General features: G+C 42.6%; 6 protein-coding genes across 6 annotated transcripts in view; 4 read left to right on the top strand and 2 right to left on the bottom strand.

Annotated features, from left to right (window-relative positions):
- Positions 1 to 18,473: 18,473 nt before the first annotated feature.
- On the top strand, positions 18,474 to 38,214 carry esr2a (estrogen receptor 2a). The gene is made up of 9 exons (XM_061090976.1): positions 18,474 to 18,699; positions 25,872 to 26,683; positions 27,714 to 27,880; positions 28,713 to 28,829; positions 30,018 to 30,332; positions 31,108 to 31,246; positions 33,446 to 33,579; positions 34,660 to 34,843; positions 35,888 to 38,214. Exons 2-9 carry the CDS (start codon positions 26,277 to 26,279, stop codon positions 36,123 to 36,125), a joined length of 1,701 nt encoding a protein of 566 aa, XP_060946959.1. The 5' UTR covers positions 18,474 to 18,699; positions 25,872 to 26,276; the 3' UTR covers positions 36,126 to 38,214.
- An 813-nt stretch (positions 38,215 to 39,027) lies between these two features.
- On the bottom strand, positions 39,028 to 109,020 carry LOC133024829 (nesprin-1). Its single transcript, XM_061091993.1, is given in 102 exon segments — positions 39,028 to 39,235; positions 39,362 to 39,377; positions 39,564 to 39,792; positions 40,772 to 40,900; positions 42,020 to 42,196; positions 42,287 to 42,489; positions 42,590 to 42,716; positions 42,819 to 42,955; positions 44,508 to 44,805; positions 45,489 to 45,680; positions 46,000 to 46,137; positions 46,716 to 46,898; positions 47,380 to 47,530; positions 48,433 to 48,623; positions 48,974 to 49,136; positions 52,687 to 52,853; positions 55,234 to 55,392; positions 57,947 to 58,102; positions 58,925 to 59,047; positions 59,667 to 59,864; positions 60,277 to 60,505; positions 61,467 to 61,561; positions 61,943 to 62,090; positions 62,225 to 62,379; positions 62,488 to 62,601; positions 62,707 to 62,889; positions 63,705 to 63,888; positions 64,062 to 64,195; positions 64,367 to 64,540; positions 64,834 to 64,989; positions 65,067 to 65,222; positions 65,389 to 65,562; positions 66,149 to 66,295; positions 67,298 to 67,480; positions 67,595 to 67,727; positions 68,573 to 68,751; positions 70,399 to 70,551; positions 70,685 to 70,855; positions 71,136 to 71,321; positions 72,206 to 72,406; positions 72,527 to 72,682; positions 72,963 to 73,049; positions 73,213 to 73,348; positions 73,440 to 73,540; positions 73,695 to 74,081; positions 74,812 to 74,913; positions 74,957 to 74,986; positions 75,511 to 75,600; positions 75,738 to 75,920; positions 76,108 to 76,230; positions 76,433 to 76,618; positions 76,922 to 77,059; positions 77,152 to 77,334; positions 77,424 to 77,555; positions 77,645 to 77,788; positions 78,880 to 79,030; positions 79,121 to 79,377; positions 79,482 to 79,682; positions 79,816 to 79,960; positions 80,046 to 80,380; positions 80,477 to 82,505; positions 82,618 to 82,859; positions 82,929 to 83,084; positions 83,948 to 84,109; positions 87,639 to 87,809; positions 89,335 to 89,464; positions 89,734 to 89,858; positions 89,976 to 90,311; positions 90,447 to 90,593; positions 91,153 to 91,426; positions 92,232 to 92,339; positions 92,842 to 93,047; positions 93,415 to 93,618; positions 93,809 to 93,910; positions 93,998 to 94,165; positions 94,515 to 94,673; positions 94,762 to 94,912; positions 95,005 to 95,136; positions 95,673 to 95,799; positions 95,917 to 96,205; positions 96,731 to 97,505; positions 98,353 to 98,519; positions 98,634 to 98,768; positions 98,980 to 99,114; positions 99,427 to 99,585; positions 100,517 to 100,669; positions 100,776 to 100,969; positions 101,503 to 101,599; positions 101,848 to 102,016; positions 102,130 to 102,242; positions 102,380 to 102,544; positions 102,806 to 102,943; positions 103,026 to 103,139; positions 103,314 to 103,403; positions 103,838 to 103,938; positions 104,127 to 104,326; positions 104,410 to 104,606; positions 105,152 to 105,244; positions 105,325 to 105,402; positions 105,521 to 105,616; positions 107,122 to 107,183; positions 108,951 to 109,020. Coding segments are annotated over 102 exon segments (18,786 nt in total).
- Positions 109,021 to 110,377: 1,357 nt separating this feature from the next.
- On the top strand, positions 110,378 to 111,949 carry atp5mj (ATP synthase membrane subunit j). The gene is made up of 4 exons (XM_061091568.1): positions 110,378 to 110,468; positions 111,217 to 111,340; positions 111,668 to 111,688; positions 111,840 to 111,949. Exons 2-4 carry the CDS (start codon positions 111,217 to 111,219, stop codon positions 111,851 to 111,853), a joined length of 159 nt encoding a protein of 52 aa, XP_060947551.1. The 5' UTR covers positions 110,378 to 110,468; the 3' UTR covers positions 111,854 to 111,949.
- A 2,094-nt stretch (positions 111,950 to 114,043) lies between these two features.
- Positions 114,044 to 127,557, top strand: gareml (GRB2 associated, regulator of MAPK1-like). The gene is made up of 7 exons (XM_061091567.1): positions 114,044 to 114,155; positions 117,279 to 117,419; positions 121,344 to 121,474; positions 121,586 to 121,751; positions 122,840 to 123,690; positions 125,671 to 125,840; positions 126,957 to 127,557. The coding sequence occupies exons 1-7, from the start codon at positions 114,044 to 114,046 to the stop codon at positions 127,555 to 127,557; spliced, it is 2,172 nt and encodes a 723-aa protein (XP_060947550.1).
- Positions 127,558 to 131,130: 3,573 nt separating this feature from the next.
- fhit (fragile histidine triad diadenosine triphosphatase) lies at positions 131,131 to 132,010 on the bottom strand. Its single transcript, XM_061091750.1, has one exon. The coding sequence runs from the start codon at positions 131,974 to 131,976 to the stop codon at positions 131,518 to 131,520; it is 459 nt and encodes a 152-aa protein (XP_060947733.1). The 5' UTR covers positions 131,977 to 132,010; the 3' UTR covers positions 131,131 to 131,517.
- Positions 132,011 to 133,527: 1,517 nt separating this feature from the next.
- The window catches only part of hadhb (hydroxyacyl-CoA dehydrogenase trifunctional multienzyme complex subunit beta), a 6,638-nt gene continuing 1,710 nt past the window's right edge, over positions 133,528 to 138,455 (top strand). Inside the window, exons 1-10 of the mRNA XM_061091106.1 lie at positions 133,528 to 133,604; positions 135,079 to 135,151; positions 135,367 to 135,408; positions 135,596 to 135,692; positions 135,802 to 135,846; positions 136,104 to 136,203; positions 136,396 to 136,483; positions 136,621 to 136,808; positions 136,917 to 137,097; positions 137,627 to 137,748. Of these exons, the coding sequence (XP_060947089.1) occupies positions 135,085 to 135,151; positions 135,367 to 135,408; positions 135,596 to 135,692; positions 135,802 to 135,846; positions 136,104 to 136,203; positions 136,396 to 136,483; positions 136,621 to 136,808; positions 136,917 to 137,097; positions 137,627 to 137,748 (930 nt within the window). The 5' untranslated portion in view covers positions 133,528 to 133,604; positions 135,079 to 135,084. The remainder of the gene's footprint in view (positions 133,605 to 135,078; positions 135,152 to 135,366; positions 135,409 to 135,595; positions 135,693 to 135,801; positions 135,847 to 136,103; positions 136,204 to 136,395; positions 136,484 to 136,620; positions 136,809 to 136,916; positions 137,098 to 137,626; positions 137,749 to 138,455) is intronic.

The following is a 138,455-nucleotide window of genomic DNA, read 5'->3' as shown; positions in this document are numbered from 1 at the left end:
GTTGCCTTGAGTCATGTGAAGTGAAGGCGAGCCATGTGTTTGAGAAACGAGCGATGATCAAACAAACTGGAACTCTCTCATCCAACATCCACAGCCGTGATAGAAGCTGTGAAAATAGATGTTTTACTTTGGAATGTTTCATCACATCTGTCGAGTTTACTGATGAGAAGATTTGCCCTGAATTATGAGCATGTGAGCAGATAAACTGCAGCATGTGGGTGTGGTGCCTTGCCCAAGGGCATTCTATTTGTCCAGACAAATGCACCATGGTAACGTGTAATTCTTTTATAGGGCTTAAAGTAACTATTATTTCCATTATCAATCCTTGTCAGTGAAGTCACCCACAAATTGTTAAAGGAATCGTTTAGTTTATTTTCTGTACTCTACTATATTTGAAATGAACTCTCTAACTCGATGTATTCTCGAGTTAAAATAAATGTTGGATGAATGAATGTTAAAACTTGCCACTGTCATAAATTTATGTACTTTGAGAGCTGAATATTGAAAATATATTCAGTTCACTGTCATATACGACACATATAATCATCTATATTTGAATGTTTTTTCTTTAAAATGTACTAAAGTGGTTGATTAGCAAAAATAGAGTAATTCAATTTTTCTCCTGACTTGCACAACCACAAAAATTATATAATGTTTGAAAGCTCAGGGTCTCTTAATTCTGTCTTCATGAAGAATTTTACGATCCCTATTTGACATTCCTATTATCTTCAAAGCAACATTTCTAAAATAACCATATGATATGAAAGATTATTGATGATTTTACATGACGTGAAATTGGTTTAAATATATGTGACACAATGTTTTAGAACCCTGCCTGTGCTGGATCAACGAGGACCACTCTGACAGATCAGGCAGAAGTGATACGATCCAGCTTTCTTGGATTATGTTTCCTCTGAGACGTTGTAATTTGGGAAACCACCAAGATGTAATTTTGACTTTGTTTCGAGATTATTTTTTTACAGTGTACTGTGATTAATTGTCTGATATTGGCCAATTATTCAGCTCCATGTGATTTTAATCTAGCGTTTTGGAAATAAACCAGATGTCAGAGGATAGAAGACAAACTTTGATCTGATTAAATACAAAATGAATCAACCGAAAATAAGTAAATCGATTGAATTATCGATTCGGATCAATCAAAGACAATTTTGGAAAGCGAGCCTGACTCTAAAGAGCGGCTTCCAGCTTGGTGATGGATCGGTGTTTAAACGTCTCTCCTTACCGTGTTGATGGAGACGAGGTGAAAGGGAAACTCTCCAGAAGAGAGAAAAATCAATAAATCAGAAACCCACTCGATCCTTTAATCAATTCCCTCAACTTGACACTTGACGGGCGCGACCTTAGGACGGCCGATCAGAGGTCAACTCCATCTGTCCTCCATCAATTCACTCGCAACCACCCAATAAAAGGCTAATTTAAAGTTATGGACCCGAGTCCCATTTAAAGATAATTGATTGGATTCTTCTTTCAATTATCTCCATTTCTTCATTAAGACCTTGAGGGATCTTGTGCATCATTGACGATAATTGATAGATTGGGTTTTTGAGGGTAACCGAGACATCGTTCCATCGAACATCTGTGAGTCCCAATCAGATTAGAGAGGAATACTCCGAGGCTCGGGGAACACGGACCCTCCGCCTGGAGGTCGCGTGGGGTCACGCTGGGATCCGGCAGTTGGCGTGGAGAAATAAGGGCACAGCTGGGAACAGCAAGTGGATGGATTCGTGCCGCTTGGCAAGGTGCCCGATGTGACAGCTGATTTAATAAGGAAGGTCTTTTATCCTTCATCCTACATGTCGCTGCTGCAGGCTTTCTAACAGAAGGGGGAGTGGGGGGGGGGATCACTGGCTGTCAGGAAAGCTGGTTGTGCCGATTCCACATTTGAAATTCCCAAAAGCTTTAACGCGAAATATATAAGGGTAAAAACCAACCGAATCAATAAGGGGAAAGTTAAGAACACAAAGCTAGAATGTAATCTTAATCAATCCACACCAGATTACACTCAATGATGCCATCAATTCCAAATGTGCCTGATTTTATATATTTTTCAATCAAGATGAATAATTCTGTGAGTTTAATAAAAATGCTGAACAATGCTCTGTTGTGTAACTGGTTCTTTTCTCACCCATCCCTCAAAGTTTAATGGAAATGGGACAAGCAGATTTTCCCTGTAACATAATAATATTCCCTGGATTATTGGTGAAACCTAAAATAAGAAACCACTCTATTTCGCAATGATAAAGAAAATCTGGATCCAAGACTTTGTTTTCGTTCGGCCCCAAAATGTAAAGAGTTCAATCTCGACTTATGTCCTTCGAAATCAGCTCAGTATTTTATAACATAACATTGGGACAATAAAACTTCCCCAAAATGTAAAATATCTCATTGATGGATTTTAAAGGAGGATCAAAGTGTTTTTCCCATCCTTCACCTTTTACCTGATTTCAGTCTCACTCACTTCCTCATTATAAACCACAACCTGCGTCCTGAACACGTTAATGAAGAGATGAGACTAAATGTCCTTACTCAGGAGGATTTATCTCATCTTTCTATTATCATGAGGACAACACACACACGCATGCAAACATCCTCTAGAGTCAAGTGAATTATCCACTCACCCACTTTCTCTCTCTCTCCCCCCCCCCCGTCTGTCTGACTGAGTTCCCGTTCCCATCTACCCAGAGAGCCGCAGCCACTGGAGAGGCAGCGGGAAGACAAACACACTTTGTTATTGACGACATTAAAGGGAGGCAGCCTTGTCACTGTGTGTGTGTGTGAGTGTGTGTGTCCCTGTGTGTGTGTGTGTGTTACCTTGTTTGATAGGGAAATTGGATCTAGACTTGAGAGGGGAGTGTAATGCGGTTAAAGGCATCATGAAAAGCCAGCTGTAACAGGATTTCATCCTCTGTGGAGCAGCGACTGACTGCTGCCGTGAGGCCAGTCATTAGGGAAAGTCCATGTGTGTGTTGGTGTGTGTTAGTGTGTGTGTCTTTGTGTGTCTGTGTGCCTATATGCTGATACTGTCAATAGGTTGATGCCTATTCTCAGGAGTCTGAAGTGAAGCTGTTTCATTGTGCTTGTATCTGCAGAGAGTCAGAAATGTCACGACGTCCATGATTCAGTGATTCAACTGATGGATTTGGTTGATATGACGGATAAGTGGAAAATCATATTAAATAATAAGGGGGATTGAAGAATGAATAGATGGATTCAGGGCTTCAATCAATGATTATGCTCATAGTTGGATAATGTGCTGATTATTTTGCAGAATTATCAAATAAAATGTTAGATAACCGTGAATAATTATGTAACGTAATTCTTTTTGACATTTATTGACATCGCCCAAGTTGTAAGTAACTTTTGAAAAGCTGCAACCATCAAATATTTAAAATAAAACGGATGACTAATAGCCGAGCTTCCTGCTGGAGGAAACGGTTGATAGAAGATATCCCGTGATTGATTCTTGCTTATCGTTTGTTATTATTGATCGATGGACACAATACATGAGATACATATTGTCAATATTAATATTTAATAGTTAAAAGTGATATGTTATGAAGGGGAAACCAACATATTGTTTGGTCGATAGATTTCAGTACTTTATCGAAGGTTGTTCGCCAATAAAATACCACTTTTACCACATGTTAAATTCACGTACCCACAGTTTGAAACCCTACACTTGATGCTACTGTTTATGGATAATTGATAATTAATTATTTCTGTAATTTTTCACGCAAAAATGGCAAAAGATTTATTGTGGCTAGTTTTAAATCTGTGGATTTAAATCTATTCTCTTATAGAAATTACTTTAAACTGATTATCTTTAGAATTTATAATATTGTTTTGATAAATTAATTAATTTAAAGTATTTGGAGAAAGTTGTTGGTCTTCTGTATAATTTTCTGACATTTCAGACAAAGTGAAGATCTCTTATTTCTCTCTGCAGATTAATCGATGAACCTAATCATCAGTTGCTGCTCGAGATATGAAATGGAAATGTTGCTTCAGTAGATGTATGATGATAATAAGATGGATAAACACTCTTTGCTTGTTTTGAATAATAAAACCTCCTCGTCTTCACCACATTAATCCGTCTTTCCACCATCTTTTGTTTTGAATCCCCAACCCGCCACTGAAACCTGTTTTCGCTCCACTGAGGCCTGCAGGAGCTTTCATGTGCCAAGGTGAACGCACATACGTGTGTTTTTCGCTGGAGAACAATCTGAACGGCTCCTTGCCAAGGTCAGCGCCTTCCCTCGTGCTCTGCCTGGAATGAGGAGAGGCCTTCGCTCGCGTTGCCTTCAGCCGACTCCAGAGAGTCGCGCTCATTGTGTGGCAGCCGGGGGGGGGAACAAAGACATTTCCACTGGAGGAACTTTTGGGTTCCTGTCGATAAGGAGGGCAGCGTCGTGAGCCCGGCCCGTGTTTATGTGCTTGTGTACAGTCGGGGGATGGGGGGGGGGGGGGGGTCGACGCTGCGGCAGAGGCCTCCGCTTTCCAGACAACAAGTGCAGGCTGTATAAATAGTCACCCTTGGGCCGGCATCAAAGAGAGGGAGAACATTCCAGCTGATGGTCGAGATTCCCGGTCGTGTTTATTGGGGTTTAGAGGTTTAGAGCTTTCAAACAAAACCTGAGATCAAACCCGAACTTTCAAACCATTAGATAACGGCTGTTATTCACAAATGTCGCCGATCGAGTACAACGACTTTAGGAATAAGCATCAAACTGGACTAAAGTAGAGATTATAGTCGTTTATATCCATTCATAATTTTTTTAGCGGGTTTTATTTATGTACTTTTCATAGACTGTAAATAAAGATGGACGACATGTCGGTGAAGCCAAAGCCCCCTGGTGGCTGGCTGCAGTATAACGCCCACCTCCTTCAGGCTAGTCAATGGAACATAGACTAAAAAGTCAAAATTCGCATTGAAATTATTATTTATTTTTTATCTCAAAGATGGTTTCTGGTATCTAAGGTATAGTTCTGATCACTTAAGTTTAAATTAGTTATCTGATGCTGTAAAATGGGGTGAGGCGTCTTGATTGACAGCTCGGACTGACGCACGATTTGTGATTCGATGGTTATTCACTGATCGCTGAATTCTTCCAGTGTTTCCCCATCAGAAGTCATGGATCCACTGACTCATTCAACTGATGCAAGAGGAGAAAGTTGTGCAAATAAACATACTCATCTGTACCAAAGGGGTGAAATATCGGTTTAATACTTCGGTCATGTGGAGTTTGTTGCTCCAGAGGAAAGTTCCAGTTCCCTTGTTACAAAGTCTGATTTTGGTTTAGTTTCATATCGTATAGAAGAAGAGTTATAAACCCTCCTCCTGCTTTCCTGTGGTCTCTGGGTTCGTGAGGACGTCGGCTCTCGACCCTCGTTCTGCTGAGACCCCCCCCCCCCCCTCTGGTATCTCAGCCCTGTGACTCCATTCACACACTGTCTGCTGCCTTTCCTGCCCACTTATCAGCCACTAATTGCCAATAATGTGGAGGAGACAACGCTGCATCTGAACCGTTCATTCACTTATCCTGGTGTTGAGCCGCCGGCTTTCATGTCGTGCATTCCCACGGTTTTCGCTGCGGGACTTTCCAAACTCTGCACACGGTTCAGGACAGGGGACGGTTTGCATCAGCTTCAGGAGCAAAGGGCTGCTGGTGCATTTTCAAAATGTCCACAGGAGGAACTGGGTATTGCATTAGAGTCGATTTGGAACTTTCCTGGACGATTCAGACTTTGTGTTGCCTCTGTGATCACATATTTGTGCACGTCGGTGTTTGTAACGTCTCATAAATCACATCTAGGAGTTGGTCACGTTGCTCACGTTTAAGTAACCGCATGAATTGATCAGCTGAAATCAAATCCATGACCTTTAGTCAAAATATATTTGACTTCGCCTCATGGGGACCAGAGCCCGGTGCTAATGAGGCAAAACCCCGGTGAAGGTTAAAAGTACGATGTGGCTTGTGGGTGGGTTGAGGATAAGGTTATGGTTTTGTTTTGGCTCTACAAAATGAATGGAAATCAATGCTAAATCCTAATAATACTGTATATATATATTTAAAAAATTATTAAAATGAGAATGTGATGATCAGAATAGTTTTTCCACCAGATCCAGCAAATAATGAATCCTGATCCTGCTCCAGCATCATCATCCAGATTCAAACCAAACCTCCACGGCCAATTCTCACTTCCACCTGGACTGAGAAGTGAGTGAAAAGTGTCTTTTTATCTTGTCTCTGGGTCCACGTCCCGCGGCTGAGACGCCGGGGTGTGAAGGGACAGGCCTTCAGTGACACCGAACCCACATCTGACACCTGATAAGGAGCCGGAGCGCGGCATGGACACCAGCAGGCGTGGAGCCAAAGATACTCGGTGGCGGCACATTCACGATGAGGCCTGAGAGTGCTGAGAGGTGAGACACACGTGTGGACAGGGGACGGGCGGATGTCCCCACATTAGGGCCTGTCGGAGGTTTCCTTTGTGTGGGAAGACGTTTAAATTCACTGTATTCTAGTGTTCAAATCAACATTTGACTTGTTTCCAATCAATATTGTAATTTAAAGGGTCAGTTTTCATCTTTGTTTTCGATAGATCCCAAAGGAAATATGAGAGAGTTCACATGTAAACATGGATACGAGTGAGATCTTTGTCTCGGCTTCCCTCCAGTAAATCCAGTGCTGATGGTTTTACAGCTTTACCAGTGCTCCTTCCTTCAGTGGCTGTTTTGACCCGTGCTTATTGATTTTTTTCCTCCACAGAGGCAGTCGATGCCGAGATGAACCACCGCTGCAGCAGAGAGGGTCAGTAAGTTTACAGCCGAAGGAGGGAGGGAAGGATTTCTACCTCACACACATGCACACAGACGTGAGCACAGAGAGGAGAGAAGAGCCAGTGTGTCATCGAGAGAAGGTTTATTTTTAAACCTGGGAGAACATTTTACAAATAGGATAATATCTGTGCTTTGCAGGGTTTCAGAATATAAAGTAATGTGGCTGGATTCACATCCTTATTCAGTTTGGTTTGTAATTTGTCTTTTGCAGGTGGTTAAAGATTCCCACCACAATGGATTAGTTCCTGGTATTTAAAGGAAAATAACCATAGAAACCAGACAGAAGAGAAAAATTAATCTTTAACAGAGCCTGTGGCATTTCTCTTTAGTTTTAAGTCTTGTACACATGTAAAGCTGCAGTCATTAGCACTGTGGCCTCACAGCATAGAGGTTCCCGGTTCGATTCCTGGTTCAGCCGGGGTCTTCCTGTGTGGAGTTTACATGTTCTCCCCGTGTTTGGATTTATTCCGGCCTTCTCCCACATTCCAGAGAATTCTTAATAGGAAACCATACGTGTTAATGGTTGTTTGTCCCTGTGTCTTGGTCCAGTGGTTCTCTGCTCATCACTCATTGGCTCCAGCTCTGCACCCCCGAGCCTCCACTGTATTTACATTTACTGATTTGATTTTGTAATTATGTATGTTTACTCACTAACATGTCCAGAGTGTTGTGTGTGTGTGTGTGGTATAATATTACATTCATAGTACATGTACTTTGCACTGTGCTAGTATTTGTTGTGGCTACACATGCTTATACTGACCTCTAGTGTTTCACTGTGGCTCTTGCAGCTCTCCTCCACGCTGGGTTTCCATTAAAAGAGACTTTCTTTGTTTTTGACAGAAACTTCAGTGGCTGAAAACATGAAATTGAGAGAAAGTGTTTATCTGACCTGCTTTGTGCCTGATAATCATGTAGTTGTATTTATTACACATTAAACTGATTTAAAGAAGTTAATATAGACTTTATTTCAACCTGCGACAGCATCAAAATTATTTTAAGACTCTTAGGAATCACTTTTATTAATCTCTTGTATTATACAACATGCTGCACTTTCATGATCTAGTATTACTGTGAGTTTTTTGCGTAATATGTCAAGTCATGTCTTTCAATTTGTTGTGAAGGTTCTGAAAACCAATTCCACCAACTCTGCTCATGAGGCTCTTATAGTGAACTTAATTATAATGTTGATAGAAATAACATTGTAAAGCAGTTTGTGTACATTGAAAGGAACTATATCCATCCAAATTATTATTATAGTTAACTTGGATTAATATAGTAATCAAGGCCAATTTACAGAATAACAAACACAAAATAGTAATAAAATTCAGACATTTTTACCTGTAACAGATCATTTATACAATAATCATCATCCAGATATCATCAATTTCTATAAATACATTTATAATTATACAAACTAAAAATAGAAAAAAGTCATTAGTGTGTTTGTGTGTGTTTGTGTGCGTGAGACTACAGGGGAGCTTAATCATTACCCGTGTCCCCATGCGAACACACAGCAAACTGCCTAATTAATGGAGCGTCCAACATTCCTGGCTTTTATACTGGAACACAAAAGAAGCCTCTTAGTGTCTCGGCCATAAATCAGCTGCTGCAGTCAGTCAGTGACACACAAACACACACACACACACAGACACACAATGTGACAGGGATATTTCTGCAGCCATGGAGGCGTCTCAGGGCATCAACACATTTCTCACCTCCTCAGTCAACTGCTTTTCAGGAATTAGCTCTAACCATGAAATCGGGCGTGAAGGGAGGTTAACAGTTAACCAGCAGCGACGTTAGTGAGTGAGATATTTAGTTTAAAGGATGAGAAGAGCTTTGGGTCGAGGGAATCAGACAAATTCAAGACTTTACTTTCATCAGAAGTCCACTTGGAGTCACGGCTCACATCACAACTGTCCATAAAACAAGTGATTGGATTCATTGATTCATTGGTTCATCAGAAACTGTTATTATTTCAAGAAAAATGACCAAATATTTTCCAGTTCCATCCTCTCACACAGTTTTTGTCAAGTCACATTAATTTTTCCCGTCTGATGATGTGGTTCATTAAAAAATACACAAAACCTGCATTCAAATATTTAGAGCAAATACCCGACAATACAGGATCACTTAATTAAACACAAAGTGATTAATGTGGATTCTGTGTATAAACAGGATCTTTGGGGCAAAGCAGCAGCAGATGTGAGTGAGGAGCCTCCAGTGTGTGTGTGTGTGTGTGTGTGTGTGTGTGTGTGTGTGTGTGTGTGTGTGTGTGTGTGGAGGGGGGGGTCTGGTGACGGAGAGCTGTTGTCTCCATCAGCTTCATTAGTTAATTATATTGTCAGGGATCCCATTAGTGTTTTTACACTTCACTGAACTCCTCCCTTTGTGTCACCATCGTGTGTGTGTCTGTTTGTGTGTGTCTGTTTGTGTGAAACCTTCTGTCACATATTCAAGCAGCTCTTCTTACAGTTTTTTTTTTTTTTACTTTCTTATTTCAAGTTCTATATGTTTTGCTGTTTGTGTTTTCCAACTTAAAGTTATTTACAATGATGGCAATTGTTGCGCTGTTTGATATAAAGGTATCAGAAAGGGTTTTACTTGAGTATTTAAGAGAATATAGTTATTGCAAAAACTAAACATTAATATTTTAAACTGAAATGAGAAACTTTTGGGGGATGGAACTGAAACCTGAAGTTTATATTCAAACGTTTCACCTGAATGTTGAAACTGGAGGAATCGTCTCATTGCAAAATAAATTGACTTGAGAATTAATCTGTCAAGAAGTTGTTGTAGCAGCAGAAGTTTACGTTGACATTTCAGTGTTAAAAAAATAAAATGTTGTGTAAAGCGAAGTGTGATTCAAACCATCACATTAAAATGACTTGGTTTTATCAGTTTATTGTGACATTTTCTTCTTTATTGACATTGAGTTTTAGAAAAAAGATAAAAAACTTGAGCTTCAACAACCCTGAAATATAATTTATCAGCGATTAAAACTTATTTTAATGCTTTGACATTTTTCCTCATCTATTTACTGTAAGTGAGGAGAACGACCACTAGGCTGCGCTGTCGTCCCACAGTCAAACATTTCAATTCCAGGGTGAATAAATCCTCCTGCTTTTAGTTTGTTTGAGACATTCAACACATATTTAAAGGAAGTGAAACAAACACAAGCTCAAAACATTAATAAAAACAGAAGATGCATTTTTTTTCATGATAAGACAATAAATATTCTTTATTTGTCCCATCGGGGAAATTCCAGTGTCCTGTAGCTCGCACACAAAGTAATTATTTTTTAAAAACACGGTTAAGAATCTCAGATCGGGGTCATGTTTGATTTAATAAATAAATAGATCAATAAAAATGTCTGTGTTTTGAATTTGTTCCATTGAGTTTTGTAAACACCAAGGAACTTAATGGACTTTAAGTCAAGGGAATAATTTGACTTTAAAAATGCATACTACCATGTTCTTTACAATTATAAAAAAAAATTGTGGTAGTTTTATAGCTTTTTATTGAATAGTGACAGTGGAGTGCAGAGTATATAATATAACATAATAACAATAATATATAATACAATATAAACAGTCGATCCAGAGTCAAACCAGGAACTCTTCACGCTGTGAATGTGGCAGATCGTCAAATATCCTTTTCCTAATTTAAGATTTCATAAGTTCTCCAACTTAACTATTACATTGAAGAAAACTAAATTTTTAAACCAACAAGTTATATCAACACAATTCATAACTTTAATTTGTTAAACCTGATAATCCTTGTGTAACCCTTTGCTATATATTCCTTAATATGTTTTCTTTCTTTCGGTGTAAAACAACAAACAACGTTATAAGTCAGGTTAATGATATCCTTCATTTCAGTGTCTGTCCTTAAACTTGTGACCCGTCTCATCTTGTTCTGTTTATAAATGAATCTGCAGAAACAAACCCAAAGTGACTCATCGTGAGTCTCTCACTCGGTGTCTTCCAGGATCGAGTGACGTACAGAGTGAAACTCAACTGAGTCCATTAAATGGCTTTTAATGAAATCACGTTGTTCTGTGCGTCTCCAGGTCGACCTCCGTATCAGGAAAACAAAAAAAACCGGTTCAGTCGAATCTAATTTGAGCCGAACTGAATTTTTCTATTTAAAAAATGAAATTTAATGAAATTCTTATCGAGGTTCTTTCATTGGAGCTGGATTGAATAAACTGGACACATGTGTCTTTGCTGGGTCAAGAGACGAGGGTTGTTCTCCTCTGTTTGGCTTCATCTGGAACATGCACCAATCCCCCCCCCCCCCCCCCCCCCCCAATAAAATGAAAATAAAACCTGAATAATCTTTAAAAACAGTTTTTATTGCTTGTTGAATTTAAGGACACTGAGCTCTCTAAAACTAAATCAAATTTATCAGATTGTTACGGCATACCTGCAGCAAAATGTCCATGGTACTGACACACAAACACACACACACACACACACACACACACACACACACACACACACAAACACACACACACACACACACACACACACACACTCTGAAGCCTCCCTCATCGCCTCCTTCCTCATCTTCTTCATCTCTTATATCTCTTTGTGGTTTTCCCCTGTTCACACCAGCTGCTTGATGCTGCAGCCACAGGAAAGTTCCTGCTGATAATCATCTTCACTGAACAGCAGCAAATAAAACTGTTTGTCTCCTGTAGACTGTCCAGTGTCCTCTCAAGACGTTAACCTGCACATTTCTATTATTATAAGAATTCCACTCTGTAGTCCTGGAAACCAGATTCCACCTGTGGGGAAGCCAACGTGGAGAAAAACACAAAATCACTCTCAATGCTTCTTCCTTCTCTTTAGACTGTCTGTGTCAAATTGAGACTTAAATATGTCATTAGAATAAAAACATAAAATTATCAGTTATGATCAAAATCATTTTCCTGTCACTTTTATTTCACCAGTCTTTTGTTATTTTCTTTTAACCGTGTAAAGCATTTCCCTTAAAGCTGTTTGCTTACATTTGATTCCACCTGGGAAAGTGCTCTACCTTCCACAATGTGCTCGCTCTTTTATTTCTTTACACTTGATTAGATGCTCTGCACATCTTTCTCTCACCAACTCTGCCTCTTTACCTTTGCTGATTTATGTGAAAATGTCTTTATTCTGTTAAAAACCCAAATGTGGGCACTAGGCCACCGCCAATAAAAGAACAAAAAGCTAAATGTCGGATAGAATTCTGAGAAAGTTCTGAGAAGTGATTTTAAATGTTATTTAAATGATCCTCAGACGTGTCAGTCTTAAATAAAAAGCCAGATAACCACAGTCTTTAAGCAGGAGAGATGAACAGAGAGTCGGAGGATGAAGGAACAAACTAATCAGCTCTGCAGGGAATCCAAACTCAAAGTAGGTAAATTAAGACTTTCTAACAGGACACGATGCTCACCTGGTTGAAAGGCCGCCCCCTTTGCTGCATGTCTCCCCCCCCCGCTCTCCATCTTTGACCTATAAAGGTGTGACTCTTGTTTTTTCGGCCAAATATTTTAATAACTTTGTCTCTAAAATGTGTTTTTTCAGGACTTTTTCACCCCAAAAAACACAAATTTGATCCCAAAAGCCACTGGAGCAGATGGAACAGATTTGATTCCACACGTCATCTAAAACCCTGAACCGTTGAGAAACTGTTGTCGGGCCTCGTGTCTCAGCCCGGCTTTATTTCAGCCGCAGCCAATGGATCGTGCCCACACTGGCCTCAGGCCGACCTCATGTGCCCGGCTGCCACAATAAGAGACGGCAACTTCCCACTCTCACTTCTACAAAGCTGCCGGAGGTCAGTGTGAACCTCTGACCTTCACAGGACTCTGCCAGCCTGGAGGTCAAGTAGTTTTGATTCCCTGTTTTGATGCCAACAGTTTGGAGATTTGCTCACGAGGGTTTTCATATATATATGTTATATTTGTTTGCATCCTGTGAGTCCCCAGAGGTTCATGTTGCTCAGTGTGGGGTTTGAACTTCTGCTCATGTGAAGCTTCGCAGCAGATCCATCCTTCCTGATCCGATTCCTGTTCTGCAGCGTCGGTGTCGTACACAGATTAGAAAGTAAGATCTTCTCTCTTCAGCCACACAGCAGCAGTGAAGCGGAGGGCAGCTCTCGGGGGTAATGAGCTTTGAAGGGGACATGACCTCCTGTTCCTCTTACTGATGGAACCCATCCGAGGGCACGGAGGACTTCTCCTTTCTCCGTGCCAGCTGTTTCCGCAATAATACACTGTCTCGAGAATATTCACACAAAGGAATGTTTGTCCATCACCGTCCATCATGCAAGTGCCCATGTCAGCAGTAAACATTGTTTTCATAATATGATAATTCAACCTTTTTTCTAATAATGTTAGAGTGAGTTACAAAGTGATTCACTGAAAGGAAAAATACACAAAAAGGACAGATGATCAGTTCATAAATCAGAGGAGAATAAAACGAAATCACTCCTTTTTAGATAAAACAACAAAATAAATGTTGAATAAAAATATTTAAATACACTCAGTATCTAATAATGTTGAATAAAAATATTTAAATACACTCAGGATATAATAATAATACATAAACGGCAATTAAAATTAAAAAAGGAAAGATGATCAGTTCATAAAACAGTAGAATATAATGAAATCACTCCTTTTTCAATAAAACAACAAAATGAACGTTTAATAAAAAGATTTAAATACACTATTGATATTAATAGTTGAAATGTTCCACATCTTGGCAAACTCGCATATCCTGCGTCTACAAAACGCAATACCCACATGAACAGTAGGGGCAGTGTAGGGGCAAATACTCACCATTATCATGATGTTATAGATTTAAACTATCACCTGTTTATTTTAAATTTATAGAATAAATAAATCAAGACGATTATTTAAGACATATTTGGACACCGAAGCTTTTATTGACAGGACAGAATCTAAGCACGAGAGCAATGAAGGTCTGTTCTTCACTGTCTGAGCCCTGTGGTGCGCCCTCTAGTGGAGTGTGCAGTACATGCGTAGCAGCAAGTACCTGAACGATTACACTCACGACACTTCTTGATGATGATTTCTCGATTTTATGTCTTTCAACGTTCTGCCACTTTTATCACCATTGTGTTGTGTGTAGTTCATTTCAGTTGTGCTATTGACAAAAGCTATTATTTGACCATGAAAGCTTGAGGAATCCTTTAGGCCTTCATACACAGATGTGAATGGATCCAGGTTACGGAGAACCCCCACCCAAAAAACCCAACTAGCACCAATGCTCATTCCCTTGACCCTCTATGAGTCGTCCTGTGTGTCTCTCCATGTTCATTCAGACCCTAGCGGCCGTTCCCAGTGTTTGAAATGATTCACGTGGCTCATCCGTCTTCCCCTGATTCCTCCTGATTCCACTAAATCTCCAGTGAAAAGCTAGAATGGCATTTTGATTTACCCCGTTTAACGACTCTGAGCTCCTCCTCCTCCTCCTCCTCTTCCTCTGCTCCTGAGGCTGAAGATTTATAATTCCTCTGGCCACTAGAAAGTGTTTGTCCCTTGAACGTACATGTATATCATTTGGTGCAGTGAGTGATGCTCTTGTTTTTCTTGGGAGGTCGTTCTCTCCATTTCTCTCCCTCAGGGACTGATGGTCGGCAATGAGAGAATTTATTCCTTCTCAGCATTTAGCCAGAAAAATAGGACTTTGATTGTGAATGTGTGTGTGTGTGTGTGTGTGTATGTGTGTGTACTAACTCATGAAAGGATTTTCACCAAATTTGAAGAAGTGAACATTACACCGGAGTGTATCTCCTGATGATTGACGTTTGAAGCTGATTGGTCAAAGGTCAAGATCAACAAAGGGGCTGCCCGAAAAAGAGGTTTTATGAGATATCTCTGCAATTACAAGAGCGAGAGAGAAACAATATAAAGTTTACGTTGGTCAGAAAACTTTCTGCACCCGTCAGCTGTAGTCTGATGATGAATCAGCCTCTTCTGCTCGTTCTTCACAGTTTCAGTCTGACTAGTACGATACTATTTGCATCGTATATGACTAGAGACACGACCCAAAGCTTTTATACATCAAAAAAATAATTTTGCATAGTGTAGAAATGCTTTAAATATAACAACCAATAACAGGAAAACCATCCAGAGCTTATTTAGATCAGTCACTCATAAAGTGTCAGAGGATGTCACACTTTGTTCATATAGGGACAATACAAATAATGATAATTGATAATTGATATCACCCCTCTGTAATATCCATCCACTTCCTCATACTAATGGGAAACCAAGCAGGAAGAGAAAGGTTTGTGCTTGAGGTTCTAATTGTGCAGATAGACGAGTGAATACACCTCGGGTGCAAAAGCACAAAGAAAACATAATGTCTCCCGACGGGTAGATGGTGAAATGAGGGTAATGTTCATTAGTTATGTTCCATCACGACAACTGAAGGTTAAAAGCTCAATTTGAAGGGCAAATTGCTCCTTCAGCTTCAGGGAGAAGCCGCAGTCGGGCACAATTTGCACCTGGAGGCCGGCGGTGCACTTACCTGCAGTCGGTCCGGATGTAAAGACTGTGGTCCATTACCTGGAAACCTCAAATGAGCTTCTTGGGCACAGATCCACTGCAGAGCCACCGAATGTAATCACGGAAATTGGATTTTGAGAGGTGAGAAATGAGCGCATGGTAATTCTGAATGATTATCCCGGCAGGTGAGAGAAAGGGCCACGGCCGGGAAAAGCTTTTTCTTTTCTTTTTAACCTCCTCCTCTTATGTTAAGAAAATTGCAAGGCTGAGTTTAGAGGAGAGTCTGGACAAAGGCTGGAAGTGACTGCCGGGAGAAACTAAATGTTGAATTAGTGCAGAAAGCATAATTTTGTCTTTAGTGTTAATGCAACTGATTTGTAGACGAGAGGAACCGGTTTTACTTGTGATCCGGAAACTCACAGGTAAATAAATGGTTCAGGTCCAATTAGCAGAGCAGCTCGTCGGTAAACTGATGGCGTTGGGTGTGAAGGGACATTCGGCGCCATGGAAGTTTGTCAGAGTCGTTTTCTCAGTTTTCTACTCGGAGAATAAAATGAGCAGTAGATGCAGGACGTTGTCAGAAAACATAAACAGAGAAAAACTTTTATACAAACATGAACAATGACATAAATACACAAGTTCCATGATGAAGAACCAGAGTTCAGTTGGAACGTAGCCACCAGTGGATCCCCGACTCTGCAGCAGTAGCAACTGAATCCTCTGCCTCTGCATCATTACACCAGAAACAACAGAGTGTGTGTGGTGGTGTTTGTTTTTCTCTGCAGCTCTTTGCAGCCTCCTCCCAATTTCCTCTGTGGAGTCTTTGCTAATGAGCTCAGGGGTCAGACGTCCGCTGAGCGACTGTCATTACACAGAGCGGCGGCCCAGGCCTGTGACGCCAAACCATAACACACACACACACACACACCCACAAACACACACACACAAACACACATTAACAAAAGTAAGCGGTGCACAGAGGGCAACGTAAACAAATACTCCTCAATCCAACTGTTAATTCTTTTACACATTCTTTTTCAGGCCAACTATAAAGTATCAATGATCAGTTTAATCACTTAATTTGTGATTAAATATCCAGAATCAAAGTTAAATGACATTTCTCTGCAAGCTTTAACCTCCATGGACCAGAATGCATTGCAGCAGGAAGACGAGCTGAATCCTTTTTTAGTTGAACTAAGAAATAGACACTTGGATTTTACCACCTGCAAGAAATTCAGTGTCCAGAAAGTGAATACGAGTAAATAATCGTAATTATATTTGTCTGAATTCATGCTATGTTTATATATTATTTATTTATTTATATTTATAGGCTCCGGACTCTGTTCTTTAAACTTGTCTTATAGTCAAAGTGTTGATGAGGAGCCTCCACAATGTGCACTCAGTGAAAATCACCCAACATGAAGTCCAGTGTAATTACATCAAATAATAAAATGGACTAAAATATCATCTTTTGTAACGTTTATAGGAATAAATTACTTTTATCCAGAATTACTTTGCCAGTCTGACTTTCTTTCAGAGCAAAATGAACTGATTCTTCTGAGAAGTGATTTGTGCTGAAGTGTGATAAGACAGGAAGGTGTGGTTTGTTCCCTCAGCACATTCAAGCTCATGTAGGCAGACTAAACCGGAAACTAGTAATTCCTTCATAATAAAAGCACAGAATTTTCCAAACTTGTTGAATAAATTTGTTTTTTTCTGCTTAAAACTTCCTTCTGAGTCCTAAATAAACAAAAAAATGATTGCACATATCATGTCTATAAATAACAGGTGCACAGGATCCAAGGGTCTTGCAACATTTTCCATTTTGCCGAGCGGATGAAAAAAGTTGCTGATTAATTTTCTGTTGATCAAACAATGGACTGGTTCTTTCTGCTCTGTTAAACTTTGTCTCAAACAGTCTTTAGTTGACTTTAAAGGCTAAATTTGTTGAAAGCATCGTATTTCAGACGCTTGTGGACATTTGTGTTGTGTCTATTTCCTAGTTGCAACGAATATTCCTATCCAGGGAAAACGTTGGAGGTTTGATCTTTGAGAAAAACTGATCGTTTCCTCATCAGATGCACAAACTGGGGCTGAAGTGCAAATAACAGTTATTTTTATTATCAAGTAATCAGATGATTATAACCTTAGTCATATGTTTTCTTTGACCAGCCGACAGTCCAGGGGCAAAGATACCGTGGGTCAAAGTTCACCAAAGTTGTGAAAGTTGACCTCGGATACATTTGTGTTACTGGGCCTCAATCCAAAAAGTTCACTTTACCATTTATCACAAATAAAGGATCCAGTTTTCATGTTTGATTAAGAAGCTGTTTTTCAAAGTTTTGCTTGAATTATACAAAAAATAATACAAAGAAATCTCGAATCCCATAAAATCTTTGTCTCTCATTCCCCTTTGTGATTTCATTCCTCAATCAATAATGATCCAAAATCAAACAGTTCAACGAAATGATGACCTGCTTCTTGGCAAATTAAAAACTGTATTTGTTTTTGCTGATTTCCTAGTTTTGATGACCATGTGATATTTCAGTTTTTCTTTTTTAATAAATTTGCAAAAATTTCTACATTTCAGTTTTTTTCTGTCAAGGTGGGGTGCTGAGTGTACATTGATGAGAAATAAAATGAACTTTTTTGATTTTAGCAAATGTCTGCAATGAAACAGAGTGAAAAATTTAAAGGGGTCTGAATACTTTCCGTACCCACTGTATGTGTATAAATGCCAGTGGCATGGCCACCCTGTACCTTGCACATGTTTAAATTAAAAACATGAATATATGAACCCGTGTAATATTTGAATAGCTTAGTATTGAATGCACAATATCAGGGTAGTTATGTTTATACATGGCACTAGGCCCAGTTTAATATAAAACAGAATCTTATACAAAATATAAAGTAGGGGGTCCCTGATCCATCTCTCCACCTGTTTGGGGGTCCTTGGCCTGAAAAACGTTGAAGACCCCTGTCCTCTTTGATGATGTGGAGGCTTCTAGGAGTGAATGAAGGGCTGGGAATGCTTTTACTCTGAAGGGTCCCCTGCAGCTCACTGTTGGGACTTGACTTCCTGTCCCTGGACGCAGCAGCAGCAGCTTTTCTCCTCTGATCATCTCCAGCTTCGTCTTTTCTTCACCAGTCACTGAGGAGCTGAAGAGACTGGAGCTCGATCAGCGGCTCCTCTCACACCTCCGACCCGGAACCAGCGCATGACAGCCCGGCTGGACTTCACTCCGTCACCCGCCCCCCCCCCCCCCACCACCCACCCACTGCGGTGCAACTTTTCTCTGCAAACTTGCTTCTTCTGGTAAGAAAACGTGTTTACTTCATGTTTACTAATGCAACACTTGTTTGTTTGTGCCAAAGCAGACACACACTTACACGCACACGCACAGACACACACACACACACACACACATGCAGGCTCAGAGCAACAAGTGGAAAAGGCCTGAAGAGCCAGGGGCTTAAACCTGTATCTCATGCATATGAATACAGGAGGAAATTCAATGTCCTTTTATCTCTCCTGGATTTAATGCATCCTTTTAACAGATTAAAAAAAAAATATTTAAAACATCTAGAGAAAAGGCTCCTGGGGGAATAGAACTGAAAAGTGTTGGTAGATAATTGAATTTTCAAATAACGGCAGGAAGAGAAAACTGAGTAGATATATACTTCAAATAGTTGTATTGTCCATATCTCCATATACTTCTTTACAGTGACAGTTTTGTAGAAGTTCTGGTGGCTTTTTATTGTTCTTATGCTCTTGTGTTGGACTGTTTTGTGTTGATTATATTTATCTATCTATCTATCTATCTGTCTGTCTGTCTGTCTGTCTGTCTGTCTGTCTGTCTGTCTGTCTGTCTGTCTGTCTGTCTGTCTGTCTGTCTGTCTGTCTATTCTTTCTATCTATCTATCTATCTATCTATCTATCTATCTATCTATCTATCTATCTATCTATCTGTCTATCTGTCTATCTGTCTGTCTGTCTGTCTGTCTGTCTGTCTGTCTGTCTGTCTGTCTGTCTGTCTATTCTTTCTATCTATCTATCTATCTATCTATCTATCTATCTATCTATCTATCTATCTATCTATCTATCTATCTATCTATCTATCTATCTATCTATCTATCTTTCAAGTGTCTATTCCTTCTATTCATCCATCTCTCCATCTATCTATCTACAGTATCTCTCTATCTCTCTATCTCTTTATCTAAACACTCTTTCATTCCTCTGTGACTGAATCTGGAGGATGGTTTACATGTACCTGAATTAACTCATATCTGCCCTTCTATTTAATCAATATATTTGATGTGGCAGCCTTTATATCCCCATCATATCTAAGTAATCCAGATTTTTTCCCCCTTTATTTCCTAAATCATTTGCACAGTTGATTAACACAACGGCCTCTTGTCTTTATTCTAACGCCGGGTCTTTGAGAATGAGGCGTTCTGAAGTCAACAGGTCTAATGTGACCATTAGTCCTCTTCAGAAAGCACTTATCTCTGTGTAAACACCCGGCTGCTATCAGCCAGCTGCTGGGACACGGACCAGCTCCTCTTCTTCTTTCCCCTCGGCTGAACCGGGCACATCCCATCCCACCGCGGCCGTCTCCCTGTGCACACACTGATCCGCTTGTTTGCACAGTCATCGATTCAAACAACTCTACAGCTGAGGCGCTTTATTTTGTAACGTTCAAGATGATGATGATGATGACCTCATTCGAAATAAAGAAGTGGCTTCTCTTAAGTCACCTGATCAGATTTTGAGTCCAGGAGGTTTTTGGTGAATGGAAACACATCCAGCACCAAGCTCTCGAATCCTCCAGTCGTCTGTTTAATGCTGTGCAGAGCTGCAGGGTTTTCACCTGATGACATCGCTCTAATGTCTCCTTGTCTTGTTGCTTCTCTGCCGTGAAAAGCTTCTGGAGTTTAAAAGTGGTCGATCGATGCGGGTTGTTATTTAGAGAGTCAGCGGCTGATGATTTAAAGATGATAACAGGTTGTTTTGCGTCTCTAAATGCAGAATTTTATGACTAATACAATGATACACAAGTGTTTTGGTCACTTGGACACAGGAAACTGGTTTTTATCTGAAGTAGATCTGCAGAAAAACTGGAACGTCTACAGACATCGTTTGCAGACATTATACATGAGAAGGATTTTCACAGTATTCAAAACTAGCTGCGGTTGTGTCTTGTTCTATTTTAGAGTCTGACTGGTTCACAGACATCTTTGTGTTTGGGTTTGTTCATCTTCTAACATTATTCTATAGAAAACACAAAGCAGGAAATTTGTGTATATATGTTAATTATCTATTTTTTGGGGGTTCTATGTGTTTGATTGAATGAGTTTTCTTTTTATTTACAGCTATGTATTATTAAGTTTATAAACGTCAAGCATCAACTACATTTATTTAGTCATAACAGTTTGATAACATCTTGGGAATAATTGCCAATCCCTAAAAAATACATATTTTACTTCCTAATATCAGTTTTAGTATCCGCCCCAAAACTCCATATCTGTTGAGCTCTGATGATTTGTCATTTTTTCTATTTATCGCTCGCTGAAAGTTCTCTGACTCAGTTTGAATATGAAGCTGTGAAAGTTTCCTGGATCAGTGGAGTCCAGCTGAGAGACTCGTGTTTGGGAGCCGCGCTGGATCCAGAAAGTGAAAAGAGTTATGATCCCATCTGACAGGTTCACTTCAGGCTTTATGTTTCCCTGAGGAGGACGAGCTGCTTCCAGGTCCCAACAGTTCCTTCTGCTTTCAGGTCCAATAGCAACTCTCTTCGGCTATATATTTAATTTAGATCATTTAAGTTGACTTCATGGTCGTCTTGGATAAATAACGTTGAATCTGAACAGTTAAGTTCTCTCGGTTTAATGCGTTTTCTTGGCTGTTTAAACGACTTTCTAACGTGAATCTAAAGCAGAACATCTCCCTGTGTCAAATTGTGTTTGTTTTTCGCGCAGCGGGACAAACAATTCAATGAGATTTCCCCCCCACACACACATTCTTTGGCACCGAGCAGCGCCGACATCACCGCTCTCACTCCCCTCCCTGGATTTGGAAGCGTGCATCTTCTTTCTGCCGAGCGGCTTCACATCCGTTTCCGTCTGGTTTCGGGGAGGCAGTCGGAGTCGTAGGATTGGAAAACAACGTGGCCTTGAGCTTTTGTGTAAAAGAAATGCACTTCTGGCTAATGGCCGGAGAACAGTCACTTTAGATTTTGCTTTATTTAGCTTTGTTTATCATTTGGTGGAGGATTTAATGGAAAGAGGGTTTGTAAGTGTTATCCACGTGGATGTTTTGCAAACTTGAGTTTAATGCACTGTGGCTGGTTATAGCTCAAACTAATCTATCCACTTTTTAAAATCTTTTCTATTAATTAAAGAATCACAGAGGAGGTCTCATCTGCATGTGTTGGTTTGTTTGTTTGTAAACATAATTACCCTGAAAGCTTTAACACTAAACTCGGTGGGAGGATGCAACATGAAGAAGAAAGAGCCAATTAGACCCGGGGAATAAAGGAGCAAATCCAGGATGATTCAGCCTCTGTGCATCACCACAATGGATTTTAAAGCAAATCAATCAACATGTGATTGAAGTGTTGACTTTCAGCTTAAATTCAAGATGTTTCACAAAAATATGACATCAACCGTTTTGGAATTACAGCCGTTTTTTTTGATATGACTGCTTTTAAAATGGGGTCACTGTCTTAGTACTTGACTGCTTAAAGCCTCTATAACTGCGACGCTGCGGATTCCATTCAAACCCCAAAGCTCCCAGTGTGATGGATGATCTGCTCCACAGTGTAACTCTTAACCCACTTGTGCTCGGAGCAGAGTTACGTAACACATGAAGTCAGAGATGTGCTTTTTAAAAAACACAAAAACAACACAACTCTTCCTCTGCATTTTTTCATCGTTGCTGATTGAACTCCGGCCTCGGCTCCCGACGGAAACGTGTCGTGGACGTCGGCGCGTTTGGGATCAAAGTTCGACGTCGTTGACTTTAGATTCATGGGCTTGATGAACTTTCCCCCCCCCCCCCAGGAGAATAACGGTGGAACTTTGTGTGAAATCTCTGCAAAGCAGCGATGGAACCGGACGAGTAACATCTCCCACCTGCTGCAGCGGCCTTGAACCGAGCCTTGCACTTGTAAAACTGCATTTCCACAAAAGGGGAAGAACTCGGCTTCAGGATGAGCGGAGTTGCAGGGTAGGGTGGGTGGGGTGGTGGGGGGGGGGATCTTGGAGGTTTTCTCCCACGGCTCACTGCCAGCTGCCGGACAGTGTGGCAGTGAGGAGGTTTGACGTTCGAGGTTAAAAGCTTCAAAAGACACGAAAAAGAATCCTCTTCCCTCATCTGCCTTTCTACCCCCGAATGGTAATTAACGAATAAAAACTTCTCTCCGACACTTTTTTCAATTCTTCTTAAAGTGACTCAGCTGTGGTCGGAGTCGGTTTATTGGCTGCGGACGCGAGGTCACTGGAAACCTGAAGCTGAAGAAGAAGACAACATCCTGACGTTAATTAGATTTGGTTTTGCGTGTTGTTGGACGGACGTACACACACGTTGGTGCAGAACTTTTTGGTTTCACTGAATCGTTCCCTCGTGATTTAAAACCCAAACAGATGAGCTGGCAACCGGTGCAATTAAACTTCAGACGGAGAAGGAGCCTCTTTGATTTCCTGGCATTTCATCAGTCTCCATGCCAGATAAGAATTAATAAAGCGAACAGATAAAAACTCCCACTGTCTGTTATCAACCCCCCCCAAAAAAAAATGGATCGTTTGTCATCGAGAAGCTCGAGCGTTCAGAAGCTGCAGCTCTAGCAGAACGTTTAGAGTGTAAGAGGAGGTCAAGGTTCCTGAAGCATCTTCGTTAATACAGTTCCGATCTGTAGCTCGGGTACAGAAGCTTGTGTTCTTATACCAACTCTTTACGTTGATCCAGAAACAGGTTTATTTTCTTTTTCACTTTGGTTGACATGGCGAGAAGCGGGCAGAGCTTTTCTCTTTTCTGAACGACATTATATTTCATCTTAAGTTCCTGCAACTGAGCTTTTATGTCCTTTACTGCCAAAGACTAACAAATACTTTATCTTCTCTTAAATATTTGTCTTCCCGCTTCAGCTCTTCTTTAACATTTTGTACGTTTTTTTGCCCCTGATGTCCCACAACAGCTCGATGCATATCAGGGTTTTTAAAACCATGTTTCTTTCTCCACGTGCTTCATGTGAATTAAAGTAAAACCAGACTCTAACTAAGACAGTAACTAGGGTAAAAAGGACATATATGATGCTTCTCTATCCTCTGATGTGTTCTACAGGTTTTGAGCAGAATATGTCCTTAAAGAAGAATAAACAAACCGTATAATAACAAGTATATAACAACTATAACTCTTCAGTTAGAAGATGAGGAATCTTGTCTCTTAAGTTTTCCACCGACCCACAGTCGGCCCTCAGCTCTTCAGAGGAGTGAAGCTCGTGTCCTGGATTCCTCTCTCGTCTCTTTATTCAGGCTGCAGATGGAAAAAGTAGCACAGCAACGTGACGTTTTCCAGTTTTCACATTCATATTTCACTTTTCATATAATCGCCGTAAAGCTTCCCGCGGTGTTTTCACAGCTGGAAGTGTGATTTTATTTCTTCTTTCCAGCCGCGTTTTCATTTGAAACCATAAAAAAAGGAAATTGACTCTAGCACTTCGCGGTCTTCAACATAAATAACAGTGAGCGGCTGTATCGTTTAATTACTGCCTTTTTTTCTACAGAGTTAATATTACGCTTGAGGCTTAAACCTGCGGCGACTCAAAGCCAAACCGAAGCTTCCCTCACTCATTTGGCAGCGTTGACGAATCCTGTGAATCAGAACCAACCCTCAGGCGTCCGAGCCGTCATGTCCCGACTGTGACCGAAGACAGACGCCCGCCACCAAGGAATCATTAACTCTGCTGCATCAGAAAACTACCACTGATGTGTGCTGAGGCTTCACGGGCCTCCCCCCCCCCCCCCCCCCCTCTGTGTTTATTGAGCCTCCAGCTGTCTCTGTGTAAAGTACAGTGTAAATCTTTGTTTCCTCCCGTGTCAGTTTTCAGACTCGCAGCCCGGCCTCGTAAAGAAGGGGAATTCTTCCCGATCCATCTGGACGACTGTGTTTTCATTTCTCAGCCGCTGCAGCTCTCGCGGCCTCGGACCTGGATGTCCCGACTGTCACCAGCACATTTTGACTTAATGTCATAATAATGAGAGTTGCATGAAAGATGAGGAACACATCCCTCTGCTAAGGCCCAAAACAACCAGCCTGCACCACACGCATGGAGATCAGCTTCCGAGATACGCCTGATTTTTTTGCTATGATTTGTTTCTGGAAAAAACATATTTTTTAAAACATTCGGCAAAACCTAATTAAGGAAATGGAGCGACGCCGGCGAGCTAGTTCCGGCAGGCAACTCGAGCGTGACATACATCCCGTGACATACATCATGTGACATACTTCACTTGCCACAACCAGCCAAAGCACTCATCCACCTCACTAGGCGGTCTATTTAAGCAGAGGAAAATCCCATCCCTCTCTCTGATTCCTAACTGCTACGTTACAGTATTAGCTCATCACTCCCATCATTCCTGTGTAATCATATGGGGAGTGATTAAGTTGGAGCCTGGACGCCAAACACAAACCTGTTCTCCTGTGAACAATAAATAATTATCTTAATAAATAGGATTCAAAATTCACGATTTTTGTTGTCAAATGAACAGAGATAACATGAAGTAGTCACTGTCAATGAAATGCTTGGGTCACACACTCTCTTTAAGCAATGCTCAGTAATTTCAACCCAAAAAATAAAAATAAAAATAGAAATAGTATAAAATAGAATAAAAAAGAATAAAATAGAATAACAATGAAATAGAATATCAAAAATTTAAATATCTTTACAGATAAATGTTCAATTTGTTCGAACGCGAGTTGTCTGACTGAAATTCCCTTTATTGACGCAAGAACTCAATAAAAGTACAGAAATAATGGGAATATCAAATTAAAATCACCAAAAACAAAAGCAGGGTTTATTTGGATGTTTATGGTGACCTTTCTATCTAAAACAATACAAAATAAACTGGATCAAATCTGGTTATTAGAATACGATCGCAGCTAATTTTGACTTTTGTCTCACTTGTTAAACTCGACATTCATTTACCATTTATTCAAAAAAGGTAATCTCCTAAATTTTGGCTAAATGTCTTGAGAATTGTTTGAAATGTCAACTGAGATTTGTCATAGGAATATTTTCAACTTTTTCCAGAGGCTCTGACTCCAGTGAAAGGAACTTGTGTTGCTTTGTTGTGTTGTTTTCCAAAGTTGAAAGTGTAGGTCACATGAGGACAAAAATCTGAAATGTCACATTAGAAAGAGAACAAACTTTGTTTCGAGTAATTTATCATATTCATCTTAAATTTGTGTTTTCCCTGTTTGTCTTCCAGACTCAAAGTACTGCCACATCTTTGACTGAGTCCCTGAGCTGACACGTGTGAGACTGAACGAGCGCTGAACATCTTCTCTCTCTCTCTCTCTCTCCTGGATTGTTTCACGAGCTCGACTCCAACCTCAGAGTCGGGATCAGCGTTGTGTTGCTGACTCACAACAACACTCTGGCCCTCGCCTGGTTCCAGACATGAATCTGAGGATTTGTTCTGTGAGCTCATGAGAAACGTTAAACGCCAGCGGCCCGTGTTCGTTCATCTGCCGGAGTCGGTTGTTATTTCTGCTCCTGCTAATTTCAAAGTTCTCTCACCATGACGTCACCACAGTGAAGGACAGAAGAGACACAATGACTGTGACCTTGTGATGGAGTGAATGTGCTGATCCTCAGACTGTGTGTAGTCGTGATGGCCGCCGCCTGTGCAGAGAGGGACCAGCCGCTGCTGCAGCTCCAGGAAGTCGACTCCAGCCGCGTGAGGAGCTGCGTCCTGTCTCCGCTCCTCGGCTCGCCCCCCCCCGGTCTGTCCCTGGACGCCAGCCAGCCCATCTGCATCCCGTCGCCGTACGCCGAGCTGGGCCACGACTTCGCCAGCATCCCCTTCTACAGCCCGACCATCTTCAGCTACGCCGCTCCCGGCATCTCCGAGTGTCCCTCCGTCCACCCGTCCCTCAGCCCGTCTCTGTTCTGGCCCGGCCACGGCCACATGGGGCCGCCCATGCCCGTGCACCGCTCCCAGGGTCGAGCCCAGCACGCCCAGCCCATCCAGAGTCCGTGGGCGGAGCTGACGCCGCGGGACAGCGTCCTGACAAACAGGTGACACACACTGGGACGAGCTGTTTTAACACAAACACTGTGATTCTCTGTTTTAACACAAACACTGACTCCTCCGTGGGACGAGTTCACTGCAGGAAGTGAGAGAAACAACACATTAAACATCATCATGGAACTGACAGTTGGCTGCAACTAAGGATTCATTTAGTTTTAAAAAAATTCATGTGTGAAAGCCTTTATATTTGATATTTAATATCATATTATTGAATTTACTAGTGGCAGAAACTTGGACTATGGGCAGAAAAGGTCTCTGGTTCGTCTCTGCTTCGACTCCACGGATAAACAACAAAAAGACGAACCTGGATTGATCTGTCCAAAAATCCAAGAGGATTCTCCCTATACCCTGTCTAGTGCCCCTGAGCAAGGCACCTTACTCCCCCAACATCTGCTCCCCGGGCGCCGTACATGGCTGCTCACTGCTCTGTGTGTCCTGCACCAGATGGGTTAAAAGCAGAGGTTACATTTCCCTCCTTGCATGTCTGTGCATGTGTTTGGGACAAATAAATGTATCTAAATCTTAATATAAACCAGTTAAAAGCAGCAAATTATCAGATTGGAAAAGTAGGAAAATGGAAAACTTTGCACCTTTTGAACTTTTTACTCATTAATCGATTATTTATCTCAAACTTATTCCATCTTAGTCACTGTTCAAATACAGTTTTGAAGTCAGATTTCTATACTATAGCCGATATCACTCAGAAGAAGAATAGTCGTCATGAAAGATTTAAATTTTAACTCAAAACTTCACAAGAGATACAAGGAAATTGTGGTTAATTTAATAATTTGTATTCATCTTTTCTCCTTCATTCTCATTGTTAACCCGTCTCGTACTTTATTAATCTGCTTCCTGCACCTTTGTGGCAGATTGATGATGATGATGATGATGATGATGATGATGATGATGATGATGATGATGATGATGATGATGATGATGATGATGATGATGATGATGATGATGATGATGATGATGATGATGATGATGATGATGATGCTGAGTCTCTGTGTCTGTTAGTAAGAGCGTGAGGAGGCGGTCCCAGGAGAGCGAGGACGGCGTGGTGTCGGCGGGCGGGAAGTCGGACCTCCACTACTGCGCCGTGTGCCACGACTACGCCTCGGGCTACCACTACGGAGTGTGGTCGTGTGAGGGCTGCAAGGCCTTCTTCAAGAGGAGCATCCAAGGTCAGACCCCAAGAACACAGTGTACCTGTTTGTCTGTTTGTTTGTTTGAAGGGATTCAATTATTGAATTGAGCGTCGTTCAATTTTAAAAACATTCATTTACCTCCAGATTATTTTAACGACTTTGAGAATCCATGACCTTTCCTCTAGTGTCACCGTGAGGTGAACGCTTGTTGTTCAGTGGATTTCCAGGAGTGTTGCACGACACTAACCTTGTGTTAAAGGACACATGTGATGCTTCTCTGTCCTCTGATGTGGTGTACAGGGTTTTTTGTGTAGTTAAAATAACACAGAGTAAAAGCAGCTCCCCTCACCCACAGGAAACGCTGAAGCATTTTTAAGTAGTAACACAAATTAGCGCCATGAACCTGAATATGAGCAGAATATTTTTGTTGTTTCCTGTTTGTCACCGGTGCCCTTGACTGGGCTTAATGTCTGTGGCTCTTTAGAGATTCAGCTTTTCTCTTAGTTTCAGAGATGTGATTTATCAGGGATTTGCATCTGGTGCAAATATTGAGTTGAACTCATGAGTCAGATTAGATTTCGTGGTCAAAGGTCACTTTAAGCATAACCCTCACACATCTTTTTGGACGAACTTCAATCACTAACATGCTAATGAGGACATTTTATATCCAGAAGGTCAAAGTTCAACCTATAAAAAAAAGCTTTTATCCTACGATGACTTTTATTACCTGTATTTGTATTATTATAAGTACATTTCACATTATTTGTTATAAAGCACTTTGTTACTTTACAAATAAAGTGTTTAATGATTCTCGCTCTTCTCCTTGTTGTCTTCATCTCTTCTCTCTTCTTCTTCTTCGTCGTCTCAGGACACAACGACTACATCTGCCCGGCGACCAATCAGTGCACGATCGACAAGAACCGGCGTAAGAGCTGTCAGGCCTGTCGCCTCCGGAAGTGCTACGAGGTCGGGATGACCAAGTGTGGTCGGTGTCTCTTTTTATCCTCTTTTCTTTCATTTGCATGCAAATTTGCTCCAAAAAGGGATTAAGATAAATAGTTGTGGGTCAGTTGCGTAGTTGAATAACTGCGTCTTTCTGTTTGATAACTGTTGTTTGTTCAGTTTCATGTGGTTCCAGCTTTTCTCCTCTTTTTATATCCAACCGCAAAACACAATCTCTCCGAGCGGTGACTCCCTCCCTCGTAAACTCAGGACTTGAGCTTTTTAACGTGGGAACCGCGAGATGCCTCCCGAAGCCTGAGTGATGATCCCGTCGGGTTCATTTATTTGAAACATGATAATGGACTAAAAGTATTTGATCTCCGTGTGTTTTCCGTGTTCGGGGCCTCAGACGACAGCCTAACGTGTCCCCACGGAGTTTTAAACAGTAGAAGCATCAGAGTAAAAAGCGTTTAATAATAATAATAATAATAATAATAATACATTTTATTTCACAGCGCCTTTCATGTCACTCAAGGATGCTTTACATTTTAAAACAGGAGCAAACAAGTAACAAAACAATTAAAAGTGCAAGTAAAAACAGCATGGCAACTACAGTGAGAATGCAATCCTGAAAAGGTGGGTTTTGAGAGAGGATTTGAACTGAGGGAAGGAGTCAATGTTTCGGATGTCAGGTGGGAGTGAGTTCCAGAGTTTGGGAGCAGAGCGGCTGAAAGCTCTGCTCCCCATGGTGGTAAGCCGGGCAGAGGGGACAGTTAGATGGATGGAAGAGCAGGATCTGAGGGAGCGGGTGGAGGTGGCAGTGTCAAGGAGGTCAGACAGGAAGGGAGGGGCAAGGTTGAGGATGGCTTTAAAGGTATGAAGAAGAATTTTAAAGTTGATACGGAAGTGAATTGGAAGCCAGTGGAGTTGCTGTAGGATGGGGGTGATGTGGTGGAACGAGGGGGTGGGGGAGATGATATACGGGCAGCTGAGTTCTGGACCAGTTGGAGTTTATGGAGGGATTTCTGGGGGAGACCAAAGAGGAGAGAATTACAATAGTCGATACGGGAGGTCACAAGGCTATGTACAAGAATCGAGGTGGTATGGGGGGTGAGGGAGGGACGGAGGCGATTTGTGTTACTGAGATGGAAGTAGGCGGTGCGGGTGGTGATGTTGATATGAGATTTGAAGGAGAGTTTATTCAAGAGTTGTGATGATGTCTTTGTCTCAGGGATGCGAAAGGACCACGGCAGCTACAGGAACCCCAAGACGAGGCGGATGACCCGTCTGTCGTCGCAGGGCAAAGCCAGCGGCCCCAAGGCTGTGACCGGGCCGGTGGCGGCGGCGGCGCTGATGAACGAGCTGCAGCCGCAGGCGCTGACCCCGGAGCAGCTGATCGAGCGGATAATGGAGGCGGAGCCGCCGGACATCTACCTCATGGGGGACACGAGCGGGCCGCTGACCGAGGCCAACGTCATGATGTCGCTCACCAACCTGGCCGACAAGGAGCTGGTGCACATGATCACCTGGGCCAAGAAGATTCCAGGTATTAGTCGGGGTCTTCGGGCATGAAATAGAATTATGCTTCATTTTTAATTTTGTTCCCGTCTGAATCTTCACCAGAGAAACTGCTACTTGACGAGTCTGTGGAGACAAATAACCACGAGCTGATGATTCTTCTTGTCTTTTATGGAACACTTTAATGATGCTTAGACTTTTAAATGTTCCTCTGAGCAGCAGATTTAACGGCTTGATCCTGACCAGACGCAGTAATTGTCTCGGCTTTGTTTTCATACGCGAGCGTCTCTCAGGAGCCGAGTTGAAGCAGGAGCTGGAGGATGAGCCGTGACATAACTGTGATGAGTGTGAGCCTCAGTTTGTTAGATTCACCGACTGATTCCGGCTGCAAAGAACAGAGGTTTGGACAAATGACCGACTGTGACTTTGGACCCTCTAAAGTCACATGGTTGTGGTTCGTTATATAGTAAAGTAGGAATCTCATATTCTCACTGTCAGGAAACAGGAAACCGCGGAATAGAAACTGAACTCTGAGGGAAATACTGAAGTTGTAGCTGCTCTATTCATGTCTGCTGTTCCCCTCCTCCTCCTCCTCCTCCTCCTCCTCCTCCTCCTCCTCCTCCTCCTCCTCCTCCTCCTCCTCCTCCTCCTCCTCCTCCTCCTCCTCCTCCTCCGCATCCTGACCTCCTGCTGCCGTCTAATCAGAGTCTGGAGGAAACTCGTGAATCACGTTACTGTGAAATGAAGGATTCCTGCTCCCGTCATGAGTTTCTCTAACCGATGTGGTGTCCTCCCTCGCTCAGGGTTCGTGGAGCTGGGCCTGTTGGACCAGGTGCACCTGCTGGAGTGCTGCTGGCTGGAGGTGCTGATGATGGGACTGATGTGGAGGTCGGTGGACCATCCAGGGAAACTCATCTTCTCCCCGGACCTCAGCCTGAGCAGGTATCATCTCACACCTCACTCCTCCACATCATCAGAAAGATCAGACTTTATAATTAGATTTTCTTGGGTTACGTTTTTAAAGGTAGCAAGGTAGCATTTGTAGATTATGTAGTTGATGCACAAATGCAAAAAGTGACGTGGGCTTCATAATGCAAAACGCTAAGTTTGTGTTCAAGTTTGCTTTCTGATGTCCTGAAAATTTAATTTGTCCAAATCTGCTAAAATAAAAAGCGCCCGTCCCCCACGATCATCATTAATCGTTAAAGGGACTCTTACCTTTGTTGCATTTGAGAATTACAGCACATTCAAATCATCCCGCCTTCCTCCAATGCCCCACCCCCCCGTTCCCATCCGCGGTGTTTTATTTAAGAAACTTATTTACACAAGCAGACTTACAACCATCCCGGTGTTTTTATTTTTTTGAAGAAACTTTATTTACAAGCAGACTTACAACCTACTGCCTCCGCGCACGCACGTGAGTTTTTGTTTACCAAAGCAATGGATTCGGATTCAGCCTTGCATGTCCATGCAGCAAACAGACAGGTCTGTCGGCCAATAAGGTCCTTCGGTCCGAAGAATTTTATTGGTTGAAGTTTTCACTAAATATTATGAGAGTGAAATAATTGTTTGTTTTTACTCCTGGTGGGTCTGTCTTGCATTTTAGAGTGTCATTACCTTATTAATACCAATTTAACCTTATCCAAAAAAAGTGTAAAAATGCAACAAAGGTGAGAGTCCCTTTAAGTGTTGCAGCCTCAGTCGACAGGAAGAGATCCAGATTGATTTAAAACCACTGGGGTTGAACTGAAAGTGAAGAAGAACAGCTGCAGTGAAAATAAACCACTTCAAACATGAAGGAGGAAGTTTGGTCTCGACTGTGACGACTCACCTCGCTGGTTTCATCTGAAACCAGGAAAACAAGACGAGATCCTCTCACATCTTTTCTTTTCCTGTCTAATTACTTTTCTTTTTTCGGCTCACAAGCGGTGAAACTTTATTTGTACTTTTGCCAGGTTTTACTTTTGTTATTTAAAATACAAAATTCAGTTTGACTGTTGAAATACTGTTGAGTCTGATTCCAGCCAGTCCTCTCATACACTCTGGTCTGAGTAATAAAACCAGAGGAACATTTTTTCCCAACCTCATTGTTGCCAATTCTCTCTTTTGTTGTGAGTTTCACACTCATAAACCAAACAGACACACAAAAAAAGATCTTGATGTTTCAATAAAAATGTTAAATTACAATTTTAACAATATTCAACCTATTTAATGTAAATCTCTGTAATCTTAAATCAATTGTGACACATATTTCTTCAGATATGAGCTTTTTCAAAAGCTGAAACAAGTTCTGAGTTCTCTCTCTCTCTCTCTCTCTCTCTCTCTCTCTCTCTCTCTCTCTCTCTCTCTCTCTCTGTCTCTCTCTCTCTCTCTCCCCTTCTCTCAGCATGTTTGCAAAGTGCAAAACAACATTGACTTTGTGGTTCTCTCTTATCATCGCAACACATCTCTTAAACAATCCTGTGCACGCTGCAGTGCACACTATAAAGTTTCTGCCGTGTTCAAAGCAGCAGTAAAAGCTTCACATTGATACTTTAATTACTTGTAGTTTACTGGTGGAACATTGAGTTTGATTTTCTCTAAAAGTAGTTTGAAGATAAATGGTTTGTTGAAGGAAATCTTTTTAATCTATTTTGAAAAATACAGACTTGAATAATAAAGTGTTGCCAAAAGTTCTTATTCTACATCTGCCTCCTGTCTGAGGCATGAAACTACTGTTTGTTAATTTAATTTTGAACAATGCATCATAGTTTATAAACTCATGTTTTAAATTAAAGTTTTTTGCAGAGTTTCTAATGTCTCCATGTGTTTTCCAAAGTTATTCTCTCCTTGACTACTTCACCTTTTCTTCAGGTTTTGGGATGCGGATCCGATTCTGGGACTCGTACTTAACACAGCTCTTAAATTTAATTTGTTATGAATTTAATCAGAATGAAGTCAGTAACCTTTCTACTAATGTGAAACAAGTGCTTCATTTCCGTCTTTTGGATCCATGCAGCATTGTGTATTTTTTTTTCATCTTACAAACTTTGACCGGTGAGCCGAGGTGAGAATCTGCAAGTTGATGAGTAACCGTTGGTGTGTGTGTGTGTTTGTGTGTGTGTGTGTGTGTCTCCTTGTGTGTCTCTCCTTCTATGGCAGAGATGAGGGGAGCTGTGTCCAGGGCTTCTCTGAGATCTTTGACATGCTGATCGCTGCCACGTCCAGAGTGAGAGAGCTCAAGCTGCAGCGGGAGGAGTACGTCTGCCTCAAGGCCATGATCCTCCTCAACTCCAGTGAGTGAGCGTGGACACACTGTCTCTGCTGCGGGTCAGCCTGTGTTCTCTCCCTGTGTGTGTGTGTCTGTGTGTGTGTGTTGAATGTGTCATCCGTGTCTCAGCATGTAATCCTATTAATGTGAATCAGTACCAGTGAAACCCTCCTAATGGGAACACGGTGTAGTTGGGAGTCTCTGCCCTCATTGGCTGAGCTGATGCGGTTCCAGTAACCGCTCAGAGTTTCTCTCTTGAACATTTACACCAGAGAATCACTGAGGTTTTTGTTTTTAATTGGTCATGTTTTTTGCAGCAGAGCCTCCATCACAGCTTGTGTCTGTTGGAACATTAATGGATCAGCAGGAGGAAAAAGAGGAGGAAAAAGAGGAGGAAAAAGCTCTTTATTAGATATATTTGTACTTACTATGAATGAAAGCTTTAACTAAAAATATTCAGATGTGGAAAATAGATGCTAAATCTCCTGACCTTGTTTTGTCTCCTCTTGACTGATTATTTGTGTCTATACACAAGCTTAAGATGAAATATTATACATTTGGTTCCTTGTGAACTTAGCTTATCCAAAATGTTTCCAATAAAGTTCAAACCCAGAGAAATCCGCAATTTGGGTTTGGTCACTTTTTAAATTTAAATTGTTCGTGCCTGAGTCGTGTTGAGTGGATTTCAACCGGTGAAGGTGGTGAAGACTCCAACTCCCATGATCCCATCAAACTAGGTCTTTAGTCATTCTCTTAATTGAGAGACCCCTGGTGGCCGATGTTGCATATTGTGCTTGTACATTTAAGACTTTTTAAAACCACTTTTTAAGTTGGTTCCCGGTTCGAATCCCAGCGTGGTAGAGGATTATCTGTTTTTAAGTTCTCTCCGTGTCTGCGTTGCTCTTCCATCGTAAAGCAAGGCATCAATAACCTCCTAAAAATGTATTTGTATACGAAGTAAGGCGTTTAAAATCATAAAGTGAGTCAGATATGATAAATATTAAAGCAGTACAAAGGAAAGCTGGAGTGTAGTTTATCGTTGGTTGTTTACATTGTTGTGTAGATGATCCACACCCCAGTGAGTTGTCTGTCCCTGTGTCTCCAGACATGTGCCTCAGCTCGTCCGAGGGCAGCGAGGAGCTGCAGAGTCGCTCCAAGCTGCTTCTCCTTCTGGACGCCGTCACGGACGCTCTGGTGTGGGCCATCGCTAAAACCGGCCTGACCTTCCGGCAGCAGTACACGCGGCTCGCTCACCTGCTCATGCTGCTCTCACACATCCGCCATGTCAGGTAAGAGTAGGGTTGCAAAGGGGCGGAAAGTTTCCGGTAAATTTCCGGAAACTTTCCGGAAACTTTCCATGGGAAGTTTAGCTCGGGAATTTTGGGAATTTTGAAAAAAAAAAAATACGCAAATTAAACGCTGAGCAATAAAAAGCATCATTCAAAACTCTATTTTAAGGATGTATGGAATGCAGCACACACTGCAGGTTGCGTTTCAACCCTCCACTGTGCATTCTTCCATCACATGCACAGATAATTCCCAGCATCCTTCACTCTACAGCAGGGCTATTGAGGCCTGCTGTAAAGTGCAGGACTAGTCAGGTAAGTTTCAATGATATTACTGGGAAAATATATTAGCATGCTGATTGAGGATTGTTCATCTGTTCATCTAGCCTATTTCCATTGATTTATCCATCAATTGTAAAATATGTTTAAAGACGATTCCAATTGTTTGGCTAACTATTTATATCTCTGGCATTGCATTAGCGCTTTTTTACAAACTTTTTTCTTATCTTATTCTACAGAACAATGCCAAGTGCTCTATCTCATGTGTGGAGACATTTCACCCCATCCAATGTAGAAGGAAAGGCTGTGTACATTTGCAAATACTGTGCAAAGACCTATGTTAAGAATGACACAACGATGCAGAAGCATAAAGTCAAGTGCCCAAAGTTTCCTCAGGGCTCAAATCAGCCTATGACAAAACAAAATGTTTATATTTATGTCTGTATATGACAAGGTAAATACAGTTAGTATAAATTACCAACAACATTTCCAGTTTATTCCCGTTAATTCCCGTTAATTCCCGTATATTCCCGTATATTCCCGTTTATTCCCCTTAATTCCCGTATATTCCCGTTAATTCCCGTTAATTCCCAAGGAAAGTTTCCAACTTTGAATATTCCCGGAATTTTGCAACCCTAGGTTAGAGTCAAACCAATAGAAAAATTCATTAATTAATTAAGCGTTTGTTGATTTTTATTGATCCAAATTCTTCTTCTGCTCACAACATCACGACTGAAGCTTCATCTTCTCTCTTCCTCTCCTCTGCAGTAACAAGGGCATGGACCACCTCCACTGCATGAAGATGAAGAACATGGTGCCTTTGTACGACTTGTTGCTGGAGATGCTGGACGCCCACATCATGCACAGCTCCCGCCTGCCGCGCCAGGCCCCCCCCCAGCCGGAGTGCAAGGAGCAGGGGGAGGTTCCCGCTCGACCCCCCTCTGGGAACAGCTCCTCCACCACCTGGACTCCCGGCCCCCCTGGAGACGGAGGTGAAGCCCAGTAGACAAATGGAGGAACTTGCACAGGAGGAAGTTTCACTGCTTTGCACAGATGAATCCACAGGACTGATGTGGAGTCTCGTGAGCTTCTCTAATCCTTCGTTTCAGCTTTAGAAGAAAGAAACCAAACTCGTCGCACAGGGAAAAACCAGAGTGGAAAGAGGAGAAGAACAAACTTTACAGATAATGATCAGCTTCTTGTGCAAAGGGACAGGACGTCGGTGTCATTTGCTGAATTCATCACGAGGAGACGGCTGTAGCAGATGCTCAGATGTTATTACCAGAGACACCACAGCTCCAGCCACACGATAACATCAGGTATGAGCAGGAAGTAAAGGCCTTTGTAACACTTTGGTTATTACATTATATTTTTCAGACAATAACAGAGATCCCTTAACTCAAGGTTACAGATGTTGTGCCAGTTGAAGGTTGATGTGTACCTCTGCAGAGAAATCTCCATCGTGAGCACATGTGCATTGTTTGTGTCGTTTCTGCAGTTGCACCTCCAGAACACTAGTTGGCGATGAAGTTTCTATGCCACTTGTGTTGAGTTTCTAGATGTGAGAAGCTGATGCTAATAAGTGGACCACTCCTGCGTTGTGTAGTTGCGTTACATGGAAGATCAAGTCGAGCTACAGCGTCACTTTACCTTTCGGTGTTGAGTCTATGCAGAAGTATAAACTGACCTTAAAGCTGAACTCTAAATCTGTTTATTGACAGATCTTCATAAACAAGATCTAACGAGCCATAGTTTGATTTGATTCTTATTGTTACAGTTCACGTCAGAAACCCTCTCGTCTGTTGGTTTGTTGTAGGTCAACAGAGGAAGATCAAATGTTATCGAATATACGCGGAGAACTTCTTAGAGATTTTCTGTTCGGTAACAGGTACAATTTGGAGCAAGGACGCAATATTTGTACCGAACCACTTGATGTGTTAACGTGCCTTTTTGTGGTTGTGGCCAATGAGGAGGGTCACGTCACTAATTACAAACAATAACACAAACTAAATGATTCATACGATACTAAGCCAGAGTTGTGGTTTGGATCCAATTCAAAGTCTCAGCGTCAAAGTGTCAAAATTACGTCCACTAAAGTGTTTTTCTTTTTAACCACTGAAAGGCTCAGATGTTTTTTTGTGTTTGGCAACATTATTACTTTTTTGTTAAATAAATAAACCGCCGCTGTATCGCTTTGCTCACCACCACATAACCACCGTTGCTCTTAACTCAACTTTGCACTGCACATACACGTCGAGACGGACTTGAAGCTAAAGAAAAGATTATTTTTGTATCTTTGTCGCGATGCAGCTTCGACAATCACAACCGACGTCAGATTAAAGCTCGTTCAGCAGATTTTAAACGTCTGCACCACTTCAGCTGCTCTGTCTGCTTCTCCTCTGATTTAACATCACCACTGTGAACATGTTCTTACAGTAGAGCCTGACTGATATGGAGCTTTTGGACTATAAAGACAAAAAAGAAATGCCATTAATTGCTTAATTCATTATCAAACCCTCATGAAATGCAATTGAGGCTTGATATTTTACAGTTTAACCACAAACGTCATAATAAATAATAGGTGAAAATAAAAAAAAACATCCGAATATATAGAAAGTGAATTGTAAAATGGAATTTTATTTTGTGAAATAATAGACAATACATCTGTGAAAAGCTCTTAGAGGCATTTCTATTTTTTTAATTGGCCAATTTTATCCGTCAGGCTCCTACTTCGTGTTCTTCATAATCCAAACAGAATCTCATACCTGCTTCATTTCTAATGAAAACTTTTAATAATGAATATGTTAACAAAGTAATTGTAATTGAAAGGACTAGTTTTTTTTCTCATGTCAATTATCAAATATCTTCATATGTTAACTTACAAATCATCACTAATGGAATAATGTCAGTGTTTTGAGTTGCTGTCAGTTTTAATACATTTATTTTTGTTGTACGTTTTTTTTAAATGTTTATTCATAAAACTCATCCTGGTTTACACCACGAAAATAAAGCAAAAAATATTGTACAGATGTGACTGTGGCACATTGAGTTGTGGTTTATAAATGCCATTAAAAAAAATGAAGTCCTCACTTTTATCATGTTTTCTTTCACTTTGTCATTATTAATAATTGGAGCTTCAATTATTAATCCATCTGCAGATTTAAAAATGGGAACAACTTGTTTTTGGTCGTACATTTGCAGTAAAATCTATATTTTGGGGAAGACTTGAAAAATGAAAGTGAAATCATTTTTAAAGGCCTTATCAAAATGTTTTATATCAGGACAAAAACAGCTTTGATGAATAGAGATTTACAAACTGTTTATTACCAGAGACTCAGGAGCATAAATCCACCTTTTGATGTTATAAATATGAGTTATATTATTACATTATGTACATACACATCGTCCTGCTCAATCTGCAGTGGCTTGGAAATGTCTGCTCACAATCTACAACACAAATAGCATCTAAAAATATATATATGTATAAAACTGCTGTAATTTAATAATCAAACTCATCCAGAAACTTTAAATTCTTAAAAAATACATTATTTGTTTTGAGACAAAATGAAATGTCGACAGTTGATATATAATAAGGAACATTTCAGAGTAAGATAGCCTTGATATATGAATATAAACTTCTTACTTATATGTACGTTTTTAGAGTAATTCGGGGGGGCTGATCGCTTTCAAGATCTTTGCATCTTGAACTTAAAATATAATCTTTGTCCCCATCGGGTTTTTAATGGGTTTTGTTCCTGAAATAAATAAAACAAACTAAGTTCAATTATTTAAAAAAAAAAACCTTAAAATAGAATTTGGGGGGTAATAGGTTTGACTTTATATTAATTTCGACACTTTGGTCACGTGGTTCAGTGTCTCTGTCGTTTCCCTCCAGTCACACTCCGGTATCAGGTGGGGGGGGGCCCGTTGGTGTAGTGCAGCATGGGGTAGAAGGAGCGGGCGAAGTTGTTGGTGACGCTGCAGCTGGAGTCGCCCTCGGTGAGCGGGATCAGGCAGGGCAGCAGCAGGAGCAGCAGCAGGAGCACGTGGAGCGGGAAGGCGGCGCGGAGCACCCGGTAGAAGAAGGAGGAGCCAGGAGGAGACGCCGACTCCCTCCTCTGTCTGAAGGACACAGGAAACAGGGATTCATTAGTGTTTAACAGAGCTGTGTGACGTGTTAACAAAGACTGAACAGTCACTCCATTCTGAAAGGGCCTTGAACAGACAGGTGACGTCTCACACCTCTGAGGGGAGGAGCCTTTCTTCGAATGGTCCGCCTCCTCTGCTGAGACGCTTTGGCCTTGAATGTCCGAAGCAGATTCACTGTTCTGGATTAGAAACAAGAAACAAATGTCACATAAAATGAAAGATGAAGCAAAAACACCAGATGAACTCACAGGGGGCGATTCTCTGCTGGGGGGAAACTGAAGGGTGCATTTCAAACTTTAAGGGGGAGGGGCCTGAGTATCCTGGACTTTTACCAGTCGCTGCTGTAAGACGCTCAGATCCTGGTCCACGTCCCTGAGGAGCAGCTTCAGCTTGCTGCCCGTGACGTGCAGCTTCTCCTGGGCCTCGTCGCTCTCCACGCCGCCGGCCTCGGGCTGCAGCTGAGACCACAGAGTCTGGAGAGAGGCCTGCTGGCTCCTCCGGTCCTGCAGCTCCTCCTGCAGATCCTGCACCACACACAACACGGAATGTTAGAGCACTTCACACCTAACGGGGCGGAAACTTTCCATGGGAAGTTTAGCTCGGGAATTTTGAAAAAAATTAAAATACCCAAATTAAACGCTGAGCAATGAAAACATCTTTCAAAACTCTATTTTAAAGATGTATGGAACGTTGAGTTTCAACCCTCCACTCTTCAACAGGGCTATTGAGGCCTGCTGCAGTGTGCAGGACTAGTCAGGTAAGTTTCCATGATATTACTGGAGAAAATATATTAGCATGCTGATTGAGGATTGTTCATCTGTTCATCTAGCCTATTTCCATTCATTTATCCATCAATTGTAAAATATGTTTACAGACGATTCCAATTGTTTGGCTAACTATTTATATCTCTGGCATTGCATTAGTGTTTTTTTACAAACTTTTTCTCATCTTATTCTACAGAACAATGCCACGTGCACTATCTCATGTGTGGAGACATTTCACCCCATCCAATGTAGAAGGAAAGGCTGTGTACATTTGCAAATACTGTGCAAAGACCTATGTTAAGAATGACACAACGATGCAGAAGCATATAGTCAAGTGCCCAAAGTTTCCTCAGGGCTCAAATCAGCCTATGACACAACAAAATGTTTATATTTATGTCTGTATATGACAAGGTAAATACATTTAGTATAAATTACCCACAACATTTCCAGTTTATTCCTGTTAATTCCCGTTTATTCCCGTTAATTCCCGTTAATTCCCATGGAAAGTTTCCAACTTTGAATATTCCCGGAATTTTAGATAGATAGATAGATAGATAGAGTACTTTATTCATCCCCGAAGGGAAATTAAGTTGTCATAGCAGCCGGTATATTTGAATACAATAAAATACAATACAATACAATAAAATAAAAAATATTGAGGTAGAAAGAATAAAAAACAGAACAACCCTATTCACACCTAATGGATTATTAGGAGTCAGTAAGAGAAGCGTCCTCTCACCGTGAGCGTGCAGCGGTGTTGTCTCAGCGCCCGGACGGATGTCTCCGGGTCGCTGATGTCCACCGTGTAGCGTCTGCTCTCAGCGTGGGCCAGCCACAGCAACATGGAGTGGAGGGTTTCATGGAACTCCTGCACGGAGAAAGGTTAAAGGTGATTTAGTAAAGTGGAGAGTTTAGCTGTAAATCTAATAAGCACCATGACCAAATCAAAGAAAATTACAATAAATAATATATATCATGATATAACGTTGGAATCCTCCTACTGCAGCTAATTAATAGATTATTTATGTGCTTTACTTTTGATGGATTAGAACTTTATGAGGCTAAATGAATAACACGTGTGTAATAAATACTATTTTACATCTTAAGTATGTATTATAAGTTATTTCCCACAGCAGCTCTGTTTAAAATATTGAGAACTCTGCTCTCTTTAATGCTTCCAGGTTAAAGGTTAAAGGTCAGTTAGTAAAGTGGAGAGTTTAGCGGTAAATCTAATAAGCACCATGACCAAATCAAAGAAAATTACAATACATAATATGTACAGGGTTCATACATATTTTGACCAATGGATTTCCATGACTTTTCCATGACTTTTCAATAACTTTAAACCAAATTTCCATGACCGAACATTTTGTGAAATCTCGGTGTATACGCGAAAAAGTGACAAAATGTAGTATTCAAACTAAAAATGAGAATTCCAAGGCATACAGTAAACCTTAAATGACACAAACCCAAGTATGCCTGCTTATATTTTGAGCGTATTTCTTTAAAAGCATGTGAATTATTTAAAACATTTAAAGCGTAAATGAACGACATGAAAATACGAATATAACAAATTTCCATGAGTTTTCCAAAACTTTTGGGAGATTTTTTTTTTTCCCATGACTTTTCCAGGCCTGGGAAAACACATTTTTAAATTCCATGACTTTTCCAGGTTTTCCATGACCGTAGGAACCCTGTATATATCATGATATAACGTTGAATTACTCATACTGCAGCTATGAAATAAATAACAGGAGCATTGACTAAGGAGTTTTTGTCTTTTACTTTTGATGGATTAGAATGAGTTTTATGAGGCTAAATGAATAACACGTGGATATAAACACTATTTATACATAATAAGTATATTTAATAAGTCGTTTCAAACAGCAGCTCTGTTTAAAATATTGAGAACTCTGCTCTCTTTAAGTAAAAAGTAACTCATTCCCATGTTAAAGCAGCACAGGACTGGCTGTGTGTTTCCTCTGACCTGGCAGCGCATCAGAGTCTCCTTCAGTCCGCTGTCCCACTGCTGCAGAGCCGTGCTCACTCGGCTCCAGTCTCTGTTCATCTCCACCAGCCTCGGCTGAAGCTCTGGAGCTTCGTGAGCTCGCAGGTTCACAGAGAGCATGATGGACTTGTAGTGAGCGAACATCCGCTGCATCTCCTGCAAGAGAAAATACACAAAACATGTAAAAAAAAAACAGACTGAGGGTCACTCGTTAGAATCGTTTGTGTTTGGTGGAGAGAAGATCACCTTCAGTTCTCTGGCGCTGGTTTCCATGTCGGTGATGCTCGCCGCCGACTTGGAGAGCTGCAGGCGGTCCAGCTCGGGGATGGTGTTGTCTAACCAGGAAGTGAGGTCGTCGAGGTCAGACGTGAGATGTTGAGGCTCCTGAGGGCCGGCCTGCAGATCGCCCCTGGACCGAGCCTGGAGCAGCTCCCAGCGCTCGATCACACCTGAAACCACTGAGCCGTTACAACAGAATCTGTCTTCAAGTGCCTTTCTGCAACAGGACCATTTCTTGTGTCGTGGTTTAAAACATCGACCTCCTCTCACCTGACTGTTTGTCGGAGGCGGTCAGTCCCGTCAGGCCGAGCTCCTCCGGCTGCTCCTCGTCCTCCAGGAGCAGCGAGACCCTCTTGATGTCCTCGATGCTGCCGCTGCACTGAGACATGAGGCCGAGCTGCAGACACCAGACAAACTCTGTGAGCACAGCGAACCGACCGAGACGGGATCACTTTCACCTTCTCACAGTTAGTTGAACCATCTTTTTAAATAAACTTACAAAGCCACGCTTTACAGGCGTGCTGGTGAGGGGGGTTGCAGCCTCCGTGTCCGAGTGCAGCAGGAGAGTCTGTGTTTCTGTGTCTGCTCGTGTTCCCCAGACTGGAGACTGGTGTACGACCATAGACCTGCTGGGAACTGAGACACGAACAAACAGAGTGAATATCATTCTACAGCGTCCTCTGCTTCATGTTAATCCGTCCGGTAGTTTGTGTGTAATCCTGCAAATAACAGACAAACGCAGATGAAAACATAACCGAAGGTCACAAATGGGGTTGCAAAGGGGCGGAAAGTTTCCGGTAAATTTCCAGAAACTTTCCGGAAACTTTCCATGGGAAGTTTAGCTCGGGAATTTTATTCTACAGAACAATGCCACATGCACTCTCTCATGTGTAAAGGCATTTCACCCCATCCAATGTAGAAGGAAAGGCTGTGTACATTTGCAAATACTGTGCAAAGACCTATGTTAAGAATGACACAACGATGCAGAAGCATATAGTCAAGTGCCCAAAGTTTCCTCAGGGCTCAAATCAGCCTATAACAAAACAAAATGTTTATATTTATGTCTGTATATGACAAGGTAAATACAGTTAGTATAAATTACCCACAACATTTCCAGTTTATTCCTGTTAATTCCCGTATATTCCCGTTTATTCCTGTTAATTCACGTTAATTCACGTTAATTCCCATGGAAAGTTTCCAACTTTGAATATTTCCGGAATTTTGCAACCCTAGTCACAAATACAGTAGGTTTAAACCAGTTTCTACGAGATGATAAGATTAACTAATGACTCGTTCGACGCCGATGTTCAATCTTGCATGTGCAAGATGATGCATGATTTACTGCTGGAGAAACTGCAGATGATTATCAGGTTTTGAAGGTTGACTGAGATTCATACAAAAACCCTGAGCATCAATCAGCCGCCCTCAGGATATTGCAGAGCTTATCTGGTTATCTGTGTGGTGGTGTTAACTCAACGCTGCCTTTCACATGAAACCACCACCGAGATCCTGGCAGAGCATGAAACCAGTGTTTAAACCAGGAAAGCAGCTTTTGTTAAGTGAAGCGAATCAGGTAAATAGTTCGATGGTTCTTAAATTAACGGAGGAGCAGGGAGTGAAAAAAACATGTAGATGAAAGAGAGGAAGTTGGAGGAGGACGAAAGTTCATGAAGAACGACAGAGAAGAACAGATGTGACAGGAAGACATTTGCAGGTGTTAACCACAGGAGCAGAAACATGCAAATTACATCTGTATGTGTGGAAACATTGAAGGTGGATTCAAAGGTCACGGTCGCAAAATACAGTTTCCAAGAAAAACCTGATGAATGCTTCAACTTCTCTGTCCAGTTAGTTTAATGTTTTATCATCGGACAATTTGAATATGCAGGGAAAGGAAATATTTTGGAGGGGAAACATAAGCAAAGAAGAGTTTCTCTGCAGGAATTGAATTTCACCTTGAAGAGCTCTGAGTGGATTCATCATGCAGAGAGTGAGGGGGATTTATTTGATGTGTTTTCGTGCCGACTCAGGGAGGAAGTCAGTCGAGCGTCCGGGGTTTGAACATCCTCCCTCTGGCTCTCAGTGGACTCCCCCCCCCCCCTCTGGCTCTCAGTGGACTCTTGTTTTATGTCTAAATCTCAAATCCCTGTGTTTGCTCTCAGAAAACTAAATAACCATCTACACGTACCTGACAGAGCGCTGAAGTAAACTCCCTCCTCCTCGTGTTCCTCCTCTTCATCCTCCTCCTCGTCATCCTCATGGGACGACGACCCCCCCACGTCCCCGGTGTGGTCCCACTCCAGAGGGAGGGAGTCCACGCTCACCGGCGTCTCGCGCCCCGAACGCTCCAGCCCGGAGGCCAGGAGGTGGGTGGGCGTGGCCGGGAGGCTCCCGAGGCCGCGTCCGAGCCACGGCCGACCAATCAGCTCCAAGCTGGACTCCAAGTAGAAGGTGCTGCCAGAGAGTTCAGGCTCTTCTCTGATTATCTAGAGTAGAGAAATAACACGGATTCAGCCGGGGGTGAACTTTCAGACTCGAGGTCATCAAACGTTTTTAATCTGGGAACCTTGGATTGGAAAATTTCGTTTTTCTAGTGTGTTGGAAAAGTCATAAATTTGGGGGATCAGTCATTTGCCCAAGGGCACTTTGTCCTGCAGACTGGAGGAGGATTGAACCAGTGACCTTCTGGTTAGTGGACGTCCTGCTGTACCTTCTGAGCCACAGCTGCACAAAAACCTTTACTTTATTGTGTTGTTTTGCTGCAAACTACTTTGTGAATCTGTTTTTTTGAGAATGGAACGATGTGTAATTCTGTGAGTTTCTGTTGAAAACCTGATTTGCGTGTGTTCTTAAAAATCCCAAAGTGAGGACATGTCGGTGATTTCCACTTCAAAAGGGATCATTTCAGATTACCAAGTGATATCAAGTTTGTATGAAGGTCACATCAGCATTAGGATTAAGGGAAAGTTGAAGTGGGACTATGCATTATCCCAAACATCTGTTGGTCCCTGAATCTGAAAAAGGCGAGCTCAGAATACTACATGAGCTCGTGATGTGTGGACATCAAAAGAAGAAAAAGCAACAGGGAGCTTTTCTGATTTCAAAGTCTGCGTGAATTTTTTAACGTTCCGTGACGTGGACGTGCGTGCGTGCGAGTGCTCCGGCTCACCGGGGGCTGGCTGAGGCGCTGGTGGAAGCGGACCAGTCTGCTGAAAACCTCCTGGCAGTACGCGTGCAGCTCCTCCAGCTCGTCCTCGATCAGCGCCGCGTCCTGTGGCGTGCTCTTCTGGATCAGACCCTCTCCAAACACGATCAGCCCGTCGATGCGCTCAGTGTTCAGCGTGATCTCCTTCTGGAAACTCTGGTTGTGGGGGGAGCATAGAGACCAGAGTCAGGGTTTCACGAACACTAAGCACAGACCTTAAGTAGCATCTGTGACGACGTCCAGCGAATGAGCTGGAAGAGAATCTGGCTGAAAAGTGACCCACGGTTTAAAATTGAAGCCAGAAATGACAATCGGTCTTTGTGCTCACATCTTTAATCTATTAGAAAAACCTGCATGAGGAGAAAGTCTCCTCCAAAATGAAGTCATGCTTATAAAGAGGCGAGTTTGTCCAGGAAATGAAGCGATGGAGAGATTTTCATGCACAATGAGCGTGACTCGCGGTTCGTGTCCTCACATTGAGCTGCTGTATCTTGTGATGGACGTCGCTCTCTGAGAAGTGTTCCACGTTGGTGAGCTGCAGGTCCAGCTCGGTCAGCCACACCAGCATGCTCTCCCTGGTGCCCTCGAAGTCCTCCCGCTGGCTGGTGAAGTGCTGAGAGAGAGTATTGAATTATGTGTTTTATGTGTTAATAAATCACCAGTTGGCCTTTTATCACATTAAGGATTACACGATTAATAATAAAAACTGTTCTCAAGTATCTAACAGGATAATTTTACACCTAAACAATGTTAAAAATGGAAATCTCATTACATTACATTTCATTTAGCTGAGGCTTTTATCCAAAGCGACTCACAATAAGTGCATCAACCCCGAGGGAACAAACCCAGAACAATTTCTTCAAAAATAAAGCAAAACTACAAAATGCTATAAGTATGAGGCATTTAAGTGCTACTAAATTGTTAGTTTCCAAAATTTTTAGTAATTTTTTTATTTAAATTTTTATATTTAAGGTATGTTCTCATTAATTAGATAAAGCAGAGAACAAATACCTTTATCCTATAAATATATATGTGAAACTGGATACGACACTAAATCACAACCTGATGGTGTTTTTTCATAAACAAGTGCAGGTGTAGAAGAGAGATAATCAACACGAAGTGAGCGGTGACGACTCACTCTCCTCTAACCAATCACATTGTTCCTCTCATGCATTTCAAACTGTCCTCTACCTTGAGCCTGCGCAGGACGCCGGCCACTCGGCGGTACAGCGTGTCCCAGCGCCGGTTTCCCTCGTGGACCATGACCTTGAGCTGGCTGGCCCGGTCCGTGCGGTTCTCCCGGGCCAGACGCCGGTACTGGTTGTTGACGATTTCCAGTTGAGTGAGTCGCTCGTGAACCTGCCTCTGGAAACCCTAAAACAAACAAGGGGGGAAACCAGGAACTCTTTGATTACTCAATTGATCAAAGAAAATATTGAGGCATAAGTTCAACTATAAATACTTTATTTAACACATTTTTGGGGGAAAAAGGGCAAAGAACTCACAATTTACAGCTTCAAGAATTTTAACATTTGCTTGTTTTCAATAAAACTGCATCTAGATCTTCAGGATTGGATAAAATAAACCATTTAAATATCTCAAACTGAACTCAATTATCACATATTTATATACAAAATGAATAAATAATAATCAGGAGATTATTCCATATAAAAAAACTGACTGGTCAGAGTGAAGCTGTGTCTTGAATCCATTACATTTTTTAAAACACAAACCCCTTCAATCTGTCAGGTCAAAAGTCATGAATTAAGTCACATATAACGAGAATGTGTCACTTTGAGAAACAAGCAACTAAACAAAGCGACTCGGAGACTTTTCCTTCGATCTCCCAACTGACCTCGAACTTCTTGAGCTCCTCCTTGGCGACGGTGTAGAGGACGCCTGCCGAGTTGGGGCTGGCGGCCGTGTGCTCGGCCGTCTTCAGCCAATCCTCAAAGCGAGAGTAGTCGTCGAGGAACTTGCACCAAAGCCTCCAGGTCTCCTCGATCCTACAGGGACACATCACAGCGTTCAGCTCAGTCTCAGAAGCAGTAAATTCATTTCTGGTCTTGTTTGAACATTCAAACTTTACCTTGATATGAAAAAAAACTTATTAGGCAGATTTATGAGAATGAAAAGTTGCAAAATGGACCAAAATTCCAAACTGCAGCACGTCGTTACCAGATGCAAAATGGAAATTTAAACAGCGTCAATTTTCAGAACAGCTTCTAAACTTGAATATGTGTGGAGACTGTTTTGCCACCTCCTGTTCTCAAATGACTTGATGGACCAGTTTTTCCAACACTTGTGCAAGAATCATGTCCATATATCATATCATGCCGTGTGTTAAACAGGTTGTCAAATCTTTCAATTTCAAAGTTTCGTGTGTTAATGTGAATTATTATAAAACAATAAAAGTATTGGACAAATAATCCAGGTGAGAGCATGAATGTCTGCACAACATTTGCACATTTGGATTTCTAATGAAAAATGATTTATATCCAAATTTGGTATTGATAACATTTTTTTTTACTATTTAGTGTAGATTCAGTTACATACAATGTAATGCCTGTTTTAAGACTTACACAATCATGTACGGAGAAGAAATTATTAAAAAACTGAAAGTAAAAGAAAGAAAAGTGTTTTACAAAAACTCTGGTGTTGCAATTCAACTGAGATTTTAATTTAAAATTTAAAATTTAAACAGCGTCAATTTTCAGAACAGCTTCTAAACTTAAATATGTGTGGAGACTGTTTTGCCACCTCCTGTTACTCAATGGACAAGTTTTTCCAACACTTGTCCAAGAATCATGTCCATATATCATGTCAGCAACAGAAGAAGACAAGACAAAGACCCCAGGAGTAGAGTTATTCCGTCTTCGGACACATGCAGACTTCCGGGTGCTCCTACCTGAGCCTCCTGTCCAGAGCCAGGGCACAGATGGTCCTCCAGCGCTGGTCCAGGCTGCGGCTGGTCTCCTGCAGCGAGTCGCTCTCGGCCTCGGTGGCGCCGGCGGCGTCCTCGTCCCGCAGCAGCACGTCACACAGGCTGAGCACCGACGCCACGCCCTCCGTGTGCTGCTCGATGTCCCTCTGCAGCTCCTGGACACACACAGGGACAGACATGGTGCCACAGACAGTCATGTGTTAGACATCAGAGCACAGGCAGAGGACGGTGGAGTGTGTCACTGCAGGAGACCACCACTCCCAAAGTTAGACAAAGGGGGGGGACGTGAATTATTAATCACAAACTGGGACAAAGAGTGAGAGGGAGCGAGGGACAACCGGGGAAACAAACAGTGGGAACACAAAGAAAAAGTGGAAATACAGATAAAAAGAAATGTGGCAAACAGAAGAACTACTCAAATTAAAAATGCAGAAATGAATCCAAAAGAAAGAAGGGAACGTAAACAGTGTGAGTGACAGCAGTGGATTGGTGTGTGTCCGTCTACCTGCTGCTCGGCCAGCCTCCTCTGGATCTCCTGATGCTGACACACGCTGTACGTGATTGGTCGGGAGAGTTCGGCCTCGATTCTCGTCAACCAGGAGCGCAGGTTACTCATGTTCTTGTCCAGCTGCTGCACCGTCACCAGCGTCTCCCTCAGCTTCTTCACCCTGAGAAACACACACGTCCAGTAGAATGAACTACATGTAAAACTAAATGACTTACTGATCCATATTCGAGTTCATAATCAGGACTGTGGGAAACATCGCTGCATATTCACCGGGATCAAACCTGTTTTTAATGAATGCTTATTGGTTTTAAAGAAATGTTAAGTGTATTTTTCTGCTTTTCATCATTTGCCTTTAACTGACTTGAGCCCTTTGTGAGAAAGAAAGAAAAAGAGTGAACCAGTACGAAGGGAAAGAAAGAAAGACAGAAAGAGAGAATGAAGATGGAGAAGAGGTATAAATGAAAGGAAAGGGAGGAGGAAGGAAAGAAAGAGAGAAAGAGAGAAAGAAAGAAGAGAAATAAGAAAGGATTGAAATAAAGAATGAAAAGCGAAGACAAGTCAGAGGGAGAAACAAGAATCTATTGAAAGAACAAAGATGTAAAGACTAAAGAACGAGACAGAAACTAAAAACCTTTTGCTTTTCACAAACCTGCTACTCTCTCAGGTATCTTACAACTAGCACTTCTAAAGTCTCCATGGAAACTGACCTCCTTGTGAGCACACACACACACGCACACACACACACACACGCTGGTGTCATAGCAACGCCCGGGACAATAAAAGCCCTCTTCAGAGGCTTAAAGGCCTCTGAAAGCGTGCCCCATTGGAGAGTTTGAGTTAATTTCCCCGGGTTGATCCTTCCTCTGCTGTCGAGGTCCAGCCGAGCAGAGGAGCCGCTCGCCAGCCAGAATAAAAACACTCTGAAAACAGCTGTGAGTGTCAGGGGAAGGAGAGAGAGAGAGAGCGTCCTCACGACACTGATAAGAGGATGTGAGCATGAACCTTAAAGATCTGATCCATGTGAGATCAGGTTCAGAACTTTAACAGGTACAAGACTTGTCATTTAGTTAATGTCCTCGAGTTTTCAGAGCAGGATAATGACGTTTGTATTCATGTACTTTGAAATAAATGCTGATATCATGTCTACTCAAAACAATGGTGCTACGGTGCTGTGTGTTAAACAGGTTGTCAAATGATTCAATTTCAAAGTTTTGTGTGTTAATGTGAATTATTATAAACAATACAAGTATTGGACAAATACAAATTTAAACCTAATGATGGTGCTTTACAAAAAGTCAGGGATTAGCAAAATAAAAAGGATTCATCCTGGTGAGAGCACGAATGTCTGCACAACATTTGCACATTCGGATTTCTTATGAAAGAGGATATTTTTCATATTTTTTCATATTCAAATTTGGTATTGATAACATTTTTTTTAGACTATTTATTGTAGATTCAGTTACATACAGTATTTAAGTATTAAGACTTAAACAATCATGTATGGAGAAGAAATTATTAAAAACTGAAAGTAAAAGAAAGAAAGCTGTGTAAGTGTTTTACTCTGGTGTTGCAATTCTACTGAGACAATCCAGATGATTGTAATCCCACAGCAGTCATACATAATAATAAACAGTGTAGTCAGTGGAGGTCTGTGTGTAGTTCAAGTGTCCTCGTGTTTTACAGCCATGTAATTAAGATATAATAAAGTCACTGTAAATTCTGTCCAGCGAACCCTCGGCAGAATCCACCGTCCTCCTCGGCCACATTCTCTCTTCCTCCCTTTCTCTCCCTCTCCACCTCTGACAGCCGAACAAAGACCGGCAGCTTCACGCCGAGGTCGAACAAAGAGACAAAACCACGTCAGGGGTCCGGCCGGAGGAAAGAGGAGGTGGAGAGAGAGAGAGAGAGAGAGAGAGAGCGGAGCCCGAAAAGAGAGGGAGGATAAGTGAGGATATACGGATGGACGACAACGTTAAAGTGCAGCTGCCGGCGGGGGGGCTCCGAGTTACTCACGCAATGAGCTTTAACATTTCCTCTTGTGATGATGTAGTTACAGTATTTTGGCTGCGAACATTCTACAAAACATATTGTTATAATGTTACTGGAGCCTTCTACTGTGGTAGTTTCAATCTATAAAACTAATTTAATGGAATTTAAAGGGCTGCTCTGCTTTCAGGCAACATTTGTATAAAATAAAACTTATAGCTGGTTTATTAGGTTTAAGTTTTTACATCAGGGAGATTTAAAGCTCCACTTTACACTATTTAATATCAACTGTGATGCAGCAGTTCTTCCTCTGTGACTGTGACTGTCGTACTTTAACACTAAGGTTTATGTTTTCCAGGCTCATGAGTAATCACAGATCAGTTCTCCATCATGAAAACTGTTCACCGTTTTTCTTTTGCATTGTGTATTTCACCTTTTACTTCACTTTTTATATCTTTTATATATTTTTATATAGATATATTTGTCTAAATAAATGCTACCTTGTATAAATATTAGAAAAAGTGAGTAAATAAGAAGTAAATAGTGAGTAAATATATATTGTTTTTTTTATTATTATTATTATTGTTTTTCTTATGTGTGGTGTATTTATTGTGTTTTTATGTTTCTATGTTCATTGTATGCAAATTCCAGGTAGGTGTAAACCTACTTGGCAATAAATACTTTCTGATTCTGATTCTGATTCTGATCCACATTTATCCTGCACGGGTTCAAAGCTCCTGAATCCTGCACACGGACCCCACTTTGAGAACTAGAGGTTAATGCATGCCGACAGATCCCTCCCCTCCCTGCCTCACCAGCCCGCCCGCCCGCCCCCCCGCTCACATCGTCCCACTCTGACAGACTGGGAGAAGAGGGGGGGGGGGGGGGGGTCGGTGCGGACATGGGGACATATGGTGCCTGTCTGAGACCTATAAGCACATCTCTGGTCTTTATCTAATGCTGGTGGGGACGGACCGGGTGTGGAGGGTTCAGATGGAGGTCTGCGTCTCTCCTGCTCGTCCACAGGACCGTCCATCTGTCCCGGGGGGGGAGGTCGGGGGGGGAGTAACTGTTGATCATCACGGGGGTTTAACCTCTACGGTCTGTACATTAGAGTGCAGTCCTGACAGCTGCAGGGATACACGACAGCAGGTGGATGGTTTCAGAGCTGCTGTTTAATCACAGGCCATCGCTCCGGATGCTTTTTAATGCCGAGCGGCTTCACTGGGAAACGTGCTTGTGCGTGAGGATTGTAACTTTGCTTTGCACGCTTGAATTTTTTATTTGATTTTAACCGGTGGACTAGTGGCAGAAACTTGGACTATGGGCAGAAAAGGTCTCTGGTTCGTCTCTGGTTCGACTCCACGGAGAAACAACAAAAAGACGAACCTGGATTGATCTGTCAAAAAATCCAAGAGGATTCTCCCTACCCTGTCTAGTGCCCCTGAGCAAGGCACCTTACTCCCCCAACACCTGCTCCCCGGGCGCCGTACATGGCTGCTCACTGCTCTGTGTGTCCTGCACCAGATGGGTTAAAAGCAGAGGTTAAATTTCCCTCCTTGCATGAGTGTGCTTGTGCATGTCTGTGCATGTGTTTGGGACAAATAAATGTATCTTAATCTTAATCTTAATTTGTCTGTGAAAAGTCCTTAACTAAAGTGCTTGATGAAAACAAACACACACACGTACAACCCACTGGGGGCACGAGATGCTTCGGCTCTCACCTGGCCTCGATGTGGTGGAAGAGGTTGTGCCAGCGCTGGCTGACTTCCTGCAGCGAGCCGTGCACCTGGCTCTGCTTGGCCTGGTCGCTGGCTAACAGCAGCTGCTCCCCCAGCTGCTTCAGGTGGCTCTTATTCTCACTGAACAGGTTGATCTCCTCCATGCAGTCCTGGGGACACGTGGTGAGAGAATCATGTCGTCAGGAAAAAAGCAGATCAAATAATCCCACGGCAATTAAAAGTCCGGGTTTACAGATTCATGTATGTATTTGTGTTTGCTATTGTATAACTTCAAATCCATCGCCTGAAGCATTCATTTATATTATTATTATTATTATATATACTGTTGCTGCCATTATTACTATATACTGCTATTATATTGGTATAATTACTATCATATACATAAATATATATTATGTTATATTATATACCATATATACTGTACTATTTTTATATACTGTCTAACAATAACATTACCATCATATCATCAGTACTATTACCATCATCTTGCCACTGCACCTTATCTACCTATTTATCTTGTGTTTCTGTTTTTTTTATTCTTTCTACCTCAATATTTTTTATTTTATTCTATTGTATTGTATTTTATTGTATTCAAATATACCGGCTGCTATGACAACTTAATTTCCCTTCGGGGATGAATAAAGTACTCTATCTATCTATCTATCTAAAGAAGTTATCTGCATGTTTCTTACTCTCTTACTGTATATATTGTTTTGTTTATATTGTTTTTTATTGTTTTTTATACATATATATATATATATATTGTTGTTTAATGTCTGATTGTTATTTATGTACAGTGCACCAACCACACCAAGACAATTTCCTGTATGTGCAAATATACTTGGCAATTAAAAGAATTCTGATTCTGATAATCATTTTGGCCCAAAAGATGAGAAATAAGTAGTTTATCTTTAGTCTTATTCTCATCTGTTTCATCTTAAAATGGTTGGATTCCATTTTGACATTTCTACTTCTCAGAATCCATCATGCTCAACAGTCAAACGTTTGATTTTATGCCCAGGAACAATCTGTTCTCACCCAGAAGTTCCACATTCAGCTCAATGAGGAGATCAAGTCTAAAGTTTGGCTTCTAGGGATTCTTGTTTGTATTTGTGTTTACACTGAAAGGGATAAGTCAATTATTTAGTCCCTGTATAATGTGTGTGCATGAAGCATTACATTGATAAACTGCATGTTTTATCATCAACTCTACGATTAATCTACTCCACGTGCTAATCTAAATCTCTCATTTCCTCTGGCAGCACAAACCACTGATTTCTGTAATGTTCAACCCCGATTATCGTCTTGTTTACGAGATGAACGTAGACACGGGGACACAGGAAGGTACAAAAGACTCTCAGTCCCGGAGAGACGACTGTAGTGTGAGAACAAAGAGGACGCAGCCATTCCATTCCAGGCCACCAGCTGTCATGTACAGCATAATGCATGTTGCTCATGTATGGATTTTAATTACTCCTATACAAGTGCTCTCCTCTAAATCAGGGCTGGATGGTGAGATTTACAGACTGAGTTATACATACAAGTGATATTAGAGCTGTAATATCAAATTTAATTCAGCTGTAGTATTTTAAAGATCTTTATCCTTATTACTCCATAATTACATTAAAAAGTAATGTCACTCTTATCACTGCAACATCCCTAGAAAGTAGGGTGGGAATTGGCAAAAATGTGACGATTCAATAGTATTGCGATTTTTGGGCCACGATTCAATAGTATTGCGATTCTGCGATATATTGCGATACTGCAAGTATTGCGATTCGATTCTGCGATTTATTGCGATTCATGTCCCCCATATTATTCAAAGGCATTACAAAAAATTAGGAAAATAAGACTGCTCAACTCACTTCAAATGTCACATTTAATTCTGTGAACAACATTGTCTTCTACACATTAACTGAAGTGCAAAAACTAAGAAAGGGTAGTGCAAAAACTTTGTCCTTGAACATTCAGGACACAGGACCTTTGTAATTATTTTCTGAATAGGAGACCTCTCACATGAACACTGAGCTCAATCATATAAATAAAAGTAACCTAGAGCTTCAATCAGATTGAGACCTGCAAGGTCATGACCCAAAATGTTAAATTCATTTGGGAATATTGGCATTTTTGTTCAGAAAAAGGAGTTGGTCAACATGCTCAGATGTTAAAGTTCCTCTGGGCCGTTACTATATCTCCTGCAGTGGAGAACATCCTTTCCGCATACACACTAGGTATCTTTTAAACTCTGGAACTCTCCTTGTCATGCTTTGCCCGCCAGGGGCTGTTACATATATAATTGTAAATAAATATTAAATATTGCAATACTTTGTGCTACAGTATCGATATAATCGCGGGCGCAAAATATCGCGATACTGAACAGAATCGATTTTTTCCCCCACCACTACTAGAAAGTACTGAGAAATAATCTTTTCATAGGACCATTTGTCAGAAAGTGATGTTTGTTTGTTCTGTTCTAAAAAAGTCTGATTATTAAATACAAAAGATTTGAATGCTTTGCGGATCTCGTACCTTCTTCAGCTTCTCCACCATCTCCTCGATGCTCAGGTCGCTGTTGTGGCAAACCTTGTTCTCCATCTGCGTCAGCCAGTCGCAGAACTCCTTGTTCTTGTCGTTGAAGATGGTCCAGGCGTTCAGCCGGTCGGCGATCTCTTGCTTGTGCAACGAAACCTGGAGAAATCGAAACAGGAAAACGGGTGTTAGGACAGAGAAAAATACGATTGAAGCATTAGAACGCAGATTATTCTGGATTCATTTATACGATTCTGAGCTGGTAAAGTGATGGTTATGTGTAAATCAACTTCTGTGAACCTGTAAAATAGTTACTACATGAGAAATTGAAGATTGTTCATGATATAAATGATGAGAATTATACTCAGCACTCAAAGTTCTTACTCTGTGACTGACACTGAGTTGACAAGTGTAAATTCTGACCCTGTTTTCAAACCTGAATCTAATCCAATCAGAGGCCACGTGGGTCCATTACATGAAAGGTGTCGTAGATTTTAAATAAATTATTTAATTTTTACTTTCTACAGCATGGTCAAAAATAATTAAACCAACCAAATCATAGAAGAGATTAAGTCGTATGCTTAATTTGATCAAATCTAAATAAAGGCATTGAATTGAAAGGTATTGAGTTATGATGCTGTACAACTGGAAGCTGAGGTTGTTCATCACGTCTGGTTTTCCACGTCATGCAACTACAAACAATGGATCTGGTTCAAAGTCCACAACGAGCACTGAACACAATTTATAGTGTTCAAACAAATCGTAAAAAGTGATGGGTCTTTACAACAGCTCAACAAATGTTTCTCAATTACAGCAGTCCGGGAACTTTCTCTGCCAGATTTACGACAGATGCTCTGGGAACAAGTCGGAGGTAAAAGGTCTTCAGTGTTTAACACGGGACAAAAGCTTCGGAGCAGTGGAGCCAGAGACTTTGACGAATTTGACAGAGGGTTGTTTGTTATGATACTCGCTGGTTTGTGTCCAGGAAACAATGTGACCCAAATCTGACACAACAAAGCATTGTGTATACCGGGAGCATGCCTGCATATGATAAATGAGAAGGTATTGAAACACACGTTATAACAGTGTAGAGATGAATCAAATCACTGTAAACCTGACTGGATCCTCAGGGTTTTCTCTCACTGCACTGAAGCAGCAGGAGCATTTAATCTCCATCAGAATCCGTAATCATCTGAATTGAGGAACAATCCCCACGAGAGTCTGGATCTTTGATAAAAAATGAACAAAGTCCATTTTCCTAATGACAGCTTAATGTGCTGAAAACACCCCATTAAACAGGCCGGGGGCGGGGGGGCTGCTGGTCTCAGCGAGCCCACAGGGCGCGTTCAAACCGGCTATATTTTACTGTTTAGTGGCATTTATTTGATTTAAATGAGCCCGGCTGTTGGTTTGTAATGTACTGACACGACTGGGGCCTTTCTCTGGAGAGTCCAGGGAGCTTTGTGAGCGGCTGTCACCCCGTGAGGACTTTGTGCTCACTGGGAACAATGGAGCCCGTCCCCCTGAATCCCTTTAGACCGGCCAGGCCATCTGCTGGGACCCATTCCAGTGGCTTCCCCCCACCTACAACCTGTTAGCTCCGGCCATGTCAGGGCTGAATCGGGCTGAAAAATCTTATAAGTGATCAAACTGCAGAAATTATAGTTTCTTTCTTTATTAGTAATTCAAAAAACTATGTCTTAAATGTTTGTAAATTCAGTTTTTTACCACTTTTGCAAATAAAGACAATAAAAACATGTGGATAAGTTCGTCATTTGGTGTTAATAACCTGCAAGAAACTTCTTTAACAGGAAATCCTAACTTTTTAAAGGTTGTTTAAGAGCAAACTTAAGAAGAATTGACTTTTAATAAAGATAACACCACGTACAAAACTATACAAATCTACAGTAAACCCAATGACTTGACATCCTGGCAGCTACTCCTGCATCTGTGGATCCCAGTCGCTGCTGCCAAGTGAGAGGAAGGTGGAGGCGGCCGGGCGGAGCCGGGACCCAATTAGCAACAAGTGCAAAATTATCCCACAGCCCCGATAACTGATGAAAAAATGACCCGAGCTCGTCATCACCGTCGGGCGCTCGAGAACAACGGAGCGTTTATGTTTAAGCCGATGGTCTTAACTGTAGGAATTTGAGCCTGTGTAGGAAGTGGAGCTGCTTATATACAGAATGCAGTAGCTGTAATGTTTCATGGGATTACTCATGTACACACTGAGGCTGAGTTTAACCTTGAAAAGCCACAAAGGGACTTTTTAGAAATGGTTGAAATAAACTGCAACTGGCTTCAGGTGTTTCTTTGAGCAGAAGCAGTTGAAGAAAAAATGTGATTAGAGCTTCAGGGAGACGAGTTACTCATGTTTTAACAATAGAGCTTAAAGAGGTTTTCCCTCCTTGAACCTGCACATGCTGGTTCTTCTCTCAGACAATGAGCGTGTGTGTGTGTGTGTGTGTGTGTGTGTGTGTGTGTGTGTGTGTGTGTGTGTGTGTGTGTGTGTGGTGCACAGGCTTTGTGCTGCTGGTCACTGCCAAGAAAACCGCTGGTAGCAACTTTTTCCCTCCTTCTCTCCCTCCGTCTCCAAAACTCCACCTGCCCCACCTTCTCTCTCACCTTCTAGTTTCATTGCATCTCTCTCTCTCTCTCTCTCTCCATCACACACACACACATATATAACACATCGGTATCTTTCATCTCTCACCTTCATACAAAGCTCTTCCCATTGACCGTGGAGTTGCTCCAGCTGCTGCTCCAGCAGAGTGGAGTCACCGGCCGTGATGTACTGGGACAGGTCTGTCTTCATGGTTCCCAGTTCCCTCAATCCACTGGTCAAACGCTGCAGAGAGAGCTCTGTCTCCTGCATAACACACAGGCACACACACACACAGACACACACACTTCAACACCCGGTCACACAGCCATGTACGAGCTGGGCGTCCACGCTTCTCCACCTTTTCCTTGCTCGCAATCGCTCTGACCGTCCAGATTAAAGGGCTGTGGACGGGACAGGGGGAGGGTAAGAGGGGCAGGAAGGGGGAGGGGAGTGAAAGCATGGGGCTATTAAATAAGGGAAAGGGGGGCAAACTCAGAGCCACCCTGATGGGACGGGGGGGCAGCTGCTGATGGAGCTGAGGGGTGGGGAAACTTTTGCCAGTTTTCGGACTCTGACCAGTTGGAGTTTCCTCCAGATGAATGTGGTTGTTGGGATGTTTATGACATTGTTATGTTTTAATGAACAATTATTATGAATAAATGTACCTTTATGAGACAAAATCTATATTTCTCGATTATACTCTTCTTGAATAAAAGAAAACTAGTCGGGTTTAAAGAAGATACCGAGCGTGAAACACTGCACTCAGCTCAGAGAATTCAGCTAAAAGCCCATAAGTCCTGAAATAAACCTTTTCCTAGAATAAAGACTGTGACCTCAGTGTCCTCAGCTGTAGCTGCGCGTACTATTTTAAAAGTGAGGATTTGAGGAGCTCCAGTCGTTCTGTGCTCGCTGGTTTTAATGTTATCTTATTTCTCAGTAAGACATGAGGCTGGAACGATGATAGGACATAAAGAACGCAAAATGCGACATGATAAATAATCCTCTTTCTGTGTGTTTATCTATAAATATAATGAAATCATACATATTACTTATTAACAGGTATTAACTAATACAAATAGTAATCACCTGGATGAGCTTCTCCTTCTCAGAGTCCTCTGGTGTCTCAGGCAGCTGCTGCTTCATCCTGGTCTTCACCTCCTCCAGCTCCGACATGATGCTGCTGATTCCGTCCTGACACTGAGACCACTTCTGAAAAAACAACAAACTTGAAGAGCTCACAAACAATCGTTTATAAAACTGATGTTTTGTCGTCTCAAACACTTCACCCACCCGTCCGTCTACACATTTTCAGTTTTGTGTGAACTATCCCTTTAGTGATCTCCTGTCTGTGTGATCTTTGACACTCACAGGGATTTTCTGTCCCCCGGGTGGATCCTGTTTAGACTAGAGGGGGTTAACACAACTTTCCCTGACCTCTCTGCGCACAGAACACATTCAGTTCTGGTAATTAACACAGCTCGTGAAGCAGAGAGGAACTTCTGAACGGTTCCGGTTCTGTAATGTATCAGCAGAGCGGTGATGGGATGAGCGGCAGAGACACGAGGAACCTGCTGAGTCTGGATGTGGATCATGGACGGATTTGAGCTGCTCTTTGATCCCTGTTGGCAGCAGCTCAGTGTCAGGGCAACTCACCAGCTCCTGTGTGTTTTTATTGGTCAAACCCTGGATATGGGTCATTCGAAGCTTAATACGTCAGATTCTCTTTTTTTTTTGTCCGATTACACCGAATAAACCGTTTGACCATTTCGTGAGATGTCGAATCTAAATAAATGCGAATTGAAAAATAGACACAAATGAATACTGTTACCTGAGCAGTCGTATTGAGCAGGTGCCGTTTCCTCTCCTGCAGCGAGGTGGTTCGTTTCCACGTCTCTTCGACGTCCCGGAGCTCGGACTCAAGTTGACTCCGACCCTCGGACTCTGTCAGGGTTTCACACAGACGCCTGCCGGCCTCCAGCGTCTGGTCGTACACGGCAGAGTGCAGATCCAAAGCCTCCTCCACACACTGTGGGGAGAGAGGCTCGACTTTTAAATCTGTCATACGGATGGAATTTGTCAAAAGAAACGAGACTTCCCGAGGGAGATGAGCTACTTCCTGCTGCTCGACCGATCACGAGTGAGTCTCGGCTGTGAATCGTGAGGTTTCGACCTGTTTTAGTAGCATCTAATAGTTAATTAACGTCAAACTTACTAGAAGAATAAGCTCTTGAACTTACATCGCTGTGATAGGAACAAGAGCGTTAGATTCAACGTGTACTTTGACCTTTTGGTTTGGCTCATGTCCCGTCCACTTATATAGAGGAGGGAGTGTTTATGACCAATAAACAGCAGCTGGACACCAGGGACCGAGACGCATTTATTTACTTCCTTCACTTGAATTTTAGTGCTGAAGATTATAGAACGGAAACTGTGCCAACCTGGCAATCGTCACAGGTCCGTAGTTGCTGCAGTGTGGAGAGAGCGGCGCCAGTAGGGGGCAGCAGAGGGTCCACGTCCACCGTCAGCTTGGACAGGAGTTTCAGTCCGAGGCGGTAGACGCTCCGAAGTCCGAGCTGCTCTCTCACCAAACCCCGGCGTTGGACGACCAGAGCGACGGCACTGAACCAGCTCTCCTTCAACCCGGTCACCTGGGCCATGAGCTCAGATCTGCAAAAGCAATAAGACGACAGGTTCATGTGGAGAAAACTCACGATATCTCTAAACCTGTAAAGAATTCAAAGTGAAGCAGGGGAGAATTTTTCTTTTTTGCGAAATGAAACTCGACTTTATATAGTTTCTTTTGGCAAAAACGGAAAAGAACATCAACAGGTCGAGGTAATAAAAAGAAATATAAATGTCTCTGTCAAATGTTATTCACAGGCAATTGCTGCAACAACACGAAATCAGCAGTTTTTTAAGACCGTCATAAAATCTCAAGTAGCGATCCCAGCAGGGGGAACAGAGAGAACTTTCCCTTGGATCCCTTTAAAGAGATTTACGAGGCATCCAAGATTTCCACACGCAGCAAGAAAATGATTTAGGGAAGCATCAAGGAAAAAAGAAATCGAGCTGCTCCAGAATAGGAAACACCTGCGGTTCACAAACTGAATTTTGTTATGTATCAATTTGCACCGAATACGTGTGAGGACGAAGGAATTTGGCCGGAAAACCTCAAATCTAATTATTTTATTAGATGATATTGGTCTGATACTTTGAAAAGATAAAAGAGAGACGGCTCTACGGGAGTTTTCCTAAAGAAGAGACCGAATCACAACCTTTAGCCCCTGAAGTATTTGGCTTAGTTGCTGTTATCGCCCCACAGAGGCTTCGGTCATTCATTCCAACCGATCATTTGTCCAGTTCTACCTGTGCCATGACACAACGGATAATAAAATATATATATACCAGTTGTAAAATTATTTTTAAGACTTTCCGTTGGGCGATAGGAACTCGTTAACTGTTTAAACTTTGGTTGATTTGTCTGCCAAATACTCTTTTCTGGCAAAACACCAACCGTTAATATAAATTGTACTTTTCCAATGAAACTAAAGAGTGTGATAAACTGGATCTTAATGAATGAATTCAATAGCTTCGTCATTTCATTGAATGTCTTTAAGTGGAGATGTACCTTTTCTCTCCCGTTTCCTTCTCCATGGACTGGACCGCGTGGCAGAGGAGATCCTGCAGGAGCTGGTTTCCAGTGATTATCTCAGCCTGAAGCCTCTGGGAGAATAAATGATTAGAGCAGGAGAGAGAGAGAGAGAACACAATGAGAAATCTGTGATCTTCCAAATATTCTGCTGGAAATCACAGTGATGATAAACTGAACAAGCGTTTGTGCTGATGAGGTCGTTAACTTCCTCCAGACTAAATTACCAAATATTTCTCGGTGGACCTGCTTGTCATAGAGCACATGGGAAGTTTATAGATTCATTTAGACTCATTTGTAGATGTAGGGAGGGAAATGGATTATCAACAAAGAATTTGGCCACAAATAATTCAACCCGACCTCATTAGGGCTAAAGTTCAGTGATGTTTCTGTCATGAAAATGCAAATAAACTGTCACAACCTGTAGTTGATAGTCAACATTTGTATATTTGTACCTGATGAACAGTCAGCATCTCCTGGAGGCCGGAGAGACTTTCCAGTTTTCTGGACATCGATCCCTCAACGAGTTTCTCCTTTAAATGTGTCAGGTTGTCCAGCTTCTCCTGAAACGTCTGGGAGCTCTGACGCTCCGCCTGCAGCTCTCTGGAGGAAACACAGGACTTTCACAACGATGCACATCTTCTATCTTTAAACGGTGAACAGCAGCAAATGTTAAATTCCCCTCAAAACGTTTCAACAGAACAAATGCACATGTGGTTACTGAGGATCTAATCTACCTGTTCCTGTGAGCCGTGCGAGTCGTGCTGTGGATCCACTCCCTGCTGAGCACGTGCAGTCGGGCCGAGTCCTGGTTGTTAAGGGTCCAGCGCTGACTCATCTCCCTGACGTCAACCAGCGATGGAAACAGATCACCGAGCTCAGAGAGAAGCTGCTGCACATCCCAGAAATTATAAAAATCACATTTTTTTATGTAAGACCCCAAGAAGTCATGTTTAATCCAATTCATAATGTTCAGGAACCAGCAGGGGTTCGTACTGACCTCCACTGAGTCCTTGTCCTTTAAACCGGCATTCACTTTATCTTTTATGCTCTGACTCTGTTTTTCAAGTGTCTTCAAACAAGTATGAAATTGTTTCTGTTCTTTCAAATCCTCCTGCGTGCAGAGAGAGAAGATTTAACAGACTCGATCAACACGGATTTGTGAAACGTGAACAGTAGCTACCGAGGGTTCAGGTGATGTTTTGACCCGTTCTCTCACCTGGAGACTTTTCCTTTTCCCCGACGTTGCGTGGCTCAGCAGCAGGACGTCACATGACAGGAGCCGGGTCTCTGATTGGATCAAATTTGCAGCCAGGGGATCAAGCCGTCCAATAAGAGGCTTAGAAGCGTCCAGCACATTGTTTGCGCTTCTTTGCAAATTCTCAGATACGTCCTCCATCTTCTGGTGTTAGAAATGTGAGGAATAAAACCGATAAATTACAGTTCCATTGATAAAGTAATGAGAGTCAGGAGAATAACAGATAAATACCATTTATACACATTGATCCATTGTGGGCAGTGATAATTAGTAATTACATGATTTTAATTACAATTTCTCTGTATTTTCCATCATCTTACCGACTCTTTTTCATTAAAAGCATCATAAACAGACCAGTAGCTGCTCTTTTCCTCTTGAAAACCAGAAAGTTTTCAGCAAATGGATTTGACTCAACTTTACCAAAATACACCTGCCTGTGTGCGTCTGTCGAGTGCACAAATGGACCTGAGTGGAAACACTGACGCTTGTTTTTTTTTTTTTTGGCCTCCGAATGTTCAAAACATCTCATAATGCAGCGTCCTGGCCCCGAGTGTAAGTACCACGGATCAGGTGTACCAACAGGTTTGCTGATATTTCTGCCCCTGAGTGCACGTTGCCTGTTCCTTTCCAAGAACATGACACCGGTCACTGAGAAAAATAATAACAATCCAATTGGATAGAGAATGAACTGCAGAGACTCTGAGTAGAGGAGCTGGAACAGGGTTGAGTGAAGGGAAATTCAACAAAACCAGAAATTTGTTCCCAGTTCAACTGCTTAAAATTATGTTTGTCAACCCGAAATAAACAAGACAGTGTTGACGAGATACGTTATTTCTATTAAATATAATATATTATGTTAAAGTATCAATAAATATTTATAATATTAGCAAGAATTCAGCATCTAATCACCAGTTTCTGCCATCAGGGAGCTTATTTTTGCTGTTGTCCACTGAACTCACCTCCACTGACTGAACCGCGGCTTCAGGTGACGGCGAGGACGTCAACAGCTCCTCCCACTGACGCCTCAGGTGTTGCATGTGAAGGGAGGAGTCACCAGAGAGACATCGGTACTCCTGCCACAAGGAAACGGTCTCGCCAGTCTTCACCCGCTCGTCCTTGAGCTCCTGGATGATGTTCTCCCACCTGAGCCACAATAACTCACAGGTTAGAACTCATCATGTGCACAGTTGTAACGTTAAGTACCTGGTTTAAAAAAAGTTCTATTGAGCTTAAAAGTTGGATCATTCTCTCTTTAACTATGATATGTGGATCTTTAAACCCCTGACAGTGTTTTCTCCCTGTGATAAGCTACTGACCGTTTCTTCTCTCCTTCCACTTGGTCGCCTAACGCTTGTGCCGCTCCACAATGAAGATTCTTCACGAGACCCTGGAAGGATATTTCCACGGCTGCCCAAAGCTCTTCTCCTGTTTCCACCTTCCCTTGGAGTCCCTGCATCAAGAGAAACAAAAGTCAAACACTTTTCTTTCATACCTAAGTTTGGGGACTGGAAAGAACTTGACAGCCGTGTACGCAGATCATTTCTGAATGAGGAAAAATCAAAAGAAGGGATTGATATGATGTATGATTGTTAAAGCCATGAGGGTCAGAGCTTCTGCTCACCTGCAGGACGTCCACGTGTTCGTCCGCCTGCGTGAGCGAGAACAGAGGAGCTCGCTGCTGAAGCTGCAGAGCAACACGCAGCTCGCCGGCGTGAAGAGTCGCCTCCTGCAGATCTCTGTGGAATCGACTCCACTGATCCAGGGTGAGCTGAAGAGCTGGTCCCAGAGCCTCCATCTGCACAACACCACAGAGGATCAGGGTCTTAAATGTAGTTTCTCTGACAGGTTTCATATCAAGAGAAATAAAGCACTTGTTGTTTTGATATTAAGACATACTAGAAAATACTAGTTTATGTTGTAGATTGTGTTTTCATACTGTGAATTAAGGAGTAAGATAAGATACAGAAAATCCTGTTAAAGATGTTTCTACTGACTGGATTTCCAGAGACTCTGTAACGAGCGATGCTTTTAATTCCCAAAGAACTGATTCTCCGTCTTCGTGATCACACCAGGAGATTTATTTTCTACCTGTTGACGTAGATCCTCACAGGCTCGACTGACGCTCTCCGCCTGCTCCGAGAAAGCGACATCACAAGGATGCTTCTCTTCTTCATCAGCATCCACTCGTTTGGTTTTCAACTCCTGCAGAGCTGCGGCCTTCTCCTTCACTCTGCCCGCGACAGCCTGCAAGAGAGAACCGACTCCGTGTCACATCTGAGGATCGCTTCCCGTGCAGCACAAACACAAACCCACTCACTCACCTCCCACTCTCCCAGAGCCCTACGAGCCAGAGTCTGACTTGTCGGCTGCTCCCACTGACTCAGCTGCTTTTTCTTTTGCGTTATCCATCGATGGAGATGCTGCAGCTGTCTCTCTCTGACCGCACAGGTGTGATGCATCTGTTCGGCTCCATGAATCTGAGGGAGCAAAGACAAACAGCGTCTCGTTCATGTGTAAATACAGAAAACAAAACAGCCGCTTTTCAAGCCCATCATCTGGTTTTAATGAGAATATCAAAGCTGAAAATAGATAGAAGGCTACGATTGGATCACTTTATATTCTCCAGGCAGCTGTGGCACTGACCTGGCTCTGCAGATCTCCCTGGAGGAGCAGCCACTGGAGTCTGAGGGCACCGAGCTTCTCTGCAAACATGGTGCGTTCGGACTGGAGAGACTGGACGTACGCTCCCACTGCCTGAGGCCGGGACTGGCTCAGGAAATCCAGGACGAGCTGCCCAGCGACAACACCCGACTTCAACTGCTGAAGAATCAATTTACATATGAAGAGGTCATGGATATGAAAGTAGATATAGATGGCAACAGTCAAAAGAAACGCAGACTATTTTGATTTGTTTTATTCAAGTTTATCTGACGCACCACTGAATTTGTTTTTAATCATTTTCCTCAGTTAATGTCTGATTATCTACAATCTCATATAAATTCAGATGTTTAGATGTTTAGATGTTTAAGCAGCAACTTAAATTTGTTTTATTCAAATTTATCTGATGCACCACTGAATTTGTTTTTAATTATTTTCCTCATTTTCCTTTGTGAATGTCTAATTTCCTACAATCCGATGTATTTTGACTTTTAGATGTTTTTAAACAGCAACTTTAACTTGTTTTATAACAAAAATCAGGTGAAGTCATTTCAGGACTCAACACAACAAACGTGAAGGTCAAATCCGCCAAATCTTAAAATTAATTTAAATTATAAAATCTGAAATTGAGGGAATTCAAATAATTCCTAATAGAAGTTGTTGATTTTTTAAATAACCACTGAATCAGAAGCTCTGATAAAGGATAGAGTGATGCACAGGAGGAAACAGTGAACAGTGGAGGTACCCGACGGTGCTGCAGGACTTCAGCGATCTGAGGAGCATCTTTGACCTTTAGATCTTTTTCATTCTCTTGATTCGGCGCCGCCTTCGTCTTCAGCCACGACTCCAGGTCGGAGAGCAGCTCCAGAGGCGGCCATGCAGCCAGCAGCCGCTACCACACAGAGAGCAGAGGGAGTTCACTTTCCAGTTTTAATTCTACTGCTTTCATAACTAATCTTTATTGAGGTAGTTGGAGAGTAAAACACCAGCTCTGATACGATCTGACACTTGTTTCTGTCCAAATTACTAAATCTGTCTTCAGAAGATAAGATCTTTTGCATCCTCTCCAAAGTGCAAGACTTCAAAATGAACCTTGGAAAAAACTAGCTTCTCTCTGGTTCCATTCACTGGTGATGAATGGGGAAGAAAAATGAAAGCGTCCTTCTCTTCCTCCCTGTCCTCAATCACCCAGAAACTAATTTCACCAGGATTGTATTCAAGTTTTCACTCCCTTCACCGGAGGGGATTTCTCAACGCCTAATTGTTTTATTTTTTTGAAAACCACCAGCGTTGACGTGGAATTTGGACCATTACACTTAACTTCACTGGAAAGTAGAAATGCTCAAAGTTTACAGGGCATGAGGTCGAAATTTTGAAAAACTGAAATATGGAAAAGGTTTGTGATGAAGGATAATGAAGTCTCTTCTTTAAATCAAAAAAGGAACAAACCAATTTCCTAACTGCAGAAATAATGATAAGTTACTTGTGAACAGATGTAGCATCGACCAAATACATACAAACCAATTAAGAAAAAAAGTATGAGATTAAAATACGAGCAATCTAACTTTAGAGAACTACATAAAATTACAAAAATGTGTTTGACATGTAATTTAACTTTATAGATCGGTCCATGTGCCATCCACTAACATGGAGGAGAAGTTTATAAGAGCTATACTGCAGCCAGCCACAAGGGGCAGATCAGAAAGAGTTGACTTTACTTTTGGGAGCAGTGATGACGCCCCTCTTTATAAACAGTTTTATCTGGTTTTGAGCTTCTTGAGTAAAGAACATAAATTTGTGAACATAAAGTAGATATTCTCATTATTTGAATCACATTTCATCATATCCGTTGAAATGTCTGTTTGTTGAGAGAATAAAGTGAATCTGAAAGCACCTGCTGCAGCTGCTCTTGACTCCTGCACAGATCGGAGGTGAGCTGGCTCCAGTTCAACTCCAGCTGAGCGATCTGAGCTCTCAGCCCGGGACAGTCGGCCTCGCTCAGGTGGAGCAGGCGAGTGGCGTCCCTGGAGACAGACGTCCTCCGCACCGACGCGGCCTCCACCTCCATGGAGAAGTCCTGGAGGACAGAGAGCGGTGATTGGAGGTAAAGACACAGTTCTAATCTTCTCCAGTGGACGTGTTATGAACAGCTGACTGAATTTGGGGTTTCCATGTTGATTGGATACTCTACCAGCAGCTCGATGAGGCCGCGGCGGACTCGCTCCTGCTTCAGGTCGGACGTCTCCGCCTGCTCTGACCACGACTTCGACCGTTTCTTGGCGCCGACGAGCCAATTACTGACCGAGGTGAAGTCTGTGTGGAATCTGTGGGGAGGACAAGGGAAGCATAGCTCATCCAGCGAGGCAGAACATGCTGTAATGACTGAGGTTTGGGTCCAACACTAATAAACAAGATAGCGGATGAGTGGTGTGCGTTGTCATCGGATTTGACATCGTGACTGTCAACAGATATAAAGATATATTAGAGTGTGGGAACATCGGAGTGTTGAAATGTGACTGTAAACTGAGGGATCTCACGAGGGGAAACATTTAGACATTTGTGTGTTTCACTCTGATTTACTGGATATTTCTAGACAAGATTAGAACAAAGACAAAAGGCCTGTGGTAGGGAAAGACCATAAATCTTAGAAAACCCTTAAACGCTGGATTTTAACTGGTTTTCATGGATGTTGCTTGTTTTTAATATTTTCTTTAATGCGCTTTCGTATTTGTGTTTTGTCTCATATTGTTCTGCGTTGTTTCGTTTATTTATTTATTTGTTTATTATTATTATAATTATTATGCCATGTATTAAGTAATCTCACTAACTAACTGAACATTCAACTTGCTTGACCTCTGTTAACAATCGTTGCAGATCCAGTCTGTAGTGGGTTTAAATATTATTAATAAGCAGAAGTGTGTTCAGGTTGTGAAATAACACTTATTCTTGGATATCTCAGTGTTTTTTTAAAAGGCCCTTTTAAAGGAAACACTAATTGTTTTGTTTTGCATCCATGTAAAAAAGAATTCTGAGACCGTTGTTCCAGACGATAACATTTAGGCAATAATTAAAACTGTCTGGCCTCCACTTGTTGATGATAAAAACTCCTGGAGCAGGATCATCTTTTATATTTCTGCACATTACTGCTGTATCCTCGAGCGTGTCCCACCTGGACCTGACGACCTGGATGTCTCTGCAGCGTTGGATCTCCTGCTGCGTCCTCCGGAGCGCTCTCCTCCACCGCAGCTCCAGAGCTCCTCCTGTCAGGCCGACCTCCTGCAGCAGCTCGCTCTGATCCAGGAGGATCCCGAGAGCCGCTCTGCTCTCCTCCAACTGCACCAGGGTTTGCTGGTTAATCAGGGAGAAGTCAGTGATTGTGGTGAGATTACATGCAGGAGATTCTCTCATTAAGCATCTTGTGCACCAGTGTTTGAAGAGGCAGCGCAGGGAGAGAATGTGACGTACTGTGGACAGTGGTGTATAAAGTACTTGAAAGCCATACTTGAGTAAAAGTACAGATATCTGACCTGAAAGTGACTTCGGTAAAAGTAGAAGTCACCCGTCAGAAAATGACTTGAGTAAAAGTCTTAAAGTAGCTCATATTAAAAGTACTTAAGTATCAAAAGTATCTGGTGTTGAAATGTACTTAAGTATCAAAAGTAAAAGTACATGTACCAAAATTAAAAATGCAAAGTGCTTTTTATAGTAGGTCTATACAGACACAAAACAACCCAAAATGTTTCTCCTCAAGATTTATCTCAACTGACTGAAACATTTTAACAACAATATGAATATAATGTTTATAATGTAAAAAAAATTAACCCTAGATGAGAGAGAGAGAGAGAGAGAGAGAGAGAGAGAGAGAGAGAGAGACAACCTCCGCTGCTCAAGTAACGAGCCAGTTTGAGAATGTAAGAAGTAGAAAGTACACATATTTTTGTTCAAATGTAACGAGTAAAGGTAAAAAGTCGTCAGGAAAAGAAATACTCAAGTAAAGCACAGATATGTGAAAAATCTACCTAAGTACAGAAACAAAGTATTTCTACCTCGTTACTTCCCACCACTGACTGTGGAAAACATGAGGTGATAAAGTGCGTGAGTCTGACAGAAACTTGCAAAGAGATGAATCAGTTAAATATAGAATTCAAGATCAAGGCCTCTGTTCGTCTGTCAGCACTTGACGGCTCAACCAAAAACCCAGCAGTGTTATCCTCTTACTGCGTATACACCTGAAATATCCTTTTTATTAATCCAAAACAAAACTGTTTCACAATCAACCTGGTTACTTTGTGCAGTGAATTTTTATTCAACTAGCTAACAAGTGATGACACTGATGCTTTTAGTGACTACAATGAGTTTTTAGGTGCAGGATGTTAAGACTGAATCTCTATGAACAGATTCTACGTGTGGAAATGTAGAATCTCTTGGTAAAGGATGAGGTTTTGGAGTTGGGATCCTTCTGGTTTATAGCTGTGAATAGAGATTACCCAAAATGTCATGTGGGTCTGAAACACCAACAAAAAGTATCACTGTTGTACAGCAGATGTAAGAAGTTATTGTCCGTTGCCCCCAGAGGTTAATTCCTTTTGTCGAGCATTAACCCTAAACTTCAAATTTGCCAGTCACTAAAAATAAGAAAACACTTTGTTTTTAGGTCACTCACTTTGCACAAATATTCCAAATAAGTTGATGTCGATCAACTTCTACAAAAAAGACTCACTGGGAAGTTTTCAAGAGTCAAAATATATGAAATACATTTGTGCAACAGTGACCTCTGACGGCTGCTAAGAGGCATGAAAGGAAATGTAGAAAATTTGTAACAGAATTGTGGGTGAAATTAGCAGATTGACGTTATAATTTAAAAAGCAGTTACAAAAATGCTTCTTGCAACTTCTGCAAATTTGAGTTGGAGGGTTGATGTGCAAAGAGGAAGATCAGAAGATGGAGAGACAGAAGGAGGAAACATCTGAGGAGAAAGGGAGACGCTGTGTTTACCTGGCAGGCTTCGAGTCTGTGCTGCACGACAGACTCCTCCCCCTCCTCCTCCTCCTCCTCTTCTCCCTCTGGTTCCCCGCTGCTGATGAAGGCCTCAGACTCATCCAGCACCCGGCCCAGTCGACCACAGTTCTCCTCCCAGAGGCTCCACTCCTGCAGAACCCCCCCACATCCACTTTACTTTGTGAGCACATTCACACCAGAACAAACACACAGCACAGAAACTTCTCATTTGTGTCGATGTGTGAAATGTTCATGGCCTTCAGCGAATGTGCGCTTCACCAACCTGCAGCATCTTCAGAGAAGCTTCCTCCCGTCTCAGAGCCTGTTGCTGCAAAGCTTTGCCCCTGACGTGCAGCTGCAGCCCCCCCGCCTCCTGACACCCCAGCACTTGTGGCTCACACCGGAATAGATGCTGAACAAACGCCAACTGAGACCCGAGGACCTGCAGGAGTTTCTGTTCCACCCAGAGACCAGATTCAGGACAGATGTGAAAGAAACGGAGGTTTAATAAAAACAGCAACAGGAGTGAAGAGGGAAATGAGGAGGATGATAAACGTCTAAATATCTTTGTGTAAAGTTTAATCATCAGTTGTTTAAAGCTTGTTAAAAAAAAAGAAAATCTCTGTCTCTTTGAAAACCATCAAGAAGCTTCTGCACACTCTTTGGAAAGTGCCTAACTTAAATCTGGGCTTTGCCTGCCTGCTGAGGAACTTGCTGAAAGCGCGGCGAGATACCTTGTGTCTGCAGAGAATAGCTTGAAGTTGGCCGCGGTTGTGAACCTGGCTCATCTGCTTCTCTTTTATGCATCCTTCGCCCAGTTCCAGGAGGTGAGTTATCCCCTGAAGCAAGGCCCGGGATGCTGGCTGAAGCTTGGCTCTTTCCCCTGGACTCGGCCTCAGATGTCTGCCCAGGACACACTGCTGCGAGATACAGGGGGAGCACTGGGTTTAAGGAGAATACCATTAAGTCTAGAAGCACAGATCCTGTATCATGTTTCCAGTCCTTCCACAATGGAGCTGAGGAGATAATTATTTTTTTTTAAACCCCTCATTGCTAATATAAACTGTTTGTTCCTCTTCGGGTGAAGACATATGTTATAGTTTTTGTAATCACCTCCAACAATCTGTTTGTTTGTCAGCAGGTTTACTCGGAAACTGAGATTGTGTTTCCAATTTCCCCGGGAATAATTCATGGATCCTGATCAGACGTATTTAGGGAACTGATCTATGAGTGTGTGCAATTTGATATTTTTGAGTCCATTAAAGATGTATTCACCAAACGATTTATGCCAACACACAAAAATCACACACATATACAACAATGTGTAAGCGTCATTACCTGCAAACTAGTTGCATCCTTTAGACTTGGGAAGTTTTCACTTTGTCCAAGTTCAAACTCGTCCAAAATACACAACTGGAGGAAGAATGAGAGAAAACTTTTTACAATTTTCCTTTGAGTTAAAAAATTACAACCGAAATGCACTTTTAAATATCACAAGTTACACTTTTCAATGTGTCAGTTTGATATTTTAAATAATTTCTTCCATTATTATCACTGATGCATTTACATGTAAGCATAATTTCTTAAGTGAAAGCTGTTAAAAAGAGACCAAATTCTATAGACTTTAAATGGATTTAAACATCTTTATCTTAAACATAATATTTTAGTCAATCATTTTACGTTTAAAAACGACATAATTTACTCAACTCAGTTACTATAATTGTTTTACCCATTCAGATAATGTTAATTTATTATTTGAGAGATGTCATTTTACAGATTATAAATTCATTCCACAGTTTCAGACCTGAAGTTGGTTTTTGAGGCCCAGATGTTCAGGGAGCTGATGGTGGGATGAGGTGAGGAACAGCTGGACAGTGCTGAGACACTCCTGAAGGCAGCTCACACACTGGGAAGCCTCTGGTTCCTCCTTCCACAGCGCCGGACTAGTCTCTGATTCCATTTGTCTCAACAGCTCGGCCATGGTCAGCAGCTCGGAGGAAACACACTACACAGGAGTTCAAAACAGAAATGATCAATCAACTCGAATATATATATATTTTAATACAGTAGATATTAAATATGTGTGGGTGTGTGTGTGTGTCTGAGGAGCGTTGTGTTCAGTCACCTCCTGCTGCAGCATCCTCAGCTGGGGCTCCTCCTCACCAGCGCCACCTGAAGTCAACAGAGGGTCGGTGCAGGCGTCCAGACAGAGGAGGACCCTCCGCAGAGCCTCGTGCGTCTGCTCCTTCACATCTGGCTGAGAGACGTCTGCAGACCTCACCTGGGAGACATCCAACACATCACCACAACTCACTCACTGTCACTCTGTGCTGGGTTTCCCACAAAGTAAGAGATATGGGTTTTCTCCAGAGGTCGGATTTTAGGGGAAATCTCTTAAATTGGCAGTGACTCATCTACACAGGAGCTTTTTTTAATTCGTAACCCTTCACACATGTCAAAGTTAAAAGCATTGCTTCAAATTAAATCCGAAGAGATTCATGTGCGTTGGATAATTTGTGGGACAATTTTATAATATCTACCGGTGTCTGTGCTGCACATACTATTTGTCTCAGGCTGACGATGGACTCCTGTGTCCGCTGGAGAACAGCAGGAGCAGATCCGGTTGATATCAGCTTCATCTCTGGAACCTAAACAAATACCAGAAAATCATAGTTTAAGTTTCACAGTTGTAAGGGATCAAGAGACGATGTTTGTACATTATTACAAGTGTTTCTGTTTCTTTTGGTCGTTCAGTGGTTCCCCTCAGATCCTCAAATCAGGATCTCACGCATCAGTTTTCTGTTTTCCTACCGTCTCGTCTTCAGAGCGCTTCAAGGTGCGATGTTCCTCCTGAAGTCTTCTCAAAGCGGACAGTTTTTCAGAGATCTCAGTGTGAAGTCGACTCCATCTTTGCTGCTCCGTCTCATCTTCTTCATGTCCTTCAGAGCTAGAGACCAAAGAAACACTGAATAAGCTTAGATCAACTGTATCCTATGCACACATATTTAAACCTCTACAACTGGTCACTGTCTATTTACCTGAGTGGCACATTAGATGAGTCATGGGCTTGTTGGGATTCTTCCAAACCGTTCAGACTGGCCCCAACTTCACTTTGTTCCTTCAAATGATGAAGAGCGTTCTAGACATTGATGAGAAAACAGGCAAAATGTAGTTTCTCACTGTGTCTTTTGCATATTATTTGAATCAAATATGATTGAAATTCCGAATTTTCAATCAATGTGACACTAAACTATACTTTAAGTTCAAAATCCCGGAGGAATCAACTTTCTTACATCATCTGTAGACAAAGTCGGATCTTCTTCTTCCTCCTCTGTGAACTCGGGCGATTCTCTCGTGGCCGTGAAGGGAGTTACGGGTCTTGTCGGAATCGTTCTCGTGTCTTCGGCCGGAGGCGACTTTGCATGAGGCTCGGTGGTTTCATGTTTTGAGGATTCACGTTGTTCCAGTGTATCAGCAGCAGTGCACTGGTCTTCAGAAGTCAAAGTGTCCAGATGGGACGAATCAGCTTCAGAATCCATGGTTGTTAATCCGGTTACAAGATTTTTAGCTGCAAAGTCGATGGTATCACATCCAGGCGTCACAGATAAAGGCTCAGATTCATCAGCTTCTGAAGTCGTCTCCACTTGAGAAGAAAACTGAGGAGCCAAACTCCCCAGTTCCTGAAAGGCAATAGAATCAGGATCAGGTTTATTTGGCAAAGCGAGCACACACAGGGGATTTGGTTCCAACAGATGGAGACACTTTGCTTGTACTGACGATATATAGACACAAACAGATATACAGCACACGATGTACATGTCATTAAGAGTCAGGACATTTATATAAGTAAAAACAGACTCCACAAGTCAACAATATACTAAAAATAACTGTAATAGATTAACAATACAAAGAAAATGAGTGTGCTTGATATTCAAAGTCGGCACTAAACAAACAGCATCTCCGAATTCAAGGTATAATTTACCTTAACGTTTGACAGCGTGTCAGCAATATCCTCACTTTTCACATCTGAAGGGACGAGTGTGTCCTCGGGGTCCTGATATATGTGAGAGGTATAAATATTCAAATGCACACACACACACACACACAAACACACAATGAAAGGTTTCTAAGGAGAAGCACATTCAAAGCAGCTGCATGTGACAGAGCCGGAGAACGAGTCGGCCTGAAACAGCTTCACATCCACATGCAAGTGTCTGATCCAGGCTTCCACACGACAGCAGCATCAGATTCAAGTTATAAATTATAGTAAGTTAAAACAAAAGTAAAGGTGGGAAGAAAAAGCCCCAAAAAATTTGAGTTTCATTCCACAACGTGAGAGAATTTGTGTGATTTTGGAATGAAACCCAAAGAAAGAGGAGCCCAGAACAATTAGTGTTTTTTTAGATTTACCTCTGGAACACTGCATGTTAGTGTGTCAGAGGACGAAGAGTGACAGCTCTCGTCATCCTCATCCTCCTCTTCCTCTGAGTTAGACACGTCACAAGGCTCCTGCTTTGTGAACAATATAATCAAAACTGATTCAAGTGACTGGAACAAAGAAATTAACTTTCTGATGATATTTGTTCTTCAATTATTTGAGACATATTTTCTGTCTTTTCCTAATGTTCAAGTTATATCAGTGACTCATCAGCTCATTTTGCTTATTTATCATCTCTCATCTCCGACAAATGTGAATTGAACTACTTTCCACATTATTATCTGCAACAAGACAAGAAATCTTAAACCTTCCTGGTGACTATTGGATTGTAATGGAGGAAAACATTTAGTAATTAATTTGATGAAGTTTAGGGTGGCTCATTTTTTGGGGGGGAAATTATTCATCCTCTTTACCAGGAAACAATATAAAATGTATTTATGAAAATTTGCAGTTGCGATATATATATATATATATATATATACAAATCATAATAATCCCCCCAAAAAGCCAACTGAGATTCAAGGCACTTTTAGGGTGAGGTTTCATTAAAGCGCTGGTTTTAATCGGTTAAATTCAAAGATGATGCAGAGTTAATAAAAATCACAACAACACACTGGTGGTTTTGGGTTATGATTATGTGATTATTATTTTTATATGAATGTTTTTATTACCTGGACAAGCTGCTGTGTCTCTTCAGGAATTTTGGAGAGTGTGGTGATGCCGAGATCTTTTCTGGTTGCTTCCTCCTCCCGGATCTTGTTCTATGTTGGTCAAGGAGACGAGAGAAACAGAGAAGGAGCGTTAGAAATGTTATTGTTCTTGTGCTGAGGGTTGAGAAGATCATTACATTTTGGCTTGACCAGAACAAAGTATTTGTTTATTTGACTTGTTGCTTCACCTTCAGCAGGGAGGTTTGATACTGGGTGAGTTGCTCCAGCTCCTCCAGCGGCTGCAGGAGGAGTCGGGCTCTGGAGAAGACCAGCAGACTCTCCTCCGCTCCCTGTGGAAGGAGAAGCTTTCCTTTATACCTCTGGATCTCCTCCAGTGTTCTCCGGATCGACTGCACATTGGCCTGGATCACCTGCAGACCACAAACAGGTCAACGCACGTGTGTAAACTAAACCACTCGTGTTGATGGGCAGCGATCAAAAGAAGCATAAAAGTCCTTGTTTTCCTTCCCTTTGTATTTTAATTGTTTAATATAAAAACTACTAATTGTATGATGTCTGTATGTTTTGCTGTTGTCTTGCTTGGTGTCATATGTTCACCTGTCGGTTGTGAAGATGCTCCGTTAAAGATATGTCGGGGTCGTCCATGGAGGACAAAATGGTTCTGATCTTCGGGACATTCTTCTCCATCGTCTTGAGCTCAGCTTCCATCGCTTCCACCACCTGAAAGAGGAGATTGTCAGCAACATCTTTAGAGATCGAACTTGTTTTCGTGTTTTTCACACACTGCATAAGAGCCAATTTTATTTGTAAAAATATGTCTGACAAGCTATCTGGCATCTGCAGTTCAGACTGAGGACCTTAGCTGCACATTATGTATCTGTATTTTTCTTTGGTCTACAGATGTCCATTATAAATCCGTTACCCCAGCCGTCTGCAGGAGCTGCTCCAGCGGCTGGAGGAGGTTGCGTTGCATTGTGTGGACTCGCTGGTCGTTGTGGTTCAGCCGCTCCTCCTGCGTGTGGACGTCACACACGCCAGAGATCTCAGCCAGCGCCGGCCTGAAGTCCTGCAGCGTGTCCCTGATCCTCTCAGAGTCGTCCAGCACCAGCTGTATAACAGGACACAGGTTTGATATTATGGTCAGTATTGAATAAATTGATAAATGATGATGAAACAATATAAAAGTACCAATTCAAAGCAGCAGTATGTGACAGAAATATTTTTTTTTAATACCAAAGCATATTCTATTCAAATAAAAGCAAAATACAGGGAAATAACTATATAAGAAGGAAAAAAAATAAATTTCTATTCAAATCTGCTTGAGAAATATGAGAATATAGAATAAAATGTGATATTAGACGTCACAGGTCTTCAAGCTTCAGGAATTGCTCTTTACTTGCTTGTCACTAACCTGCAGGGAGTTTGCATGGTTCTGGAGGCTTCTGGCTGAGGTGAACGAGCAGGGAGCGCTGAGCCACGACTGGGCCTCGTCTAACCAGCAGGTGGCGCTGTACGAAATGTCCTCAAACTCCTGAAGACAGGCAGGGATCTGACAAAAGGAGAACAGGAAACAAAAGGTCGATTTTTTGAACCCACTTGGACAACACAGTGTAAAAATGAGGTAAAAGAATAATGTCTCACCTTGCTAAGGAAGGAGGTGCGGTTCTCGGCCATCTGAGAGGCATTCTGGTAGAGCTGCAGAGGTTGTGTGATGTGGTCCATCAGGAGGTGAGCTCGATGCGGCTGCTCCTCCGCCAGATCCTGCACCTCGCTCTCCAGGAGCATCAGACGGCTGTGCCACGCGTCCAGCTCGTCCCACACATGCTGGAGAACAGAGGGTGGAGCTTTGAGATAACGTGATGTTCAAACTTTGACCTCAATCAGCAAATAAACATGATTTATTCTGTCCACACCTTGAGAACATTCTGAGCTTCGCTGACTGTCGGACTCTTCTGCTCCAGTAGCACTTTCACCTTCTCGAGGGCAGAACCCAGCTCCGCCACTTGTCCGGCTAACTTCCTGACCGGGTTGCTTCCCTCCATGAGCTGTAAACACAATCACACAACACGAGGGGATTTGGTTGGACAGAGCTCACAGGCCACTGAGGATCGATCCGGTGTTTTTTCTTTCTTACCTCCTCCTCTGCTCTCTGCAGCGACAGCTCAACGTCTTGTAAGCGTTTGCTGATGTCAGAAGGAATCTCTGTGTACCAGCTCTGCAAACCGTCCGTGATCCTCCTCAGTTTGTCCTTCTGCGTGGACAAATCCTCAGTGAGCTCCTGCGAAACACAAGAGAAGCATGGGACAGAAAATACGTGAGAGACATGCTCTGTCTTTGAAAAGAGAAGGAGTGCATCCAGTATACTATGACATATTCATATGTATCCCCTGAATGATAAATAGAGATTTTGTGTTTTGAATAGGGTTGCAAAGGGGCGGAAAGTTTCCGGTAAATTTCCGGAAACTTTCCCGAAACTTTCCAGGGGAAGTTAAGCTCAGGAATTTTAGGGATTTTGAAAAAAAATAAAAATACGCAAATTAAACGCTGAGCAATAAAGACATCATTCAAAACTCTATTATAAAGATGTATGGAATGCAGCACACGCTGCACGTTGCATTAGTGTTTTTTTACAAACTTTTTTCTCATCTTATTTTAGAGAACAATGCCACGTGCACTATCTCATGTGTGGAGGCATTTCACTCCATCCAATGTAGAAGGAAAGGCTGTGTACATTTGCAAATACTGTGCAAAGACCTATGTTAAGAATGACACAACGATGCAGAAGCATATAGTCAAGTGCCCAAAGTTTCCTCAGGGCTCAAATCAGCCTATGGCAAAACAAAATGTTTATATTTATGTCTGTATATGACAAGGTAAATACAGTTAGTATAAATTACCCACAACATTTCCAGTTTATTCACGTTTATTCCTGTATATTCCCGTATATTCCCGTTAATTCCAGTTAATTCCCATGGAAAGTTTCCAACTTTGAATATTCCCGGAATTTTGCAACCCTAGTTGTGAAGGATAAATGATGAATGTAAAGACGTGGAAAACATATCACATCATAACAGTTCTAGTCAAATCAGCTTTCAATGAATCAAATCGCTTGATTGTTCACAAATTGTTTAATTTCATATACATTTTTACCATTTCTGTTATTTTCTGTTACTTCTGCTGCTTTTTCCAGTGACATATGATTATTCTTCATAATCCAAAACTCCACCAAACATTGATGAGTAGCGGCGACTGATAAACACTCGAGTGTTATTTTCGTGTCTCATTGTCAAAATGCCACTTCACCTGCTTTCCTACAACACTTCAAAATCGGATTTCCAAACTTGAGAGGGATAAAGAAGTTAGCCCGACCTGTTGCTGGTTTGGATTCGAGCAGCCTTCCAGTTTGGGTAGAATGGCGAACACGTGTTTCTCCACCTCTTCGATCTCGTCCTCAACGTGCTCTCTCTCTTTCTCCTCTGCCTGGGCTGCAGCTACCACCAGCAGGTTTCTCTCTTTCAAGCTGCAGGGGAACAGAACAGCATCCTCTCAGCATCTCGGATATAAATTAGTAATTCTGTTGCACATGTATATTAAACAAATTCAATCCCACCTCCTGACGTTCTCTTGGATCTTCACCAGTGTTTTGCCCACAGGTCCAGGACTGACGGGTTCCTGGGAGTTGGATAGGCTCAGGGCGTGCTCCAGTCGGTGCTCCAGGGAGGCTAGGGCCTGCTGTTCCTGCTCCAGACCGGCCTGGTGTATCTCAGCCAGGGCAAGGAGCTCCTGGGGTTTCTCTTGTGTGAAGCTCACAGTGGAGTCAGGCACCTCGGCCTGAAGACTCGCCAAAGAACTGCAACACTGCTGTATCTAAAAGGAATAGGATTAAATCTTAAGTATCATCTGTATATTATTTTTCTCTGCTATAGGCAAGTGGGTCCTGTTTAGATTGACAGAACGATTTGAGAACTCACACTTGTTGTGATGTCCTTCCATTCCTCTTGTCTTTGTTCTGCATGCGCCATCAGGAGGCCAACACCGCGCCGGAGTGCGACCCAGCGCCGCCACAGGGCTCCCAGCTCGCCGTCCTTACCAACGCCACAACCCTGCATCGGACACCCAGCCCTCAGCTCTTCTATCTTCCCAGCGAGGCTGCGGAGATCCTCCAACAGAAGCTTCATTAAGGGAGGAAAGTTTGAGATCAGAAGTGTCAATAAACAGGTCGAATATTCCTCTTATCACCAGCAGAGGTGCCAGATTGTTAACTGTCAAAAAGGAAAACACCTGCTAGTTCTGCATTGAACTTACCGTAGCTTTATTCCGTTGGGAAACACATTTGTCATTTGATGTCACTTGTACTGTAGCACAGGCTGAAAGTCTGGCTTCAAACCCGGAGAGATGCTGACGTATGTCTTCATGACAGCTCGCGTGACTTTGTTGTCTTACTGCGCACCTGTGAGAAATACAGTCTTTAGGATGATTTCACTCTTTTTTAAAAAGGAGGTGAAAGAAATAATCCCATCATGATGGATGTGTACCTCTGCAGGGACTCCAGCCTGAGCTGGGCCTGGGCCTCCAGTACAGCTCTTCCCACCGACAACTGGCTGAGGAGGCTGATGTGGAGCTGCTCCACTTCTGGGTGGGAGAGGCAGGGCTGCTGGGGGAGCAGCTCCACAAGGTGGCAGATGTGAGCCTGGAATCCATCTTCCAGAGCTTCCAGAGCCTGCCGGGTTTGTCTCTGCTCCTCGGTGCAGTCCAAAAACCCACCAGGAGCTGACAAGAACGTGGCCTCGGCATTATGAAGAAAGGCTATTGCACCCTGAGCGGCCCACTGGTAATCCTTTAAGGACTCTCGAGCCTGGGATAAACTCTCCTATTGAACAAAAGGACAGTTTAGAGAAACAACTAATTCAAATGATGATTGTAAAGTTAAGTAAGTTGACTTGAGTAACAGAATATTTAAGCTTACCATTCCTATGTGACACTCTTGCATAGCTGCATCTCTGAGAGAGTGAAGCTCCTTGTTGTTCCTCAGGTTAATTTTGTGTCTCCGTCCCAGAGCTTCTAACACTCTCATCCCAGACTTCAGATTTCTCCAAATGACCCAGTGTCTTCGAAGTGCGCCATCTATTGCTTTCTCATCTGGACTGACCGGCTCAGCTCCCTCCAACTCCTCTCTTGTCCTTTGGAAAAGCTCAATCAAGGCAGGAAGTTCAGAGGAAAAGCGCAGACCTGGCAGAAGCTTGGCCTCTAGGTGTTTAATATCATCTGTGACAGAAAGCTCCCAGGAGACCAAAGTTTCCACAGTGTGATGGATCCTCTGCTTCTCTGAATTAAGCTCAGTTGGGTGCAACTCTTGAACTATGGCCTCCAGCTGGTCCCCTGCTTCTTGACACTGTGTCTTCACCAGAGGAAGTTCAACGAGGAGTATTTGGTAAAGTCTGAACCGCTCACCCATACTGAGCGATTTGTCTTTGGCACGCAAGATTTGCTCTTCAGCAATGTCCCTAGATTCCTCCATTTGTCTCCTCAGGTGCAGAAATTTGTCTTGCTCAAAGGTATTACGACAAAGAGTTTTGCACCTGTCTAAAAGTTCTCCAATGGTGTACAGCAGGGCACTTCTCTTGGCCTCTTGGCAGTGCTGAAGCTCCTGGACTTGACACTGGTTCTCCATTAGCATGTGCATCAAACGTGCATCGGTTGAAAGGGTTTCCAACGTCAAAGGGAACTTCTGCTGCTCCAAATCAGAGGAGATCTGCTTCAAGCTTGTCTGGATGGTCGATAATTCCTCATCGGAGGAGGTTCGCTCATGAATCAGCTCCTCTAGTTCCCAGCTGGTGGCTTTCTCGTGAGCTAGCAGTCCGTCCAACTCTGTCCAAAGGCCGGACAGTCTGTTGACAAGGTAGCGGCTCTCTTCTGGATTCAATCCTGCCGCGATGTCCTCGCAACTCTCCGCCATTGCCTCCACCAGTTTGATGCGGATCTGGATCTCCTCAGTGGCTAATTTGTGACTTGCCAGCTCGGTCTCCAGCATCTGGACGTCAACTTTGGAAACATTTTCCACATGGATCCAGACGTCTCTCGCAGCGTGTGATTCTGCTAGCCAGGCTTCCATCCTAGCAAGCTGGGATAAGAGCTTCTCCCTGTTGTGTAGATGCTTCTTCATGGTGTCAAGGACATGATCCAAGCTGTCACTAATGGCTTCATAGAGGTCCTCTATCGTCTTCAATACTTGGTCACTTTCCTCCTTCTCCATATCAGAGGCAACAACTTTCATATCCTCAACTTGAGCTTGCATCTTGGACCGTCGGGACAAAATATCGGTCTGAAATTTCCTCATGTCAACGATTTGAATACGAGCCTCCTCAGGGAAGAGAGCTAACTTTTTCCCAGTAGAGATGTGGTTTTCCGCCTGTTTGGCCCATATGATCAAGTCTTGTAATTGTTTGTTGATCTTGCCTGAAGAAATGCAACATGTGGAATTGTCGAGCTTTCTCTTGGTGACATCAAGCAAGGACCCCAACTCCTGAAGATTATTTTGGATCTCATCCTTCTCCTTCTGGCCCAGGGAGAAATGGACAAGAGCGTCTGACTGGGACTGTAAGTGCAGATAAAGCTGGTTATACAACTTTAGGTCTGTGGTCAGGCAAACTACCTCCAAAGCGCTTTTGCTGTCATTGCTCTGAAAGTTGGATTTCTGAAGATCTTCCAGTTGGGCTTTCAGCTGTTCGGCCTCTTTTATAAGAAGGCGGGATTGAGAGGTGGCGTTTGTGGCGTGTCGCAGCGCTCGCTTGATGCTTCCTTTTAGGAGACTCCATTCCTCTTGGACATTTGCAAGCTGGGCAAGAAGACTACCTGAACTTTCAGCGTCGCTCAGGTGAACCGATAACTGGCTGCTGAGGTGGAGCAGCTCCTCCATCAGGTCTTTCTTCTGCTCCATGGTTTGCAGCAGGGCGTTAAGTTTGTCAGCTTGGACAGCGCTACTTCCCAAAGCATTCCTGACAAAACCACAACAGAAATCATGAGCGTACGATTCATCAAGCACATATATAAACGCTTCCTAGTAATGATGATACAGCAAAAGCTTACTTAGATCAAAAAGTTACTCACAAGCTCATTTTCTCCTTCTCATCAGCCAAAACCTCTAGGAAAGCTCTCATCAACTTCATCTGTCTGTGATACTGTTTGACCTGATCCAGCTGCGCTGCCTTCACCTGCACTGTGGCAGAGGCATCCAGCAGGGCGGCGCTACACTGGCCTTCAGCTCTCTTCAAGGCAATCGGGTCCCAATCCCTGGCGGCACTCGTGTTTTTCATCGTAGCTACTCGCTCCTGCACACAGGACCTGTGCTCCTACAGGACACAGAACTGGCTTCAGAACAGATCAGAGGGTTCTCTACGGATAAAACCTGCTGTACATACCTCTGCCTCCTCCAGCTGCTTGGCCATGGCCGTGACATCGAGCTGAGCTGGTTGATATCGACATGCCAGGACTCGCTGGACAGTTCGTACCAGTCGGATCTCGGGTTCCCCAGGTGAGGACTTCAGGTACCAGTTCAAATCAATGTGTGGTGTCCTCTAAAACAAAAATAACAATAGCAAATTATTGGGAGATCTGTTTTGAGACCTGCTTGATAAAGCTGCCTTTGGGCTTGATTGATTTATTGCTAAACTTTTTTTGGGAAGGTTTTAAAAATAAACAAAACCAAACTATGTCAGTGAAAGTCACATATATTGAGTTTATTTCCTATCTTTATTCAAGAGCTTCTCATTTTAAGAGCATGGCTTCTTCATTTCATTCCAACGCTGTTGCTGCACAAATGTCTCGTGCTTCGGTCTGACTCGTCCTCAGGCTGCTGCTGCTGCAGGGTTTTAGGAGGGACAGTGACGTGAAGAGATAATGCTCTCAAAATGAAAAGACCACATCTTGAATAAACATGAGAGAGAAGGTCCGAACACAAACTGAATCCAGTGGGTGATTAGGGCCAGAAGGAAATTATTGTATCTTCTGGTTCCTTCCTGTATAACTTCCTGTCAGCAGCATCATGGGACTGCACGAACATCAGTCATAACACTGCTGCTGCTATCTGTTCACTGTTCCGTGCATTTATAATTGACTTCTTGCCCTTTTGGTCAAATGGAACTGCACATTTAAACTTTTACTTATATATTGCTAAAATGCTTTAAACTAAATTTCAGTTTGCAATCGCAGAACAAGGATTTGTTCTACGAAGAGTGAATAAATATATAATAATACATAATTTCTCAAATCAGTTTAGAAGTAAAGCTTTTGTACAAATACTGTGAAGTTCATACTTTTACAAATCAATTCTTGAACTCACAGCAACATGGTTTGCGACATAGAAATCCAACAGTTACTTCTAGACAGGTGGGGGAATCTGTGTTTGCATTTCATTCATTTAAAACCAGTTGATACTCACATTTATTATGTTACTTCTTTCCACCAAGCTCTGTATCTCAGAGAATATATCCTGCATGGTGGATCTGTGTTCCTGGGAAGCCATCGCCTCCCCGGCTGCACCCGGATCAGCTGAGTCACCCGGCTCCGTCCTCGCAGGCTCCGCTCCTCCGTGCATCTGAGACTACGCACAAGACAGGGGGTGGTGTCACATTTTACATTTCTTCTTTCCTGTGTTTACCTACAGATAATGACAGAGCTTCCTGTTCTCTCCCTGCTCCACAGTGGTAAGTAGCAGTGAGCCCACAGTGGCCCGGCGAGTCAGTGCAGTAAACTCAAGAATGTGCCTGAGTAGGGAGCAGTTTGCCCCGAGGGAGAAGGACTTTGTCTGTTCATCTAGAAAACACTGCCTCCCATACATATCTGAAGAAGTGACATGTGTAATAACTTGGTAAGATGAGGAAAAAACACCAAAACATGACATGAACTGCTAGGTCACTGCACCACAAACAGGGGAGGCACCTTTTAAAATATCTCAGGTATGAACCATAGAGGCATGAACAAGACGTGTGGTGTAGGTGGAGCGTGAGAGGATTTGAAAAAGAGGCGCTGGATTTCTGCAGAAAAGAAAACAGTACAACAGGTATTCAATTAAATCTCATAGGCTGCTGTTTTGCTCACGTGGGAATTACAAATATAATTTTTTCATACTGTAAGTGCTGCAAACAATAAGGTACTTGGGAAAAACACAAAACTTTTAAAGTGGCAGAGAATAAAGGTAATATATATAAATTTATATACCTAAAATGGGAAATTGGCTCCAGTCCCTCTTGCGTCCCTTAAAGGATAAGTTGTATATATTATGGATGAATTGATATTATGGGGAAATTAAAGAAAGTGACCTCAATAAATGAGATTTCTGAATCTTTTAAAATCTTGTTTTACTGGAAACATCATCAGAATCATGTTCTTTCAACACAAAGTTACTTTAGACAAACTGTGAGGTGGAAGCTGTCTGTTATACACACTTGTTGATTTCCTCAGTGCAGCACAGTTAAATCTCCAATTAGCAACAAACAAGTGTTGGAAAATCAATTGAATGTTTCTTAAAAACAAGGAACACTTTAGGACAGTCATTGTGTATTATTTAGTGAAAATAATGACAGGTTGTTGGTAAGAAATGACGTTTTCTGTCTCACACTGTACTTTCCGCTGGCAACGAATATTTGTACTTCCTTGGGTTTTCTTTATGGATGTTACTGTTGAGCTTGTTTGCTGTTCAAATAATTCTTCCTTGTCATCTTTATTTTTGCCTTTATTCCATTTCCATTTTCGTCCCTGATTTACAATCTGTCCTTGGAGCTCCTGCGGACTGAGTGTTCGCACACAGCAGGCGCCAGGAAAAAAAGAACATCGTAAACTGAGCGTGTTTGAATTAGCAGTCGCAAAGCTTTTCCTTGATTTTTTAAAAAGATACTTGATACATTTTCTGACGCCATTGAGGGTTTAAAGTCAAAGTACATTTGCTTTCACTGTAATTGTGTGTTTTGTGGCAGAGGTTTCTTCATCAAATTGTTTTGTAAGAGGCAGTTTATCACTTGTCCAGGGGTTATAGGTCTTTTATGCTAATTTTTTCACATTTTGAAACATGTTTCCAGCTCTTTTTGTTACCGTACAGCTGCTGAAAAAACCTAAACCCCTATGACACAACATTTAAATCCACAAGATCCACGAAATCGCACATACTTTCATCAATACCAACCCTCTAATGTTTGAATATTTAACTGAAAGATTTACACAATTAATGTTAAATGTTAAAGAACGAAACAAGTTCTTGGGTCGGCCCCCTGATCCGGATCCACAGTTTTTCCTTTCAACTGGATCAGCATGCTTCCAAAAGAGTTTAATAAAACTCTATAACTGGACTGAACATGCGTTTGAATTATGACATTCAAATGCCAAATAATGAGAGGAACAAATGCACTAAAGGCCAACGAGTTCCCGGCTGACGAAGGACAAAACTCGGGATAAATAAACGGTTGCAAAATGTCAGAAACACTGAACACACCCCCCACTCTGCCACGAGGGTACGATAAAGGAAACGAAGAACGGTTTAGTAAATGTCATGTTTGATAAGTGATCATTTAAGATGGCAAGGACTGTGACTTCATCTGGGACACCTGTAGACGTCTGCCTGCTGGGAGGACAAACTTCTTAAAACATCTTGAATCTGTGGAGCTCAACTAACTTCTTTTCAGCTTCTGTTTCTCAGTTTTTTTTCAAATCTGGAAAGCAGCAGCAGGTGTTATCATTTGGAACCGGACTTCATTGTGGCCGGGAGGTTTAAGATGTAATCGCAATGACCTTTGACCTTTGTTGCAAGGTCATTAAAAAAAATACATGAATATTTTCTCAGAATAATCCAAATAGCTGCAAATTGTTTACGTAAAACCTGTTCATTTCAAACACTCAACTGTATTAGAGACTATTTGATTAATATCAGGGCTGAGATAACTTATCCTGACCCTAATTCTACAGTGAAATTCATAGATGATTTTTAGTAAAGAAGAAGAAGAAGAATCCCACCTGTTCCTGTGTCAGCATCGTGTCCTCCAGCGACACAGGTAACTTTGATTCGCTCCGTTCTTCCAGCAGTGAAGCGTCCTCTCGTCTCTCCGGCTCCTCTGAGTGTTTGGACTCTGCACGTCCTCTACTCTCTGTCCCCAGATCTGTTGTTTCTGCTGAGTCAGCGTCAGCGAGGCGACAGTCGACTCTAGCGCCACTTTCATGGGTTCCTGATAATTTGGCACTCGTAGATTGCACCTCCTCTAAATCTGTGCTCATCGACATGAATGGATTTTCTAAAAGTGAGTCAGCCACTTGACACACATTTGATTTTGGCCTTTTTAAATAATAACATTTCAGGTTTGTTTTAGCTGTTTTAACACTGATTAGTGTTGAGAGCTGTTCCGATGTTTCCTCAGTGAACTGTGAGACACACGGCTCTGAACTGCTGACTCCAACTTTTTCATTTTCACAGGCTTCCTCTTGTTCTCGAGCAGCAGCGGTGATTCCCATAAACGTGTTTGATTGTGCCGCTAAACATCCAGAGACTATTTCTGTGGCAGAAGAAAGGAAGTCAATGTGCTTTGTTGCCACGGACGAGTCACAGTGTGGTGACGGGTTTGAGTCCATATCATAATTTGGCCTCAGATCAGTTATCGAGTCTATATCTGGTGGATGAGACGTAAACTGTTGTGATTCCTGTTGGATTTCTGCTATAAAAACCTCAGGGATCTTTTGGACTTGAGTAGATAATAAGGCCTCTTGTTTAGCTGTTGGTATAAAACTAGCAGAAATATACGTTTCATCTTCTCTTGTGGCCGTAGCTTCTTTGTTAGTGTTTCTGAAACGCTCGGTGGAGGGAGCCTGTTTTTCTAGAGTGCAAAAATCGCCGGTGGTTATTATTCTGTCGTGATTCTGGTCACTTTCAGAATTGTCCTCGTCTGTGGCCGAGGAGGAAGGACACTCTGGGGGACACGTCTCACTTTTACAGGTTCCTCCTGCCGTCTCTTTGTCGTCCAGTTCCACTTCGCTACGACCTTGACTCACCTACACAACCGGGGACATTGAATGAAAACATGAAACCCACAGTAGAACATGTCCATCGTCTCTTTGTGCTGTGATATTCAGAGGCTGAAAAAGAAACTCACCAGGCTTTTAGACGGGACTTCAAGTGCACATGTGCTTTCCCTGAGAGCGGCTGAAGCAGTTTTCTCCAGATCCGTCCAGACTTTTGTTCCAAAACAATTTAGGAGAAAATCTTTGCCTGAGAGCACGGCGAGGAGATGTCGCCGCAGCTGCAAACCTTCATCCAGAGCGACCTGCCAGAGCACAGACACATGTCAAACTCCAACAGAGACATCTTGTTTTTAAATCACTGACCTACGTGGACAGTGACAGCTATTGTTGTGGTGTCGCAACAACCAACTGTGCTCTCACACCTTGGAATGCCTGGTATGTTGACGCTGTGTGATGTTGAGTGAAGATGTACTTTGCAACATCTTCACCTTGACATGTCAACATACTGAGAGTGAGCAGGCAGGAAGCTTTCCATGCTCAGGATTTAAACTTAGTTAGCAGGTTGAGATTTAATCATTTTTAATGTTGGACAAAATACATATTTGTGAGAAATTGACATAAAATTCATCCTCTGGAGAACATGAGAACATGATTATTTCGTCAATATCCATAGACAAGTTTATGATATTTCACTGTAAACCACAAATGTCAAAAGTAAAAGTCAAGAAAATCACCAAATCAGTCTGATTAATCATTTTTTGCTGATATACTTCAGTCTGGACCCAGTGAGTACATTATAAATAGAGTGGCTATCACGGCTAAAAGACAATTAGGATATTAATCTATTCGTAATTGAGCCCAAATCTTTCCTTTTCATAAAGCGCTTAGATTGAATCTGTAAAGTTTGCTTGGTAATTTTAACATCAGTAAATGATTATCATGTCAAATCATTGACAGCAATTTATTAACTGTGCGGTCGGATTGAAGAGTTGTTGGCAGCTGCAGATTTCAGGCTGATGGGGAAAAATGAGTCACGACATGTTTATGATCATCAGTAATAGAAAAAAGCAAACATTTGCTGAAATGAGCCACATGCTCCCCTGTGAGGACGGAGCAGCATGTTCCACATGTGTCACACGGGGGAGGAGGAGGAGGAGGAGGAGGAGGAGGAGGAGGAGGAGGAAGAGGAGGAGGAGGAGGTATTTCCATTTCAGTAAGAATAGAGGAATAATGGACCTGTGGCATTTTAAGTTCATAAAAAAAGATCAAAGTCCCACTGGGGAGAGAAATGTTATATTTTTTCAGATATGACAAAACAGTCTTGTTATGAGCATATGGCACAGAAGTTAAAGATTGAATCATATTTCCCCGAAAGCCCTTTCTTTTATTTGAATTTGGACCGAAGTTCTATTAAAGTGGGTGTTTATCAGAAATTCAAGCACATAATATTTCTGACATTTACTTCACAAGTTGATGCGAACATCGATTGACACTGGGAGAGAAGAAAGTAAATCTGAGGGGATTAGCTCCATGGTGTGATTCTCAAAGACGTGTTTCAAAGGAAGTGGCGTGCAACCAACAGGATCTCTGGCGATCCTGGAAAGATAGCCAGATAATGTATGGCGTGATTTGACGTTAAACAAATAAGATTTGGGCTTTTGTGAGGAACTACACAGTCACACGATGGCACCGGGGGTCAGTTAAAGTCCAGCATACGTACAGTTTTTAAATTCATTTTATTTTGGATATGGTTCAGAATGGATTTGTTTAAATGCCAAAGGCAAAAGCAGATGTCTCCCTAGATGGAAGCAGAGATATGAGTCTTACCTGGCTGGGCGGTGGCGGCTCAGCTCGCACCAGTTGGCTCCAGAGCTGCAGCTGCCTGATGACCTCTCTCACCCGGACAGCAATCTGCTCTGCACACTCCTGCTTCTTCTGCAGGAAAATGGACCTGAGGCTACAGAGAGGACACGCCAGGGACAACAAGCAGGCTGGAAATTAGTCCAAGGGATATTCAGAACTTGTTTATATGCACATGTAGCAAGAGCATTTTCAAATAGACAGTGGTTCTTTCGTTTTTAAGATAAAAAGTAGCCACTCTCGTTGATACTGAAGATGTTTTAAACCAAATTTTTTGTTTGACATCCCTGCAGACCAGGAAGTCAAAAGTCACAATCCGAGGAATGCAACTTTTTCGTTAGAGAAGGCAGAAATGAGGTAAAGTACCTGTTAAGGTCTTCAACAGCTCCATCGATGGTCACAATGACATCTGCAGGAAGCATGTTGGACTCTCCGATATTCTGCAGCACGTGAACTCTCGCAGCCCACGATGAAAGCCCGTCATCGAAGTCCTGAGAGAGAGGGACATGTGTTTGGGGGTTGAGGATTTTCATCAGCTGTCATAAGATTTCACTCATGAACCAATTAAAATGGGGTAAATCCACATTTTAACAAATCTTCCACATCACCTGGATAGTGCTCCACTGCTGCTGGAGCTGGCTCGGGTCGGGGAACACGTCATGGTTCACAAACAGTTTTCCAACATTTCCAGACAGCTCTTTCAAAGCTGTCTGAACGCAGGAGACGTCTTCCTTCACTTGTTGAACCCTGCTGCTGTTTCCTGTGAGTGGGGCCAGCTGTTCTCCAGCGCTGCTGTCTAGTGCCCTCTTGTGGTTTTGCTGGTCGAAGACCTGCTGGGACAAGCTGGTTTGGTCCTCGGCGGCACAAGTCTCTGTTTCAGAGTCCTTCAGCATTTCAAGTTGCAAAATGTCCTTTTCTAAGTCTGTTACTTCCTGTGGCGACACCTGGAAATCAGAGAATCAGGCTTAAACATTCACTTTACAGAGATGCATTGTTTTATTGTAGAAAGGAATAGGATGTAAAAGATGCACAACAGCTTATACATGAATTAATAGGTCAGTTTACTTCATGGATCTCACCTCCAGAGCTGGTGCATTAGTGGCCAGTGCAGCGGAGCTTCCTTTCTGGGCTTGACCGGCCAACATCTTGTTTGGCTGGGATTTCAAAGTAAAGGCGCCCAAATGTTCATCATCACTCTGACGCTCCTCCAGGCGGCAACATGCATCCTGTGGACATGTCAGGGGAAACAGAGTCAGAGGCCTTCTACAGTTACTTACTTATTGTGATTACAATAAACTGGTAGTTCCCACTATCTGATGTATGAATGAAACTCTGTCAGAAAACCACATGATCCCTTCATGGGCCAAACCAAGCTCCATAATCTGTTTAACTTGGAAGGTCACTCTAAATAAAATGGGGCATTGATGCGATATTACTTTCCACGTGGTTTAAATGTCTCTATGATTTTTCCAGTATAACATACAACAACAAACAGACGAGTTTGTGTAAATTCCAGTCGTCACAACATCAGTTGTGCGCAACGAGCAGACACTCCTCAGTTTGAGACAAGTAGGAACAAATGTCGAGGTAAAGAAACAACAGATCAGTGGGACCACACCCTGAGGTGATAGTACACGTTTGTGTAATCACACCCATTCACAACATGCTTTATTGCAGAAAGTCCGTTCTGGATTCAGATGTGATTCACACTTTGAGGATTACAAGCACTTCACATTCAGAAGATCAAGTTTAGATGTGTTGCGTGTGTGGGCGAAGTTTTCTTACTTGAGCAAACTGAAGCCTCTGCTCTACAGGACACTGGAAACCGGAGCTTTCACCGAGTGGAGCATCAACAGGTTTCCTCAGATCTCCAGCCGAGGATGGTGCAGATTCTTCCTCCCTGCTCGGCGAGCGCTGCTGCTCCTCGGTGCCTTGTAGTCTGTCGGCGTGGAAGTTGCATCGCTCCAGCAGTTTGCTTCCTGCGTGCACCAGCGCAGACTGCTGAAGGTTACTGCTTTGTAGGGACGACACGAGCTGGCGGAGGAGCTCTGTCCTCGCCCTGCAGAAAGAAAAAGGGAGTTGTCGTTTGGCTACAGTTTTTTCACTCTTTCAAATGTTAATGAGGGAGCAAAAAAATGAAGGTTAGTCCCTGTCAGGGCCAAGGTTGCATACTGATGTGATAGATACAGTAAAGTGGAGAAGAAGAAAATCTGTCACAGCCTTGCAGCTCAGGAGAAGAAGAATTCAACTCCACTCGATAAACAAAGTTTCACATTAAAACAACATATTTTAATGTTTTTTACCAGATTTGAATGAACTTTTAATGGGAAAAATAGGATTGTGTCATTAAATATATCTCAATTAACAGTATTCCATCTTTTGTGTGACAGCAAACAGTCGTAGTTCAGCATGTTTCTGTCCCAGTCAGAGATTAACAGGCTGTACAGCCTCCACCAGTCCTGTTTGTGGTTTGAATTATTCAAAATCAAAACAATGAACTTTACATGTTGCTCTAGTGTTTCTGATTTCAATGTAGAGCTTCTGTTTTTTCTGACTCTTTCCATCTTTCTAGTTTGATTAAATCACAATATAATTGGATATAAATAATAATTATTAAATTAATTATACTGTCAATGGGTGTCACTGAGCAAATCTGCCTACATATTAATATTGGTGCATTTATGTTTGCCCTATATATAATACATGAAAATACCCTGCCCTCATTTTAAATTATATTATCATATAAATAATAATAAAATATGTTGTTTTCATTTGCAGAGAGATATGCATTAGGAATGATTGATTCTCTTATATTGTTGAGCACACAGAACATTGAGGCCTTCACACAGAATATGTTTGTTAACCTTAGTTGAAGTGCTTCCTCTTGCTGGACACTAACATCCTCGTCCTTCGCTGCTGTTTTTTCAGCGACTTGCAGCCATTGCTCCAAATGCTCGCTCTCCCTTTGCAGCCTGCGACACAAACAAACACACACACAAACACAGCATGAACGCAGGAATAACACTTGTGTACAATATGCACAAGCTGCTGTACATTAAAGTGAGAAAGTGAGAGCAACAGACAGTGGAAATCAGAAAGTCCTCTCATGGTTAAATCTTGTACAGTAAATATTTTCTACTCTCTTCACTGATCACAGTCGATCCTTCTTTCAGACTCGTTTGTATATTCAGTTCAGGTTTTGCCTGTTTTGTCTCTTGGTGCAGGTTCACATGACGAGAACGTCTGAATCAAAGCCAAATAGAAGCTATTGGATGATCAATTAAAAAAGTAAAAGCATCTGAGCAAAATCCGGAAACACCAGCTGAGCAGCTTAAGTGTGAAATTTGCAGGTGATGTGTGTGTTTCATGCTACACAGCTAAGATGACGTAGAGTTTATTAAATTCCACTCCTGATGTGTAAATCGTTACACATTAAATGACAGATTAATGGGAATAGCTATTTGAAACTGGCACCTGTCGAGATCCTGGATATTCCGCTGAGTCTGTTCTTCCACCTCAGAGAAGAGCTGATGTGAGCTCCTCACTTCCTCCTGCAGCTGCATCACCTCTGCAGACAGACTCTGAAGAACATCTGGACTGGAGACTGAGGTCAAAATACTCAGATCCTCCAGCAAACTCTCTGCTTTCTCATCCTGGGTCTGGAGCTGCAGACACAGATCCTGCAGAGAAGAAGGAAGAGCAACAGATATTAGTTTATTTGTTTTTGTTTGGTGACTTCTCTCTGTTGTTGTGTCTGTTTCCTCTTCAGGGTGTTTGGGCTAAATTATTCCCCAGGTGCCCAAACACCAAATTAAAGGTTCCTGGAGAAACCAAGTGAAAAGATGTTGAGGGGGTGTTGATGATGTTTACTTTTAACACCTATATTTATAAATATTGGAATGGAGTTGATAGAAATGTCCTTTGAGTATTTGCACATCAAATACTTCCACTTCCACAAAGCATCTTCAAAAGAATTATTTAACTTATGTGCATATGCAGGAAAATATAATAAAGTTTGACTGTAATGATTACAAATATTTTTTTTACTTTAAGTTGTGTGAGCACTCCTGCCACATCTGATCCACTGAGAGAGAGGAGTGAGTCCCGGATCTTCTGCAGGGACGTGAAGCAGTCGGACATCCTGGCACTGATGTGTCCCTTAGCAGCCACCGTCTGCCTGTACACGTCCTCTGCCTCAAAAACAAGCTCCTTCAGCTGCTCCAGCTTCTTCCTCATCTGGGTCTCCACCACCTAGATGACATAAAATCAACAGAGAGACGTACAAGACACTGTGACTCCATGTGTCTCTACAAGCATGTACAAACACTGCATATCAAGAATAGTAGTAGTGTTTCAGTTCAGTTCCTTATTTTCTGTCCATCCCGGCAGTTTGATATCAGCCTGAACCATGAACAGCTGAATAAAGAGCCACATGCTTCACCTGCAGCTCCAGCGGGGGTTCTGTGCTTTGAAGCAGCGTCTGGATCTCGGTGGTTCTTCGTTGGAAACGCTCCACGATCTTCTCTTGGGCCCAGATCTCGTTCTGGAGACAGTGAGAAGAAGGTTATCGTTATTTAAAGGAACTGCAGAAACACGGAGATCATTTATCTGTAATAAAAATCTGTTTTACCTGCAGTGTCTGGATGTCGTCCTCGGACTGAAAGGACGGACACTGAGCGAACGCTGTTAATTTATCGGCCGTCCACTTGTCCACCTCCCCCCCGAGCTGGAGGACTCCGTCCCACAGAGTCAGGCACAGGTGCAAGTTCTCCAGGTGGGAATCGGTTCTTTCTGATATCTGCAAGGAAGTGAGTCGTAATGAATGTTGTATTATAGCAGTGGACTCAGCTCAGCCTAATATCACAGAACCTGAATATTTACTAATGTTAATACCCACTAGAAGCTTTGTTTGATCATTTATGAGATCCTCCTCACATAAAACAAAGAGGATGTTAAATTCTGCTTTGATAACTGTGGGTTTAATTAGTGAGAAAATACACAACTGTTAAATTGAATGACCATAAGAGGTGTGACAAACTATATATGTCATGTTATCTATTTTTTTAAACCTCCAAATTCAGATTTTTTTGTGTGAAATATCTGTCAAAAACCCTGTAATAGTGAGTTGAGAGTTCAAAGCGACTCACATCCAGCCAGCCGTCCATGAGAGAATCTGATTCGCTCTCAAACGGGATGACGTTGCACTCGGGCGTCTGACGGAGGTGAAAGTGAATCTGTCTGCAGACGCTGCGGACTTCCTCCACCTCGCCCCCAAGGCTGCTCAGCTGAGATTTGGTTTCCTGAACCTGAGAGAACACACACATACAGGCTGTGGTATATGTTTGTCAATGCAAAGGCCCTGAGTCAGAGCAGAGGTCAAAGTTCATGTGGTACCTTGGAGTGTAATCTGTGCAGGTTGTCCTTCCCCATGTAGGAGGCCTGTTCCCCGATGGTGCTCTCTGCTCTGTGCAGTGTTCCACGCAGCTCGCCACGAACGCTCTGAAACCTCTTCAGCAGCTCGGTGAGCACACAGCACCGCTCCAGCCTGTTTGTTATCCACAACACACACACACAACTTACAGAAAGGAAACACAATCACAGTGACAGAAGCAGAACGTTGTTTATTGAACTTGTTACCGTTCGGTTACAGCTCTTGTTGCCTCTTCCCAGACGTCCTGCACCTCGCTGCTCGGACTCTCGTCTTGTACGTGACGTAGGTCAGGGACGAGTCCGGCGAGACGACTCTGCAGCTCCGTAAGGACACGAGACCTGAGGAGGAAGAATCCATCATCAGTGTGTCAGCAGGTTGCACATCGTGAGAAAAACAGCATGTGGAGGATATTGCGATTTCCTGAAGCATGAGTGGAATACCAGCAATGTTTTATTTTGTGTATAAATTCTCCTTTCTGGATTATAAGCATGGCATTTTATGAACATTATTTGTATTTGTATTTTTTTTTTTTTTTAATAAGCTCTGAAAGAGGATCGTTTGAGGACAATGTTTAGCTCTGGAAAATATCACAAAAACTAAATATGTCTGTGACTTTTTGGAGAAATTAATTAAAAATATAAAAGAAATTCTATTCTGGGTTTTAATATTTCTAGATTTGAGGGGTGATGTGTTGTGTTTGAATGCCCATAAGTTTGTTGGATGTTAATTCATTTTTATTCCGAAATGGTTTAGATAGAAAAATAAGAAACATCCTCATTCTGATGCAGTAAAGTTCATCAATTAAGTATTCCTCCCACATTGGGAAGTTACAGTGAGTACATGAGTGTGTTTTGGATCCAGGTGAGTGTTGTACCTCCGCTGCAGAGCAGGAAGTGTCGGCTCGTTCAGCCTCAGACGCTCAGCTGCTCCTTGGATTTCCCTCAGTTCTCCTGACAAGGCGGTTCTCCTCTGGACCAGGCTCTTCTTCTTCTTCTCCTCTTCTTCCTTCCTCACATGGCTCCCTCTTCTTCTCTGCTCCTCACAACTCCACGTTTGTTCCTCTGTGTCTTTCTCTCCATCAAGCCTTCTCCTTTTGGACTCTGACTCCTCTTCTTTGCCACATGGAGCGAGGTTCTCCTCCTCTTGTGTTCCCCCCCACTGTGGAGAATCATCCCAAGTCTTTGGCGCACATGTCTCCATAGGAGTGAACTCTTCCTTCTGCTCCTTTCCCATCAGTGGTTTCTCATCTTTGTTTTCCCCGTGCATGTCTCTCATCAGCTTCTTCTTCTCCACAGGGGGCTGAGACCACGACGTGACCACATCCTGTCCCGGTCCAGTCCCGGTCTCTGGGATGACGGTCCACTCCGCCGCCTGCTTGGTCTCCACGGTGTCGATCCTGACGAGCGCCTGGGAGATGGGAGAGTTAGGTGGTGACAGAGGATAACGAGGAAAAGAGGGAGCGGCGAGCCGATCCAATTACACAGGATTAGTTCCCAACAGCTCAGGCTGCGACTTGTAAAGCCAATTACAGATTCTCCTGAGAGGTAAGAGGACGGGCCGCTTTAAATTAAATGTATAGAGTAAATAGGATTCATTTAATGCTAATTAACATGTGCAGTTTTTAAATTATGGTTTAATTTGTAGCATGGACACTACAAATGTTATACTACAATAAATAACAAAGTTTACATGAGGGAAATAGAAATTAAAACTAAAGTTAGAAATCTAAACATCTTTTAAATAACAAATCTCTTCGTCAAACCTGTATCTGCTGGTTTCTCTCTGTCATGTGTCGGAGTCGGACGTTCAGCAGCTGCTCTTTGGCTCCAACTGAAGACTTCTCATCTTTCTGAGACTCGGATCCTCTGTGATGCATCTGGAGGACGTGTCTCTCTGTCGGGACGTCCTGAGCTGGCAGAGGACAGGTGTCACGGGGATGTGGAGCTGAGTCGTCCCCAGGTGAGAGGTGTCCTTGTGGGCTGTCCCCAGGTGAGAGGTGTCCTTGTGGGCCGTCCCCAGGTGAGAGGTGTCCTTGTGGGCCGTCCCCAGGTGAGAGGTGTCCTTGTGGGACGTCCCCAGGTGAGAGGTGTCCTTGTGGGACGTCCCCAGGTGAGAGGTCTCCTTGTGGGCCGTCCCCAGGTGAGAGGTGTCCTTGTGGGCCGTCCCCAGGTGAGAGGTGTCCTTGTGGGCCGTCCCCAGGTGAGAGGTGTCCTTGTGAGACGTCCACAGGTGAGAGGTGTCCTTGTGGGCCGTCCCCAGGTGAGAGGTGTCCTTGTGGGTAGTCCACAGGTGAGAGGTGTCCTTGTGGGACGTCCCCAGGTGAGAGGTGTCCTTGTGGGCCGTCCCCAGGTGAGAGGTGTCCTTGTGGGACGTCCCCAGGTGAGAGGTGTCCTTGTGGGACGTCCCCAGGTGAGAGGTGTCCTTGTGGGACGTCCCCAGGTGAGAGGTGTCCTTGTGGGACGTCCACAGGTGAGATGTGTCCTTGTGGGACGTCCACAAGTGAGAGGTCTCCTTGTGGGCCGTCCCCAGGTGAGAGGTGTCCTTGTGGGACGTCCACAGGTGAGATGTGTCCTTGTGGGACGTCCACAAGTGAGAGGTGTCCTTGTGGGACGTCCCCAGGTGAGAGGTGTCCTTGTGGGACGTCCCCAGGTGAGAGGTGTCCTTGTGGGACGTCCAGGCTTCGTCTCGGTGGCCGCTCGCAGCTCGGCTGGGAGTCGGGGGACGGGCCAGTCACTCTCAGTGGGGGGGTCGCCCCAAGCTGCTGCCTCCTGCTGGGTTAAGAGACTCGTGCATCAGGGGGCAGGTCGGGTCAGACAGTTAGAACTAGACTCAGTTAGAACCAGAACAACAGGCTGTCAGATTAACAGACTGGACGGATTAATCACTGACTATTGTTATGAAATAAGTCGTCTGCCTGAATTAAATACTACAGTTCACTTAAGGTTCAGTTTAGAGATGGTACAAACTAAATATTGATTTAGTGCCTGACTATTGGATAATTAAATTCATCTAATATGAAACTTTCATAGACACACGAGGTATTGGTGTACATTTTTTCCTATATGAAAACTTTTATTTTACAGAATAAACAAAGCAGAAAAGTTGCACATTCATATTTATATAGTTTATATGAAAATTATGTTAACTTTCTTAATTCAAATTCAATATATTTGTCTGAATTTGCGTTTTCTTTTTATTTATAGTTATTTAAGATAACGTTTATTGTTAAACTGTAGAATATCAGGCCTGGATTACATTTCTTTGGGTATAATAATGACATCTTATGAATCACTGACTGGATGTATCGCGAAAGGAAATGTTTTACTCCATGATATCAATCTCTGACGTTCTTCCTGCAGTTTGAAACTAGTTTTTTTATCTGAAATATGATCAGAATTTCTTTTGCAGAACACGCACATTAATGCCTGACCCTAATGAAATAAAATCCAAGCACTTTTCAATGGTTACAAGGCTTCTTGTTGAAAATCGAGTGCTCACAGTTTGCAAGTCTTCAGGTTTTGCTAACTTCCTTCTTACCGTCGGCATTAACTCACCTGTGAGCTGAGAGAACTGTGTCACTGGGTCGTGTTTCCTCTGCTTCCTCTGAAGTCTCCCGCTGGTATGTGACCCGGCAGGATGACTGACCCGGTGTCAGCGTCTCACACAAGTCTCTGAGTGACTCCACCTGCTCGTCCACAGACGCAGCTCCGTCCACGACGACCTGGGAGGAGCAGAACAAACCTCTGAGGAAGTGAAGTCAAGTATCTTTCTCTCCGGTTATCTGATCACCAGACGGTTACGGTTGGATGTTAATGCCACAGGGTTATGCATGTACCTGGTCAAGGTCAGTCAGGTCAGTAGCTTCATGCAGAGAGTTAGTATCAGTTTGCACAACAGACAGCGACTGTTTTCCTTCTCTGATCTGAGACCACAAGACTGGAACAAAGGCAGCTATTTCTCTCCTCACATCCTGGAACAAGTGGAAATTTTCTTTATGGACGTTTTTAGAGGAAAATGAGGGATAATTATGTTAATAAAAGGTCCATAAATAATTGGATTTAATTGGGAAAACACAAAAAGGAAACCTGGTATTAAGAAAATTTAAAATATATATAATTTTCCACTGTAATTTATAGATAAAAAGAGACAGAAATCTTTTGACTGTGCATCAGTCTCTCTACCTCCCACTGCTTTCTGACGGAGTCGGAGAGGAGCATCAGATCCTGGAGCTGGGGTCCCGAGCAGAAGGCCCCCAGCCCTTCCACCGCGTTCAGGAACTCCTCCAGGGCGACGGGCTGCAGCGTTTTTAAAGCTCGCTGCACAGAAAACACACACAGAGCTGGACAAAGACGCACAAACAAAATACTGCAGCAGCAATACAAAGCAAAACAGCACAGACCTTGAAAGAATGTGTCCTGATTGTGAAGTTCAATTTGAAAGGTCTGGATGTTGTTGCATTTAAAGCTTAAACATCAAGCTTCTTTTTGGAGCATTTAATAAGCAACAAACAAATATAGAGTTGCACTGAAAAGTCTCAAAAGTGTATTTTTTGGCAAATGATTCAAAAGATCTGAAAGTAAAGATCCTATACTTCTTTGTCTATTTTATTTTATTGTTTCAAACTGTACCTGTTTCCTCTTGGCCTGTGACTCTGAAATCTCTTTGCCACCGAACAGCTCGATGGCCTTCTGGATTCGTCCCTGCAGATGAACTCGGGTCTTCTCCAGTCGGCTTCTTGCCATCGACTGAGCTTTGGAATGAACTTCACTGAGAACCATGACTGGTGGCTGTGGAGATGTTTTGGTGACTTGCTGAGAGTTCGGCTGCTCGGATGAGCTTTCGTTCTCCTCTGTCCCTGAACTCGTTCCACGTTTGGACAGAACCAGACGTCTTTGAGATGTTGGTCCAGCATTTTGACTCGGACTTGAAGCTTGAGATTCAGAAATTGACCGAGGCTGTGTCGTGGATTTCAATTCAGCTTCTTCCACAAGAGGAGTGTGAATATGAGGAACTGGTTCCCTCACAGGTTGAGGCAGCATTCTGATTTCCACAAGCGGCACAACCATGGTAGTTCCAAGCTGGTTTTCCCTCCAACTCTTTCCATCACTTAGCGTATGAGATGGAGTCTGAGCTGAAAGTTGACTTGGGTCCTGGGTTTGCAGGTTAACGTTCTCAGGCTCGAGTGCACGATTAGTTCTGACCACAACCAACATCCCAGTCTCTGGTTGTCTCTGCGTCTGATGGACGGGTTCACCCACAGGCTCCTTACACCCAGGAGAACCTAACATGCCAGGAATCTCCTAAAAAGGTCAAATATACAAAGTTCTCTCCATCAGGGGGGCTGTGTGTATCTCAAGTCATTAGAGATGCATATGAATTTAATGTAAATTTGTAAATCAGACTTTTCCAGAAGGAACCGTCAAGATCAAATGAATAAAAAGTACTTAAAATGCATTATTGAATGAATGAATCCCCTCCTGTTTAAATAGTGTGGCAGTTTATTGTTTGATGATGTTTCACATACATCTTGTGCGCACAAGTTAAATACTTATCACCTGTCTGGACTTGTTCCATAATAACAAGTGTCTCACCTCAATCAGATAAAAGAAACGATCACACTATTTGAGCAGGTCTTGGTGTTCACACTTTGAGAATAAGTCTGTTAATCATCAGCATTGAAAATGTCTCAGTGGAAAGAACAAGAATATGCAAACTCACAAACTTGGTCCTCTTCATGACCCCGGCCCACTGCTTGTTGAGCGTGCTGAGTTGTCCGGCCAGCGTGCGGCTGGTCGAGGTTTCTGTCACTTCAGTGAGAAAGTTCCCGGCCTCATTCAGCTGAGCGTGACAAGCCGTCCACTCGCTCACGTCCTGCAGGAACAAAATCACGAGTTAAAAGCATTTTTTGCACTTCAAGGCAGCTTCATAGTGATGATCACCTTCTACACTACATGTCATTCAGCTGAGGTCACGTTACCTGTGTCCCTGCAGCCGGCGTCTGGGTCGTGAGTGCGAGCCACGTCTGCAGAGACGCCAGGTTCTCGTTGTACGTCTCCCACTCAGACGCCACTCTCTCCATCGTGCTCCTCACGGCCGTCACAGCTCGTTCCACCGACTCAGCTTCGCTTTCCGCTTCTTTCACCTGACGATGAACGAGCTGGGAATCTTCACCTGAGGAGAGAACGGACGGAATTCACCATCTACAGAGTTCGTGTCCTGGTAAACACCGCATCAACTACAAAAACCTTCTCCTCACCTACAAAGCTCTCCACAACCTAGCCCCCACTTACCTTTACGACCTCCTTCAGGACTACACACCCTCCCGCACCCTCCGCTCATCCTCTTCTGGACTCCTAACCATCCCCACGTCACGCCTCAGTAGCATGGGTGCCCGAGCCTTCAGCTGCTCAGCACCCAGGCTCTGGAACTCCCTCCCCCCACACATAAGACAATCAGACTCCATCACATCATTCAAGTCCCAACTCAAAACTCACCTGTTCAAACTGGCATACTCTCTATAACTGGACCCTGTGCACTTCACTTGTTTTTACTTTTGAAGTTCTGTTTTAATGTTGTTTCTATCTTTTATGCTTTTATCTTTTTATCTTGTATTATTTTAATGTAAGGTGACCTTGGGTGTTCTGAAAGGCGCCTCCAAATAAAATGTATTATTATTATTAAAGATTAAGATCATAGACTCATACCTAGAGCTGCTCTGCTGGTGTAGGCGTTTGCCTTCTCCTTCAGGTTTTGTCGAGCGTCCGTCAGAATCAAGATCATGCCTCGGCGCTCCACCGTTTCCTGGACGAGACACATCAGTACAAGTCATTGCTTTTGCCGGTTTTTGGAAGCATCATTTATTAAATAATAAGGTCGACAGATTGGAGTTGGAGCCAATTTATACCCAGGAGGGCGTCACTGTCAACTAAATCTATGGAAAGCTCATGAAAGGCTTTGTTATTTAGCTTGTCAGCGTATGATTAACATCATTTTAATATGATTCATTTCTCCAGAGTTTCCTAACGGGTGTAAATCAGTTACACACTCACATGCCAGTCCTGCAGAAGCCCACGCACGGCCTCCTCTGATCTGTAAGAAGTTCTCCACGTCTGGATCTTGGCTCGGAGGCGGTTCAGGAGATCCAGAGCCGTGTGACGACACTCCTGGTACTCCAACTTGATCCCGTGGTGTTTGGTTGTGACTCTCACATGAGTTACACTGTTCAAAAAGATGATTAAATCATTATCTCATGGGATAATCAGTCTAGAAGTGTGGGTTATTTTTATCATGAATGATTTTATGATTTATGGCTTTGAACAACTGTAACGTACCGTCTTTTGATCTCATCAAACTTTTCCAGTGGCACCGCCAAGTTCCCTGAGGCGTGCACGTTGTGGTATTCGTCAAGTATGTTGACGTAGTGACTCAGCTCTTTAATTAACGCCTAACGAAAACAAGAAGCACATAAATTAGATAATAAAAATGTGTGTCAGGTTATAGTAAGTCCCATAACCTGCAGTGTATATAGTTTTATAGATTGTGTTGAGAAAGGGAAAGATCAGATTCAAATAAAACAATAACCTTCAGGACATCTTGTTGGGCTCTGGCTTCCTTAGCAGCGTGTGCGTGATCTTTCACCCCCCCGCCCTCCTCTGTCAGCGCGGCCTCGGCACGCTGCAGCCACACAACCACCGAGTCCAGAGGAGGAGGAAGACTCAGGTCCAGCTCGGCTTTACATCTCTGCAGCTGAGGAATGACGCACAGATTGAGATTCTCATGATTGTATTATTGTCTAATAAGCGCTCTGTGAGCATTTCTCAATCACCAGGAGAGAGACAAGGGAAGTGAATCAGGAACCAGACTCAAAACACACATAGGAGCAAATTCTGTCTCCATTTTATCTCAGGAATTTCACACAACATAGTGAAAAACTGCACTTGCAAGTGAATAAACAACCAAAATATATAATACAGGATGCAATAAGGAAACAGGAGTGGACCTCCTCACCTCCTCCTCCAGACGATCCCACGCTGCCCTGAGAGCTCGCAGCTCCTCACTCAGCTCCGGGCAGCGTCTCATGGAGGAGAGGAGGGTCAGGACAGGTCTCCTCTGATCAGCGACGGAGCCAGTGAGAGTCTGGAGCACCTGGAGAACCAAACACAGCTCTGAAAGCTCCAGGACAATACAAGATATTTGAGTGGCTTCCTCCATCAGTACAGTGTCTTACTTGATGTTTCTCTGCGTAGCCGGAGTTCTCTGAAGACGTCCACGATCCCGACAGCTCCTGGAAGGTTTGCTGCAGCCAGAGAGTCACCTCTTGTGCTCGCTCACATGGAGAAACCTACATCAGCCCAAAGGAAACCGTCAACAGCTGCATTTTTATGCTATAACAGTGTTAACCAAGGTGGATAGCACCGTTATACTATATGAACTATGTTAAAAGGGCACATATTTAGTAAGAGAAAGACTTAATTGATTAAGTGAGGAAGGACCTGTTTGCTTGGTGTGTGGCTACCTGGCGTAACGGTGAGACCGCAGCCGCTGGGGTGAAGTGAGCAGGAAAGTTCAGAGGTGAGAAGCAGGAGGGCTGGTCCAGAGGAAACAGCTACGCCACCAGAAGAGAGCGAGAAAGTAAAGTTGAAGGAAAAAGAAAAGTGGTTGACACCCTTCGGTTCCAGAGGGGAGTGGATTGTGTTTTCAAGAGCCGACAGGGAATATAAGCAGGAAACACCCAATTTAAACAGTGATGCTCGACCTGCAGTTTAATTTATTGGCCCAGATATTGTGTTCAGTAAAATTGCTTAATTTGTATCTAGAGAGTTAAAGATTTATGGCCATGTCTTTGTGTAAATATGTGGAATGAATAGATCCAAGTACACACACAAACTAGAAAGGAAGGAAGGACACATGAGCTTCCACCATGAATGTGATTTCTGTTGCAGGAGAACTTGATTACTGACAGATTGTTTGAGGCCCCGGTGGACAACAGAGGACATGACAGCAGAACGTTTACAGTGTGAAACATCAGGGATCTCTAACCTCCAGGTGGTCGTCCCGCGCTGGCATGTCGTTGGAGTACTGAAGAAACTGGGCCACGTACGTCATGATGGATTTCTCATCTGGGTCTTTGACGTTCACATCTATAGGGGAAAGAAAAAGACTCTCAGCACGGCACACACTTAAATGATATGAAGTCAAAAAGGGTGTCAGTGCAATATCTGTTCAAGGAACTATACAACTTCCCCATACATGTTTGTGTGGATCCAAAATAATTGATTATAAATGCTATATGCTTAAAAGCCCCATGTAGAACTCTGTGTAGCCTCACCCTGGGGCTCCAGCAGCCGGGGGATGTGCAGCTCCCTCTCAGCCATGTGAAACGCCTCCTCCAGGTTCTCCTGGTTGCTTCTGGACGGGACCAGGGAGAGATCCACCAGCTGAGGTCTGAGGGAACACAGGATGACCAGGAAGGCTTCTCCACTCCTCCAGCTCGACTTAAAGTCCTTCACACGGACAGAGCTGCCGACCCTGGAGACAGACGGGCAGGTAAAAGGTTCAGTTTGATTCCATTTCCGTGTTTTAAACATCTTAGTTTGTGCTTTAAAACTCACCTTTGGCATTGGTCCCTCACCCACATGAGCAGGGCCTTCTTGGCGGAGACTCTGAAGCGTCTGTGGAGGGGCGAGGTCCGGCCGGCTGGGACCGGACTCGCTGGGACCGGGCTGCCGGACCAGGAGTCCAGGCTGCTCAGAGAGTCCATGGAGGAATGACGGGAGCTGAAGGAGAGGGCGCTGGCCAGCTCCTCAATCTGAAACAATATCACAATACATTCAGATTACAAAGGATTAAGGATTTGTAAAGAAAGATCTAAAATGAAAGTAGCAGTAGTAGATATATGATGGTATAGTATATTTTGGGTAATAGGTAATAGATCTTTCGAACATGGTTTGTAAAACATGATGACATCTTAAAACTTAAGGCGTCTTGACTCTCTTTGAACACTATTCCAGGTGTTATTCGTTAGCTCTTTCCCCCTTAGAATACTTTAGACCTGTACAATGAAGGACCCTGTTGTGTGACGTCATGTTATCTCTAGTTTTGGGGTCCCACCTCCCCATGGGGTCCCACCTCCACAAATAAAACTCGTTGTCTTGCAAGAGGCAAGTCAGACTTTCACTATTGGCTTGTGATGTCTCCGGGTATACCATGGTATCTGTCCTGACCTGTGAAACTTCTGTGTAATAAATTCTGTTATACTGCAAGTTCTGGGTCTGCGTCTCCTCTCTTCAAACACCGACTTCAACAACACTGCTGCTTGAAAGACACGACAATGGCTATACTACTGGTCCTCACATGACAGTGGAGAATGATGGTCCACACGAGTCCCAGGATGATGGAGGGGCGTCCATCTGTGATGTCCGCGACGTGTATGTTCACTAATTTGATCTACACCAATGAAACACATGATATTTAATCAATAACACACACGTGACAGGTTCAGATTGTTTGAACGTGTGAAAACTTACAGATTTTTTCTTGAGGAAATCGAGAGCTGTCTCAATGTTGGCCCTCTGCTGGAAAACCCCGTGGCCCCTCTGTCTTTTCTAGAGAGACAGACAACAACATCAGCTTTATTGTGTTATAATAATGTGTGTTTGTGTTGTTTTGGGCTTTTGACAATACTTTATTCATTGATATCAGAAGCACAGTGGAGTAACTCACCAGTGACTGACCGCTCATCACCTCCAACAGGTCCAGGAGCCGTGATCCATCTCTGAGGTCAGAGAACAGGTCGGACACAAAAGAGGGAGGACGTCTCTGTAACAACACACAAACTGTGTTCACTGATTTACTCTGTATGATTCAAATACAAGATAAATATTCCCTTGAAACGCACTTGACTAAAACCTCAACACAGTAAGTCACAGAGTTTACAATCAAATGTAATGAGGGCAACCACCCAAACACATTAACATGATAGACAGAGTTAATTAACTGATCCTGGGTCACTGTGTCATGTCAGGTTGGAAATTTGCTGCATCATCTTGTTTAAAATAGGAAGTTGTTCGTGGCTTCCTGGTAAAATGAGGAAAAAGGCCGGTGGGAAAATAATTTCTGAAATGCTTGTGTGCATTTAAACTGAATCTTTATCAGATTCGTTCAGTGTCAAAGCTTTGGGCAACAACAGTGACCTTTGACCTCTAGACGTTGAGATAATATCTTCCGTCGGGGGGGTGTAAGTGACCTCAGGCTGGTGTAACACTTGGAAAGTTGTGATTTTGGCGTCGGAGCGCAGTCGTATGGACATGAGGTTACGAAGAGGTGCCTGGCTTCAGGTTACGTGCCCCCCCGCTCCACTGAAACTCTATTTATACTCCGGGCGAATGTCACAAGCAGCTCGACGTCTCTGTCCAGTGAGACGGAGGACGAGCTGCCTCACCGCGACTCGCTGCCCGGACCGGTGAGTCGGCACGTCGCCCTCCACCGCCTGCGTCATATCATTTACTGCCAGACCACTGCAGGATGTCGGGACACATATCTATTTCATTTGTCAGCACTGTTATAGTAACTGTGAAGTCTACTTCAAGGAGCGCTAAAGTATAAAACAATATAAAAACCAAATTTTTGTTCAGCATTTTTGGTGTTTTGGAGTTACAACAAACTATATTCAAACATCCTAATAAGCATGTGGATTATTTAAAGTAAAAAACGTATAAAAAAAGGCAGGTATCACCATTTATCTGCCCCTTTAATATTTTGTTCATTCTCCATTCTTGTGTTATTTCTCATGCAAAAATATTTCAATATTTTGAAATATTATTATTATTATTATTAATATTAAAAAACTAAAAGAAAAAAAAAACAAATGTACATTTTTAAGTCCCCAGATGCAACTGCAGCACCTTGGGGTGCTGTTTCTTTTTAAACCTAGCCAAACATTACTGTCTCCATCGTTCCAGTTTTAAAATCCTGAGTCAAGCGCCAAAAATAACTGAAGTGAAATATTTCAATAAACTCCAATTGTCTTATATACATATTCTTAAATACATTTTAGGAATCTTAATTTTAACTTTTGTACAGGAGTATCTTTGCAATATCAACAGGCTTTAAATTAACTTTCCCTCATGTTCAAGGCATCACCACTGACCCAGGAGCTGTTTAATCTTTACAAAAATAGATATTTACAAATATAGATATATATATTTAGTTATGTATGGGATCTGTCACTGAAATGCGGTGCCTGAAGAATATATTCCTTATGCATTAAATGTCATGATCCAGCATTTATACAATGAGCATCACACAGAAACATGCCATCGTACCTTAGCGAGTTGAGCATTTATCCAGTTGGTGAAAGTTCTTCTCTGAATCTGTTCATGCTCCACTGTTTGGGAAACAGAGAAAGAAACTGTGATCTACACACATTCACACATTCAGAAGCAGATCTATTAATGTAATTTGGTCTGTTTCTGGTATTAATAGAGAGGTGATGTAGTGGAGAGCAAACATGTATATTAAAGAAAAACTTTGAATTAAAAAGCTGATTATTCCTGATGAAACGTGGAAGATTGTGTTTGTCCTTTTTGCAGCAGCACACAAAAGCTACACACAACAATGACTTTGTGAACAGCATCACTATCTCAGTTTATATCACGGTCCACTCATTCAATCATGTAACATGTGTGTACTTTAAGCATAATGGTGTATATATAACACAAGTAATGCAATAAATGCCCAAAGCAAGTATATGACACTATATCAACGTCCGGTGAAACTCTGCTGTAAAGTCCATAGGATTTTAAAAAGCAGCCTCAGAAACCAACATCTAAGCAGCATCATGTTCATGAGCTACTCACCGACGTCAGAGAACCTGACAACTTTCTGACTCGCCATTCTTACATCCAAGACTCAACTGACCCATGAACTATGACTAAGGAGAGAGAGTCCACTTAACGACATTAATCTCTCCCTCTCTCGCCCTGGATGAGCCTGGAGTGAAACACTTCCTCTTTAAGCTGAGGTAAGACGGAGATCTGTGACGGGACGACTTCCAAGACACTGACAGACATAGATACTCACACAGACACACGCACACACACACACACACACACACACACACACACACACACACACACACACACACACACACACACACACACACGCACGTACAGCCATGATAATCTTCCAGACAGACACACACACTGTGAGAGGTTTTTGAACATACATGGACCTGGTGAGGTTTTAGAGACCTTAAGCTTCTATTGCCAAAACATGGAGCTTATATATATATATATATATATAACTATATATATTCAAGTCTCCTGCCGATCGAACATTTCAATAATTAATTACAGGCTGCTCAGACAGTTTTATGATTCTGTCTATAATGAATAAAGGAGCTTGATGTTTTGTCCGAGACAAACACTCACTTTCAGATTGTTCAGCTCCAGTCAGTCATGTCTGTCTCTGACTCATCGACGCTGCTGTTTGTCTAAGTACCTGCCGAGTCAGGAAACTCCTGTCTGCTCTAATCTCCCGACTCCACCCAGCTCACCTGACGTAGAACGTGATGCAAACAATACTGAGATTCTTCACCATAACAATCACTCTTTGCTCTCAGGGCCAATGTGACACACTGTGTCTCCACAGGTCAAATTACAATTGTGATGCTGCTGCAGAAGTTTGTAAAGATATGAAAATTAAAATGTGTTTTGTATGATTTGCTTTATCTCCATATCACTTATCTTCCATATCACTATTAATTTACTTATGACTCACTATTAAACCTTTAGATTATGTTTTTGCAATATAAAAAATTCCATATTTTAGCTATTACTGATGCACAATGTATTCCTTACTTCAAAAAAGTCTGAAAGCAGATTGTTCTTCTCTGTGTGTCAAACTTTGTAAAACATCTAAATACAAATTGAGCTATAAAATAAAACTGACAACTCACTGGACTCAAACTGACACAAAATCATCAAACAAAGTGTGGATGTAATTTTAGAGTGATAAAAAAATCAAATCTGCACAAGAAATGTTATCATAATTCAGTATTGGATGAGTTGATCGCTGATAGGCCATCGCTGTGCTTTCCCTCTCCAGCAAATCACATGGCACAAATTCTGTAAAACTCCAGGAATAGACCGACCTTGGAGAAACATGTGCACGTTGTCAATGTCCAATGGAACGACTCCATCAGATCCTCCACCTGAAGCCATGTAGCCGCCAACTGCAGCACGAGATCCACCTCAGGAGGATTCTGGAAACACGGTTTAGGAAATCATCCAAAACAGCAATTAAAAGAGTGTCAGGAGTTTCAAAAACATGAATGTTAGATGTCTCCGCTGCCTGATTAGTCATCTTAAGAACACACCCATCCACACCCATAGGTTACCACACACACACATATGCAAGTACACACATGCAGATATTCAAACAAGGAGCTCAAACACGAGGATTGATGGTTCTGTATGGAAAGAGCCTGGAGCTTTCTTTTTTACAGTTTAGGCAGATGTATAAAGAATAGACAGTCCTACCTGCAGCCGGGCTGGAGTCACAGCTAGCAGCTACTGAGGTGCATCTTAAAATGAAGAACCCAGTACAGTGTGACCTGCAGAGTAAATCTCCTCAGCTGTGTCCTTTCATATTGGCAGGACTCAGTGTTGATTCACTGTGCTGAATGCCTTCGGATACGACTTGGCCTGTAGGTGCAGACAAATGAAACAAAGTGCCTCTCGCCTATCAGAGTGTGAGGACAGAGAAGAGTGGAGAGTCCCGCCCATGCTCACTGTGCCGGGCCCAAATCCTGTGAGCTCTCGTGCAAACTTTGAATCAAAGGGTGATACTTTGCTCCAAATGCAAAAATCCCAGACTCGAGTGCTTTGGTTTCCAGGTTTGATTAGAAAAGAGAGAACTTGTTACTGAGGCTTTCAGGAACAAAACACAACACTGTAACACATCTACTTGTATCTTTTATTCTCTTCCTTGATTTTTCTAGTTGGCTGTTGTAAGTTACAGGAACAAGGAAACTGAGAAAAGACCTTCACTTGCATTCATGTGACACTATTTGAGTTTCCCATCAGAGCAGATTCCAAAACCACTTAATGATTATTTAATTCAGGTTTTACTTGTCACTGTAGCTTTCATATTGAGACATGTCATTATGTTAATAGTATACAATTAAAAAACTTGTTTAAGACAATAGAATATGTCTTCATCCAACATTATTTATTTGTTTCATTCAAAGTGGCATAAGGTGCATAAATAGAAGAGGCATTTTTATTCTTGTGACCAGTGCCAGGGTTGTATTTGTAAGAGAGGGGGGAAAGAGAGTCCATTATATTTTTTTTATTTGTATTATTATTATAACTCATAAACTATAATCTAACTACAATAAATTCAACTAAGTAAATTGTGGATTCAAGTATATGTCATCTATCGTGTTGAATAAATGTCAGGAAGAAATCTGTACCTGGATTTATAATGGGATTGTAAACGTTCGCCACACGGCCATGTGGTGGCGCTGCAGCCCCAAAACCCGTGAGTGACGTAGTAGTGAACAAGCGGAGAAGCGTAGAAGAAGCATTTCCACCCACGACTTTGACGTGAAGCTTCCGGTAGCATCAGCGGCTCTTGACCTTCCTGCAGCAGCGAGACGAACTGAGAGGTAACAGCGGAAATCACACTTAATTAACATGTTTAACTTTAAAAGAACAACACAGCTACAGGTGTATGCTAATGGGAGCTAACTGGAGTCAAGCTATAGTGACCTTGGTCGTGTGTGTGTGTACTGCACTTAGCTAGCTAGCATTAGCTTCATGCTGAGGCTAGCTAGCGTTGTGCTCGCCAGCACGCTAGTCGGGATCCAGTCAAGTAGTAAACACGAAATAAATATAAACAACGTGTCTTCTGGTCAATGTTCTCCTCCTTCGTGTCAGCAGCTTGCACACGCTAAATGCTAACTAGCTTAGACATGCTCTGTTAGCAGCAGTCTTAGCTGTAGCATTAGCCAACTAACTTATCTTTAGTTAAGAGTTATGCCACGTAAATAAGAAATAAACAATCTATTGATTTGCAGACCGTTAGAATCAGGAGAGAGGAAACTTTCCCCGGGGGTCAGATGTTTCCCTGCTAACCCAAAGTCATTAGCTTAGCCTGATTTAGCTTAAGAGGGTTAATGGAGCCTGAGTCCCCACAACACTGTCTGGGGGAACCGGTTTATACTAAGATACAAAAAGCATAACTCCCAAAGTTTACTAGTTCCACGATCAGACAAGTGGTGGGACATTGAGTGAGGACGCGAGGGTCCTTGGGGGGCTAGTGGGGGGGTGTGATCATCTCATGTAACAGCCGTGTCCATGCTGGAATAGCCAGTGTTCTGTTTTGACAGTGGGTTCTGTGCTTTCCTTCCACAGATGGCTGGACGTGTGTTTGCATCTTGGTGGTCCAAGATGGGACCTTACTACACAAAGGCATTCCCAGAGATGTGGGTCGGCCTGGGCATCATGTCGTACCTGTACTACAAAGTCTCCTATGGAGGTGAGTGTAACACCAGATGCAACAACACAAACTGAACGTGGACTAATGTAGTTGCACAATATGAGATCTGCTATTCTACACTGTATTTGGCATAATTTAAGGGGGTTGAATGCATCAAGAAGCAAGCAGGGTGCATTCACTTGCATGAAAACATCCACACATGTAGCACAACACATGTAATTCTCCACAGTGGCTAAAAATTACATTATTCTGCATCGTTAAGCACTTCATCAGATGCAAGGTATAGGTTGTGAAACTGTGTATTAATGACCTGACTCAGTGAATATGGGTCAATGACTAATATTGTGTTTATATTTCTATTTTTAGGCAAGACAGCCGTGAAGGACAGTAAGTGGCTTAACCTTTACAAACATTCTACATAATCAGTATTTGGCAGTAATTATTTTTAAGAAAATTCCCTAAACTCTGCCCTTAGTTGAACAGGTCATATTTCATCTGTGTCATTGATCATGTTTTTTTTCTTGTCCTCTTTTTGTAGAGCCTACCCACTGAGTTCTCCACCGTGCTGATGACCCCCCCACCCGCTGTTAAATAAAGTCGCCTGTCATGAATTTGTTAATATGGAAGAAATAAAGTTCTTATCCGACACCTGGTTCGTTTCATTGGCATTTTTTTCATATTACATAAAGTGATGCTACATGAGAGTAGATGCAATACAGTAGGAGTTCACATTTCCCACAAACCCTTCTGTCATGTTTGGTTTTCTTTCATTTTGTTGAAATCTAATGAATCACAGTTTGAGTTTATACTGTAACTAATTGAATGGACAGAATAAATACCAGCACTGTCATGTTTGGTGTTGATTCTAGAAATCACTAGTTCAACCAAATATTTATGACTTGGACGAACCCACTTGATCTTGAACTGATGACCTCTTGTAAATGTAAATTTGTTTGATTAAATAAGAGATATATAATTCTTTAGAGCCGCCCACTCTGTGTTGTGGTATTAAAAGGACCGCATCATCATAACTGGTTTGCTGAATAAAAATAAATTGACAAATATATCAGTTTATGTTTACAGTTGGTTCAGTGACCTGCTTGTGAGTCCTGCCTCAGGCCACATGTTTAAAGAAAGGGGAATAAAGACAATCTGTTCAGTTTTCCATATATACCATCTCTGTAAATACTGGCCTCATGAAAAGTTGAGGCAGCTTGACAGGAAGTGAAATCCGGATCAAAAGTCCCTCCAGCTGATTCCTCCTACGCACCTGCTCAGTCTAACCTGTGCAGACAAAGTGTTGTAATAATTGATGGAAACAACCTGAATGTACAAGGCAGGTTCTGATGGAAAAATGTGAGTAAGAGAAGGCAGATTATTATGGAAAACATGGAGGAGGTTTAGGTTTTGTGGTGAATCTGCATGTCTCTGTCGTCCGTATATATCCTAACAGAGCTCTGTGACTTTGAACAGTTACTTCATAGACAGACTTCACTCATCTATTGTTGGGTTTTACCTCCTGATCACAAAGTCCCTCCAGCTTCTTCCTCCCACGCACCTGTTTCCCATGTGTAGACAATAATTAATGTGAAGCAAAGCAGATTGTGATGGAAACTCGTGGAGAAGAGGTTTGTTAACGTCTGTGTTTGATCTTTAAACTGTTTTAAGACGATAAAAAGTACATCACAAACTTTTGTTGTGTGTGTGTGAGAGATAGAGAGAGAGAGGGAGATAGAAAGAGAGAAGGGGAGAGATAGATAGGGAGGGGGGGAGAGAGAGACAGAGGGTTCTTTAAACTATTTTAAGACGATAAAAAGTAAAGCACAAACTTTTGTTGTGTGTGTGTGAGAAAGAGAGGAGGAGATAGAGGGAGAGAAAGGGAAAGAGAGAGACAGAGACAGAGGGAGAGAGATAGATAGCGAGGGAGAGAGAGGGAGGGAGAGAGAGAGAGACAGACAGAGAGAGGGACGGAGACAGACAGAGAGAGATAGAGAGAGACAGGAAGAGGGAGAGAGAGAGAGGGAGGGAGAGATAGAAAGAGGGAGACAGAGAGAGAGAGAGAGGGAGAGAGAGAAAGAGGGAGGAGAGAGAGACAGACAGACAGAGGGAGAGAGAGAGAGGGAGAGAGAGAGAGAGAGAGAGAGAGAGAGGGAGGGAGAGAGAGAGAGAGAGAAAGAGGGAGAGAGAGAGGGAGGGAGAGAGAGAAAGAGGGAGGAAGGGAGAGAGAGAAAGAGGGAGAGAGGGAGAGAGAGGGAAGGAGAGAGAGAAAGAGGGAGACAGAGAGAGGGAGGGAGAGAGAGAAAGAGGGAGACAGAGAGAGAGAGAGAGAGATAAAAAGAGAGAGGGGGAGAGAGAGAGAGAGAGAGAGAGCGAGAGAGAGAGAGGGAGGGAGAGAGAGAGAGAGAGAGAGAGAGAGGGAGAGAGAGTGAGGGAGGGAGAGAGAGGGAGTGAGGGAGAGAGAGTGAGGGAGGGAGAGAGAGGGAGTGAGGGAGAGAAAGAGGGAGACAGAGAGAGGGAGAGAGAGAGAGAGGGACCTTGCCTGCGCTCCCTCTCCTACATTCAAACATGGCGAAACTCTTTGACGTTACACGCCCTCGCTCATCCTCCTCATCCTCGTCCTCTTCATCATCTTCACCTCCATCCCCGTCTTCATCTTCTTCACCTACTTCTTCTTCTTCTTCTTCTTCTTCTTCACCGTCCTCGTCACCGCCGTTATCCCCGGTACCGTGATGCCCCGGGAGGATGGAGAAGTTGTCGGCGAGCCTGTCGGAGATCAGCTGGAGCCCGGTGGCGCTGCCGCTGGACGCCGTGGTCAGTAAGCACCGGCTGCCCACCCTGGTCCACCTGTCTCACGGTAAGACCCCATGTCCCACCCTGGTCCACCTGTCCCACGGTAAGACACCATGTCCCCCCCGGGGCTCCCACCACCCGAACCCCCGCTAGACAAACTCCCAGAGCCGGGGTCGGAGCTCCGGAGGTGAGGTGAGCGACGAGAGAAAGAGTTAAAATACGTAAAGTTAAATCGAGTAAAGTTGTTTTTTTACTTATTTAACGTAAGAACAAGTGTTGTTATTTATAAGAGAATCCGAGCTGCGGTTTAATTGTGTTAGAATCTACGGGGAACGTTTCTGCTTCCGGTCAAAGATTTCAAAACAAATCCCTAATTTGTCTTTTTCTCTTTACTTAATGAGAAACGACTATTCAATTAATATTTTTAATAACAAAATATAACAATAGATACAAGTTAAAAACGGTATCGACTGAAATCCAGAGTCGCTGCTTTTCTCTCTATTCATAATGGATTTAATCTAAAGTATTTTCTGTTAATTGAGCAAAACAAGATGGTGCTTATGAGTTTTGGAAATTGTAATTTACATTTTATTGTTTTCTCACATTTCATAGACAAAACCACTAAAACGTAAATCCTGTATATAGCTGGAAAACAATAGATAATAGATATGTTTGTTAGTTGAGACTCTAATAGTTTGAAGGGGAGATTACATTTATTTACAATGTGTTCATAAAAAAATAGTTATTTTAAAGGGAAGCTAGTCAATTGTTACTTACTACTGAAATAATGTATGATGGCCTTTAAGAAACCAGACAGGCGACTTCATTAATAATAAATTACATCTACTGAGGCCAGTACAACATTAAATACTTATACGATCCCAGTTTATTACCCATATCATCACGTTTATTAACATGTGAGGCTAGTGATGTATTTTCTAAATTACTCTTATGAGATTAGAGAGGCTCGTAAACAAGTACCCTTGTTTATGAGCCTGTATTATATTTGATTAATCGATCAGATAAAGCTATGGGTGGGAGAAGACTTTCCAAATATTACATTGAGTCCAGTTTTATAATAAAATGTACTAAAAGAACAAATAACCACTATTGTTACTTGCAAGCATTGCACTTTGGAAAACTTCTGCAAGTTGTACTGTCTTTCAGCTCCCTGGGCGCCTTTGATGCTTTTATTTTGAAACCAATCTGGCCTTATTTCCTTTAATGTTTCGGGATCAATCTTTGCGCCCTGATGCAGCTGCAGCATCCATCATCGGACACTCATCCACTGAGTTTGATAAAGAGTCATTATTCCCTCTTTGTTTTCACTTCTCGTTTCTCCTGCGTCATGTTTTCACGTCAACATGAATTTGTCCTGAGGAAGATTTGATGTCTTCACTTTGGGAACAACGGGTGATGGGTGTCATCATGGACAAAGTTGTTCCCAGTCCAGAGAAGCCCGGAAACACACAGAGTGTCTGTTGTGCTGCTGAAGTGCTGCTCACTTCTTTTCATATGTAAATGTGTAATCTGTCGGTGAATGTGCTGAATACCAACGAGGAAGGAAAAACCTCCAGCTTCACTTGGAGAATTACATGTGTCCCCCCCCCCAAATTACGCACCTTACCTTAGAGAGAGTGAGAGAGAGAGAGAGAGAGAGAGAGAGAGAGAGAGAGAGAGAGAGAGAGAGAGAGAGAGAGAGTGATAGGTGTTTATTAACTGCACTGTGGTCACCCCACAGATGACTGATGTTTGCACAGTCAGCCAAACCACATGGAGATGGTGGTTAGTTATTGTGAGTGCATGTCAGCATCAGTCTGTGTGTGTGTGTGTGTGTGTGTGTGTGTGTGTGTGTGTGTGTCTGTGTGTGTCTGTGTTGGGGAGTGGGGGAGGTGTAATTCACTGTTATGGGGTTTTGCCTGAAACAACTTGAGGAGTGGAGGCTGAGGGTCGTGGATCTTTGGAGGCAGCAGCAGAAACTACGGTGGCTGAGAGAGCTCAACTTACTGCAAATCAAGAAAACACATGCAAATGGAAAAGAAACCAAAGCTGTTGATTAACTGGTGTACCGGTCAGGTGCTATACGCATGATTATAAATCAGGCCAAGCTAAGATGTATGATGTACTTCTTATCTATAACTTTACATCTGGCCAGGTACCACAGATGAAACTGATCCTCTTGGCTAACTCTGACATATTAAGAGTGTTGTTATTAATGTGCACCGTCCATGATAAATAGATAAATAAAATATAAAGTGACAGTTTAACCCACATCACTCAATAGTTCCAGTTAGGGTTGTATATATACAACCAAGAAAAGCAGCATATTCTTACTCTATAGAACCTCAAAGCAGATATTTAAACGATTTATTGATTATCAGTTAAGTTCTGTCGATAACCAACCGTCTGAGCTATGATCTAAAATGTTCATCAGCTCTGTGGCTTTCCACCACCACGGATAGAAGGGAGATACATCATGTCTCTGTGATTTAAATGAAGTGGACTTTTAACATAATGCAGGAAACCTTTTTGAGTTTAGTCTGAAGTGACATTAGTAATAATAACCTCCTCTGATGATGATGATATGAACAGTCCTTCGTCTTCTGGCCTGTGTTTCTGATCAGACATCCACCGACATGTCTGTTAGACTGCAGCGCTTTACTCTCCCTCAGTAACAAAAAAGATCCATGTAATCTCTGTGTGTGTGTGTGTGTCTGTTAGTGTGTGAGAGAGCGAGTGTGTGTCTGTGTGTGATTGAATTGTACCACTTTGCTATCAGCAGAAATCAATGCTCTTGTGCTACATGATGGCTCTAGTGAAAGCTGTAGCGATGAGTGTGTGTGTGTATCTCTGTCTCCCTGTGAGGTATTGTGTGTATGTCTGTGTGTATGTGTGTATGGGGGCGGTGAAATAGTAGGTTGTCAGTGGCAGGGTCCTGATGTGTAGGTTAGGGGTGGTGAACCGTCACTGATGGTGGTAATTATCGACACTGAATCCTGAACTTGTGTTTGTTTGTACGTGTGTGGAGGTGTGTTAGTGTTTTCCCATCGCTGAGCCACTTGCTGTGACCTGAGAAACTAAAACCTGAGGATAGAAGACTGTTTTTTGTTATACCTGTGTGTGTGTGTATGTGTGTGTGTGTGTGTGTGTGTGTGTGTGTGTGTGTGTGTGTGCGTGTGTGTTCCAGGTGAATGTGTGGAGGGTCTGTCGGAGGAGGATGTGGTGCTGTTACACTCCTGTCGGCAGTGGACCACAGTGACGGCCCACAGCTTAGAGGAGGGACACTACGTCATTGGACCCAAGATAGACATCCCTCTGCAATACCAGGGTGAGCGAACACACACACACACACACACACACACACACACACACACACAGAGACACAAATGCCTTAAAAGTCAATAGTCCCTAAACATACTAAAAATACTAGTCCCTTAAATGTCTGTTTCCTCTGGGAGTAAAAATAAAAACACATTTTTGTTATAGGGTCATTTTCTACATGTTCTATATTTGGTGTGGAATTCCTATCTTTTTGAGATTAGACAAACAAACACATAGACACAGTAGCATTAGATTTATTCACTGAACTATTGTGGTGGTAGCTCTTGCAAATGTAATGAAATTTAGCAGTTGTTCAGTAAAACTTGTGTTTATTTGGTTGTTGAGTTCAAGATGAATCCAAAAAGTTACCTCTTCTGTATATTAGAAGGAGAGATGACAGGGAACCAGGTCCCAAGACAGTTCTCAGACATGTTCTGCCGTTCTGTACAGATAAGATAAAGTTACAATTAAAGTTCAACAGTTTGATCCCATTTCCAATTAGTCCTTTTAGAATTAAAAATTGCACATTTACAATGTTTTTTAAAGATTCGGGAGTAGAGCTGAAATTATGTGCGATTCAACAATTAATTAAATCAACATAAAAGGTTTACCCTAATGTAAACTATTAGTCCAGGCAAAGTAGCCCATTTTGGAGCCAAAAATAGAAGTAATTGTAAAAGAATTTTTTTCAGCATAGATCATTTCTATGAGGTGTCCAGAACAACATACTAAAAGTCCTAAGAAATCCTAGTTGAGGAAATATGTTTAATTCTCATCAATGTGTGCCAATAAGGCCCGGCAACAATACACCCCAAAAAGACTATTTTTTTTGTTTACTCCAATCAAAATAAAACTTTACACAATGAAAGTAACCATGAAATGTAACATTTTTTGTATTACAAGTTTCTTTTGAAATGAATTTGACAAGCACATGAGCTCCACACTTATTGAATATGTCCTAATTTGCATAGGCAAACACCATTCATATGTATTACAAATACATAGATAAATTCATTTTCAAAGAAACTTGTAATACAAAAAATCTTACGTTTCATGGTTACTTTCATTGTGTAAAGTTTTATTTTGATTGGAGTAAAGGAAATAAATAGTCTTTTTGGGGTGTATTGTTGCCGGGCCTTATTGGCACATTGATGAGAATTAAACATATTTCCTCAACTACGATTTCTTAGGACTTTTAGTATGTTGTTCTGGACACCTCATAGAAATGATCTATGCTGAAAAAAATTCTTTTACAATTATTCGGTCGGAAAACGCTACTTTGCCTGGACTATATAGGATACAGTCTCTATATTCACACACTCAACCAGCTACTGTAGATGTGACCTTCCCTCGCTCTCCTGTTCATTCACATCCTGCTGAATGAGTCTCGTCTGCACATGACCTCACCGGAGCTCATCCCCTCATTCCCATTGTTCCGACTCTCCGTCCAGTCACATCATTTGCTGTCTGTGTAACTGGATCTTAATGCCTCCTCTCGCTGCTTCCTCCGCTGATGGAGCGCTGCTGTTGCCTCACGCTGCCGCCGCCTCTCAGGCTCCTTTTCGGAAGAATGAAAGAACATTGGGGCGGGGGGGGGAAGAGGGCGGAGGCGTGTTGAGATCATTGTCAGTTTAGACATTTTAGCATCAGAAGCATGTGACTCTCTTAATTGAAGTAAATTGCTTAAAGAGATAAAAGAACTCAGAATCAAGTTGTAACAGACAATAAAGAACAAGTGTGAATGAATAAGAGATTTGTCAAATTAAAAGGTCCTGATACAATAATTCTTATCAAATTATTCACATCAAAGCCTAATTTCGAAACTATTTATGGACACATTTTTTCTGATTGACATTAAATGTATTTATACTCACCTGTTTCCTCTCTGTAGATTAGTTTGCATAGTCAATTAAATACAAAAGACGAAATCTGGCTCATACACACTTTGTATTACTAGGATCAATTAGTCTATCGAATTATATTTGCTGCCCAATATTTACAGCTTTCATGAGAAAAGACAGTGTTTGTTTAATGTGCTACCATTGGCCTAACTATGGGTCAGGATTTTAACTTCAGGACAGGTTCAGTTTGTCAGATTCAAACTCGCAAAAGCAAAACAGCAGCTCCATAAATCAATCGGATTCAATATCTTCATTGCAGATACGATGCTGCTCCCTTCTTTCACTCAACTCCATTTTCCCATTAAGCTGAGATATTTCTGTCTAGTCGGTGAATAATGTTCACGGTGGAAAAGTATAATATATATTGTACTAACAGTCATTAGTGCTGCCGGTTAGTTATGCAACATTTTAATAATGCATTTCAGCAGATAGTAAGAAGCCATGCAGGCAGCAGAGCAGATTTAAATGTAGGCATACTTTGAGAATGAGCGTTCTGTCTCTCTGACCATAACACTCGGGTTGTTGTTGAATCAGAGGCATCACCAGTGATGAGCTAATGTCTGTGATGACTTCATACAGGAAGTCTAAATAAGCTTAGGAGGAGAGCAATATAGGTGTCCCTTTAGGGATGGATAACAGGAAGCTCCCTCCTCCTCCTCCTCCTCCTCCTCCTCCTCCTCCTCCTCCTCCTCCTTACGCTCGATCTGTCCGTCTGTCTCTGTCCTCCTCCGTCCGTCAGTGAGAGGCGGGAGCAAGTGAAGTGAGGAATGAAAAGCTGAATGATCCCTTCTCATGGAGAGGTTTCAGGGCAGCGGGGGGTGCAAAACACTTAGTTCTCACAGGGTGATACAGTGACAGGTCAGTAATAGTTAAGAGTCTCATCCGTTTCCAAGCTGGAGATGTGGTTTTTGTCACTTTTAATAAAGGGAAGCGAGTTGTGTTGAGATTGAGAAGAAGCACTGGCTGTTTGGTGAAAGCTCCTCATCCTGGGGGCTGTGTTTGAATTGGAAGGCAGGGGGTGGAGGAAGAAGTGGGAGAGAGAGAGAGAGAGACAGAGAGAGAGAGAGAGAGAGCAGGAGGGAGGTGCTGGCGAGGAGGATGGCGGAGGTTTGGTATTCTGCTCGGCCTCCCAGACCAAAAAACTTTCTCATGTGTCGTGGACTGTGTGAGAAACAGGAGAGGGGAAAACGAGAGAAGCGTCTCCTTGGAGGGTTATCACGGTTCAACGGCCGTTAAGATGTTCTTTTAATACAGACGCCCGGGAGCCCGCTGTGCATTCCTCAAGTGGCTCCTCCTCACAACTCCAGACACACAACATTTACAGTTTAAAGAGCACAAGCACACAGCTACTGGACGACAGCAGCAGCAGCGGCGTGAATGAGAGTGAAAGATTTACAGATGGAGGGAGGGCGGGGGGGATGAGCAAGGGGAAGAAAGGGTGAAAGAGAGAGAGAGGGAGTTGTGTGTGTATGTGTGTCTGTGTGTGTGTGTGTGTGTGTGTGTGTGTGTGTGTGTGTGTGTGTGTGTGTGTGTGTGTGTGTGTGTGTGTGAGTGTATGTGTGAGTGTCTCCATGGTGATGTGCCTCTGCTCTGCGTGAGAATGGGGGTCCTTTTATTGGTTGCCGTGACAACCCCGTCGGCTGTTGATTTGCCGGAAGCTGGTGCCAGGTCATAGGTCGCGGAGGTGTCTTTGTATTCTTCTCGTCCAAACAGTGTCTCTGCGGGGCGGGTGTGTGTGTGTGTGTGTGTGTGTGTGTGTGTGTGTGTGTGTGTGTTTGACTTCAGACTACAGAAAGTCAGACAGAGACAACACAAAAAACTTTTTACTTTTTCTTTCTCCTTCATTTCCTCCTCTTCTTCTCTGCACTACTTTTTTCCACCTCTTCATCTTCCTTCCTTCATCTCCCTCCTTTTTCTTCATCATCCTTTCTCCTCCACACCCCCTTCTTCCTTTCTGTCCTTCGCTTCCTGCCGTCCTTTCCTTCGCCTTTTCCTCCCTAACCCTCATCTTGTCTCCTCTGTCCCTTCAGGCAAGTTCAAGTTGTTGGATGAAGACCGGGACGTCCGGGACCCGGTCCAGTATTTCTCCAGCGTGGAGGAAGTCGCCGGCGTCTTCCCCGACCGGGTCTTCGTCATGGAGACCATCACCTTCAGTGTCAAGGTCCGAATTAAGTTGTATCTTCATGTAATGTTTTACTCCAGGTTACCTCATAGTGTTTGAGTCTGCACGCGACCCGGTGGCGACGCGTTGTCACATCCACTTGTGCTGCAGGTGGTCTCGGGGGAGTTCAGCGAGGACAGCGAGCCCTACAGCTTCACTCTGCAGGCGGGAGACGAGCTGTCACTCATGGGGAAGGCGGAGCTCCTCTGTGCCACGCCCTCGAAGGAAAAGACGGGACTGAGCGCGCTCCTGAGACGCCTCGGGAAGACCCCCAGGAGTGAGTAAGGCCAGGACAGTTTGTAAAGATGGACGATATGACGTCTTGATCGCCCCCTGGTGGCTGGCTGGGAAAAACATTGCGGTCGCTGAGCCTTTCTTTATTTCGCTCGCTATTGTCGTCACTATTTGCAACTTCTTCATCTTGTTGTGGCAATTTCTACAATCCCACTACCAACGAAGAAACGAGTCTCAAAAACTCTTACAGCATCGTCACCTTTAATGATCGAGCATGGTGCACACCACAGGGTTCAGTTGTAGTAATGCACCCAGAAAGAAGACATTTCAGTTCTTTATACACTGGCTAACCACTCCCATGCTGGAGGGGGTGTGTTAAACAGGAAAGGTTGAGATTGTTTGATCACATGAATACAACAATCTAGCAATCAGGCCAATATGCATTCAGTAGTAAAGGGCTGTGTCTAGAGAAAATCAGGTTACAGTGGCTATGGTAATCAGGCCAATAAACATTCAGTTTCTGCAGGAAAGGCAGGATCAAAGATACATTGTCTAGAGGAAATGATGGTTACAGTGGCTATGGTAATCAAGTCAATACACATTCAAGAGTAAAGGATGCAGCATGATAAAGGTTACATCGTCATTCAATCATGATCAAACAGACGGGAAATACATGCCATTACAATCTCCACCAACATCAGGAACTTGCAGGATTCCCTAGGAGGCGAAAATGTGCGTATTACGCCGGGTTCACACCGGACGCCGAAGCAACGCCGAAGCACCGGGCAACGCTAATAATATCACCCGGTGACCCAGTAGTATGAAAGCATTTGTCACTTGTTGCTCCACCATTAACTGCAACAGCGTCCCAACATTTGTTCTTTGTGGTGTTGTCCTTATACAACATCATACAGCTCACTGTACTTCTCCACTTCAATTATTAATTGAATGTCATCCATCTTCAATAACTTCTCCGCTGTTTGGTCCGTTCAATGTCGGGTGTCGAGGGTAAAATACGTATTCTCCACTCAAGCCTATGGGGAGAGTATGTAGGCGTTATACAGCAAATTTTGTTCTTCTTTATCCTTTGTCTCTTTTGACCCTTTGTCTTTCATCCCTCTCTCTCTGCAGGTAAGACGCCCTGCCTGGTCTGTATGAACCATCGCACCAATCAGAGCGTCAGCCTGCCCTTCGGCTGCCGCGGACGCTTCTGCACGCGCTCCCCTCTGGAGCAAGGCATGCTGGGAGGGGAGCACACGGTCCGCAGCATCATCGAGAGGGTCCGCCTCCCCGTCAACGTGTCCGTCCCCTCGCGGCCGCCACGGAACCCGTACGACCGGCACGCGGTGCGAGAGGGCCACCGCTACAAGCTGCTCAACATCGTCAGCAAGACGGTGGTGCTCTGCATGGTGCTGCGCCGACAGGAAGTGTCCCCCTCCCACTTCCTGCTGCTGCGCTGCATGCCCAGGTTCAACGTGGCCGAGGCCTCCGTCCACACGGCGGCGCTGGAGAGTCTCCTCCTCCGACACGCGTTCGACCCGGACGCCTACTCTCGGGCGGTGAGGGAGACTCGGCCCGAGCTGGAGTGCATGACGGAGGAGTGCGTGAGCCCACGCCGCTCACGCATGTGCGTGTCGGGTCAGGACTCGATGGCGCCGGCCCTGCAGCGCCTTTCCATGTGCGGGTATGGGGGCGGGGTTTCGGACAGCCTATCACAGCGCTGCAGGGACTCTTTTGGAGAGCGAATGGGGGAGGGACCAGGTGAGGAGAGGGAGTACGTGACTCCTGAGTGGACTGAAGCCGAAATGAGGACCAGTGAGGAAATCCCTTACGAGGAACTCTGGACCAATCAGAGCGCAGAGGGCTTGGGGAAGGAGCCGACCCTCATCTCCTTCCATTCCACTTCCTCGTTGGACGGCTCTCTTGGCACCGTGGTGACCAGGGTGTCCACGCCGCCGCCTGTGCCTCCAAAATCTGATGCTGTGAGTTTCAGTCGTCAGCTCCCGTCTCTCATGTTGTCCTCCTGTCTGTGTCTCTCTCATCGGTCCACTGCAGCATCCGGCTGTTAAAAGTCAGGAAGCCTGGCTTGAATTATTCATACATTACAGCTTTTAAACCTCATTTACCACAGACACACACAGACACACACACAGACACACACACTAATATGCAATAAGTCTTCCTGGAAGGACGGCCATTCACTCACAGCACATGAACACATACATCATCACTGAGGATGCAGCTACATACATGTTTGCTGTATTCAGGGAAACAATACTTTTATTACAGAGTCGTTTTACTCTCGTGTAACAGTTTAATACTGACGGAGCCTTTGGTCTTATTGGTTTTATGATAAAAGCTGGAGACAAAACAAGGTCTCGTTTCTGCTGATAACAACTAAATCAATCGCAATACTTCTGCTGTTGTTGTAAAAGTGCTGATCCAGAAGCTTTGTTTATAATAACTGCTGAGAATCAGGCCTGTTTAGGGTTGCAAAGGGGCGGAAAGTTTCCGGTAAATTTCCGGAAAGTTTCCGGAAAGTTTCCATGGGAAGTTTAGCTCGGGAATTTGAGTTTAGCTCATTCTTCCATCACATGCACAGATAACTCCCAGCATCCTTCACTCTACAGCAGGGCTATTGAGGCCTGCTGTAGTGTGCAGGACTAGTCAGGTAAGTTTCAATGATATTACTGGGGAAAATATATGAGCATGCTGATTGAGGATTGTTCATCTGTTCATCTAGCCTATTTCCATTCATTTATCCATCAATTGTAAAATATGTTTACAGACGATTCCAATTGTTTGGCTACCTATTTATATCTCTGGCATTGTATTAGTATTTTTTTTACAAACTTTTTTCTCATCTTATTCTACAGAACAATGCCACGTGCACTATCTCATGTGTGGAGACATTTCACCCCATTTAATGTAGAAGGAAAGGCTGTGTACATTTGCAAATACTGTGCAAAGACCTATGTTAAGAATGACACAACGATGCAGAAGCATATAGTCAAGTGCCCAAAGTTTCCTCAGGGCTCAAATCAGCCTATGACAAAACAAAGTGTTTATATTTATGTCTGTATATGACAATGTAAATACAGTTAGTATAAATTACCCACAACATTTCCTGTTTACTCTCGTTAATTCCCGAATATTCCCATTAATTCCCGTGGAAAGTTTCCAACTTTGAATATTCCCGGAATTTTGCAACCCTAGTCCTGTTACATCCAGAAATCACTTGTCGTGTAAATTCCTGATCATATTTCAAGCTAAATTGGAACCTGGAATCTAAAATTTGAGCACCTGATAATTCTAACAAAGATATAATAATCGTTTTATGTAACATTTCTTATTTATTGACCTTATCTTCCTCGTGTTTAACTGAAGACTCTTTAAAGTTCCTCTGCATGCGATGTCTTTAAAACAAGGTTCTTCCTGCTGCTGCTGTTCCCCCTTGTGTTCGTGCCCGTGCTCATGTGTCAGTGTGTTTTGTCGCCTGTGTGTGTGTAAGTGTGTGAATTCTCACACTTGTTTTGTTTAATTAACTTTTCTCTTGTGAAGTGATGGCAGCAGAGCAGAGAGGGGGGGGGGGGTGTTGGTGCTGGTGTCGGCTGTGCAGCTGAATTATACCCTGTCACACACAGCGTTCCTCGTGCCCTGATATTAAGCCTGCCAAGAGAGACACTCAGTGTGTGTGTGTGTGTGTGTGTGTGTGTGTGTGTGTGTGTGTGTGTGTGTGTGTGTGTGTGTGTGTGTGTGTGTGTGTGTGTGTGTGTCTGTCTGTGTGTGTAGACCTAGCTACTGTGTGTGAGAGTGTTTGTTTGTGATCCAAAGGTCAATAAGTTTGACATTTACAGAGTGGAGCATTGAGACAAGCCAGCTTTCACACCCTCAACTTTTAGAAGCTACACTTTTTGCAGTTGTTGTGTCTCTCATTCTTGCTCGTGTGTGTTTGCATGTAGGTGAGAGAGGAGTGCCGCTACTTGATCGCCCCTCCGGTCCCCCCCCGCTGCTCTAAGGGGGGCTCCATCTCCAGCCCGGTGCCCAGCCCGCCCGTCCCACCTCGATTTCCCAAAAACTCCACCTCCCCGAGACCCAACCTCTCTTTCTACTCCTCTGGACTCCACGGCAGGTACAATGTGAAGGTCTCCCAGAATCAGTCCTTCGATAAATCAAATTGATTTGAAATTATTGAAATAATTACCGAGTGGATCTGCAGGTTATTCTGTTGGCATCTTTGCTCACTTTGAACTTAACTAACCAGAGTTTCCTAATCAGAAGATGCAATCTGTTAAGGCGTGTTTTTTTATCCTATATAATGAGAGAAGCCGATCCAAGATTTTGGTTCAATCAAATGTTTTATTTAAAGATACAATGAAAAGTTATTCATAGCTATGGACAATTATCACAGCCTATGCTAATTAAGTTAGCAGTAGGAAGCTGAAAATGGCCCCGAACAGCAGGAGTCGTGTATAGTTATAACAGTAGAATTGATGTGATTGGTTATGAATATTTGGAGGGGAGTCACCGCAAATCACTTTGGATCTCCCTTATTGGTCCAGCCGCAGTCCCACGCCTCTTGTCACCGAATCCAGGAAGTGACAGGGAGCAGCTCTCCGTCATGCACCTACGCTACTCTACCGGTTGCTAGGGCAACTCTATCTACCCTGACAGTCTGATGTTGTCTCGTAATTCAGCCTTGAGTAGAAAGTGTCTTGGTCCAGCCATCTTGGCTGCACCAACTTAACCATAACAAAATACAGAATGAAATCAACAAAGTCACTCTGTCCAACCTCGACGACTTATCAGACAGCTCTTGGAACTCTATGTGAGTTTAATGAATCTGATGGAATAACACTTTAATAGAAATGAGAACTAGTGAAACATTAATTCTTAATTTGTAGATTAAACCCTAGGAAGGAAAGGTTATTATTAAAATCATTTGTATGATTGCCTAATATATAGCTAAAACTACTTCTATCTTTATTGTTAAGAGTTCTTTCAGACACAACCTATAGTTAAAAGTTTGAAATTCCTAACAAACCAAATCGTGCCTCTTGTTGTTTTGTAAAACAGATGATGCCGGTTGAACTGGAAGACGGACAAATAGCATCTTCCTCTTTGCAATTGGACATAATAGGGATGCCTGTAGTATTGTAACATTGATAAATTCATAAAATATGAGTCTTAAAGACCTGATGCTGAAACAATCACATCTAACATAACTTTCTCTCCGGCTCTGCTCCAGCTGCTCTCCCTCTCCTGACGCCTCCTTGTACTGTTACCCGTGCTCCTGGGCCGACTGTCCCGCCCCCAGCCCGGCCAGTCCCGAGCCCGCCGCCACCATCTCTGCAGACAGCACAGCCAATCCTCAGCCAGCACAGGCCACCTGGGCGGAGCCGTGGGCGGATTCCTTCACCTCCTCCGGACCCCGCCTCAGGCCGCCGCCTCCGCAGAGTCGATTCGCTCCCTTTGGGGCGTTGAACCCCTTCAACCGCCAGTCCCCTTGCCCCTCGCCGGAGCCGGCTCCCGACCCCACCACAGATGCCTCCAGAGGTGCAGAGGGTGGTGGGACATCCATGGTGGTCATTGAGGGGCTGTCCCTGACCCCTGACCCCACCTGGCGGCCCCCCGCGGACCTCTCTGCCCTGTCGTTGGAGGAGGTGTCGGCGTGTCTGCGGTTCATCGGCCTATCGGAGGCAGCGGTGGCCGTTTTCCAGAGGGAGCGAATAGACGGCAGCCTCCTGGTGCAGCTGACTGAGGACATCCTGTCACATGACTTCCACCTGAGCCGACTCCATGTCACCAAGATCACACAGTTCATACAGGGCTGGAGGCCCAAGATTTAACACACACACACACACTGACCTGATAATGTGCCTGTTGGCTGCTGAGCCGGCCTGAATGTGCCTTCCACTGTGACCAGCTGGCTGCTGAGCCCAATGACTGAAGCTGAGACTGAAGAAAACCACGCCACCCTGTGGTCAAAGCGAGACACTTGACTGGCTCTCATGCTGAGAGTCCCTGACAGACTGGACTGCATATTTCCAGTCTGAATCACAGACTGGGAAACTATAGTTTACTAACAAATGGCTACAACAGAGAGCTGCGTGATGAGAAAATTCCAGTTCATGTGGAGCAAACAGTCCACCACAAAATCCATGTTCATGCTCTGAGTCATAAGAAAGATTTTAAATTAAGCTTATAGCACAATTTATATTTGTCTGGCCTTCGTGCAGTGAAATTTGAGGAAGGATCGACAGTTATTAGCTGTTGTCTGACCTCAAAATCCTTTATGAAATTAGAAAAATGTCTCTTTACTTGACGAACAAAATGGTCCAGATTCTTCCAGATCAGGGGACAGACGTGTTCTTCCAGGTGGAAACCTGCTCTATGAATTCTACATATGCAGTTATGTCCAGATGAATTAGAGGTATACGTGTGAACTATACCTCCGTAGTGGAACTGATGATAAGGATGCTTTACAACCAGGGACTGTAGCCTCAGCTGTTATTAAGAGATCGTCTGAGTTAGCCAGATAACTGTGAAAAAGCTGTTTTATGTTGTAATTGTTTTTATTAGTTCTTGAGATTATCTTATTGCCACCATACATGCTGCTGTTATGTCATAATGTTTGAAATTATCCTCTTTAAATTCCACGTTTCAAATTCCTAAAGGCTGCTCACTGAGGCCAACCTTCACACAACTGACCCCGCCCTCCCGGACACACACACACACACAGACACACAAACACACACACTTTACCTCCTCCTCGGTCTATACCACGCAACATTGATGTTCCCTCCAAGATCATGCAACGGCAAGGCCACTGTAAGAAGAGCAATGAAGAAATAAATAAGAATATAAAATAAATAGAAACTTAATGACCTCTGGAAATCAAGTTGTCTCTTTTTCTTTTTGCTCCTGGTGGTTGTGTGGAGTCTTGATTTAGTGAATTTAAATTTGGTTTCATAGGAGTGTAGGATTTTTGTTCAGCTTCTGTATGATATGAAAAAAACTAGAAACCTTAGTTATGAGTTTGTCAGTAGAGTTTCCCAGGGTTCCTCGCTCACCTAGCGTTCACAGAAGATTACAGATTATTAATGTGCCGCACGCTGAACATACCCAGAGGCTCCACAAGCTGGAGCACTCGTCCCATCTTCTTGGCTTCATCGGCCCTGAGGTTCCTGCCTGTCAGCGTCATGTAAAAACCACACTCTCTCTCTCTCTCACACTCCAGGCAGCAGGCCCAGCAGGATCTCTGGTATCCCCAGGATTGTGCAATGTGGTGATTTGGTAGTGGAGGGTGATTGTAAACTCACAATAAACCTTCAGACGGATGTAATTTAACATATAAACAACTTTTTTGTTGAGCTTTGTCAAGTTTGCACTTTGGAATGTTTGTTGTGTGAGAATAAAACAAACGTTTTCACTCTTGTTCAGACCACATACATGTATGTAATGGAAATCCATGTTTAAACCACAGTTATCCAACAAACCTCAGAGATAAAAACCACATGAAGACGACATCATTCTCATGTTAGTTCAACTTTATTCTTTTTTAACTGTTGTTTCCTCTTATCATTGTTTATGACTCATAAAAGATTGTTGGGTGTCTAGGGGTCGTGACCTTTTTACAGATTCTGAAGGTGCAGTGTGCTGGAAAAAGTTTGAGAAGTTGATATATACAAACGCACACACACACACACACACATTGATTAATGGTGTCGCATCTGCCAACGAGAGACTGAGACAGGCAGTCAAGACTGTTACATTCATAACCTGTCTCTCTCTGACATGTATGTATCGTCTCACACACACACAGACACACACTCAGCTGTTGTGTCATTGAGTCTTATAACTGCCACATCATCCTTGAGCTTGTAGCTGACGTGTGTTTGGGTTTGTTGGAGGAAACAGTAGAGCGTCAGACAGAGGGACCCCAGCATTGTGTTATGTTAATATCTGCAGGTTTAACACCATCCGTGGAGAGTGGTGGTGTAAATAGCTTGAATACAAATGTCCTCACTCAAGGACACTTACAGACACATCGTGAACCCACAAAACAAAATTAATTTACTGATATCATCTGAAGCATTTTTCCATTTAAAGGATTAAATGATTGAGTGTCAGAATTGTGTGATTTATGTCCGTCACAGCCTCCGCTCCGACAAGGCTGCCTTCAAATTGTTGGTTTTGTTCAATCAGCACCAGAGATGTTGCATTTTTAAAAAGAAAAGCAGCAAATATTGATACTTGACAAATTAGGATGAATAAAATTGCATTTCAGCTTGACAGATGTGTTGACTGACTGATCAATTATTAAACTTGTTGAAACTTCTGTCATTATTAGCCAGAACTACCGTTACATAATATATCTTGGGAGTTTTAAGCTCACAAAGTTTCACATTTTAATGAAATTGATTACAGCTGAGTTATTTATCACAGTCAACTTTTTTAAGTAAAAAATAAAGAGAACAACACTCGTGTGCATTCTCAGTTTTAATTTCAGAGATTTTATTTTACATGGTTCAACTGGAAAACACAATAAATCATCAAGTCAGTAATAACAACTGTACAGAAACACATGGACACTGTTGATTGGTTTTGTGTCACGTGGCGGACAACAAGAAATATGTGGATAAAAGTATAACCTCTTTTTTAATCACATCCCTGACGACAAAGGATATTTGTAAGGAAATTGAACTTCATCTGGATTTTTACTCGTGACAATAACAGATATTTGCTGAAAAAAAGAACTTATCAATTATGAACTTTGAATAAAACTTCAAGAGCCTGGTAATAAAGGACACTTGCTACACACACAAACGACTTTAGTGTTGTTAAGTGCATGCAGCAACACACACGAATGGAGATGTGAGTGTCTCTTATGGCAATGAAGAAAAATAAAACACTGGGTTCTTATCTAAAGTGTATTAAATCAGAAAGCAAAAGATAAACATTGTTTTAATAAGTGTTCATTTGAATATATAATGAATATAGAAATTAACTCTTTAATCCATGACACTTAGCAATGACTGCCAACTCTAAACAGTTGAAGGCCTTCTTTAGTTAGGGAGGAAAACACAAAGTGTTGTGCAGATGAAGCTGGTGCATGTCGCCTCATGTTGATAATAATAAATTAATAAATTATGCAAGTTATTTGAGCTATGTGTCTGTCTAATCTTTTTACTTTGCTGCAATAATTTTACTTTAATGCTGTATTATAGGCAACATCTTTGTGAAATGTATTTGAAATAGGATTTCTGCTCCCTGCTGGCACTCAAAACGCAGCCCATGGTATATTTCACTGGCCTACTGCTTATAATAATCAGCGACCTCTATTTCTGTGACGGTGACATGACGTCATACAAAATAGCCCCACCAGAAATGTCAGGCTAAAATTGCCACTTAAAGGTTCAACTAGAAAACAGGAGAAATCATCAAGTCAGTAATAACAACTGTACAGAAACACATGGAAATTGTTGATTGGTTTTGTGTCACAAGGATGACAATAAGAAATATTTGCTGGGTAAAAAAGTATAACCTCTTTTGTTTATTTAGATTTTTGTAATCACATCCCTGACGACAAAGGATATTTGTAAGGAAATTCAACTTCATCTGGATTTTTACTCGTGACAATAACAGATATTTGCTGAAAAAACGAAATTATCAATTATGAACTTTGAATAAAACTTCAAAAGCCTGGTAATAAAGGAAACTTGCTACACACACAAAGGACTTTATATTGTTAGTGCATATTGTTCCAGGTGAACATGAGGACTTCTGTCCCTGTGGTCCCAGTCACTTCATGTCCTCTGCAGGAGTCTCCTCAGGACCTCAGCCTCCGCACCCATCTCCTCCTCGGACCTCCACCCGGAGGACGCGTCCTCGCTGTCCCGGTCGTGTCTCTGCAGCTCCTCGTACACGCTGTCGTTCCGCTGGAAGTCGCCCTCCCGCCGGGGCAGGACGTGTACGTGGACGTGCTTCACGGTCTGCCCGGCCTCGGGTCCGTCCTGGAGGGCGATGGTGAGCGAGGTGGCGCTGAAGTGCTTCTCCACCAGGTCGCCCACCAGCTGGGTGGTCCGGAACAGATCCGCCAGCTCGTCCGGCTGCAGGTCCCGGAACCTTTCCACGGGGCGGAGGGGGCACACGAGCACATGTCCCGGCACCACGGGCTTCCGGTTGACCAGAGCGAAGCTGAGCTCCGTCTGCAGGAAGACAGCCGAGGCCTTGATGAGGTGCTGCCCGAAGCGGAGAGTGGACATGTTGAAAACCCGCACGCTAAATGTAAACACAGGTTCGATGAGAGGAGGTGCAGACACTTCCTGAGTGCCAACCAATCACCAGCCTTCATGTGTCAACCTCAGCCAATCAAAGGCACGCTGTGGGCGGGACGTCGTCATTAGGTTTGGTAAATTTATTCTGGGCTGATTCACAAATGTAAACCTCTAAAAATCATATAATTCCCAGCTCCGATTTCTAAAGATAATATTATATATGTGCAATTTTACAAAACAAAAATGATGAACCCTGTTGTGATTTAATTATTTGTTTAGTTTTTCACACACAGAAAAATTGATTATGAAATCATCTCCCAATTTAGCTGTCTTCTTAAATTAATAAAAATGGTATGTATTTATTGTTATCGTATTTTATCCCCTGATTTGATCTAATTCTAGTTTTTATTATTGTTGTCCTGTTTAAAATTTTCTGATTTTTATTTATTCATGTATGACTATATTTGTGTGTATGTAGTCTTACTTGTGTGTTTAAGACCAAAAAAAGGTTTGGTAAATTTATTCTGGGCTGATTCACAAATATAAACCTCTAAAAATGATATTACTCCCAGCTTCTATTTCTAAAGATAATATTATATATGTGTGATTTGACAACAAAAAAACGATGAACCCTGTTGCTATTTAATTATATGTCTAGTATGTCATACACTGGAATATGATTATGAAATCATCCCCCATTTAGCTTTCTTCTCAAATTAATTAAAATTACATTGATTTATCGTTATCGTATTTTATTGCCGAATTTGACCTAATTCTGATTTTTATTAATGTTGTCTCGCTTAAAATTTTGTGATTTTATTTATTCATGTATGACTATATTTGTTTGTATGTAGTCTTACTTGTGTGTTTAAGGCCAAAAAAAGGTTTGATAAATTTATTCTGGGCTGATTCACAAATGTAAACCTGTAAAAATCATATAATTCACAGCTTCTATTTCTATAGATAATATTATATATGTGTGATTTGACAAAACAACAATGATGAACCCTGTTGTGAAGTAATTTTATGTCTAGTTTTTCATACACAGAACAATAATTAATTAATTAATAATTAATAAAGATTACACTTATTTATCGTTATCGTATTTTATTCCCTGATTTTACCTAATTCTAGTTTTTATTACTGTTGTCCTGCTTAAAATTTAGTGATTTTATTTATTCATGTGTGACTATATTTGTTTGTATGTAGTCTTACTTTTGTGTTTTCTTTTAATAGTTTTATATATTCTTACTTGTGTGTTTTCTTTTAAAAAAACACACAACACACAACAAAGTGAAGCACTTTGTTTCTTTTTTTTGAGGAGTACATACACATGTAGGTAAATAAAACATATTATTATTATCTCGAACACTTTAACAAAGCGATATTTAACAAAACAAAATAATAAAAATAATATCAAACCAACAAGAGTAAATAAATAAATTGAAATGTATTATAAATCTCGGTCCGTTGTCTCTTCAGGCACTATCTCGGGCAGCTTAACGCCTGTGGGTCCTTGGCAAGGGGGATTGTGGGAGTTGTAGTCCGGTAGTGCAGCAGTGTGGCTCTTCGTCTGACAGGAGGCAGCGTCGGCTAAAGGCTAATCAAGAGATCGGGTACGTTACAAACTACAGAATCTCTATTTGTTCATAAAAGCAGAAAATTATAAATACCAAGTAAAACACGTTAATTTAACCCGAACGTAGAGAAACGCGGTTCACAGCTTCAGCTAACGAGCTAACTCGCTTAACTAGCCTCCTTGTGGCTTCTACCTTCATTCACCTGCTTTCACATGGTTCAGTACTGGGTCCTTACTGGGTTTGATGGTTTTATACCAATGAAGTGAATACATAGAGGACCAGAGGACGTGTGTTTGACCCAGTTAGAGACATTGTGCTCCTCCATGGAGGAATGTAGGTGAAGGGTCACCGCCGGGTGTCGGGGGTGGGGGGGCGGTGACCGTCAACCGAGACGTCTCGTTATGTCCCAGAGGGAAAGACAGTGAATATCATATCAGGGTTACATGTTCTATTATTATATGGGGACATTACACCTCACATGTTGTCTCTTTCTGATCAGGCAGACCGGAAGTCCCGGTTCTGACTGTACATCACGTCCAGTGACCTCAGCTCACCTTTCACCCACTGAGGCAGATTTCACCCTGGAGAGGATCTGGTTCACCCACTTGATCCCTTTGATTATAACAAATGATCATTAATAAGTCACCGACTCCCTCATAGATGAGAAATAATAAATCTGATTGATGACGTGAGGGCAGTTTATTAAATTATGCAGAAATCTAGATCCGCCTCATTCAGAAGCCGTAGGACAAGTTATTGTAACGATACTATTTCAAGATAAGATGAGAGAATCTTATTATGAGAGAGTGATTATGGATTTGCAGTGTTTTTCACAGTTAAATTAAGAATTAAGAGTTGCTGGTTGTTCAAGTTTAACTGGAGCAGGAAGGAATGAGCTGTAACACGTCTCCTCAGCCCCAGTGCTGTGATGGTTTCCAGCAGGAGACTGGTTTTCTATCAGTCTACTTTTTACTGAAACTATTGCATTATAAAGAAAGACATTTCCGTACCATCACCGGAGAGGCGGTGGACTAGTGGCAGAAACTTGGACTATGGGCAGAAAAGGTCTCTGGTTCGTCTCTGGTTCGACTCCACGGAGAAACAACAAAAAGAAGAACCTGAATTGATCTGTCAAAATCCAAGAGGATTCTCCCTACCCTGTCTAGTGCCCCTGAGCAAGGCACCTTACTCCCCTAACATCTGCTGCCCACTGCTCTGTGTGTCTGGCACCAGATGGGTTAAAAGCAGAGGTTAAATTTCCCTCCTTGCATGAGTGTGCCTGTGCATGTGTTTGGGACAAATAAATGTATCTTAATCTGTATCTATCTTAATCGTATCTTACTTTTTGCTATAAACGTGTCATACATACTGCATTAATAACATAAGCTGGTCTATTTTAAATCTGACTTTAAACATGGAATGTTGACATGGAAAGGATACGCAGCTCGATGGAGTTTCTCCGTGAGAACGCCGCGGTGCTGATTATAGTTTCTTTCTTCTTTCTGCGTAGAACACAATGGCCGCCATGATGCTGAACACGATGCGCAGCTGCTCTCTCAGACCGGCCTGGGCCGTGAGGTTTGGTGAGTTGACTGCAACCAGATTGTTAAACATGTTAGAGCGATAGGAAAAAAATATTATAACAAGAGAATCCAACAGCAATTTGTGCGGTTTATGAATTTAAACCATAAATTAGTGGTTATAAACGTAGGATTTTTGCCACCTTTGTTTTCAATTCTGACATTAATTCACCGATGAATTTAACCCGATAATAAGGAATTTTTCCTGCATGTCACAGGTGTTCGATCCCTCGGTACGACGACCCAGCTTCATGCTCAAGGTAAGTCATTAATCTAGGAGACATTACATCATTTACATTCACATAAAAATCCAGATTAAAGTCTTCTGGTTATTATACAGTTTAAAACATCTAAGTTTATTTCTGTTGATCTGGTCAATACCTGTTCAAAACTCTTTTCCGAGGTGGAAAGTCTTTCAGTGTCTTTAAATCCTTCTCCTTCTCTCAGTTCAGACAAAAAGCAAGAAGACACTTGCTCGCCCTGGTGTGAAGAACATTGTCCTAGTGGAGGGAGTTCGAACCCCCTTCCTGTTGTCCGGTACCACGTACGTCTCTGCTTCCTTCTCATGGTTAAGCTGACTGTCTCGAGGCTGTGAGCATCATAAGTTGCATTCTGAATAAATGGTTTAAAACCTTTCTGTTTGTGTATCACAGATACGCTGACCTCATGCCCCATGACTTGGCCAGAGCAGCTCTGCAGTAAGTGTGTCCTCATGTCCACATCTGTGACAGATCACAAGCAAATCCACCACCAGCATTACTATAAATAGATTATAAGTATCTAGATGAACCTATCTTAGACAAGGGGAGCGAGAGGGGAACATTGGAGCAACAATTTGACCGAGCTGTGAGGGGAGGGGTTTGTTTTGTTTATTTCCCGTGCCGTGTAAATCATTTCAAAGATGTTATTTTGTTTTGTGCTGCTGTGATTCAATTTCTCCATTTGTTTTATCCAGGGGTCTCCTGGCCAAGACAGGTCTATCCAAAGACGCTGTCGACTACATCATCTATGGAACTGTGATCCAGGAGGTCAAAACCAGCAATGTAGCAAGAGAGGTATAGTGTGTGTATAAATATATTTGCACACACACACACATATATTCTCTAACATTTTGTCCTCCAACTGTTTAACTCTTCCATTAGAATCCAAAACTTTCCAAACACACAGTTTTCTATGTTTCTGTGTAGGATTATAAAGAGAGCTTTAGTTCCGTTGTTCACCTCCTTCATGTTTCATTGTGACTTCAGGCGGCGCTCGGTGCCGGCTTCTCCGACAAGATCCCGTCTCACACCGTCACCATGGCGTGCATCTCCTCCAACGTGGCAATGACTACAGGTTTGTCCGGGAATGAAATCTCAATAACGACCTTCTCTTGTGCACTTTGGGAAAGGTGATATTGTCTTTATGTTGTTATGCTGCTGCTGTGAGGAGGAATTAGAAGCAGTGAAATGAATGTTTCTCCTTCTCTGCAGGTGTTGGTATGATTGCTGCAGGCCAGTGTGACTCGGTCGTAGCAGGGGGGGTGGAGTTCATGTCTGATGTTCCTATTCGTCACAGCCGTAAGATGAGGAAGACCATGCTGTCCCTCAGCAGAGCGAAGACTCTCGGCCAGAGGCTCAGTCTGATCGGAAGCATCCGACTGGCTCACCTCTCACCAGAGGTATATATCTCCACCTTGGTTAAAATCATTTTTCAAAGTCTTTCTCTTATATCTTTGCCATAGAATTTAGCTTTTCCACCCGTTAACTTTCACTATTCGTGCACGTAGCTTCCTGCTGTAGCCGAGTTCTCCACGGCTGAGACGATGGGCCACAGTGCCGACCGTCTGGCGGCAGCGTTCGGCGTCACCAGACTGGAGCAGGATGAGTTTGCACTGCGGTCACACACTTTGGCTAAGAAGGCCCAGGATGAGGGTCTGCTGCAGGACGTGATCTCCTTCAAAGTGCCAGGTAAACACCCCCTGATGACATCACACTTTAGAGAGGCTTACAGATATGTTATATTCGATTTCAGCCCTATATGGATGGTGGTGGACTTCAATGTAATTTGTGATTGTGTTTTTTTAGTGGCTTTAATTTGTTGGTTCTTGTTTTGGTGCATTCTGTTCGTAGAATTAAAATATTAGATGCAAGTTTTATGTTTCCAAGCAAAAATTCCACGAGACAGTTCTACATTTGGATATTTGTAGACTTTAGATTTTCTGTAAGACCATATGATTTATTAATGAATCCAGGAAATAATTATTGGATTGTTAAATAATGAAAATAGTCATTAGTTTCAGCCCTAGAATCTTGTCTATGAATTAATTTGGTCAGTTTCTCCACTTCCTGTCCCATGATGCACCTCAGACACAACTCTTGGATTTTGACTTAAATGAAAAAGACTAAACATGACACTGTGATGGATTCTAACAGTTAAAAACTAGTCTTACGCTCTTAGTTTATCTGATCAATTTTTATATATTTGTGTCTCCTCCAGGTCGTGACATTGTTTCCAAGGACAACGGCATCCGTCCATCCTCCATGGAGCAGCTGGGCAAGCTGAAGCCTGCTTTCATTAAACCTCACGGCACAGTCACCGCTGCCAACTCTTCTTTCCTGGTAAACACACACACACACACACACACATGCACACTAGGGCTGCAACTAACGACTATTCTGATAGTCGATTAGTCACCGATTGTTGAAACGATTCATCGACTAAGCGGATTATGAATGACACAAATTCTCAATTGCAATTATTTAGCAAGCAGCTTTTAGCTTGAGGTTGTTCAAGGCATGTGGTGACTGAAAATAAACAATAAAGATCGATACTTCATTCAAAAAAATGTCTTTTAATAAACTTTGCTGCATATAAGGGTACTGTTGACACAAAAGCAAAGAAATCAAGTTTTTGTCCATTTAAAACCAAGGACAGGCAAAGTAAAGTGCTAATTAAAAAAAATAATTTAAATTCACCAAGAACAGGCCAAGTGCTAATACTAAAAATAAATTAAAAATCAAGCATCCACTTTTCCAGTTAACAAAAAGGACAGGGAAAATAACAATAATAAAAAATTCAACAAACGAAACCTACAGTTTTCTTCAGACTAAATAATTGTGATTAAGAAAAGACGTTTGTCAGGCAATAGGATAACTTTTCGCTTTTAAACTCGTTAAAAAAAAGTTTAAACCATATTTTTGTAATGGATTCTAGAATCCTGCGCACGGATATATACGTTTATATATAACAGCTGACAGAGGTTGCAAAGAGTCTTTTCAGTTCAGACAGCAACTTTTATGACTGGATCTTAAACTCTCTGTTGTGA

Source organism: Limanda limanda, chromosome 18 (genome assembly GCF_963576545.1).
Source record: "Limanda limanda chromosome 18, fLimLim1.1, whole genome shotgun sequence".
NCBI classification, from domain to species: domain Eukaryota; kingdom Metazoa; phylum Chordata; class Actinopteri; order Pleuronectiformes; family Pleuronectidae; genus Limanda; species Limanda limanda.
Note: the sequence above shows the minus strand (reverse complement) of the source record. Positions and strands in the feature narration are given on the sequence as shown.

Excerpts from the sequence above, each read along its gene's own strand:
- esr2a (XM_061090976.1), top strand. The coding sequence starts at position 26,277 with ATGGCCGCCGCCTGTGCAGAGAGGGACCAGCCGCTGCTGCAGCTCCAG. Across the intron at positions 30,333-31,107 it reads CTGGGCCAAGAAGATTCCAG|GGTTCGTGGAGCTGGGCCTG; the intron begins GTATTAGTCGGG and ends TCCCTCGCTCAG. Across the intron at positions 31,247-33,445 it reads CCGGACCTCAGCCTGAGCAG|AGATGAGGGGAGCTGTGTCC; the intron begins GTATCATCTCAC and ends CTTCTATGGCAG.
- atp5mj (XM_061091568.1), top strand. The coding sequence starts at position 111,217 with ATGGCTGGACGTGTGTTTGCATCTTGGTGGTCCAAGATGGGACCTTAC. Across the intron at positions 111,341-111,667 it reads CTACAAAGTCTCCTATGGAG|GCAAGACAGCCGTGAAGGAC; the intron begins GTGAGTGTAACA and ends TTCTATTTTTAG.
- gareml (XM_061091567.1), top strand. The coding sequence starts at position 114,044 with ATGGAGAAGTTGTCGGCGAGCCTGTCGGAGATCAGCTGGAGCCCGGTG. Across the intron at positions 121,475-121,585 it reads CCATCACCTTCAGTGTCAAG|GTGGTCTCGGGGGAGTTCAG; the intron begins GTCCGAATTAAG and ends CTTGTGCTGCAG. Across the intron at positions 123,691-125,670 it reads TGCCTCCAAAATCTGATGCT|GTGAGAGAGGAGTGCCGCTA; the intron begins GTGAGTTTCAGT and ends GTTTGCATGTAG.
- fhit (XM_061091750.1), bottom strand. The coding sequence starts at position 131,976 with ATGTCCACTCTCCGCTTCGGGCAGCACCTCATCAAGGCCTCGGCTGTC.